The sequence below is a fragment of the Kogia breviceps genome, chromosome 1 (genome assembly GCF_026419965.1).
Source record: "Kogia breviceps isolate mKogBre1 chromosome 1, mKogBre1 haplotype 1, whole genome shotgun sequence".
NCBI classification, from domain to species: domain Eukaryota; kingdom Metazoa; phylum Chordata; class Mammalia; order Artiodactyla; family Physeteridae; genus Kogia; species Kogia breviceps.
This window is the reverse complement of record NC_081310.1, coordinates 183,027,641-183,169,662: the sequence shown is the minus strand read 5'-3', so window position 1 is coordinate 183,169,662 and position 142,022 is coordinate 183,027,641. Positions and strand designations below refer to the sequence as shown.

The 142,022-nt window shown below is 53.1% G+C and overlaps 1 protein-coding gene across 3 annotated transcripts; it reads right to left on the bottom strand.

Annotated features, from left to right (window-relative positions):
- Positions 1 to 31,772: 31,772 nt before the first annotated feature.
- Positions 31,773 to 92,615, bottom strand: RUNX3 (RUNX family transcription factor 3). 3 transcript variants are annotated; one of them, XM_059038758.2, is made up of 6 exons: positions 92,543 to 92,615; positions 59,056 to 59,327; positions 57,018 to 57,174; positions 49,187 to 49,291; positions 37,701 to 37,859; positions 31,773 to 32,902 (listed from the first exon to the last, which is right to left on the bottom strand). In XM_059038758.2, exons 1-6 carry the CDS (start codon positions 92,598 to 92,600, stop codon positions 32,358 to 32,360), a joined length of 1,296 nt encoding a protein of 431 aa, XP_058894741.1. In that variant the 5' UTR covers positions 92,601 to 92,615; the 3' UTR covers positions 31,773 to 32,357. The 3 variants fall into 3 exon arrangements, with proteins under 3 accessions (XP_058894741.1, XP_058894734.1, XP_066873515.1); XM_059038751.2 differs by lacking the exon at positions 92,543 to 92,615 and having other exon boundaries at positions 59,056 to 59,343; XM_067017414.1 differs by lacking the exons at positions 37,701 to 37,859; positions 92,543 to 92,615 and having other exon boundaries at positions 59,056 to 59,343.
- Between the last annotated feature and the right edge of the window lie 49,407 nt (positions 92,616 to 142,022).

The window sequence follows — 142,022 nt, the reverse complement described above, 5'->3', positions numbered from 1 at the left end:
GCAGGATTAACACTGTGAGTCCCCAGAGATGTCTGTGTAGCCTGTAAACACACACATCTTCTTTATTTCTCTGGTGCCCTCACCTTCTCCTTCTTAGGAGAGGATGAGCCTCTCACAGCTTCAGATCGTGGTAGTACCTGGGCCATCTCGGATCAGGCTCCTCCACAGTCTCGAGTCGGGCAAGGAGCCCCTCTGAGAGCTTTGTGAGGAGGAAATGAAACAACACATGTACAGGCCTCTGTGCAGATATAATAGAGTTGTTACGGCACCACTGGTGAAAAGGGACTGCACAGGTTCAAATTCCAGCTCTTTCACTAACTGGCTGTGTGACCTTGGGCAAGTTCCTTAAAGCTCTGTGCCTCACTCATCTCTAAACTGGGAAAGATGAAGATGATAATGTGTGGATTAAATTGTATGTGGATTAAATGAGTTAAGCTGCATGATGTCCTCGGCACGTGGTAAGTGCTATGTGGGTAGTGGTATTATTACACTGTCCAGAAGGTAGTAAGTGCTCTGACATGTGTGCTATGTAGAATTGTAAGCGGTTTCCAAAAATGCAAATGTGATTGACATGAAAAGTGAGTTTCTCCTCTGTCACCTATTCTCACACTCCAGAAGTAACCACTGAGAATAGTTCAGTGGGCCACCTTCCAGATCTTTCTCTAGAAATACATGATGAGCATATATAGGGAGTGTTTTCTCTTAAAAGCATGATACCATACATATTGTTCTGCAACTTGCTTTTTCACTCAGAATGTCATGGACATACTTTCATGTCACAAGGTGCAGATATATGACTGTTAAATGTATACCTCCAACTCCCCGTGAGCGACAGTTAGGCTATTTCCATTTTTTTAAATTATGCAAATACAGCAAGGAGTATTGTCGCTACCCTGGGAGGGTCGAGTCAGAGATGGTGAGGGTTCTGAGTGGCTCTACCGTGTCACCCTGGGAGGACCCCCTAGATAGTCCCAAAGGAGGCAGGGGTCTGCCCACGAGGGTCCCTCCTGGAGGTGAAGATAGCAGTGCACCTTGGAGACAGGACAGTGGGGACTCAGATGACCCTGAAGCCCCTTTCTCACCATTGCCTTTTTAAACATTATTGTTATTAAAAAAATTTCAATGAAAAGATGCAAGACTAGTCCGACGTATAGGTATATACCTACCATTAGATGTAATGGCTGTTGACACTTGGCCACGTGTGTTTTACCCATTTATATGATATCTCTAGCCCTATATTTTGGCTAGAACATTTCAAAGTAAGTTGTAAACTTCACGACATATCCCTCCTAAATAATTCAATAATTTCTTAGGCCCAACACCTAAGAAAATTAATACGTATTTCCTAATATCATCTGATAATAAATGGATTTTCAAATTTCCTAAGCTGTCCTCCATATGTGTATATATATATATATATAGTTTTACAAACCGGCTCCAGCAGTGAGCTGGGGCTGGATGACAGTCCTTGACAAACGCTGATCCTGGTCCGTTGATGGGCAGTGGCCAGGCTTCTGTAAAACTCCTCACTGCCTGTGTGGTACTTCTGGGCAGATTAGAAAACGTGTCCCTTGTGGGCACAGCTCACATGCCGGTGCGCCTCGCTTAGTGGAGTCAGGTTGGATTTCAGCCCCAATGCCAATGACAGCACTTTGTGCAGTGCACAGGCTAGGCAACCACATGTGGCAGCCCTGACTGGGAGGGGCAGTTTGGTCAGCAAGGCAGGGCAGAGAGAGATGCCAGCCTGAAAGCGAGCAAGCCAGTGGTTACCAGTGGGCTCCCTGTCACGCAGCAGCAGCAATGACAACAGTGGCGTTTAGTGAGCATCACTCTGTGCTGAGTCCTGCACTGAGTGCTGTCTTGAATTCTCTTGTGTTTTATTCACGACCAGGTGAGATTGGTGCCAGTAGCATCCTCACTTTAGGGATGAGAACACAGGCTCAGAGAGGTTCAGTTATTTGCTCAAGGCTGCACTGCTCATAAGGGGCTGAATCAGGGCTCTGCCCTGAGTCTGTTGGTTCTTGGGACTGTACCTTAAGAACTGTGCCCCACATGGCATTGTCAGGGGGCCCAGGAGCCCCATTCAGGGCCAGGGCATCAGGGGTTTCGTTTGGTAGATCTGCAGTAGGGTCTGAGCAGTCAGATATCAAATGAGTCCCCCCAGCCACCCTGGGGGATCCTGGTTCCTGATGTGTCACTCACCCCACACCCATTAGTAACCACTGGGTGGCAAGAGCATCTGGAAATCCAGGGCCCCAGCCCTCTCTTGGCCACTGTTGATGGCTGCTTGCTGACCTGTAGGTCCCCAAGGCAGAAGTCCCGTCACCTGGAGGTGCAAAGAGCATCAGGAGGCATTGGGAATTCTGTGACTGCAGCCACAAAGGGCCCCAGTCTTGTCACTACCCCTCCCTGGGGCATCAGACATGGGGCAGGATTGGCAGGAAGGAGGCAAGGTTGGGTGTGACCCACAAAGGCACCCAGCTGTCCTGGCGACCCTGCCCACTGAGCAGCCCCTGATGGTGAGACAAGCTGGAACCTGGAACCCTTTGCTTCAGTGCTTGCACCAGAACGCACCTCTCCTCCAGCAACAAAATACAAAGAAACTGCATGGGACTAAAAATAACTGCGTGCATGTGCAGTTGGGTCAAATTCTGGACAAAACATACAGAGAGACCAAAAAACCCAACTGCAACTTTTGAAGATCCTGAAGCAAAAGCAGGGGGTCGGGAGCAAAAGCAGGGTACTGAACATGCCCCCTGCACACAACACCACTAAACGGGTGGCAAACCCCCTAAGCCACCCCTCCGGCCAGACCCCTGGACACACCCCTACCCTCACCCCATATAAGGAACAAGTTTGCCCCCCACCTCGGGGAGCCAGCAACCAAGGGAAGCTGTTGTTTGTTCTCTCTCCCGGCTGCTGCAGCAGAGGCCCCAATAAAGCCTAGCCCGAATTTCTTGTCTGGCCTTTGATCAATTTCTATTGATTTAAGGAGGCCAAGAACCCTGGTCGATAACAATGGACTGGGGAACATGACTTGCCCTGGGCTCCCCCAGAAACGAGGTGATGTTGCTGGCTTCCCTAACCCTGGCTGTGACCACAGCTGGGGCCTGGGGAGCCCTGGTGGAGCTGTGGGGGCCGATGGGAGGGCTTCCTGAAGCCTCCAGCTCACATCTCTTTTTTTTTTTGCGGTACGCGGGCCTCTCACTGTTGTGGCGTCTCCCGTTGCGGAGCACAGGCTCCGGACGCGCAGGCTCAGTGGCCATGGCTCACGGGCCCAGCCGCTCCGCGGCATGTGGGATCTTCCCGGACCGGGGCACGAACCCGTGTCCCCTGCATCGACAGGCAGACTCTCAACCACTGCGCCACCAGGGAAGCCCCAGCTCACATCTCTTAAAGGAGCAGGAGGCCATGGAGGCGGGGCCGGTGCTGAGGTCTCTGGCCCTGGTGTCACCCCCAGGCCGTCCTTCAGACAATGGACAATTTACCGCCCACCTGCCCAGAAGCTGGCTCCCAGGACTTTGGGTTCTGAGGGGCACTCCCTTCTGGCAGAACCCGTCGTTAACGTTGATGAATTCACTACAGGCCCTCCACAGTTTGGGTATGTGCTTAGGAGGGCTGGGGTGCGGCCTTGAGTAATTTCAATTCTGCACTCACCAGTCTACGACTAGCCAGGCGACCTGCGGTCCGGAACAAACGTCAGAACCCAGTGCGCTGTTTCTCAGTTGTCAGATAAAGTAGCGTTTTGTATAACTGGGCCTCAAAGAAATCAGGCAGGGCTTCAAGAAGACCAGCAGCAGACCAAAAGTACACTTGGATCGTGACTCCTTCTGGTTTGTTTTGGAGGGAGAGGCAATTAGTAGAATTTCCTGGCTGCTGCCTGAGCTATGGAGGCTCAGGGCGAGGCGGGGGGTGCAGAGAACACTCTTGGTGGGGCCAGTGGGCAGCGTCAGACTGAGCCATAAATCTGTGGGGAGGAGGGATCCTGAGATTCCCAGAGAGGGAACTGAGGCTCGGAGTGGTCAGGGGTGAGCCCAGGGTCACAAGAGTTTGGGGCAAAGCTTGTATGTACAACTGAGTGGACACCAGGCATCTTTCCAGGCCACCCCCTGTCCCTCCTCCTGGTGACAGAGCCCATATTCCCCCTCCCCCCACCCATGCTCAGTGGTACACGCTCAGACCCCATCCTCAGGGGACCCAGTTTGTCCTTGCTCTCATCCACATCCAGTTTTCCTTTCTGACTGCCAGTCTGGGTGACCTTCGGTGACTCTGGCCTCACACGATCTCCCTAACCCTACTGCAGATCCTAGCTCGGGACAGGCCTGCTCTCTGGTGGGACGCTGCTCGGCAGTCCCTCCCTGACCACGTCTGCTCCAGCTTCCTTGGTCCTTTTCTTCTCTCCCCCTTACTCCCGACCCCCGACACAGGCTCTCCCAAGGTCCCTGCTAATGATAATAACATGACATGAAAAATAATACCTCCCGTTTACCCAGACTGTATGTAGCCCTGTGCTAAGTGCTTGCAAGCCTCATCGGGCCCTCACCCAACCCCACGTGGGGAAAAACTGTCTCTTCCTGCAGCCGGGGGGGTGGGAGGGGGGAGGGAAGGGAGGGGTGTGCTGGCAATTTTGCCCCACTCCCACCCCCATGGAGGACTTTTTGATGTTTTTTTTTTTTTTTTTTTTTGGTGGTACGCGGTCCTCTCACCGCTGCGGCCTCTCCCGTTGCGGAGCACAGGCTTCGGATGCGCAGGCTCAGCAGCCATGGCTCACGGGCCCAGCCACTCCGCAGCATGTGGGATCTTCCCGGACCGGGGCACGAACCCGTGTCCCCTGCATCTGCAGGTGGACTCTCAACCACTGCACCACCAGGGAAGCCCTTTTTGATGGTTTTGATGGTTGGTCAGGATGTTTTCCCCAAGAGGAGAAGAAATGAAAGTGGTGTGTGTGTAAATGAGTGTGTGAGTGTGAAGAAGAGATGTGTCTTCGGCCAGGCCCAACACCTACGCTCTATGGGAGGGGCAGGAGGACAGTAAAGTGAGACCCGGTGCTCCACGCAGGTGACCATGACCCTGGAGGGTTCTAACAAAGGGACTCTGCTGGGATGGTTCCAGAGTTCTAACCTTGCAGGTGTGTTTTCTCCCCAACCCCTTTTTTCTCAGAGCAGATACGTGTGTGTGTGGCACATGTGCATTTATTTGTATTCACCGTGATTTGATTTCCTGTATCTCCCCCGACTCCCTGCATCTTCCCCGACTCCGCCATCCCCTAGACTTTCCGGAGTCGTCCTTGTTAGCGGCTGCATGCTTCATCGTGTTGAGGGGATTTAATGCCGCTTGTAAAACATGATGTTTTCTTTTCCCCCAGCCCCCTCTCTCTCAGCCCTTCCGCTCGGCAGCCCGCTTTCTCCCCTGCGTTTGGCCTGATCCATAGAATAAATACATCTACTGCACAGGAGGAAATGATCTTCGGGTCTGGGGGCCTTTTTTTTCTTTTTTTGGCAGTACGTGGGCCTCTCACTGTTGCGGCCTCTCCCGTTGCGGAGCATAGGCTCCGGATGCACTGGCTCAGCGGCCATGGCTCACGGGCCCAGCCGCTCCGCGGCACGTGGGATCCTCCCGGACTGGGGCACGAACCCGCGTCCCCTGCATCGGCAGGCGGACTCTCAACCACTGCGCCACCAGGGAGGCCCCTGGGGGCCTTTTTAATGGGGCCTGAGCTCCCGCTGACAGCTCCACGCTTCCCGGCTTTACCAGCTCAGCACCTAAGGCTTTGCTGGGAGCCCGGAGCTTTGGGGCGCCTCGCGGAGTCCTCCAGTCACCCGTTTCTCACCCGGCTTTACCTGCTGAAACTCTGTCATGACTTCCGCGCACCTTGTGCTTGCTTTTTTTTTTTTTTGCTTTTTAAGTAACGAAAGAAATGTGTGTTTGTCTTTAAGACTGTAAACGGCACAGATACGAATGTCCTCGCCTCTTCTTGTCTGAATCGCCTGCACTGTCTCCAGAGCTGCTATGGATTTCTCATCCCTCATTTGGAGTGGAAATTGCTCGAGGCCCCTGTTGGAATCCCTACCCCAGCGGGAGGCCTGGCTTGTGACAGACCCTTGGTAAAGGCTGAATGAATGAATGAGTGAGTGAATGAGTGAATGAATGAGTGAATGAAGATGTGCTGAGCAGTGTGTCTCCGCCTGGGTGGTTCATCTCAGGAGGCACCTGTTCAGCCTTCCTGCTTTGGGATGTGGCTCCACTCCTTCCTCCTGTGTGACCTGAGGCAATTGTCATCTACTTTTTGGAACTTCAGTTTCTTCATCTGCAAAATGGGGATATTGCCTGCCCAGCTCCCATCACAGGCCTGTGAAGCTCAAGGTAGAAGGCGGGAGAGAAACACTCCATGAAAGATGAAGCATGAGGACATCGCTGAGACGAAGTGCTGATGGGAAAATCAAGTTCAGGCTGAGCCACACAGGATGGTGATGTTCATTATTTCAACTGCCGCCCCCACCCCCCATCTCTCCAGATGAGGAGAAAAGCGTCTGGAAATTTCTCACCAAACCAACAGCGGTTGCTAGGAGCTCTTTAGCTTTATTTGCAATGTTTTAATATTTTTGTAACAGAAAGGTACTGAGGTTCTACTTTTGTATTGAAAATATTTTAATATATTTGTATATGAATAAATAACAATAATAGTCTCCATTTATTGAACTCTGGCTCTGTAGCAGGCTGTGAAGATCATTAAGATGCCCATTTTAGGGCTTCCCTGGTGGCGCAGTGGTTGAGAGTCCGCCTGCCAATGCAGGGGACACGGGTTCATGCCCTGATCCGGGAAGATCCCACATGCCGCGGAGCTGCTGGGCCTGTGAGCCATGGCCGCTGAGCCTGCGTGTCCGGAGCCTATGCTCTGCAACAGGAGAGGCCACAACAGTGAGAGGCCTGCGTACTGCAAAAAAAAAAAGAAAAAAAAGAAAAAAAAAGATGCCCATTTTACAGATGAGGAAACTGAAGCCCAGAGGAGTGGGTGACTGGCTCACACAGCCAGGAAAGGCTGAGGCCGATTCTGACCCCAAGCACAGCTGACCCCTGTGGGAGATTATTAGTCCCTTAGTAGATATTGATCACAACAGCCACTGGGCAACTGGCTCGGTAGGACAGGATTCAGAGCGGCCTCCTCACACAAGGGGAGAAACAGCCCAAAGAACATGTTACCAGGGACAGAATTTATGACATCGTGTTGCAGAGCAAGGGTTTTGGCATCAGAAAGACATGCTTGTGTCCGAGTTCTGCCACTTCCTGGCTTTGTGACCTCAGGCAAGTCCCTTCACCTCTTGGGGCCTCAGTTTGCTCATCTTCGAAAGCGGATGAGAAACCACCTACCTGCCAGGCTCTTGTGGATTGAGCGTATTGTGGACATGGCAACTGTAAAGTGCTGCTTATTCATTCCTGAAAAGAGCATTTATAATGCACCTGCTTTCATGCCAGGCAGGCCCTTCTCATGACAGACGAAATCCTGGTCCCCCAAGGTGGCCTACAGGGCTGGAACCAGACAATCAACCGTGAAACCAGTGAGAGGATTCATGGGTGGTGATGCAGAGGGGGGTGGGGGGCTGGTGCCAGTGGGATGGAGCCGCCTCAGAGGCTGGGCTGTGCGCGGGTGGCTGGAGAAGGCCTCTCTGGGGAGGTGACATCTGACAGCGGCCAAGACGTGGGAGGTCTGTGTGTCACGCTCTTTAGGGGAAGCGCCCTGGGCAGAGAGACAGCCCCAAGGAAGGGAAGAGCTGGCGTGGCTGAGGGATGAGGAAGGCCAGGGCGGCGAGATTCCCGGGGCTGCGCACGTGACTCCTCACCCCCGCCCGGCCGGGGACCCATCGGGTGGGGTCTGTGTACACATCTCAGGAGGCGGGCACGTGTCTGAGGACATGTGTCCTTTCCTTGAAGCCGAGAGAGGCTTCCCCACTCAGACAGGGGAGAAAGCAGGAGCCCTGGGCAGGGCCACTGGGGAGGCGGGAGGAGGAGGCCCCTGCCCAGAGCCCCTGGTCCCCTGGAGCGGCTCCAGTGGGCAGATGAAGATGAGAGGCCAGGCAGGATTAAATGTCAGAAATGGGGCCTGGGAGCAAAGCAGGGGGGATCAAGGCGCAAGAGGAGCCTGATGTCCCCAGAGGCGGGGAGATGTGCACAGCCCAGAGGGGAGCCCAGAGAGCGGAGCCCAAGGTGGTCCAGAGGGGGCTCCGGGGGGTGCCCAGGGAGGCTCTGGAACACATCTCCAAGGCAGGTTTCCAGGGGCCCTGGGCAGAGGCAGGGGTTTGGACTGGTCACTGGAGTCCCACATCCTCAAAAAACCCCAGACGTCTAATGCCCAGACACTGATCATGATCCTTAGCAAGATGGATCTTTCCAGAAATGTCATTTTCTCCCCAGGGCAATTGGTTTGATTAGGGGTGCCCGTGGGACGTCTCAGGAAGGTGGTTAGCGCCATCCTCTGCCCTGCGGGGGTGGAGTCTGACAGTGTCACTCTGGCTCCCTGAGTCGTTTCCTCATCTAGAAGACAGGAGAGCAGTAACGTCCCACCCCAGCATTGCTGTGAGGCTGGAGGCGCTAGTGTTTGCACAGCCCGCTGCTCAGCACTCGGGCCAAAGTGAGGAAGCAGCAAAGGGGGCTGTCCCGGCCCTGGGTCCTCTAGTCACAGGATCACGGACTCTCAGGGTGGAAGGAAGGTCGAAGAATCCACCCCTCCATCTTGTAATTGATCACTTCTGTGGTGTCCTGCTGGGCAGTGCCAACCTCAGCTTGACCTCCTCTGATGACAGGATGCTCACTCCCCACCCCTCAAGGTAGTGTATTCCATCTTAGGCAGGTCTGTTGGCAGTTCTTCCTGATGTGGAGTCCAACTCTATATCCTGGGGGGGTCTCCTCCCATGGGTTCCAGTCCTTTCTCTTGGGACCGCATGGATCACATTGCACGTCTAATTCACATACGAGTTACAGTTATCTGGGTCTGCTCTCTGGTCCCCTCAGCCATTCTCCATCAGGATGCTCCAGGCCTCCCACCCTTCTCGTTTGTCCAGATCCTTCTTCCATGCAGGGCTGTGTACAAGACTCTGGCTGCAGAATGCAGAGAAGATACAGGGACCTCCGGCATCCTCCTCATATGGGGTGGGCTTACCTGACATCATGACCTTTGCCAGCTCTCTCTCGCTCTCATCCTTTTCTTTCACTGGGTGTTCTAAAAGCACAGGCACAGCTGTCTGAGGCATGGAGGTCTTAGCCAGAGGAGGGTCAGGCTGAGTCAGCCTTGTGCCCAGAGACCAGAGGAGACCCTGGCAAACCACCGTCATTTTTAACTGAAAACACGTTTTCTTCCTCTCATCTTTATTTTTCTATTTTCTATTAATTAATTTATTTTTGGCTGCATTGGGTCTTCGTTGCTGCGCGTGGGCTTTCTCTAGCTGCGGCAAGCGGGGGCTACTCTTTGTTGTGGTGCGTGGGCTTCTCATTGCAGTGGCTTCTCTTGTTGCGGACCTCGAGCTCTAGGCGCGTGGGCTTCAGTAATTGTGGCACGTGGGCTCAGTAGTTGTGGCTCATGGGCTCTAGAGCGCAGGCTCAGTGGTTGTGGTGCACAGGCTTAGTTGCTCTGTGGCACGTGGGATCTTCCTGGACCAGGGCACGAACCCGTGTCCCCTGCATTGGCAGGCGGATTCTTAACCACTGTGCCACCAGGGAAGCCCTTCCTCTCATCTTTAAATGACAAAAATGAAACAAGCTCACTGTAAAAATGTGAAGCGATTCCAAAGTGTATAGAGTAAAAAGCAAAGCCCTTTTTCATTGCTCTCTCTCTCTCCCCAAATCTTAACCTCTGTCGACAGATTGGTGAGTCTCCTTCAAGGCATTTTTCTTTCCACATGGAAAATCTTTTTTCCTCCCAAAGGTAGCACTACACATAGTGATCGTTGATTTATCAGGTACAGGTTTCCATGTCGGCACATAGAGCACAACCTCATTCTATTTTATTTTTTAAACGAAATATGAAAAACAACTTTATTAACTGTTCTTAGAACAATGCTGTGCCTGAGGCAGCCATGTAAACAGCATAAAAGGTTTACCGTGAAAAACGAATTATCTTCAGTCCCATCCCCCACACTGACCCCTGCTATGAGTTCTCTGAACCCCCAAACACACAGGGGAGGGCAGGTCATACTGCATTTGGTCTAACGGCTACCCCGGGGGGGGCTAAGGGTGTGGGCACGCCATGCTCTGTGACCAGCCTCCTACTGATGTCACTTAGCTTATCTTTAGCTTTTCACTTTTAAACAAGGCTTCAGTGACCCCACTGCACTGATACTCTCAGGCTGGCGTAGGAAACCTTCCCAAGGGTGGACTGGCCGGACCACAGCATCGCTGGTCACAATCAGGGTGCCAGCAGACCTGAGACCCTGATTCCTGGGAGGTGGCTGGGAACAGGACGATGCAGGAGGGGAAACAGTCCTGGGCCAGGAGTCAGGAGGCCTGGCCTCTTAGAGAGTCACTTCCCCTCTCTGAACCTGTTTCCTCTACCTCAAAAGAGGATGCTGGCCAGAGGGCATTGGCAGCCTTTCTTGACTTGCATCGAATGCCAGTCTACAAAACGTGGCGAGGACTCTTCTCCAGCGCCCTGCAATTCTTCTCTGCTGTCCAAAAGGACTCTCTCTGCTCTGGTGACAGTGAAAGTCTACTGGACTTTTCTGATGGCTTGGGCATGGTTCAGTTTCTGCTCTAGGCCCTCTCTGGGTGGAGCCAGCCTGTCCAATGCCCCATCAGAGGGAAGTGGGCACTGGACGGGCAGGGGGCTGTGGGCTCCTGGGTGAGAGTCACAGGCTTACAAATGACCTCCCGGATCAGCCTCTATCCATGACTTGTCAGGACAAGGCTCTTCACGTGGCTTCAGGAAGGACTCGTGTCCTTTCAGACCCAATCAAGTAACAGACACGCTCTAGGTATTTCGGATAGAGGGACTTAAAACAGGGAGCTGGTCACCCAGCTATATAGGAGAGCCGAGAGGCCAGAGGGGTGATGAGTCAAACCAGAGATCATCCACTGTGGGAAACTGCCACCACCCAGGGGTGGAGGGACCAGGGGAGTCGGTGGGGCGGGCAGAACCCAGGATCCTGGGCTACCTGGTGCCAACTGGAACCTTGCTGGGTGGAGCACAGAGGAAAAGCAGCTGCTGCCAGTGACCCCACCTGGGGCAGACTTGAACGGGGGAGGAATAGTCCAGCTTCTCTCTTCACGCCGCCCTCCTCCAGGTCCCCCAGTGCCTTGACAGGGCAGCACCCAACTGGAAACCGGCTGGCAGGAGAGCCTGGGAAATTCAGCCCGCAGGCATCAGCCACATGCAACACAGACAGGGAGGTATTTGAGACTGGAAGCCTAGGACTAGCCTGTGACTCTTTGTGCTTAAATGCTTCAGGTGCTGGGGAGCTCACTCTCTAACCCTAGAGGGAGCAGCAACAGCCTATTTCACTGCCTGCTGAGTATGAACGTTGGCTCAGGATAAGGAAAAAACGTTTGTGACTCCCACCCTGAAGATGAGGACAAGTTTGTCTTTGGAGCAGGAGCCCTTTGTGTAAGACAGTTGCCTCATGCCTCCTGGCTCTGCTCATGCTGTCATGTCTGCCAAGAATGCCCTTCCCACCCTCCACTGCTCAGCTGACTTTCACCCACCTGATGAGATTCAGCTCTTCCAGGAAACCTCCCAGCACCCCCATCTTGGGTGACGCTACCCTTGTGCCAGTTCAAAGCACCTCGTGCCTCCTTCTCTACTTAGCACTAACTGCATCACATCACACATGAATTTCCATGTTTGTCCACCTGATTCATTGGAGCACAGAGCTTGATGGACACGACTTTGCCTCCCGAGTGCTAACCTACTAAATGCTTTGCATACACTGTTTAATTCTCCCAATAACCTGAACTTAGGCACTATTATCCCCATTGCTCAGCTGGAGAATCTGAGGTTCAGAGAGGAGAGTGTCCAAGCCCACTCGGCTCTGCGGGGGCAGACAGGGATTTGAACCCTCTTCCCTGGCTGTGAAGGCCTGGGGCCAGCCCACACGGTCTTGGCACAGTACAGCTGGGCAGCGGGGCAGAAATGCATGGGATGCCTCCCTGGGAACGTTTTCAGCTCATCTCTGGTGCCTCATCCCCCGCCGTCTGTCCAAGCCCCTACGTCAGTCCCTTACAGACGAGCAGGCCCTTCCCATGGCCACTTCTCCATTCTGAAATGACCAAGAGACCAGGCTGGGACGGCAGGTCTAACCACAGATTGACAGATGTTTCCACATGTGGAAGTGAGTTTGAGCCTTGACGTGTGTTTTCACGGTTCCCTTTTCACTCTCTCCCTTGGGTGATGTGTTCAGTCGTGGTCTTGATGCTCTGATGTGTTTCATGTCGATTGCACACACTCCTTAGACTGTTCTTAGCAATCTTTCTCATTAGCAGAGCACTTTCTAGTTTGCACAGCACTAATACATGCAACAGCTCAGTGGATCTTCCCAGCAAGCCTGGGACTTGGGCCCATCTGATAGATGGAGGCTCAGAGAAGCTTAGAAATGACAATGACATCAATTTGCTGCCCTTTATTGAGCTCTTTTATGCCTCACTAAAGGCATCATGCTTGACCAAGCTGCACACAGCATCTCCTTTAATCTTCCCAGTAGCTATATGAGGTAGGCAATATTCTCATCCCTATTTTAGAAGTAGGGAAACTGAAGCTCAGAGAGGATAACTGACTTGCCCAAGGTCACAGAGCAGCAAATCCAGACTTAGAACTCATCCCTTGATTCCTGGCCCAGTGCTCTAAACAGTTCTTGAGAATAGCCGTAAAACTGAAAAAAATACATTACTATATTTCAGTAAATCCACAACATCATTGAACATAGGTACACCAGTATTTTATATACCCTAGGAAATAAAAATGCTGTCAGTTAAACTAAGACACAATACGTTATCACTTAGGATTTTTTTGTTTCCTACTCAGTAAAAGAGTTCTTTTAGACTTAGATGCATATCGTATATATACGTATATATATACATATACATACATATCACTCTTGTGCATCATAAAAGGAAATTTATACGAAAATAAATTTATGTGAAATGAAACTAAATTTACGTGAAAATAAACTTCTTCACATTCAAAATCTGACTCTGACTCAGAGCGGCCAAGGCTGGTGCTTTCTCACACAACATCGTCCTGTGTGTCGGCCAGCGTTGGTGACGCAGACCTCACTCTCTCTTTCTATTTTAAAAAACATTTTACTGCGCTAAAGCTTCCATATAATAACATGCACAAATCAGAAGTATATCTGATGAGTTTTTGTCCACGTATGTATATGTGGACATATACAGTGGTGGGCTCGTGTATCAGTGGTGGGCTCATGGTTAAATATCTAGGAATTTTGCACCCTGGTTTTTAAACTCTTAGTCACTTAAAATGAGCCATGGTGAGAATATTTACACCATGGAAATTGGCAAGTGCTACAATTCGGGGTCTCCCCTCCCCCCCCTCAGAGATTGGTTTATGAGCACCTCACTGCGTGCGACCACTCAAGGGAGAGGGAGAGAGTTTTCCAGCAGCATAGAAGGCCCCTTTGTGCTCTCCCTAGCCCACCTCCTCCAAGGAGCCTCTCTGAAGCAGCATTTCTTACAATAATTCACAGATAAATTGAAAGCTAAGGGTCCTTACACTGGCCTTGCCTTTTGTGGCTCTTCCCACATTTGATCCCTGTGCGAGGAATGAGGCTGAACACGTCTGCTTTACCGACTCCTCCACCCTCTACCCACAACCGGTTGGTTCCTAGAGGTTAAAAGAATACTCTTCTATTGTCTCCAGGGTTTCCTTCCAAGCCACAGAAACCCATACCAGCGTGCTGGGCAGGCAATAATGACTCCATCCAGAGGGCCCCTAGCCAGCAGATACTGGGAGATGCGCCCTGATTTCAGAGCTATTAAAATGTGAAAAACCATGCCTCTTAGGACCGCTGAGTGACAGTGTATTGTTACACTTTTGAACATCTTCCCTTGCTGAAGCAGTTTCCTTTGAGAAGCAGCTCGTCTTGATGATTAAGCTCCGTAAAGCAGGTGTGCCTCCGTTTCCCCACGGCCAGCATTCTCAATGGTTATCCCATCCCTAAACAGGTGGCATCTGCCCGTGTCTCCAGGGTGTTACTACCTCTGGCCCCGACCTGGGAAGAGAGGGAAACCGTGGCTCTGACACCAGGCTGCTTCTGGACCATCTTTTCTGGGTACAGACGAACGTGGGGCTTGTGCTCTCTGGGGATGGTTCAAGGTGTTCTTTATGGGGTCTCACCTCAGACAGACCCCTCTAATGACTGTTTCAGGGTCAGTGTCGTCTTCCCAACCTGGCTGTGACCTTCTGCAACTTTGTGTTCCCTCAAAACCCAGCACACCCCTGACGCGGAGCAGGTGCCCCGGAAATATTTAAATGAATGCGCCAATGACAGACCCTGGTGGAGAGACGTCATCCTGCAGCCTGCAGCCTGCCTGACTCCCTGCCCTTGAGAAAGTCCCTTTTTGTGAAATTGACAGGAGCAACTAGGATGGCATGCAACGTGGCTTCGCAGGAACTCTGCGGGGTTCACTGAGAGCATCGTTATGTGACCCCTTTGGAGACCTCAGCACCACCCCTTCCTTCTGCGACTTGGTTCAGGCTGCCCTACTCCAACCCTGCCTGTTGGGACCAAGGGCCGGGTCTCTGGTGGGGGTGGGGGGCAGGGAGTGGCAGGGAGGATAAGGCTGAGACCTACTCCGGAGCTGGTGGAGGGGGTGGCCGGAAGCAGCATCCAGAGTGAAGCGGATTCAGAGCAGAGGGTTTAGATAAAACCCCAGAACAGCAGGGAGATTGCAGTGAGTTTGCTGAAGATGGAGTGAGTGGACTGGGACACTGGGAGTCCAGAGCGGACCTAGCACGTGCTTCAGGGGCTGTGGGGAATTCAGAGGGAATTACGTGGACCAGGACATCTCGGCTCGAGTCCCAGTCCTGCCACCTCCAGTCCTCACGCCTCCAGGTGGTTACTGCTTTCTCTAAGCCTCATTTTCACCACCAAGATAATAACCCTGGTCCTGCAAACCTCCCAGTTATGGGGATGGGAATAATTAAAATGTGCTCACGTGATAGCGAGTCCTTGCTCAGAGGCCAGACCCAGAGCACTTTACCGGAATTAATTCAGTGCTTCTCAAAGTGTGGTCCGGGGACCAGCAGCAACAGCATCACTTAAGAACTTGTTAGAAATCAAATTCTTGGGCTCCTTCGGAATCTGAAACCCTGGGAATGTGGCCAGCAGTTGGTATTTTAATAACCTTTCCAGGAGATTCTGCTGAAAAATCTAGAATTTGAGAATCACGGCATTAGCTTATTAGCTTGCTCATCCCTCCTGTGAGGTAGGTGCTGTTATCATGAAGAGTAGAGCCTCAGTCATGCCAGATTGTCCCCAATTTTTCCAGACTCAAAAGCATTTTTCTGAAAAAAGATATGATTCATATATCATACAATTAACCCTTTAAAAAAGTGTACAATTCAGTGGTTTTTAGTATAGTCACACAGTCATGCAGCCATTACCACTAATTTCAGAATATTTTCATTGCCCCCCCATAGAAATGATGTACCTTTTAGCAGTCACTCCCCATCCCCCTTTCTTTTTAGCCCCTAGCAACCACTAATCTATTCTGTTTCTATGGATAGACATTTCTGAACATTGTGAACAACAGACAATGTCAATGTCAATGTCTATTCTGGACATTTCAGATAAATGGAATCATATAGTATGTGCTCTTTTGTTTTACTTAGCATAATGTTTTCAAGCTTCTTCCATGTTGTACTTGATTCATTTTCATGGCCAAATAATACTCCATTGTATGGATATACCACATTTTGTTTACCCTTTCAACCACTGATGGATGGTTGGATTGTTTCCATTTTTTGTTAATTTGTACAATTCAGTGACATTTAGTTCATTTACAAGGTTGTGCAACCCTCACCTCTATCTAGCTCCAAACATTTAACCACTCCCAAAGGAGACCCTGTACCCACTAAGCAGTCACTCCTCAGTCCTTCCTCTCCTAAGCCCTGGCAACCACTCATCTGCTTTCTGTCTCTATGGATTTAACTATTCTGGATATTTCATATAAAAGGAATCATATAATATGCGATCTTCTGTGTCGGAGTTATTTGACTTAGCATAACGTTTTCAAGGTTCATCCATGTTGTAGCATGTACCAGTCCTTCACTCTTTTTTATGGCTGAATAATAGTTTATTGTATGGATAGACCACATTTTGTTTACCCATTCACCCGCTGATGGACATTAGGGTTGTTTCCACCTTTTAGCTAATGTGAATAGTGCTACTATGAACATTCATGTACTTGTTTGAATACCTATTTTCAATTCTTTGAGGTATACATCTAGGAGCAGAAATGCTGGGTCATGTGGTAAGTCTATGTACAACTTTTAGAGAAAATGCCAGTCTGTTTTTTCAAAGTGGCTGCACCATTTTACATTCTCACCAGTAATGTATGAGGGTTCCAATTTCTTCACATCCTTGCCATTTTCTTTCTTTTTTAAACATTTTGGCCATTCTAGTGGATGTAAAGTAGTATCTCATTGTGGTTTTGATTTGCATTTCCCTAATGATTTTTGATGTTGAGCATCTTTTCATGTGCTGGTTGGCCATCTGTATATCTTCTTTGAAGAAGAATGTCTTTTAAGTCCTTTGTCCATTTTTGATTTGGTTTGTTTGTCTTTTTGTTGTTGAGTTTTAGGAGTTCTTTATATATTCTGGATATTATTCCCTTATGAGATATGTGATTTGCAAATATTTTCTCTCATTCTGTGGGTTGCTTTTTTACTCTCCTCGTAGTGTCTTTTGATACACAACATTTTTTATTTTGAAGAAGTCCAATTTATCTACTTTTTTTTCTTTTGTTGCTTGTGCTTTCGTGTCATATGTCTAAGAAGTCATTGCTAAATTCAAGGTCATGAAGATTTAACCTCTGTAAGCTTTAGTGCTTACATTTAGGTCTTTGATCCATTTTGAGTTGGTTTTTGTATATGATGTGAGGTAGGGGTCCAACTTCATTCTTTTGCATACGGATATCCAGTTGTCCCAGCACCATGTGTTGAAGAGACTAGAAAGAGGTAATATTTTAAAGAAAAATGTTAAGTAAAACACCTATGTAGCTGATATGGGCCAGATATGGGAAAAAGTGGAGAGACGATACTTGAATGAGTGAAGTTTGGGAGATGCTGTTTCTAGTGGATTTTTGCTCCTTGAAGATTTCCTCTGGCCTGGGGAGATGCTCTGTTTAGGAAAAGATGCCAGGACTGAGGTGATATGGCTGTTGGTCTCCCACCCAGAGGGACAACTTGGCAAGGTCCCAGTCGGGTTTCACCTCCCCTGCTCTTCCTAGACCTGCATTCATGGACAAGGGATCTCCAGGAGCCAAGAAGAGCCATCCCTCTCACTTGCTCATCTGGTGCCCGTCTGCTCCCTCCTCTTCCCCCAACTGGGCCTTGGTCCAGCTTCCAGGCCCAGCACCTCTCCCATCTGGCCAATGTGGTTCCAAAAACAACCTAAGGAGCATTTGGATGTGTTTCCAGCCCAGACTAATGGTACTCCTGTCCACAGCCCAGACCCAGGTTCCTGTCGGGTGGGGTGGCAGTTCCTCACCTCCTGGAAGGTGATGGAAGCATGTGGTTTTTCCTTTTCTCGTTTTGCTTTTGGAGCATAAGTCTCTTTCCAAGTGTCTCTGGCCAGATGATGACAGTGCAGGCCCGTTGGCCTCCTCATCAAAGCCCAGGGCTTCCATGTGCTGTTCCTGCTTCCCCTCACCCAGACGCTTCCAGGTGCATTCATTTCCTAGGGCCGCCGTAACAGAGGGCCACAAACTGGGTAGCTTAAAACAGCAGAACTGTGTTCTCTCTCAGTTTCGAAGACTAAAAGTTCAAAATCAAGCTGTTGGCAGAGTTTGTTCCTTCTGGAGGCTCTGAGGGAGAATCTGTTCCATGCTTCTATTCTAGCTGCTGGTGGCTGCTGGCGATCCTCGGTGTCCCTTGACTTGCAGATGCATCATTCCAATTTCCGCCTTCGTCTTCACCTGACCTTCTCCCTGTGTTGCTGTCTCTGTCTTTTCTCCTCTTATAAGGGCACTGGTCATAGTAGATGAAAAGCTCACCCTATTCATCTGATGATGATCTTACCATCTCAATCTTAACTAATTACATCTGCAATGATCCTGTTTCCAAATAAGGTCTGAGGTTCCAGGAAGGACATGAATTTTGGAAGGGACACTGTGAAACCCAATGCTTGAGGTGAGGAGTTGTCACTCTTGGGAAGCTGGCTGGAGCTGACACAGGGAAGGAGGCTGTAGCTGACACTCTGTTTCTGTGACACCCCTCGGGTGCCTTTGCTTCTAACAGCCTGCACCTGTGACTCTCTTCAGGGGCCTCCCCTTGAGCTACTAGAGCTGTTTTACTGACACACATGTACACACATACACACACACACACACACACACACACACACACACACACAGACCCAGAAGTGCCTGGGCATTTTTGTCCTCAGGGCGACCTTAGCTTGATAATGACTGGCTGGTCCTCATGCAGGAGTATGAAAGCCCAGTTCACTGGCCTCCAGTTGGGAACAAACTCTGAGGTGCAGCTGACACTTCAGAGGCCTCCATAGGTCAGGGCTGAGCTGACTAGTTCACTTTCCATGTCCAGATACCCCCACTCTGTTCATGGCTTGTCCTGGGAGCACTTCCTTAAGAAATTCACTTTCACATAGACCCTCTTCTAAAAGTCTACTCTGGGCGGCCCGACCTGAGACAGGTACCCATACCTTGAGCCTGCTGTGGCCAGGACTGATGCAGGAACCCAGCCCAGGGGAGCCACGAAGGGGCCCACCTCACAGGGTCCCAAGATTCAGTGATTTGTGGCTGGTGGCGCTTTGTAAAGGGATTCACCCACTGGGGGCCCTGAGGAGTCTCCCACACATCCTGCTCAGGCCACTCTTCCCAGCCGTGCCATCTGAGATCTTCTAATTTTGCAGTTTCAGGCTGCTGACCAACCAGCTTGGGAGTTAGTGCCAACGGGTAGTCCTTCTTCCTCCGCATGAAGGGGATGACCACATGGATCGCTCATCGCTGTGTGCCAGCCCATGACCCAGACCTGAGTCCTTGACTCCTCTGACAGTTGACCATAGGGAACTAGGACCATGAGGCCACAGGAGTGTGTGGAGGGACAGGTATATATGCAACACAAGTGGGCAGCACGGGGCCTGGCACACCTCTTCATGGAAACTGCTTGGATCTTTGGGACCTGCTCAGTCCCAATTCCAAATATATCATGTCCATTCTATAATGGATTGATGCTGGGCCCTCCTAATATTATGACTTGGTGGATTTGATAATACCCAGCTCACAAGGGAAGCTCAGATGGTGTAGTTGCTGGGTGTCTCATGGTTAGGCATGCAGTCTCTATTAGGATCCAGGAGAATGTCAGAAAGTATCACAAAAAAAGAGTAGTTCTCTGTTGCAGAAAACCCAAGGAGTGTGCACCAGCACTCTTCTACTGGGGTTTGCCAAAGACTCTGCCCAATATCCTTATCTAGCACCGTGGAATCTTCTTAGTCACGTGGCTTAAATAACAGGGCAGCTTGCATTGCAGCCTGAACCTCTGCAGAGTTATCTCTTTTTTTGTCTCAAAAATGATAGTTTTATTTTTTTTAATAACAAATGTTGGTGAGGATATGAAGAAATTGGAACCTTTGTTCACTGTTGGTGAGAATGCAAAATGGTACAGCCACTGTGAAAAACAGTATGGCAGGACAAAACAATCTTGAGAAAGGAAAACAGAGCTAGAGGCATCACATTTTCTGATTTCAGACTATACTACAAAGCTACAGTAATCAAAATAAATGTTACTGGCACAAAAATTGACATATAGATCAATGGAACAGACTAGACAGTCCAGAAATAAGCCTACACAGTTATGGTCAACTACTCTGCAACAAAGGAGGCAAGAATAAACAATGGAGAAAGATAGTCTCTTCTATAAGTGGTGCTGGGAAAACTGGACAGTTACATGTAAAAGAATGAAGTTAGAACATTTTCTCACACCATATAGAAAAATAAACTAAAATTTGATTAATTGATTAAAGGTGTAAATGTAAGACATAAAACTCCTGGAAGAAAACATAGGCTTAACACTCTTTGACATAAATTGTAGCAATAGTTTTTTGGATCTGTCTCCTAAGGCAAAGAAAACAAAAGCAAAAATAAACAAATGGGACCTAATTAAACTTAAAAGCTTTTGAACAGCAAAGGAAACCGTCGACAAAACGAAAAAACATCCTACTGAATGGAGGAACGTATTTGCCAATGATATGACTGATAAGGGGTTGGTACCTAAAATATATAAACAACTCACACAATTCAATAAAAAGAAACCTGATTGAAAAATGGGCAGAAGAACTGACTAGACATTTTCCCAAAGAAGACATACAGATGGCCAACAGGAATAAGAAAAAATGCTCAACATGGTAATCATCAGGGAGATGCAAATCAAAACCCCAATGAGATATCACCTGACAGATATCAGAATGGCTATAATAAAAAAGACCACAGATAAAAAATATTGGCAAGGATGTGAAGAAAAGGGAACCCTTGGGCACTGTTGGTGGGAATGTAAATTGGTTCAGCCACTATGTAAAACAGTATGGAGGCTCCTCAAAAACTAAAAATAGAGTTACCATATGATGCAGCAATTCCACTCCTGGACGTACAGCTGAAGAAAATGAAAACACTAATTCGAAAAGATACATGCACCCCAATGTTCATAGCAGCATTATTTACAACAGCCAAGATATGGAAGCAACTTAAGTGCCCACCAACAGATGAATGGATAAAGGTTTGGTGTATATATACAGTGGAATACTACTCAGGCATAAAGCAGAATGAAATTTTGCCATTTACAACCACATGGATGTACCTGGAGAGTATTATGCTTAGTGACATAAGTTAGCTACCAGGATATATTGTACAACATAGGGAATATAGCCAATATTTTATAATAACTTTAAATGAAGTATAGTCTATAAAAATTTTGAAACACTATTTTGTACATCTAAAACTAATATAATATTGTACATCAACTTAAAAAATATCCATCTCCCCCACCCCCACTATGGCAGCTTCTCAAAGAATTAATAATAGAATTACTATATGATCCAGCAATTCCACTTCTGGGAGTATACTCAAAAGAATAAAAATCAGGGTTTTGAAGATATATTCTACACCCATGTTTATAGCAGCATTATTCATAATAGCTAAAACATGGGAGCAATCAAAGTATCCATCGATGGATGAATGGATAAGCAAAACGTAGTATATCCACACAATGGAACAATATTCAACCTTAAAAAAGAAGGAAATCCTGTCATATGCTGCAACGTGGGTGAATCTTGAGTACATAATGCTAAGTGAAATCAGCCGTCATAAAAAGACAAATACTGTATGATTCCACGTATATGAGATACTTAGAGCAGTCAAAAATCATAGGGACACGGGCTTCCCTGGTGGCGCAGTGGTTGAGAGTCTGCCTGCCGAAGCAGGGGAGATGGGTTCGTGCCCCGGTCCGGGAAGATCCCACATGCCGTGGAGCGGCTGGGCCCGTGAGCCACAACTACTGAGCCTGCGCGTCCGGAGCCTGTGCTCCGCAACGGGAGAGGCCACAACAGTGACAGGCCCGTGTACCGCAAAAAAAAAAAAAAAAAAAAAAAAAAAAAAAAAAAATCATAGGGACAGAAAGTAGAGTGGCGGTTGTCAGAGGTTCGGGGGTTATCATTTAATAGATATAGAGTTTCTATTGTGCAAGATGAAAAGAGTTATGGGGATGGATGATGGTGATGATTACACAACAATGTGAATACGTTTAATACAATTGAACCGTATACTTAAAATGGTAAAGATGGTAAATTTATGTTATATGTATTTTAACATGCACACACACATACACACAAAGCTGGTAGCTTTCTGATCACCTAATAAATAGGACAGAGGAGTATTACCAAGTGCGGAATGTGCTGCTGCAAAATTTAGAGAGGCCAAAGATGGTGGCTTAAGACAATAAGAATTTACTCTCTCAACGTTCTGGCGGTCAGAAGCCTGAAATCAAAGCGTTGTCAGGGCCTTGCGCCCTCTCAAGGCTCCAGGGGACGAACCATTCTTTGCTTCCTCCAGCCTCTGGTGGTTCCAGACATGGAACCATGGCCTGTGGCTTCTTTACTCCAATCTCTTCCTCTGGGGTCACATTGCTTGCCCTCTGTGTGTCACTTATAAGGACATTTGTCATTGGATTTAGGATCTGTTCGGATAACCCAAGATTATATTCTCACCTTGAGATCCTTAACTTAATTACATCTGTAAAGACCCGTTTTCCAAATAAGCTAATGATCGCAGGTTTCAGGGACAAAGGCATGGACATATCTTTTGGTGGGGGGACTTTTTTGCCTGCTGCGTGGTAGAAGGTGCAGAGTGCAGCAACTTCTCTTAGAGGTGAAGGCGTGGCATGCCTCAGCTCCCTGTTCCTTGACGTCTTCATTAACACGTCGGAGCCCTGAAGCTGCGTGGGGTTTATCTTCCACCCTCTGGCACCCATGTTCTTGCCACTTCCTGCTCCTCAGGTTCACAGCAGCAGGGGAATGGGGCACTGGCTCAGGGAGGGGGGTATGGGTAATGTTCTGGCAGCATCGACTATGGTGTGCCTGATCGTCTAAACATCCCAGACACCACCCTGGGCCACCAGGTTGACTCTAGCAGCTTATAGATGCCTCCTGCCCTGGAGAATTGCTCTCCTCCCAATAGCAGGGATCTTATCAGGGAGGCTACTCCCCTCTGGCGGGGTCGGGTCAGCCACACGGGCTGCTTGGGAGGCAGCTCAGTGGTGCAGTTCACACTTCAGAGGGCCCCGTGAGATCAGAAGGAGGCCAGTCTCCAGCCCAAAGACATCATGGATTAGCTTTCTTCCTCTGCCCTGTCCTACCTCCTTCATTCCACATCTGAAAGCCCACCCCACAGAAATCCCTACGTTTGGATCTGCTTCTAGGCAACCTGAGCTAAGACAGCCCCTGGCAGTGTTATTATGATGGGACTCGGGCAGGGCCGGGAAGGGGGTTCTGCGGTCCCTGCCGTGTAAAGGCAAACTGCTTTGTCTCCTCTCTGCCGTGGGACATCATGAAGAGAGCTTGCCAGATCAATAGCTGTCTGCCGGACTCCAGACACGCTGACCTGACCCAGTGAAGATGCCACCTGTGGCGGAGATTCAGCCACACCTGGCCGAGCTCCTGGCAGACTGCATCCCCTCCTCAGAGGGTCCTTCCCTGACTACGTTGTCTTCTAACAAACACTCCATCTTCCTGCATCATATTCTCCCATTTTATTTTTTGTAGCTCTTATTGCTTTCTGAAACCATGGCATATATTTATTTGTTTGTTTATAGTCTTTCTCTCCTACCAAGGGCGTAAGCTCCATGGGGCTGAGGATTTTGGCTTATTCACAGCTGCATCCCCAGCCCCCATCATGGTAGTAGGTGCTGAACCAATACGTGTCAAATGAATAAAAGAGCGGGCCTGTGTTCTTTCACTTGGAGTCGACAGAAGTCAAGCGATAGGGTTTTCTACGGAGGTTTTAAAGTGGAGGCCACTTCTGGAGGTCACCGGGGTAGGAGAAAGCAGGTCAAGGTGGGCTGTCTTCCAGGTGGTGAAAATCCCCTTGGCCTGGTGAGCCCCTCCCTGGCTGGGCTTCTTGTTGGGTCTGGGGCAGACCTCAAGGAAGCATAACATTTTTAATAAAACCTCAGGGTCAATAAAGCCAAATGGTCTCATGTGCCCCTCCTGCCGGCCCCAGCTGTTGATGTTAGAAGTCAAGAGGTTGGGGAGGTGCCCAATTCCCGTGTGGTTCGGGGGGACGTAAGCTTGAAGGGCCTGGCCCATTTTCTATGAAAAAAACAAAACAAAACAAAACTCACTTGTCCTGGAAAGATTCCACCGCCAGCCAGAATCAAAGGTCCATTCAGAGTGACAGAACCGCTCACATTTGCCGCTAATGAAAACCAAATTTCTCAACCCCCTGAGTGTTTCCAGGGGCTGCAACTGGAAGGGGCTGCTGTGGGCTCCTGGCCTCCCCTCCTGCCACCCAGAGGTCCCCACCGTGTTAAAATAGTTTTATGATAATACCGGCCGTGTATTTTTCTAATTTCGGGGGTCGGTGGTTTAGAACTGGGTTGTTTTCACGGAAAAAGAAATAGCACTTGTTTGAGGCAGGGAAGACTGCACCCTCGGCTGGTGGTCCCACCGTGAATGCCTGTCCAGGGCGAGGGAGCCCTGCCACCAAGGGCCCGGATCTCCCCAGGGAGGCCACATTTGCAGGGCGTCTGTCCCCTTGAGTATACAGGACAGGCTGGGGGTCGCCGGAGGGTCCAGAGACGGTGATTTCTGTCTTTCGATTTCACACTTCTGTGAAATCTTAGGTTCACAACTCGGAAAGGTGGACACATCACTCTCAGATGAGAAGAAAGGGCTGTAACGCCTGTGTCCTCCCTGCTTCTGCTTTTTTAAAAAAAGACATTTTCTCATGGCTTTTTCCTTTCTTTTTCCCTTTGATGGGCAATCTTTATGGCCAAGATGAGTCGTGGGGCACAAACTCAGGTGTGCAAGAAATTACACCTTTTTCCTAAAGTTTAGCTAATGGGAAACTTAAGCTCAACTTTTTCAGGTATTGCTCTGTCCTTGTTAGAAATGGGAGGGAATTCTTTCCTTGTTCTTCAGTTTTCTTATCTGTAAAATGAGGATAATGATAGTATAGACCTCAAAGAGCTGATTTAACATGGCAAAATATTTATAATAGTGCCTGGCATGCAGTGTTAGCTATTATTATTATTCCAAAGATAAACTCACAGAGAAGGCACCAAACCCAGCATGAGGTTATCAGGGAAGACTACCTGGAAGAGGTGGCACCTCAGCTAATGTCAAGGGAGTTGGTCCAAGCATGATTTTGAACTCCTCTGCTTGGATATTCATCAAGGTCTAGAAGTTTAATACACTATACCCCTAACAAATGTGCTCACTTTAGAAAACTTGAAAAAACACTGAAAAATATAAAGAAGAAAACAGAAAACAGCTATAACCCACAACCTTCCAGTGAGTTCACTCTAGATTCCTTTTATTTCTATTTTTAAAATTACATTAATTGATATACTGTATATGCAGTGTGTACCTGGCTAGAAAAAATTTATTCCAGGAAAAATACTTATATATTTATATGAAATAAAGATCTGGATGGGGGAAAATCCCTGAAAGTATTAACAATGGTTATCTTTGGAGAGGTGGGATTATGGGTAATTTTTCTTGTCCTCTTTTTGGTAATCTGTGTAATCTATTTTTTCTCTGTAATTACTACTAATTACACTAGTATTATTTGGTGTAATTTTAAAATGTGATTTTACATCTATGAGTCTGTTTCTGTTTTGCACATACATTCATTTGTATTATTTTTTAAGATTCCACATATAAGTGATATCATACAGTATTTGTCATTCTCTGTCTGATTATTTCACTAAGCATAATATTCTCTAACAAACTAGTGGCTACCAAAGGGGAGAGGGAAGCGGGATGGACAAATTAGGGGTATGGAATTGACAGATATAAACTACTGTGTAAAAACTAAGTAAGCAACAAGGATATATTGTATAGCACAGGGAAACATAGCCTTTATCTTGTAATAACTTTTAATGGAGTATCATCAGCAAAAATACTGAATTACTATGCTGTACACCTGAAACTAATGTAATATTGTAAATCAACTATACTTCAATTTAAAAAATTTGATTTAAAAATTTAATACATAGAATTTGGGAACCTCAGACTCAGGATCTTACAACCATTACATCTTTGGGCCACGGAGGAGAGTGGGGTGGCAGGACCAGACTCTGAGCCCTGGACCCTTTAGTCTGAGAGGCTGCATGTGGCCTCGGGGGTGGTGAGGGGGTTGTCACGAGCCAGGACATAAGGCTTCACTAAAACATGTGTGGGGGGTAGGGATCAGGGAGAGGGCAGAGTTGCTGTTATTACACACTTGGCATAACAAAAACTATTATCAGACCTCGTCCCCAGTGGCTCCATCAAATGCCATGAACCCAAGAAATTGAGAGACACTTGAACCTGAGGTTTGGGGCACTGGATCCTTCCTCTGACTTTTGTGCTAAAGATGCCTTAGGGAACACTTAGCTCCTCCTCCGACCATTTTGCACAGGCTTCACCCTCCTTTGCCTGGACTATTGCAGTAGCCTGTGAGCAGGTCTCTTCTCTGCACCCCCATGCAGTCCATATTCCAGGCTGCCATGGCGACTCCCCGGAACAGACGCACAACCATCGGAACCTGCCCCAACTCCGCAGTGCCTGCAGGACCAAATCCAAGCTTGACCTTCAGCCCCTGTGACACCCTGGCCTGCTTGTCTCCCATATCCCCTCGCCATTCCTCCACCTTCCCCACTGTCCTCCCAGCTTAGACACACTCCTGTCCTCCAGGCCTCTGCACGTGTGGTTCCCTCCACCTAGAGGCCCTCCCGATGCTTCTCGGAGTAGAAGTTCTGCTGGTGAACTGCTACTCATCTTTCCATCTTCTCTCATCCGCACCGTGTATCCCACGGGTTAGCCCTCCTGTCTTTCTGTCTGTCCTGTGAGCTCCCCGGGAGCACAGCCGTGTCTTATTGGTCTTTTCTCTTGCTGTCTGGCACATGAGGGTGGATCGAGGCCTGGGTCTGTTCGGTGAATGAGTGAATGAACTCTGGCCAAGGCCTCGCAGACACCAGCCCCAAAGAGCAGAGTGGGGTAAGTGGCCCAAACAGCTGCCACCCATTAGGACAACAACGAGGTCACAACTGTTTCCAGCAGCTGGCATGGGCACAAAGGAAGGGTGGCTCCAGAAAGCCAGCTCTGGGGCTGCTCCTCTCCCCTTCGCTCAAGGGCTTCCTCTGGGCTGGCTCCCTCTGAGGGTGAATATAAGTATATAAAACAAACAGCGTGCCGTTAACTGCAAAACTAAAAATAGGAAGCCTGGAATCCGGCTCCCCGGGCTCCTCTAGCTGCTGGACCACATCGGTGTGGATGCGGGTGTTGGGGGGATGTGGCCCCTCCCCTCCTCCCAGCTCCCCAGCCCCCCGTGGGGAGGAACGGGGGGGCACCCTGAGTTTCCGCAAGGAACAGTTCATTCTTTCACTCCAGTGCCCCCCGACCCCCATCCTTTGGACAGCTCATTTCATTTACGACCCCAGAATGAACCGACCCACTGAGGTGCGTTCCCCGGTGGTGAAGCTGCGTGTCTGGTGCAGCTGAGAGCTGCCCCTGGGCCGTGCTGGGGGGGCCTGGCTGGCTGTGTTTGTGGGGTGCAGTCTGGGGAGAGGGGGGAGTAAAGCAGGCCTGAGGCCCTTCCCCAGAGGACCGGTGCTGGCCCCACACCGGGCAGCCCCTCACCGCAGCCTCCTGCGGCCCTCAGAGCTCTTCCCTTGGGCACACATCATTACCTGGGGCCCGTAGATCCCTGCCAGGACATCCACCTCTCACTACAAAAGCCAAAGCCATCCCCATGGCCAGAAGCCCAGCACTTTCAAGTCTGTCTGGGACCACTTCACCCCTCAGGAGGTGCCAAGATCGGTCCAGTGCCCAGGGAGACCACCCCTGGGAGTCCCAAGGCCTGGACCACCTCTCTCAGCCTCTGGCCAGGCCGGACACAGGCTGTGACCTGACACGGCGGGTGAACCCGTAGGCACTGTCCAAACTGGATCAGCTCCTTGAGCCTCAAAATGGAATTCTAGAGTCCAGGGGCTCCCAGACTCTGGAACAAAATGGCCCCCTTACCCCTGATGGAGGTGCAGGGGGTGTGGGGCTTGGGCCTGGGCTCCAGCGGGCTGGGGATGCTGGCCCAGGGATTGTCAACCTTTCCTTCAAGCCGAGTAAACCCCTGTTCCAAAGCAGGGCCTTTGGGGATCATGGGACTCGATACTACATACCTGGCATATGATACTTTTACTACATACCTGGCATACAGTAGGTGCTTGTATAATATCTGAATAAAAAGGGAGGCTCAGAGAGGGACAGGGACCTCCCACAGGCACATAGCTAAAGAAGGAAAGAAAACCCTTCCTCCATATCAAGATATTTTCCAGGCCCTTCTGGGATGAACCCCCTGAGGTTAGGAAGTTCTTTCCAACACCTATCCTGAATTCTGGCCATAACTGAGGCAAGTCCCTTTTCCCCCTTCTCTGGAGGGGCATGTTCACTCTGTCTGCCCCCACCTGCTGCCACCTGCAGGCTGATGTGGTTACTGCAGCTCTTCCCCCAGCAGCCTGTGTGACCTCAGGCAAGTCCTGGACTTCTCTAGTCCTCAGTTTCCCCTTGGGAACCTGGGTGTGCTAGTCCGTGCTTGCTAGGGTTAAGGTGATGGAGCTTTGAGTCACAGGGGCTCTGGAGGCCACACCTCCTCTTATATCAGCTGTGGCACCAAAGTGTGGCCAGCGGGGAGGAGCTTGAACTGTGGCTCCCTCATAACCTCCATCATTCCTTACAAAGGGCCCCCAAATAAACACATATTACGGAAGCAGAGCGTTGACTTATAGATGCTGCTTCAGGACCATTCCTGCTCATCCGGGCAGACGGCGCTCAGAGCACACCCACAGAGTAGTTCTGCGGCTCTGGCTGGGATCCTGCTCAGAGAAGACTTTGCTGGCCCTGGGGCGGAAGGGGTGCTTTGGCGCAGAGGGGGCGGGGATCAGGGTTTAGGCTGGGGAAAGGGCAACTTCCAGTCGGGTGTTGGGATTCAGGCAGACCAACCTAACTGAACAGAGCAAAGTCTCAGGATTAGCTTTTGAAGTATTTGCACTCAAAAATAAGGTGTTGTATGAAATTTCCCCTCCCCAAGCCCCAGCTGGACAGGCACGGTGGGCCAGGCCTCCTTGCCGGCAGGCTTGGGGAGGGTGTCAAGCCAGGGTCCCACACCCTCACACCCGTCGCCCTCACCATCAGCCACAAACTCCTCCGCGGAGCTGTGGGGCCAGGTGACACCCCCTCTTTGCACCTTAGTCGCCTCATCTGCAAAATGGGGGAGCTGACGTAGCTGATTGCTTTGCAGTTCTGATTGCTGCTAATTTATCAGCATGGCAGCGAACGGTTCCCAGAGATGGGCTCCCACCAAGGCTGCTTCACGGTCCACCTGCCTATGCCCCCTTCCCAACTCAAGAGCCTGGGGGATGAGCTGGAACAGGTGCTCTGCCTATTCTGCTGACTCGTGAAAAGTCATGGGCCACCTGCGAAGGGAGAAGGGATGGTGGCACCTTAAAGACCTGATATGCCTCTGGGGTTCCAGCCACACATGGGAGAGCCCTCGCCAGCTGCACTTATCCAGGGTGGTCTCTGTGGCCCTCCCAGATGGAGCCGGATGCAGGGAGGCCAAGGCGCTGGGGATCTCCAAAGCAGTGCGGTCAGTCCTGCTCCTGTCCCCGGGCCCTGCCCCATTCCTCCCTGGCCATGGTGGGAGGACTCCCATCCTCTCCCAGCCCCACGCATACAGCTCTAGAAGTCTGGCATTGAGATCCTTCAACACATCTCAGAGTTATATTATTGTAACAAATCAGTCAAAATTCCATTTTACTGTTAAATAGTATAGAAGACAGTTTACTGTACATGGAAGTTGTGCATTCAAAACAAACACACCAAGCAAATTATAGTGCAAAGCAGTTTCCATCCCTCCCCACCTTCTTCCCAGCCCTGGGTCGGTTTTACGGAAGATGTGAGTATAGCAGGTATTAACTCCTCAGCATGACAATATGTCACAGCGTATCCGTACCCACCACCAAGAGGCCTACAGTAACTTGGTGTCCAAACCCCTTCGTTTCCTTGTGCTTTCTAAATCAGTGTGTTTGCCTAGGACAACTTCAAAGCAGCCTTGTAAATAAGGACCCATTTTTACCAGCCCAAGCTGTCTGTACCCACTATGGGTCTTAAAAAAGACTCAGCACGGCTGCCATCACTTTGAGTCAGGGAGTTGCGGGGAGGGGGTCGATTTATTTCCTGCCCCTGCCCCCACCGGGGCTTGGATGTCAGGAAGGGGGAGTAATCTGGGGAGGGGCTACAAAGTGCTGGGCACTGGGAACCCAAGGGTGCCTCCCACTGGGGCCTGGGGCCGGCCAGTCTACAACCAAAGAGAATAGGAGAGGAGGAGACATGAGGGCAATGGATTTGTAGCTGCTTCCTGAGAAGGGGTGGAGAGATCCTCCCCTCACCCCCGGCTGAAGGGAGTCAGCAGGGTCCCCCCAGCAGCTATTTTGAAGAGATAAAAGCAGGGGACTGCTTTTTCCAGTGAGGGCAGGACAAGAGAAGCTGTAGCAGGAGGGGTTTGCATAAAATCACCAGAAGGACCTCCTAACCTGTCTGAGCATGCATCCCACGTGCTTATCTGGCGGTTGTTACAGGGTGCGGTGGCAGGCAGGCCACGTGCTATTACAGAGACAACCGCTACGGAGCATTTTGTAGGGGAGATTTCCACATCCACAGAGGATGGGGCTGAAACAATGGCTAAAAGCCACATGCTGCCCAATGCTTATAAGAGTTTTGTCCTTTTCCACTTACACATTTCGAGAACTAAAAAGATTCAGACATGGGTTTTTTATGCCTTTCTAGAATGAAAAATACTCGGACATGCTTAAACCCTTGGGCTAGGCCTACTTTCCCATTTGTAAGCTGTAATACTTCCCCTGTGAGCACAGCAGGGGCTGAGCTGAGGCTGCCAAGCCCTTCACAGCTCTTGTGTTCTGCCATCATGCAGCCACCGTGCTCCCCCACATCCCTCCCACCTCCACCCGGACACCCACACGTCCTCTTGGACAAATGCCCGAGAGCCACAGACTTGAGATTCCAGCATCTCACCAGCGCTCCCTTTGCTCTGCACCAGGTTGGCCTTTGGTGCAAGCTGGTGGGATGCTGCTGAAGGACTGTGACCTCTTGAGGAGGTTTTGGGATCCTAACAATTCCACACTCTCAGAGGGGGAGGGATATCGTTCACTATCATGGGGCCTTTTCCTGTAAGAGATCGTGTGTCTGAAAATGTTTGACAAGCTTCTTTCTCTAAAATCAGCTTTAAAAACTTTTTTTTTTTTTGGTTCAAGACTGCTTTGGGAGCAGACTGGTTAAAGATGGAGAGTTGTGTGTCAGAGATTGGAAGGATTGGCTGGGCCTTCCCACGAGGCTGCGGGTCCGGGGCACAGCTTGGCTGTGCACAGCTTGGCTGGACCTAGGTGGGCCAGGGATGCTGACATCTGACCCCATGACCCCTTACCCCAAGGCTTTCTGGTAGGACCTGTCTGGTCCTGGTGCTTTCTCCAAAAATGGCCATTTTGAGACCAGCCTAGGGGGAAAGGCACCCTTCCCAGTCCCCACTGAGAGAACAGAGGGCGAATGCCTTGGACTGGTAAAGTGCATGGAAGACCTGTCCGCAGGTGTCTTCCCCGGTTTTAGGGGCCTGCTGCCGCAGGCCAGTCTGCTCTGGGGCCCGGGACCCACGGACGGCTGGGATGGGGTCGGGGCCCGTAGCTGCCAGGAGTTGTAGGGAAGCAGAGCTGGGTGGCGGGCCTGGGGGTATCCTCATTCCATCTCTGCTAGCGACTCCCTGGGGCCTCTGGAGGGGTTCCTTCCCCATCCAAACCATAAGCGAGCCCCTCTCAGGGCTGGGGGACCTTCCAGTTGTGACTCAACTTGTGTAAATGCGGGGGCTGGGCTGGGCCCACAGGGTGCGGGGTCTCTGAGGAAGGTAAGGGTGGGGAGGTCTTTCTAGGGTCCCGAGGATAAGAGGCCAAACCATGTGGGCAAATGCCGCCTCGCTCTAGAACAGAGATGGTCTCTGTCCTAGGAGGCCTGGACCCCGTGACAGCAGTAGGCATAGCTGGGGACAGCCAGGTCATTCCAGGGGAGGTGGCAGGAGGGGGCTACTTCTCCCACAGGGATGTGGGATGAGATGAGTAGGATCTGGGCTGGGGGCAGGGTCCTGGGGGAGGTCCCGACCCCTCTGTACAAAGACGTGGCTGGACCAGATGCTCTCAGAGCCAGCTACCAGCTCTGGGCCCCAGGACCACGGACCCTGGGCCCACAGCTGCTGTGGAGCGTTAAGTCCCATGAGTGCCCTGAGCCTTGGAGCTGGGCCCGCCACTTGTCTGGAAGGTTCTTCGGGTCCCCGCCACCAGCGGGAGCAGTCCACTTGGACCCGGGCTGTCAGTAGGGCCGCCACACGGCCTCGTCCATGCGGCCGGGCGTGCTCAGGGCGGTAGGCGAGTTGCTGTGGCTGCCGTCGGCCTCCACGCCGTCGCTCTGGCCACCCAGGCTGGGGTTCATGAGGTTGCCGGTGGCCACAGAGGCGGCGCTGCTGGGGCAGGAGGCCAGCATGCGGGTGGGCGAGCGGTCGCCGGCGCTGCTGCTGCCGGCCACCATGGAGAACTGGTAGGAGCCGGAGGACGCGCCGTAGTAGAGGTGGTAGGGGGAAGGGTTGGCCTGGAAGGGCCCGCTCTGGTTCTGCGGGGCCGCCGGGTAGGGCGGCGGGAGGTAGGTGTGGTGGAAGCGGCCGGTGGCCGGCATGCTGGCCACGCTGAGGCTGCTGATGCTTGTGCCTGAGGGTGGGGCGCTGTAGGGGAAGGCGGCCGACATGGCCCCTGGGTAATGCATCCGGGGGTCGGGGAAGCGGCTCTCCGGGAGGGTCGGCAGTGCTGCGAAGGAGCGGTCAAACTGGCGGGGGTCGGAGAAGGGGTTCAGGTCGGAGGTGCCTGGGGGACAGCAAGCAGGATGGTCAGTCACTGCCCGACCCCAGCCCGGCAGCCTTTCTTCAAGAATGACCTCGGGCTCTGGTTTACAGGCCCATCTAGGGGGATCCCTGGTGCTACATGCGGCTCTGCTCCCACCGCCCTGAGCTGCTCGGGGGCTGGAGCCTGCTGATTCCCAATCCGGCCCCACCTGGGAAGCAGGTGCGAGCAGGGGTCTGGGCTGTGGGTGGCCCCGGGCGCTGCCGGGGCAGGCAGAGGAGGGGGAGGGCTTTTCTCTCCTCCCGGCATCCTCTTCCCAGCCTAGCCGTGCAGAGGCCTGTCGAGGGGGCAGGTGGGCTCCCCACTGGGCTGTGGGTGCGCGGGGAGCCAAGGGCGGGGACAGCACGGGCCGCCCAACAGCCTGGCCTGGCAGGGTTCGCCCTCCCTCTCTCGCTCTCGGTAAAGAGGGTCTCCAACGGTCCTGTGAGATTGGGAGTCAGGCCCTGCTCTCGCAGACGAGGGGCCAGGCAGAGAGAGAAAGATGGTTTCCCCTGACTCTGCACAGAAAGGACTGGAACTCATCACGAGGCCTCGGCTTTCTGCTCCCACCGGGGTGTATGTGTGTGTGCGCCTGCACCTCTCCTGCCCAGGTGGGGCTCAGTTAGGTTACGGGAGCTTCCGCCTGTGCTGTGGGAGCTGGGTCCACGGCAGCTCTGTCCATCTCTGCCCCCCACCCCATCTCCAACCCCGGCCTCAGCCTGGGCCTGTGTCTCCAGGGCTGCCCTGCAGGCTGGAGCTGACTGGTGGCCAGACAAGGATCAGATGCCACCCTCACCCGCCTCCACAGCAAAGTGAGACAGACAGCAGCCAGAGGGGCTTGGTGGCCTGGACCCTGCCCTTGTCACAGAGAGACCCAGTGTCCAGCCCAGGCCCCACCCTGGCTCCTCCAGGAGTTGTCTCCAAGACAAAAGTATCCCAGCCTCTGCCCCGTACTTTTGTAATCACAGACCCCCCAAACCTCAACACTCAAAGGGGCTTCAGGATTGAGTCTAAGCCCCTTGGTAGGAAGACTGAGACTCAGAGAAGGTGAGGCACTTGCCTAAGTGTCACACAGCACATTGGACCTACACAGAATCCTAGGGCTCTCAGTCCTGAGTTCTGACACGTGCCTGAAGGGTAACTGTCCCATCTTTGAGGCAGCACAGACTGAAGGTTAACTGTGTGGTCTCTGAGGCTGGATACTTATCTTAGTTCTGACACTTACTAGCTGTGTGTCCTTGGGCAAGTCACTAAACCTCTCTGTGCATCAAGTTGTCCCACATGAAAAATGGAGACAATAACAGTTCCTAGGGATTAAATTAGTTAATACATGTAAAGTGCCTACACTGGACACAGAGTAGGGGCCTGATGAGGGTTTGTGCTGCCACTGCAGCTGTGACACCTCCTGTTCTGGGCACTCGGGAGAACCGGCTCATTCAGGGCCCTGCAAAGATGAGCCCCTGACCCTGGGCCTTCCTTGTACCCTGGCCAAAGGGGTGACTCTGGGCAGCAGTGGGGAGGTGGATGAGCCCCCAGCAGCAGTCTAAAGCCTGTCTGTCCCCAAGCCCTCTGTCCACCAAAGACTAGGAGCCAGAGAGGGCTCAGGAGGGGCCCAGCCTCTGCCCCTGGCCAGCTCCAGGTGTGCACTGCCTGTCGTGCCTGAGGTGTGGCTGAGGCTAGAGCTGCAGGTGCCCTCGGGCCTCACTTCCCCAGATCTGCTTGAGGTGCTGTGCGACCTCAGATAAGACTTGTAACTTCTCTGTACTTTGGGGTCTTCCCAGGTCAGCTGGGCGGGGGGGATGTTTCCTCAGTAGCAGTCTCTGGTCCCAGATGTGGATGATACAGGATGAGGCTCCGGGCTCCAGGGGGGGAGATGTGGGGGCTAGGGGCCGGGAGACGGGGGCCTTCTGGCACATCTGGACCCTCCCTAACAGATCCCTTGGCTGGTCAGTGCTGCCCTGAAGCCTAAGGGGTCAGAGGAGCCTGGCTCCTGCCCTCATCTCTGAACCCCAGGGGAGGAGTCTTGTTGGCAGAGGCTGGCACCCCAAGCACAGCCAAGCATGAGGCTAACACCTTGCTCTGAGCCCAGGGAAGCGAGCGCCGCCGCCTGACAGGAACCCCTTTTTCAAAACAAAGGGAGCCCAAACAGGGAGCCCAGGATGCGATGGCAGGGCTGTAGCCCGGGAAACAAGGCCGTGCCAGGTGGGCCTGTGTGCGTGTGGCCCTCGGGGGTCATGTGGGCTGTGGGCAGGCCTGCCCGGCCCTGCCACCGTCCTCTCCTGCCTCCCTCCCAGGGTGGGGGGAGCGTCTGCCCTCAGCACCCCCTCAGTTCCTGCCCCAAGCCCCGCCCCCTCCAGCCCAGTAGCCCCAAGAAACCTGAGCTGGCCAGGCTGCTGTCGAGCAGCCAATCCCAACACTGGAAGGAAATGTTTATTTTCTTCTCCAAATTGCCCCAGCTGCTGTGTGGTGGCTGAATGAGGCCTTTGAGCGGTGAGAAGCCCCCATTGTGGGCGGTCACAGCCGGGGGGCTGGGGGCTGGGGTACGGAGGGGTTGGGGCCTCGGCACTGCTTGCCAGTCACCAAAGCTGGGGGGTCAAAGCTATTAACAGGAACCAAGAGAAGTGGTGGTGGGGTATCCTGAGGGGTCCCCCAGGATGGAGTCTGAAAGTAGAGGCTTGTCCCACCAGGAGGGGAGGGCCAGTGAGAGGGACTCCCCAAGCCTGGCCCTGCCATCACCCCTGTGACAGATACCTCCTTCTTCCCACTTTACAGATGAGAAAACTGAGGCTCAGAGAGGTGAAGCGACTTGCCTAAGATCACACAGCCAGTGCCTGGCAGAGCCCGAATTCCTAGCCAGGTCCACCTGACTGCAAAGTTCATGTTCCTTCCTTGGTCTTGGTTGTCAAAAGCCCTTCCTCTCACTCCAAAGGGGACAGGCCTGAGGATGGGGAGGCCTGGCTGGTGTGAAGGGCCACAGAGGCTGCCTGAAGTCCAATGCTGTGGGTGGCTAGCGAGCACCCTGCCTCAGGATACAGCAGAAGGGGAAGGACCGGGTCAGCCACTATCCCACACAGGCCCGACCTCCTCTCCTCCCAGCCTCCGGGGAGGCAGGGGCTCTGCCTGCTGCTGGGCTAGGCCTGGCCCTCTGGGGCTGGACAGAGGGTGGGTAGGCCTGCCTCAGGCTCCAGCAGGTGCTGATTCCCAAGCCATGTCCACACAAGTGGAAAGAGATGTGGGTTCTCCTTCCACGGGAGCTGCTGGACAGGACGCCATTGTTAGCCCCCACCTGCTGGGTTCCAGGGTCCCCTGGCTGGGCCCCAGCTCTGCCCATGTCAGGGAAAGGCCTGGAGTGTAAGACCACTGTACCTGCAAAAAGGGTGGCCTGCCGGGAACGGGAGTACGGACAGCTTCTGGGCAGGGGTGGGCATGAGCCCAGAGGACCTCTTACTGCCTCTTGAGCTCAGACAGACCCCTCCACCCTGCAGCCTCCCTGGCTCAAGCGTTGCTGAGTGTCTCAAACTCGACAGCCCGTGGCTAAGAGCCTGGACCTGGGACCTCTCCCCACCTTGGGGGCTCAGCAGGGCCAAGGCCCAGCTTCCCGGGCCAGAAGGGAGGTACCGTCTCTTCACACCAGGGGGCTGCATCAAGTCCCCCCTGCCATGGCATTGTGCCTGGCACACATGGCCAGAGCTGGGGGCAGGGCCTCCCTTGCTTGTGCCCTCAGAAGTACAGGAAGTTCCTGGGGGCAGGTGCTGTGGACACTTTGAACCTGGTCATTGATGTGCTGTGTGACCCAAGAGTGGCCCTTAACCTCTTAAGCCTCAATTCACTCATCTGCCAAATGGGTTCTAACCAGGGCCTGGAGGACCAAGAAAGAACAGACACCCACGGTGCATGACAGCAGCAGCCAGCCCTCCCGGCCGCGTCCAGCACTGGTGATGAGCACTCTCTGTCCCTGCCTGGCCTGAGGGTCAGCTATGCACTCAGCCTCCTGCACCCCCACCCACTGGCAAGAGAACCTAGAGAGCAGAGTAGATAGTCACCCTTTGACCACCTACTGAGCACCTGCTATGTGTCAGGCCCTGTACACCTGGACGGCCTGCCCGAGACTTAGGCTCACACGTGCCTGCCGTGTCCATCTGGCCAAGGGGTAAAGACGCCATCCTGCGCCTCCGCCCCAAGGCCTCCCTCCTCCTTCCTGTTTGGGAAGAGTCTCTGGGCCAGGTGGGGACCTTTCTCAGGAGATGCTCTGTCTCTCTCCAGGGACAAATTCACTTCACAGTTTACAAAGTCTGAGTGCAGTAACGTCATCTGAATGTCACCCGAGGCCCAGGCAGAGGCGTCCACCACGACCCTGCTTTCAGATGAGAAAGCTGAGGCCTGGGGGGCTGCGGTGTCCTTGGCAGACCTGTGTCTGTCTCAGGCTCCTTGGGCGAGTCCTGCCCAACTTTAACGGGTGCACTGGGGGACTAATAGCCACTTCTCGCAGGGGACAGGGAGCTCCTGGAGGGCAGGGACTGTGCCTGTCTATTCATCCCTGGGGCCAGGCACCACGACGGCACAGGGTGAGTGGCAGTAAATGTTTGCTGAATGCATGAAGGAAGGGCTGAGCCCAGGGCCGGGCAGAGCGGGCTGCGTGTAGGGGCACCGGCGCGCCTTTATAACAAACACCAGGGTGGTGCAGCCAACGACCCTGGGATGAGCTTTTGGTCTGGAGCAGAGAGACCACTTCCAGGGCCCCGTCCCCTTCTCCCACCGCAGCCCCCACCTCCCTGTGCCGTACCTTGGATGGGGGTCTGGGCCTGGCTGCTGAAGTGGCTGGTGGTGCTGAGTGAGCCTCGGGGGCTGGGCGTGCTCGGCGTCACCCGCATGCGCAGGCGCTCCAGGTCCCCGAAGCGCTCGGGGAACGCCTTGGTCTGGTCCTCCAGCTTCTGTCGATGCCCTGCAGAGCATGGGAGCCCATGAGAAGCTGGTCCCCGAGAGTCTCAGGGGGGCAGAAATGCCTTGCTCTGCTGGGAAGTTCTCCCTGAGGTCTAACCTTAGGCCTCTGCAGGGAGAACCCATAGGCCACTACCGATGTCTCTTCTGAACAGAGATTAGTCAGTACGTGCTGCCCTGGGGCTGCCATCATCTCACTCCTACCTTCTTATGCCCTCCATAGGTGAGGCTCAAAGAGGTTCCAGGCCACTGAGCCAGTAAGCTGTGGAGTCAAGATCTGAACTCAGGGTTTAAATCAAAGCCTGCGACCTACACCTCTGTTATGCTTTTTGGCAGAAGGGGAATCTGAGGCAACAGGCACGGAAAAGGGGCTTAAACAGGCTCCCATGGGAGGCAGGGAGAGAAGCCAGGGATGCTGCCACTGTCTGCCCCCCAGCATCCCTCCTGCCTGCCATTCACATCTGCAAGAGGAATGGGAGAGGGCCCCGGAATGGGAATGCTGGCTCCTCCGGCCCAGAGCTACCCTGGGATCGCCAGCACATGCCTTCTCCCCTCTGGGTCTCAGACAGGAGGGGAAATTCACCACGATGCTGGGAAGTGGAGTGGGGTGCTGTGTGAGGGGCTGGACTCCCATCTCTGTCCCGAAGCTGGGGACAGGGGACCAGTGCACCTGGCTTGGGCATCACACTTGGAGAAACTGCCAGCATTTCCCAGTATCCCTCTGCCCAGGCCCACACAGGAAGGACCCCAGCCTCGTCTCCGAGACCCTGGAGGAGCTGGCAGGGTCAAGATGGCCATGCCCCTGCCTTTAAGCAGCCAGCTGAGGCCACCCTCAAGGCTTCTTTTTGTTTTTTGTGGTACGCGGGCCTCTCACTGTTGTGGCCTCTCCCGTCGCGGAGCACAGGCTCCGGATGCGCAGGCTCAGCGGCCATGGCTCACGGGCCCAGCCGCTCCGCGGCATGTGGGATCTTCCCGGACTAGGGCACGAACCTGTGTCCCCTGCATCGGCAGGCGGACTCTCAACCACTGCGCCACCAGGGAAGCCCCCCTCAAGGCTTCTTGAATGACATCAGGTTTCCAGGGACTACCACCTCTCTCTCTCTCTCTCTCTCTCTCTCTCTCTCTCACACACACACACACACACACACCACTTTTTCAATTACTCATTTTACATTTCACAAGCAAAATATGAATAGCTACAAAAATAAAAGCATTACAGGTAAGGCTAATGGCCCCTCTGACCCACCCTAAAGCCCTGCCCAGAAATCCCCACGTGATCAATTTGGAGGTCTTTCTTTCCAGCCTTTTTCTGGTTTCACGTGCATGCAAAACACAGAGCAAGTTTCTCACAGAACTTTCTTGAATGGTCTCAGCCTGGCTGTATCATTCTCTAACTTGCTCTTTCAGTAGCACACCTGGGGGGCCACCTCAGTTTCCTTATCTGACAGATGGAGAGAGTAACCCAGCCCCAGAGAAACAACAGAGTTCCCGCAAAACCTCGGGAGCCCACCCTGGGGCACAGTGAAGAGAACAAGTGGGGGCGGGGCGGCCTCACTAAGCCTGTGGGTGTCCCTCGTTCCTGCTCGTCACATCCCCTGGAGGCCGAAGTCCCCTCAGCCATTCCTCTCAGAGGGACACTTAGCTCGCTTCCAAATTATCCCCCTGCATGCAGGACTCCCAGGAATATCTCTGTTCACACACCTCCTTGTGTCGGGGGCTTTCTCCAGGGCAGACGCTCTGTTATAACAGACTCCTCACTGAGAGGACCGGGCGTTCCTGGGCTCTCCTGATCAGCCTGTCAGCCGAGGTTGGCCCGGTCGGCTCCACCTGACCCTGAGGGAGGAGGCCAGGCAGACAGGTGGGCCTGGTCCTCTTTTTACAGACAAGAGAACTGCAGCTCAGAGAGGTGAAGAGGCTTGCCCGAGGTCACACAGGGAGGAAAGAGGGAGGATGTCTTAGACTTGGGATCCTTGGAAAAGAAGTGTGGGGAGGGGCTAAGGGAGAGGGGAAGGCTTGCCTGAGTCCTGGGGTCTTCAGTGACATGAGGAATTTTCTAGATTGACGGAGAAAGGAGAAGGAGAGAGATAGTGGGAGGTAAAACAAAACTCCTCACCATGCTGGCGGAGGCTTGGAAAATGGCTTCCTAGGGGCCTGGAAAGTGTGAGATGACTCTTCACTGCCGTTGGGAGTGAGGGGACAGAGGTGGCAGCTTCAGAATGGGCCTGATTTCTGATTTTCAAAAGGGCGATGCAATGGATTCTGGTACCCACAGGTCCCTCGTCTCACTACACACCCCTGTCACAAGCTCAAATAGGCGTCTGAGAGCCCTTAGAAATGGAACAGGTTGTCCTGGGAGCCTCAATGGGCTCAGCAAGTCACCAAGAACCAGGGACCCACTTTCTCCTCCGAGGAGGCCCCAGGCCCGAGCCCATGGGACACTCAGCAGCCAAAATGAGGCCACCTGGCTCCCAGCCGGGGCCCCCCACTGCTGCCTCCCAGGACCCTTGGCAACAGGAAAAACGTGGGCTGGGGTCAGTTTGGCTGGAGCTGGGGCCACCAAGTTAGACGACTATGGGGGCTGGGCAAGTCACACAAATGAGGCACATGGGATGGGCGGGGCCTGGGGCAGACTGGAGAGGGTGGCCCTTGTCGAAGGGGCAGTTGCCATCCAGTCCAGCTGACCGGTGCCCTGATGGGGGTGGACCCAGTGTTGCCAGAGCTTCCAGTTTACCAGAAGCCATAAACCTGCTTTTATGCGAAACCTCCCATATTTTCTATGTTGGCAATTAATTCAAACACTGAAAACAACAACAAAATAACTCAACCACTTGGTAGAACATGTCCTGCTCAGGGGCTGCCAGTTTGCATCCTCCAAGTTTGGGATTTCATTTGCTGGTTGGTTGTCTAAACTTAGCCATCGAGGACTGGCTAATGGATACCCCTCAGGGCGTGTTCTCTAGGGAGGTGCAGGAGGGCTTGGCCTCAGCCCTGATCGGCCTTGGAGGAAATGCTGTTACCCTTGCTGCTGAGGCCGCTGAAAATGGCAAGGCAATGTGGATGAGCTGGGGCATGAAGTCAGAACAATCTCAACAGGCAGGAAGCCGGCTGGATAGATCTGGAGACCACAGACTGACCCGACAGCAGCTCAGGTGCAAAGGATCTGGCTGTCTTAGTCAACCACAAGCTTGAAGTCAGCCAGTGGGGTTACAGGAAAGCTGGTGCAAAACCTCAGGCCTTGTTGTTATCGCCACGGGCTAATAAAGTCCCGTTTCTGAGTCACACTGTGCACTAAGTGTCTAGAGAAACTCCTGTGGGCCAGTGGAAGGAGGGAGGGGTTCGCAGCCAGCCTGGGTCCGAGGATGGGCTCTGCCGCCTGGTAGCCTCACCCCTTTCCCCCACCCACCCCAAGCCACGGTGTCTGCATCGTGGTGCCCCCGCAGGTCACGGTGCTGGTCAAACAAGGTGACCGGACGCTCTCCACCCACCTGGGGCCCCACCATCTGCACGGTCACTTCTACCCCAGCCCGTGCCAAGGGACGCAGGATTATCAGACCCACATGGAGACCAGGACATGGAGGCCAGGATGGTAAGTCCCGTCCGGGACACAAAGCCAGGACAGCAGAGCTGGCGTCGGCACCCAGACCCCAACTCCAAGTCCAGTGCTCTTTCTCCTGACACTTCCCTTTTGGTCCCATTGTACAGATGGGGCCACTGAGGCTTCAAGATGAGCCCTACACTAAGCGGTTGGTCTGGGATATAAATCAGGTAATGTGGTCCCAGAGCCCACGCTCCCACCACATGCTGTTCTGCCTTCACGTAGGGCAGACTTCCTGGAGGAGGAGTTTTAACAGCACTTGGGGAACTGCTTCCTCGTTGCTGTGGAATGCCGGAGCCACGGCCCAGGAGGGGCGAAGGGGAGCTGAGGTGGCTCCACGTGGCCAGGGCGCCAGAGAGTCTCAGAGCCACGGGGCCTGGGCCTTCACACTGGGAGCAGAAGGGAACTCCCTGTGCCCGAGGAAAGAAGACGTGCCTTCAGAATAGACCTCTTTCATTCGGCTGCCCACAGTGAGAGCTGGGTGGGGAGCCCTGGCCCAGCTCACTAGTTCACCAGGGGCCCAGCCCTTTCACGCTGGGACTCAGTTTCCCAACTGCACACGCTGCTCACGGAGGCCCCTCTAGCTTTGAAAGTCCCTGACTTAAGACTGCAAGACTCAGCCACTGGCCAGGATGAGGCGCCCAGAGGAAGGCAGGCAGGGCTGCGTTCCCCCCGGGCCCTCCCATCACCGCCTCCTGCTGCTCCCAGGGTTTCTCGAGTGTTTACTCTCCGCCTCTTCCAGGAAGCCCCCTCTCGCAGCACCTGTGCAGGCTAAGAGCAGTAGCTAGCAGGAACGGAAAGAAAAACAGCGGCTGACACTTACCCAGTGCTTCCTCCACTCCACTGTCTAAGCAGTTGACACTCTCTGCCTTGTTTCACCTGCATTATCCCCATGAGGGGGTCTACCACTGTCCCTAGTTCACAGGTGAGAAAACTGAGGCTCAGTGAAGGTCAGGGACATGCTCGAGGTCACATGGCCACCTTGTCTTCCCGGAGCCCATCTTGTAGGAAAGGAGCCTGGGTTTGGGAAGTCAGGGGCTCCAAACAATGGGTGTCAGGGCCCAGCCCGGGCCCAGGGCCCAGAGCAGAGGCAGGAGGACAGGCCTGGAAAGAGGACGATGAGGGGGTCTCAGTGGACTCCACCAGGAGCCCCGCCCTGCTCTGAAGCTCAGCGCTGAGGGTCCAACCCTCTAATCACACCCTGCTCTAACGCACCAAGTCCCTCTGATCCTCTGGGCCTCAGTTGCCACAGCTGTCAAGTGGTTATCATAGTGTCTAACCCCTGAGTTGAGGATGAGCTGGAGGAAAGTAGAGCACTTTGCGCAGAGGAGGGGGACTGCCTGGGGACGGCCCCACCTTGGCTCTCTGGACCTCGCTTGGGCTGCCTGTCTGCCTGCAGCACCTGGGCTCAACTCACTGACAGCCCCTCCGACGTCACCTTGATGAATGCTCTGATCCTCATTTATGACCCTCCAGGGCCCAGTGTGGCGCAGGCCTGGCCCAGGCAGCTCTTACCCACTGGGCCACAGTTGTACCACCTGTGAAGTGGAGCTCACACTCTAACTCCTGAGGGTGTGGACAGGCCGGGAGAATTAAACAGCCCACCTGGCCTTGGCACTCAAGGAAGGCACTCTGGGTTCACAACCTCTCCTCAATGGATCTGGACAGTGGGAGGGCCCAGCCTCGCAGGTGTGTGAGAAGGATCAAAACTGGGGGGAGGAACACAGGGGCCCAGCCAGGCGGGCATCTCTCGGCACCAGGCCAGCATCAGGTCCCCACACCTGCCAGGTACCTGGTGCTTCAGGGGGAAACCCAGGGGCCATCAGGGCCATGCCCTTGCCTTCACACTGGCCCGACACAAGCCCCCGTGATGAGAGCGGCAACGGCTTGAGCAGACATCTACGACGTGCCAAGCACTGTGCCAGGCAGGCCACGCGTGTCGTCTACAAGGGCCACCATCCTCTGAGAGGCCGCTATCATCACCACCATTGTACAGATGGGAAAGCGGAGGCACGTGGTCAAGGTCAAACCTGGACTGGTCAGCATGTTGCATGGATCTCAGCTGCTAAGGTCTTGACTTCCCAAGACCTCCAAGAGAGCAGAGCTGGGTTCCTTGGCAGTGAGGTCCGACTGACCAGAAGGCCAGCTCAGTGTCCTGCCGCGGTGGGGTGAGGGGGGCAGGAGGCCAACGGGAGCGGGGAGCAGGGAGAAGCAGAGCTGGGCGCGACCCCAGGAGCAGCGCGGTCTGCAGGCAACAATGTGGGCCAGCCATGGGGCCCTTCTCCCATCTGAAGCCACTTGGCCACCTCCTCAGCTGCCCGGCCTGGCCCTGGTGCGGCCACACCCCGTACACAGCAGCCACTGTCTGTTCAGCCGTGGGGTAGGGCACCCGGGCCCAAGGCCCGCTCTGCGGCCTGTCAGGAGATTTACACCCGGCTCCTAACAGCCGAGCAGAATCGCAGGCGGGGACTGGGCCCCAGGTGGTCTGCGGTGAATCGGCCCGGCCCCGTGAGCAGATGAAAGCCAGTCGGTGGCTAGGCAAGGAACCAGGCAGGTGGGGGGCCAGCGGCTCTCCCAGGGGCACAACTGGGGCTTCCAGTGGCCTGGGGTTGATTAGGGGAACTGGGGTTAGTCCGAGGTTAACCCCTTCCCTCCTGCTGGGTGCACTCTCCCTGGGGGCATGTGGTCCTGGGAGCCAGGGGCCGGGAGCAGTTGCCTCTCCTCAAGCCGGGCATCCCTCCAATCCCACCTGGAGCTGAGGACAGAACTGTGGCAACTTTAGGACGGCCACAGTCCTAAAGTGGCAGGCTCAGGGTCACTTTTCCTGCCCACGTCGTCTCCCGCCCCCAGCAGCCTCAGTGGCTGTCTGCTCACCTCCTTCAGGCCTCTGCTCAAATGTCACCTCTTCAGGAGGCCTCCCCTGTCCCCCTCCCGCTGTGGGTCCCAGCCCTGCACCCTCCACCGCTCCCCCCAACCCTCAGCTTAGATTTTCTTTGCAGGACTTCTCACTACCTGAAATTAAACTAGCTAATCATCTGTTTACCTCATTTATTCATTCAACAAATATTTACTGAGCACCTACTAAGTGCTCACGTCTGTGTTCCAGGGTCTACACCAGTGTCTGGCAAAGCAAAGAACCCCCACCCCATGGAGCATATATAGTAGTCAGGGGAGACGAAAAACATGTGAAATAAATGAGTGAACTATATAGCATCTTAGGAGGTGATAGGTAAAATGAAAGCCGGGAAGTGTAAGGGCGAGAGGGGGATGCCTGTGTGCTTGATTGAAACAGCGTGGTCAGGGGAGGGCTCACTGAGAAGTGTGAGTAAAGACTTCAAGGTGGGAAGCAGCGAGCCACACGTCTGGGGTTGTTGGGGGAGGCGTGCCCCAGGTAGAGGGAACGGCAGTGCAAAGGCCCTGAGGCAGAAATGTGAAGCTGCCCAGTTTGAAGACTGGTCAGGAGGCCAAGGTGGCCAGAGTTGGGTAAGTGAGGAGAAGGGTGTCAGAGAGGAAGGCAAGGGGTAATGGGCACAGATCAGGTTGGGCCTTGTGGGCCATGGTGACAACAGCACGGTTTACCATTTCTCCCCACCTCTAGTGTGTGAGACCCAAGAGGGCCAGAGCCCGTCTGTTGGGTTCACTGCAGTGTCCCTGGCTTCTAGAATAGTGCCTGACACATGGTCGGTACCCAGAAAAATATTTTTTGAAATCATCCCACGTACACTTTGGGGAAGAAAGGGCCCCCAGGCAAGATGTCAGAACCGCCCCGGCCCATGGCCTCAGGCAGCATGGAGAACCTGCGTCCTGCCCTCTCAGCTATAGCACCTGCTAAGCCTGGGAGACAGGGCGAGCAGTTCCCAAACTGCGGTCTACCCCAGGCTCGCCAGGTGCGACACCGCCTGCTGCCCCGTATATTGGATCCTGCTCCGCTGCTTCTTTACCAGCCCCCAGTGACTCTGAGGGACACCAGCACCGAGAACCTCAGAAACCAAGGCCACACAGGCAGGAAGCCACCAAGCCAGCCTTCAAACCCAGCCGGCCACCTGGATGCAGGCTGGGCACGCTCTGCAGGGCAGCGGAGGGGAACGACCTGGCCACAGAACCCACAGCCAGGCCTCGGGGATCTGCAGGCGCCCCTCCCTCGCTCCCGGGACCAGCCTCTACTCCCACCCCTCCCCACAGGAGGCTCAGCCCTCCCACGGAGTTGGGGGTCACAAAGCAGGAGAAAAGCCCCGAAGGGAAACCTTGTGATAATCCATCAGGGTTGCTGGGTACCTCCTGCAGGCCAGGCAGCTGTAATTCATGTAAAGCTCACAACTCCCCGGAGCAGAAGCTAATATCGTCCCCATCTTACAGTTGAGTACACTGGGCTAGGAAGGCCCTCTGAGTGGCCCTTGTTTCCCTGAGCCCCAGGCTGGAGCCCCTGGGGTGCACCGAAGCTCACCCTTGGGCAAGTGCCTTGACCTCCAGGCCTGTCTCCTCCCGGGGTTGTCGAGGATCAATTAAGAGACTCTGGGGGACTTCCCTGGTGGTCCAGTGGTTAAGACTCCGCGCTTCCAATGCAGGGGACGCAGGTTCTATGCCTGGTTGGGGAACTAAGATCCCACATGGCGTGCAGCACGGCCAAAAAGAAGAGACTCTGCACAGGGCCTGGCACACAGGGAGTGCTCATTGACCAGCAGCAGCTGAGCTGCCCTCTGACCACTTATAGGTGGGGAAACGGAAGTTGGGAAAGGAGGAGGATTTGTCCAAGGTCGCAGAGTGAGGGGCAGGTTGGGGCTGGAACCCAGGGTGCAGGTGAGACCTGCCCCGAGGGCCGGGCAGGGGGCAGAGCAAGCAGGTGCTCGGATGGGAGACTGGGAGACGCGCCACCTCCCCCACCTGCTCTTTTCTATAAATGAGCCTCTGCTAAGATTTTGTTTCAAGTCACTCTGACACCACTGATCTGGCCCGTACCGCCTTGCTTCTGACGCCAGCTTCTCTCCGCTCCTGATTTCTTTCCCTTCCTCTTGCTGTCTCAACCTATGCCACCCCTTCCCCTACCAGCTCACCCCGAGAAGGGGCTGTCTCATGTCTGGGGGACCTCAGGAGAGACGAGCAGGCAAGGATTTGACTGGGGGCTTCCAAGGGCAGGGCTGAGCCTCCACCCTCATCCAGTGGCCTCGGCTGGGGAGGGTGGGCAGCTACTCTGGGCTGAGCATGGAGGGTTCTGAGGGATTCCAGGCACTGGCCGGTCCCTGCGAGCCTTCCCACCAAGCTCCAAGCACTCTCTGCTCACGTGCCTCTACACAGTGCGCGCTCACTGTTTTGTGCAGTGGCTCCAAACAGCTCATCATCCCATTGAGCCCAACCGTGGCCCCCATTCATCCTGATTCTGCCCCTGGAGACTTAGAGTACGATACCACCTCCCTCAGCAACTTAGAGTACGATACCACCTCCCTCAACGGAGACTTGATACCTCTATTACTATGGCCTGGGTTTCTCAGCAGCCACCCTGCTGCTGACCAAGAAAGGTTCACCATCGGCTAATGTTGCTAGTGGTGGGGGGTACAGAGGGGATGCCAGGTACCAGGGATAAGAGAATACCACAGATACAGAGACTCACAAGGACTCTCCCTCTGCTACAGCCAGATGCTATCCACAAGCCATCACTGATCTCCAGGCCTGCAAGCTGGGTGGTATCATCCCACTTCCTGGAGGAGGCAGCTGAGGTCCACAGAGATCAGACCTTGCCCAAGGTCTCCCAGCCAGGCAAGCTGACTCAGGATCTGCTCTCTGTACCAAGGGCCTATGGCTCACAAGGGCTTCCCAGCCATCACCACCTTGAGACGCTTGGGGTCACTGACCTGGTTCACAGATGACAAAACTGAGGCCAAAAGGGAGCCATGATTGTCCAGAGCCACAAAGTCCAAGGCCAGGGGCATGGACCCATCCACATCCAATCCCAGCAGGAAGGACTCAGCAGGAATCTGACCAGGGCAGGTGCCAGCTGGGAGGTAAATAACTTGGGCCTGATCACCAGGCTCAGGAGCTTGAGGCAGGTCGGAGGAGGTGGCCCTGAGAGGCCTACAGGGAAACTCTTCCAGGGCCACCGGGCCCAGCTCTGAGCCTTTCCCAAGTGGCCAGGTACTGGAGTGGGCCCAGGAACTGGACAGATGGGGAGCCAGGCCTGGGTGGCCCTCACTGGCACTGCCCTGGTACAGCCACACCCCATTCTCAGCCTCCTGCCTCCAGCCCACTTAGCCCTGGAACTGGAATTGAAGGCTGCCTCTGGGAAGACTGGCGCCTCCCCGCAGCTGAGACAGCGTGAGGCCCTGGTCAGGTTCTCAACATCCCCAGGGCTGGATTCTCTCCTCCCTGGAACCTAATGACCCTTTGGTTCAGGATCCCATGAGACAAAAAATGTGAGAGGGTTTTCTAAACTGTAAAGGGCCATAGTTACAAAGAGAAGGACCGGGCAGCTCTCAATACACCAGGCATGAGCATGCCGTGAGTGGCGGCCAGTCCACACAAGAGCTCTGCTCAGAGCTCAGGAAGCAGCCAGTCCAGCGATGACCAGCTGCTTCTTTGTTTCACTCATTCATTCAGGGAACCCAGGCCTCAGGCCCACTGTGGCAGCTGCCCCTCCAGTTTCCCCAGTCTGAATCTGCAAACTCCAGGTCATTCAGCAGGCAGAAGCAAGGAAACACAAACTTTCTTTGATGCTAAAGTGCACGGATCAGGGCTCCCTGCACAGAATATGTGCTCGATAAATATTTGCAGAATCAAATTTGCATTCCTGATCTCAAGATGTGGGTCCTGGGGTCAGAGTGTCTGGGCTCTATGTGACTTAAGTCACATGCTAAGACTCAAAGAACGTTTCCAAGGAGGGGATCTGGCCTTGCAGCCCGAGCAGCCCCTACTTCTGATGGCTCCCTTCTTCCACCACTGGCAGAGGAAGCTGGGGTGGAATAGAGCAAACCTGGCCCAACCTCCACCCCCAAACACACACACACACACCACACACACACACACATACCACACATACACACCCACCCACACCCAAACCCACACCACACACACACCACACACCACACACACACAGCACACCACAACACACACACATACCACACATACACACCACACACACACACACACCACACACACACACCACACACACACATACACACCCACCCACACCCAAACCCACACCACACACACACCACACACCACACACACACACATACACACCCACCCACACCCAAACTCACACCACACACACACCACACACACACACCACACCACAACACACACACATACCACACATACACACCACACACACACACCACACCACAATACACACACATACCACACATACACACACCACACAGACACACACACACACACACACCACACATATGCGCACACACACACACACAACACACACCCATCCTTTTCCTTTCCTTAAAGGTTGCAAATCCATACTCCCTCAGCCGGCCCCCAGTGGGCAGTCATCCCTTGGGGTACGGGGAGCCAAGGGTAGATCAAGTTGATTCAGTCATCTCCTCTTCCCAGCTTGGCTTCCTACAACCTGGGGCTAAGCACAGGTGCACAGTCCAGGGGGGCGGTGTGGAGCGGAGGACTGCTATCTGCCACAGCTCCCCGGATCCAGTGCCATCTGTCTGACCTCAGCGACTGCCCTTCCCCTGCTGGGCCCTCCTCCGCGACCCAGGGGGCTCAGTGGCTCTGGCACTTACGTCTGGGCTCCCGGGGTCCATCCACGGTCACCTTGATGGCTCGGTGGTAGGTGGCCACTTGCGTGGGGTTGGTGAACACGGTGATGGTCAGTGTGAAACTCTTCCCTGGGGGGAGTGGGGAATAAAGAAGAGGTTGGCACCTGGAGCTATTCACAACACCCTGAAGCCCTCATCTTCCAGAAGGAGCAGGTCTCTCTACTTTGAACCTGGGCAGAAAATAGGGTTCTGGGTAAAATTCAAGCTACTGGGGTTGGCATTCAAGGCCCCAGGAGGTCTGGCACCAACTTTATCACATTCCCCTGCCCCACGCTCTGGCCAGCCTGGCCTGCTTCCTCCCTGCTTCTTGGCCTTTGTTTGTGCTGTTCCTTCTATCTAGAGACCCTTGCGATTTTGGGGTGGGGAGCTCAGATGAGTACATTTTTTTTTCATGAAAATAATTAGTGATCTTTATAGAAGACTTTGAGAACACAGAACATATAAAAAAGAAGAAAAAAAGTCACCCACACTTCCACTAGCCAGAGATAAACACTATTAACATTTATTTGGGTGTTCTTTCCTGCAACCCTTCTAAGGCAAGTGTGTGTTTTACATAGTTGCAATGACACTAAAATAAGTATTTCCGTACCCTCTTTTTTGTTCACTTAACATCACATCATAAGCACTTATGTCATTAAAAATTCTTCATGAACTTCATTTTTAATGGCTGCAAAACATTTCAACTCATGGAAGCCTCATCTTTTACTTATCCACCTCCTTACTCATGGGTGTCACCTTGCTGCTAATTTCTTATTGGTGTGTGCATCTGGGGCTGAAAAAGGACTGATTTGGGAACTGCAGACATTTCATTTGTAGACACAACTGTTATTTCCAGAGCTCTGTTCTATTTTCAGATAGACATTTGTCTCCAAAGTCTCCATTCAAAATTCCTGAGAGGGGAGAAAACTTTTAAAATCATCATTTGTGTTTTACCATTTAAAATAAAACAAAAATGGCCTTCTGTTTATAAAAATCTTTGTCTACATCTCTGCTTATTTCCTTAGAATAGATTCCAAGAAGCGGTGAGTGATTTCATCACATCAGAGGGTTGGGATGCATCAATCTCTCCGGTGAGATGACTCTCTGGAGAGGATCATCGTGATTGGTGTGGGCCAGAGTCTACCGTGATGCTGTCAGCATCTTCGTTACCTCATCTATCAGGTGGAAGATCTCTTAAACACTCTTGACTTCGTCGCCTTTGTTCTGTTACTAGTGAGACTGAAAATTTTTATATGTTTATCATCTGTCCTAATCCAACACAAATCATTGCTTCATGGTCTTTCATACTTTTCTATTAAGGTTTCAATGCCTTAAGGAAAAATCACTCTATCAAGCTTGTTAACACTTTCCTTGTCCTGTTTGTGGCAGTCGGTTTCCCACTTCACTGGCCTTTACATTTCGCTTTCTGACACCGAGCTGATTTGCATTTTCAGTTCTACCTCTTGCTCGTGATTTCTCCTGTCATTTTATGTTTAGAAAGGTTACCTTCAATAAACATCATCCTCTCTACCTTCCACTTTGATTCTTCTGGGGGTTTACTGGTTGGGTTTTTCTTCCAAGGGCACCCAAATTTTCTCAGCACCTTTCCTGAAGTGAGAGCCCCCTCTCCGGCCCTGTTCTCCACCAGCATCAAAGCCTCCATGCGTGTGAGGCTGGGGAGGGGTGTGGGGGGAGCTCCACTGATCCTCAAGTCAAACTGGCCTCCTCCAGCTCTGCCTCTGAGCACCCCTATCTCTGGTCCCCAGTTCTCCCCGAGGGCAGGAGCTGATGGCCCCGTGCCCCCAGGGCTGTCCTCGTCCTCCCAACACCTCTCCAGGGTAGGCAGGCAGGCCTGATTCCATATTCCCACTTCACAAGTAGGAGACGAAGCTCGGGAGGGGTGGGGTGTGAGAAACGATAGCTTTGCATGGCTGCTACTTGTTGATCCGGTGATGGAGGGAAAACTCCAGCCTCAGAAAGAGGACAACTCAGAACAGAAGAAAACAAGCCAGGCTGCCGGGGCCACACCCAGGAACCCAAGGGCTTCTGAGACTGGGGGGATGTAGGGGGGTAGGGGGACAGAAGGGGTTTAAATTGAGGTGTGACTCGAACTGGGGAAGAGTGGGGCCTCTCTGGAGGGATTTGCCAGAGCTGCCAGCTGGAGGCAGGGGTGGAAATGCAACCCACTCCCGACCTGGAGCTCTGGGCCAGACACCCACCTGGCCCTCACTCAGACCACAGGGGCGCTTTCCATGCTTTCTGGAAACAGGAAGTGCAGAGGCCTCCTGCTCCAGGCCCCACCCCTCCTGGGACCCTCCTTCCCCACTACTGCTTCACCTCACTCTGAGGTCTTTTCCCTCCTGGATCCTTCCCCCAACCAGTCAGGCCCTCTCCCGGGGTCCCTGGGCCTCTGACCCTTCCGTCACCTCCTTGGTAGCGCAAGGTGCCAAGCCGATGGGCAGTTTAGGTTGACGGCCCAGAGCTGGATGGGCCCCTGTGCCCCGCACTTGCCAGCTCCCTGAAGTGCTCTATTTCTCACCTTACTTCCTTCAGGTCATCACTGAAAAGTCACCTTTCCAGTGAGGCCCTCCCCGGTCACTTTATCTAAAGGAGGCATTTTTAACTTGGCATCCCTCTTAGAATTGAGCGGGCTCGGAAACTGGGACAGGAAAAGAAAAAAATGAAAACTGTATTGTCCCTAGCCTCTAGGTGAAATTTAGCATCTCTCTTAAGTATGAACGTAGACAACAAACCACAGAGGCATTACAGCAGTCCCTGTGACCTTGTCACCAGCAGACGTCACAGATATTTACATATCACATTACAGACGTTGCAGATTTCTTTAAATATCTTTCATGCTCGTCACAACTTCAAAGTCACGGTCGTCATCAAACCCGTTGCTAGATCTTGTTATTTAACAAGCTAACAAGGCAGCGCATTTATCACAATTTTTAAAGAACGTTTTGCTATGTTTTAATATAATTGGTTTTCATTGCCATCCTTTGTATTTTATTTAATTCTTTAAAAAGCACTATTCTGAGACTGTCAAAGGGGTCCATGGGGTGATGAAAGGTTAAGAAGCTCACTCTGAAGCATCACAGACCTTCCCACTCCCAGTCGATCTGCTTGAGTTTCCTCCTAATGCTTATTACTTCTAATAATCTACCTATTTATTTATTTTATTTTGTCTCCCTTTACTAGATTATAAGCTCCCTGGGGGCCAGAACTTTTGTCTTGTTCACTGCTGTGTCCCCTAGGACAGCATCTGGCATATAGTAGGTGCTCAATAAATGTTTGTTAAATGAATTAAGGGCAGAGGTTACTGTTCCCATTTTACAGATGAGAAAACTGAGACTCACAGAGGGGCAATGAGTTAACCAGGTCACACAGTATCCAGGCAGAGCGCCCAGGAAGTTTAGAATGTACTGGAGCCTGCAAGTACCTACTCCTGGGGAGTGAAGAGCCTATACCCCACCAGGCAGCAAACCACAGGCTAGTCCTGAGGTCACCAGCCCACCTTAACAGCTTCCTCCCAGTTTCCAGGCCTGACACCACCCCTCCCAGGTACCCACAGACACCAGGGAGGGAGGAAGGGAGGGGCTGACACTTGGGAGCAGGAGTGGGAGGGAGGGGCAGGTGTCAGGTGCCACAAGAGGCCGGGGGCCCACGAACCACAGGTGGGGAAAGCTGTCTCCCTGAGCGCCCTCTCACCTCTCTGTCCACCTGGTGGCAAACCCATCCGCCCACCTCTCCACTCTCTTAGAGCAGGAAGCTGAGAGGACAAAGGAGGTGGACAGCTGTGCAGGAACCCCGGGCAAACTCGCGATCAGCTGGGAGCCCAGGAACTGCAAATCAAGGTGCGCCCACCGGCCCTGGTAGGAGGGGGAGAAGTCTGAGTCTGGAAATAGCTGCTCCTTGGGGCTGAGAGTGGCCTTAGGCGTTCTCGCAGAACCTGGGTCCCTGGATGGAGTAGCAGGCACAGCGGGGTCTGGCAGTGTGCCCTTGGGCAAGTCCCTGTCTCTCTTTGCCTGGGTTCCTGTGGGACAAGCCCCACTCACTGGGGCCTCATGGACAGCGGGAGGGGACATCTCTGGGGGCCTCCGGATTTGTTCAGTGTCGACCAGGAAGCCATCCACTCCTCCCCTACCAGTGGTCCCCCTAAGCCTGCACCTACACGTTGGCTCCCAAACCTGTCTCCACACACTACGGTTTCTTTTTCACCAGGTCCTGACCGTTCAGGAAGTCATGTTGTTTTCATCCTCACTTAGGCCAGTGGCCCCCTCCTAGACAGCATTTTGGGGATGTGTGCTGCGTGGTCCTCAAGAGGTGGGATGTGGAAGGCGGGTGGGGGTGGGATGCAAATGTCTAGCACTGTACAGGGCAATCAACTATTCACTCCTCCCGTGTGGGAAGTACTTGCTTATGTAGATTCTCTGAGCCATGAGCCTAACTCAGTTTTTTTTTTTTTTTTTTTTTTTTTTTTTTTTTGCGGTACGTGGGCCTCTCACTGTTGTGGCCTCTCCCGCTGCGGAGCACAGGCTCCGGACGCGCAGGCTCAGCGGCCACGGCTCACGGGCCCAGCCGCTCCGCGGCATGTGGGATCCTCCCGGACCGGGGCACGAACCCGTGTCCCCTGCATCGGCAGGCGGACTCTCAACCACTGCGCCACCAAGGAAGCCCCCTAACTCCGTTTTATATAAAACAAGGAAAAAGTTTTTACACTCTTTTGATATCTACTGAATTTTCTGGGAGGGAAGACAATTCTTTTTATTTTAAATTTTGCTCAGAATTTTGCCAAGAATTGCTCACAGCTTCAGCAAATCATGTCATTGACGGCAGTGCCACGTTCAGACTTTGAGTCATGTACACCTGGCCTGTCAGGCCAGCGGCAGGGGTCACGGGGCTTCGGCTAGAGGTGCAAGCACCCATCCACCTCACAGTGTCTGTCATCTCGTCCCAACATTTACATATTCAAATAGATACATTATTATAAGTTACTTTTCCTTTTTCTCTCCATTATAGCTATGGAAAATGCACATAGGTGGATAGATTAAGTTATCCGGCGCGTTTCAATGGTAGGATGGTAGAGGCCGCGCTGCAAAAATTTGTTGTAAGAAGAGGCACTGCGTCCGGCAGGGCGGGAACCTTGGCCCTAATCACTGCAGGAGAATGACTTGGTTTCCTTCCCTTCCTTCTCTTGGTTTACACCTTCAGGCTTATCGTGAGAGCTCTGTGGTGGTATTGTGTGTATGCCTTGTACGGAAAGCTATCTTCTTGGAATTAAGACAGATTCAAGGAATAAAATGCAAAGAAACAAGCAGAAGTTTCCATCTGGTTTCTTAGCTCTGGCAGAAGTCAGAGAGCCAGGGAAAGGCTCTGAGTCCAAAACCCCAGCCTGTCCTGACTCCTAAAGTGACCCAAACTGTCTGTGTCAGCCACCGATCTGTTCCTCAGAGGGAATTTCCCAGTGGGCAGGAGGGGCACAGCAGATGCAGAGCTGCATGCCACAGGACCCCTGTGTCCTCCTTCCTCACTGCCAGCCGCCTCCACTTCTCCCACTCGACACTTCACACTTTCTGGGTTTCCCCCACCCCCACCCAAACCACACCATAATCAGAAAATCAGTGACTGTCACCATTCAAAGGGACTGCAAGATCTCCTCCAGTCCCAGGCATTTGAAGTAACAAAATCTCTGACCTGTATCCAGCTCTCAGCATGTGCCAACTGATATGCTAGTACCCGTTTCCTTAATGCTCACAAAAATCCCACGAGGTAGGTAACATTGTTATCCCCATGTTACAGATGATGAAACGGAGACACAGAGAGGTTAAGCCATTTGCCCAATATCATCCAGCAATTCACTGGCAGAGCTGGCACTGAAATCCAGGTCGGCTGGTGGTAGAGCCCAGGCTGTTGAAGACCATGAGCCTCCAAGGTCTGAAAGTCCCATCGAGTTCCACGGGCATAGGAGTGCCCACTCAGGCCTCTTCTGCCTCCCAGGACCACTGAGACTGGTAAGAGAATGGCTGTGAGGATGTCTCATAAACCCAGCCTCCTGCATGTCCCAGAACCACGAGCCCAGCCTCAGCCTTGCCTGCTCCAAGAACTCACTGCTACACAATGCTTTGCAAACCTATCTCCCTCCCGGCGGGCCTTGCAGGGTGGGTGCAAGTCTGTGGGTATAAATACCACAAAGAAATCGTTTTCAGCAGCAGAAGGGCCAGGTAAGGTCTCAGTGACACAGAGAATCACCGTCTCTTTGCTTTCTGGAGTTCACCTCCCAGAAAAGGGTGTAGGTGCTTTGCTGGGCTCCCAAGACTGACCTCCCCTTCTGCTGCAGCTGTAGGGGGCCTCCCTCACCACCGCCATCTGGGCCTGCGGACTTGGCCACCACCCCACGGTCCAACTGCATCCAAGCAAGCTACCACCAACCAGTGGCGAGCGACTCTCCACTCAGGGCTGGGGCTGGGATTAAGTTGCAAAAGGCTCGAGAGATTGGGGATGACAAAAGGGGCTTGGAGACTAATTAGGAGCAGCAATGAAAGCTTAATTCATAAAAGCAAACATTTTCCATCCATCAACCTGCAACCAGTTAAGGGCAACGTCTGAAAGAAATCTGGGCGTGGGGAAGGGAGCCAACAGGAACAGGAAATGTTTGAAAGAATGTAAACTATTTCAGTTTCATAAAAAGTAACAAGTAAACAGTTATTACATGCAAATAATGCCCTGGTTTTAATTAATGCTGAAAAGTCAAAATATGTTTGACATTTGTATGTATACACTGAGCGGCTGGAAAGGAAAAAATGGTGCCCAGATGCCCTTTTCCGAGCAGGACTGGCGGCTCAGAGGGAACTAAAACCTTAAGCAGGTCTTGTTTATTGGTGATGAAAAGTACCATTCTGCCTCAGCCTCCGTCGCAACTGGAAGCAGAGGGAACCTAGCTTACTTTCTTAAGCGGGAGGGGCCGGCTGGTGCTGGGGAAGGACACTCCCCACTTTTCGGCAGGCTGGTCTTAAAGGGCCAGCGAGCCCTCAAGTCTCCATTTCGCCCTGGCAGGGGTTCTAGAACTTCTCCACCCAGAAGTGATGATGGGTTTCAGGTCCCAGCAGCCTCCCACTCAAGAGCCCCTGGCAGCAGCCACAGCCCTGCCTTCCTTCATATTGCCTGAGGAAGATCAGACAGGCAGGGTGGCATGCCAGCCATGATTCTAGGGTGGGAGACGGCAGCCTTCAAGCTATGCTTTCCAACATTCAGCATCCTGCACTGCATTCGTTTCTTTTCTAAACCACCTTAAGGCTCGAAGAACTGGTGAAACTGTGGCTTCAGGAGACCGCAGCTGGGGAGAGGCAGCCTCAAAGTGTGGGGGAGATTCCAGCCCAGTGGGGAGAGTGGCTGGGGTGCTAGGGACCTAAAGCCCAAGGATTTGTCTAAATCAGTCTCGAAGCATCCTGCCAAAAAAGATTGATGAGGCCCCATTTTGAAGACAGTGATAGTCCACTATCTTCTTCCAGCATCTTTTGTGAGACAAGGGTGCTTAATCGGGAAAGAGGGGAGGTGTGGAAGACTTCACAAGTTAGTAAACCCCAGAAATGGGAAGAAAATTGTGTCTTTTCGGGCAAAAGAGCCTAACTTTCTTCACATCCTCAAAAGGGTCTGTAACACCCTAAGGGGTTCCAAACTGCTGTTTTCGACACAGCTGGCCCTGAAGACCTGTTTCTGGGGCTGCCACAGGGACCCCAAGGCCTCGCTCTCAGCTTCCTTCTCCCCGCCTTTGCCATTGCCAAAGTTGGGCTGGCGAGGTCTCCCTCCCGCTCACCTCGCCCACTTCGGCCCACGAAGCGAAGGTCGTTGAACCTGGCCACCTGGTTCTTCATGACAGCAGAGGCGTTGCGCAGCTCAGCGGAGTAGTTCTCATCGTTGCCCGCCATCACTGTCACCACCGTTCCATCTGGCACGTCCCCCAGAGCCACCACCTGAGGGCACGGGGGGCAGGGGGACAGCTTAGCAAGGTAGGGGAGGCCAAGGAAAGAAGGGGAGGAGCTGGGCAGGCAGCTCCCCTAGGTCCCAGGCGCACTGCAGATTTTTCAAATGCGGGTTGGGGAAGAGGTTTAAAAACAATAGCGACCTGCCCCCCAATACAACAAAAATCAAAAGACAAAATCTCTACCTTCCACGCCCAAATCCTAGATCAACTGGTTAAGTCACGTCCTGAACAATTTATCCTTTCAATGAAATTTAATCTAAGTGAAAGCAGTGAATGAGCACAGGCAGTATGTTGTGGGGTGCAGTTCCTCTCTTCCCTTCGGCTTGAGCAAAAGAGGAATCAACATGCTCCTAGCAACCCAGTCTCTAAATGAAAATAATATCATCAGTAATAACGGGACTGCTCCCCACATTCAATTAATGCCAGAACCCTTTGGGGTACAAAATTTGGCCCTGAAATTCAGCCCAGGCCCAGTTTATCTGCCTCTGCAGAGCCTGAATTCGTTATGCAAGGAAAATGCAAAATGCAAAACAAACGTGTTTTCAGAGGGGTTGTCCAGAAAACCCCTTTAACGCGAGAGAGGGGCTTTTGACAGCAGGAGGATGCACCTGCTGGGAATTGCAGGATGGGGGTGGACATGCCCCCCTAATACAGTCTCCCCCACGCCCCCATCCCAAGGAGCATGGGGAGGCAGATGCCTTTTGAAAAGGAATCAGACTGCAAAGGCAGTCACAGCCATTTAAACGTGGCCACCGCGTGCAGGGACTAGGGATCCAGATGGTAAAAATTTCAAGGAGAAAATGTTTGGGGTCTGATTAAAAAGGCCAGATTTCCTGTCAACATCCTGTCTTCTTTTAATTTCAAAGATTCCTTTTAAGCTCCAAGTGACAGTAAAACCTCCGATCTGAGGATTAAAGTCACACGGGCTTCCCCCTCCCCCTTCTCCCCGGGAGATTTTCCCCACTGGTATTTTAAGATGTCACCCGGGAGACCTCAAAGAGCCACTCATCCCTTTTTCCAATTTGGAGTCGTCTTAATGGGACCAAGGACAGCCTCAGCTGCCAGGAGCCGCTGTTTCCAGCCACCTCAGGCACCCGCCACCCCCAGCCGCTGGCCCTTCCTGCCTTGCCCTTTCTCACGGCAGCTGTGAGAGGTTTAGGGGAAAACCAAGGCGTTTTCGTTTCATCTCGCTGCCCCCTTAAAAAAATGAAAATGAAACAGTTGCCTACTCCCCAGCAAAGAGAAAAAGCTCCTCTGAATGGCTGGGGGCTGCCAGGGGTGGGAGCGCCCCCAGTCTCTGCCTGACATTCGGGATCCCGGCCGCAACCGTTTAGGGTTCGTTTAGGCCCCCGACCCCGACCTAGAGCCTCCCGGTGTAAAATTTCAGAAGCCGGGAGTTGACGGTGTGAGCAGGAAGTGTTTCTGAAGCAGCGCAGAAGGAGGGGTGCTGCTCCTCTGAGAGGAGGGTAGGCCCTCTCCACCCTCCGCACCCCGCCTCCGGTGTCCTCGCCCTGGTCCCGGGGCTCCTCTGCCCCGCTGCCCGCAGGGCTGTGTCCGAGGGATCCGGGCTGGGGAAGAGCGAAGCCCCATCCGCCCGTTTCCGCATCAACGTCTCGCCGCAGGGCTCCCCAAGGGTGGAGGAGCCAAATCCTCTAAAAGTCGTCCGTGTCGGGTGCATCCAAGAAGGAACGCCGAAGTCCCCGGGCCGGAGCGCGCAAGGAGACCGAAAGCGCCGTGGCTCGGCTGCTGGGCTCTCGCCGCGGGGTCGCGGGCACGTCCCCTCCCCTCCCTTTCTGGGGCCCGGGCTCCAGCAGCTAAGACGCCCGAAGGCGCAGGGCCGGTGTCCTCCCGCCCGGGGCCACGCACTCACCTTGAAGGCGACGGGCAGCGTCTTGTTACAGCGCCAGTGTGAGGGCAGCACGGAGCAGAGGAAGTTGGGGCTGTCGGTGCGCACGAGTTCGCCCGCGTGGTCCGCCAGTACGTCCACCATCGAGCGCACCTCGGGTCGGGCGCGCCCGCCGGGCCCCACGGCCGCCTGTGCGCCCAGCGCGCCGCTGTTCTCGCCCATCTTGCCGCCGCCGCCGCCGCCGCCGCAGGGGAAGGCCGTGGAGGGAGGTGTGAAGCGGCGGCTGGTGCTCGGGTCTACAGGAATACGCATAACAGCGGCCGTCAGGGCACCGGGCGGGCGGCGGCGGCGCGGCTCCCCCGGGGGCGGCTGGCGCGGGCGCCTCCTCGGCCGCCGCTGCCGCGAGAATCGGGAAAGCAGAAGCAGCCGGGCCGAGGCCTCAGGGCGCAGGGGGCGGCGCCCGGGGACGCCTCTCCTGGGCCAGCCAGCCGCGAGGCCTCGCTGCCCCGACGGCCGCGCAGCCGGTCCGCTAGTCCCGCATCCTGGGCGAGCGGCCCGCGTGCGGCCGCCCCTCGCAGCGATCCCGGTTGCCTTGGCCGCGGCGGGGCCCGCGCGGGCTGTGCCGCCACCGCCGCCGCCTCCCGCCCCCGCAGCCCGCTAGCGGCCTCCCCACCGACTCCGCGGCCGCAGCCCCAGATCAAATCCTCGAGAATCAAGTGGCGGTGCCGAAACCGCCCGCGAGGAGTTAGTACCCCGGGGCCCGCGGGGGCGGGGCCGGCCCGAGCGACGCGTCGTGCAGCCAATCGGAGCCCCCATCGCGGGCACCTCGGCCGCGCTCGCGGGGGAGGAACGGGGACCGCCGAAGGCCGCCCAGCGGGGAGGGGCGGAAGGCTCCGCCCCGCCGAGGACACCAGGGGTTGGGGGCCCCCAGTGCGACCGCCCTGGGCTCCTTGAGAGTTCTGGGGAGCCGGAGCCGAGGCTAAGAATTTGTTTAAAACGTCTGGTCCCTACAGAGGCTCATTTGCCGCCGCCTCCTGACTCGGGGGCTGCAGCTCCTCTTCTGTCGCCCTTCCCGGCCGCCCGCAGCCAGGCCTCCCCAGCTCCAGCTGCTTTCGGCCTGTGAAGCTTGCACCCTCAGCTGGGGGCCGCGGGGGCCTCAAGGCCGGTGACATCCAGCGGGGTGCTGCCCCAAAGTGGCTTCACACTGCTCCTACCTGCTCCGCAAATTATTTTGACCCAAGAGCCTCCACCGCATACGAGATTACGCGCGAGCCAGAGGCCTCTGCAGCTCCCAGCTCTGTGCGACTTTCCTCCCGGCCTCGGTGGCCCCGGTGCCAACTTGGAGACAGAGGGAAGGGTGTCCCTTACGCGCCCTCATCGGCTTGGGGGCGAGTAACCCCATTCCTCTCCGCTCTCCCCTCAAAATAACTTTCAGCATCGTGCAGGCCTCGTTGCGTCGTTCTTCGTTGTGGCGGTCTGAGGGTCTTCGAAAAACGCAGTTCGAAAAACGCGGTGGGGCCTGAAAAACGCGAATGTTTACCCCCGCCCCCCACCGACCCCGCGCGCATGTAAACACTGTCCTGCATCGAGGAAGAGGACGCGAGTCCCTGGTGAGAGGAAAACTGTGCAGAGAACGCAGGAATGGCTTCAAAGCTAAGGGCCCCTTCTTCCAAAGGAGGGAATTTTCATCCACCATGTGGATGCAAACTGGCCCCCGCGGGTCCACGCCCACCTCTTCCCTGGCGATGCGCATGGGCCGCGCGGGCAGGAACCAAAGACAGCTCTGCCGAGGCACTGCTCGCCGGCCCTGGGTCCTCGCTCCCACCCCCGGCCGCGTGGCCCATTCCCTGGCGGCAAGCAGGCAAACAGTCCCTCTCCCGCCTCCTAGGCCGGGCGAGCGGGCGTAGGGACAGGCTACATCGAGGAGGGGAACTGGAAAGATCAAGCCGCCATTCACACTGGATTGTCGCCCCAGATGCGCTCCCTGGAGTCTGGGGAACGAACGCATGCAGAGCCTCCCCGCCGTTTTGCAGATCGGGTTGGATATTCGTTGTTTCCGGCACTCGGCAGGTGCAAAAAGACCGATTCCAAGCCTCGGGAGCAAAGAAGCGTAGGATCTGAAGGTGGCTGCAAGATCTCGCCCTAGATCTGACCCCGGCCCATCGCGCGCCATTTCGTCATTTCCAAACGAAATCAAGCCCGGCGTCCGCTCCAGGGAGGACCGGCTCTGGCCCAGCCTCGACCACCTGGAGAGCTGATCCCCACCCCTGTCGGAGCCTCACGTCAGTCCCTTGGGCCATTTAGAGAGCAGGGACGACGAAGGTCCCTCACTGGACCTTTTTATAGAGCGGACACGTCGGAGTTGCAGATCGCCGGGACTCAGGCCCGCTCGCTCACGTGAGCGCTGACACTAGCCGCAGAACTAGAAGAAAGTGAGGAACTGGGACCTTGGCGCATCCAACCTCTGGGAGCTTCCTGCCAGGTAGGGCCCGGGGCCAAGGAGGACGGGCGACGCCGCACTGCCCTGGAGCGGCTTTGGGGCCAGGACCCGCTGCTTCTGGGGTTCGTAAATTCGATTTGTCGAGTGGTTTTGATTTGCAGCCATGCCCTTACTTGTCTCTCCGCCTGATTTCTCCCTGTCATCCTACGGCGGGTTTACAAATGGGTTTCCTGAGAATAGGACTCCTGTGGATCTTGGCACCTGGCACAGGACCCGTCATGGCTCCAGCCCTAAGGAAGGCGCTCGCTGCCAGTGGGCGCCGGAACCAGGGAACCTGGGTTGTAGACGTAGGAGGTCGCCGGGGCCGCCGGGGGAGGAGCAGTTCCGAGATCCACCGCTAGTTGACGCCTGCACTCTGCCAGCCGCGGAGATGCCCCGACAGGCTCTGCGCACAGATGTGCGCCAGCTGCGGTCCCGCGTTCAGGCGCCGCCGGCCGCCTCCTGCAAGCTGCCCCTTCTGGACGGACCTCCCGCCCGATTCCTCACCATCTGTGCGGCTACGTATCGGACAAACCAATGGCCTTGTGGTAGACCAGAGGCTGCCCTCTCCGCCCCCTATGGACCAGGACGCTCTCTGCCTTCGCATCTCGGACGCCGCGGGGGGGGGGGGGGGCTCCTGCGGCCTCCGACCCGCTGCAGAACAACATTCCCTCTGGCAGAAATGCACAGTACTTTCCTGTCCTGTTCCGGAGCACCGGGGTTGAGGAGCACTCACAGAGGAACAGACCAGCGCTTTCCCAATTTCAACCTAAGGCAAACCTACTTGTCCCCACCCCAGACTGACAGACTTAGGGTCACACCTCTGTCCCCTTCTCTTCCCACCCCCTCTCTCCCCATTTTTCGAAGGATAGTTAGAGTTGGAAAGCTCCCAGTCCCCAAGCTGGGACACCCAGTTACCCTCTCCCTTCCCCATCTTATGTGGACAGTCATCTCCTCTCCTTCTTCTCTGGGACCCATGGACAAACAGCCCACCTAAGGGAACGCCAAGTTGTGGGCAGCAGGGGGAGGAAGCCAGGAGGTCTGGACCTACCTTGGCCCAGAGCTGGGTAAACAGGGACACAACCTGGAGCCTGCAGAGTCTGGCTTCTGGGAGCCACTCCTCCCGCCAGTGTTCTCCACCCCTGGCAGGGGATCCATGGGGTCAGAATGACCCTGCGTCGGGCACCCTCCTCCTGCTGCAGGAGAATGTCTAGCAGTGCGCTTCTAGTGCACTCCCAGTAGTGAGGTGCCTGCACGTCTCTCCCCTCCCGCCAGAGAGAGCGCTTCTGAGGGCAGGTCTGATTCCTAGGGAGTCCCAGTGCTTGGGGAGGGGTGAGGACCCCCCCAGCCGGGTCAGATAGTGGACGTATATGCTCTGGAAAACCTTCTAAGAGGTCCATTGACTGCGGAAGGAGCTTTGGTCTGCCGTCCCACTGCCTGAGTTCTTCCACCACCTACCGTGATCTAGGGAAAATTGCTTAAAACCTCTCTGAGCCTCATCTGTTTCGTCTGTACAGTGGGGGTAATAACAGTGGCCTCCTCATAGAGTTGTGTGTAAAGTGCTTAGCAAAGGCCTGGCACATAGGTGGTGCTCCATCCATTCGAGCCGCCACTGTTGTTTATACTAAAAAAATAAATCCTGATCACCCCTTGTCCGGGGCCTTTGGCAAGTCCCTTCCCCTCTCTGGGCCTCACATTTCCCATTTGTGAAATACCCAGTTCCCAAATTCAAAGCTTCCCCAGACTCTGAACCTAGTCCTTGTCAATCCTGTCCTCCTTGGTTCTCCTGGGGGCGGCCTCGGGGAGCTAAGGAATGTCCAGGCAGAGACAGCTTGCAGGAGGGTTTTCCAGCAACCATCATAGGGCTGCCAGTGCCTGGATCTTGAGGACTCACCTTCCCCTGGGCTCTCTTACCCTCACTCTGGAAACCCACTCACCTCACCCCCTACCTCCCCACAGACACTTTCCCAAGTAGAAACTGGCCTCAGCCAGCACTGTCAGCCCTCACGCCTTCCCCAGCAGGCGGCTGTTCCCTTTATCCTGAGTCTCATGGGAGCCCTAGTCCAGTGAATAGACAGAGGACAGTCATCCAGAAGCTAATGGTTTCTCCCAGCGCCACCTCCACACCCACTCCAGAGAGACCCATGGTGAAACCTGTTTCTTTCCTAGTGCCCTGGAACCCAAGGTGGAACATTCCTGTCCCTCACTGAGCCTCAGTTTCCTCTTCTGTGAATGGAGGTCATTCTAATTGCTCCATTTCACAATCTGGAGGGGAGGGGCATTGTGTTTCACCCTATCAAAAATACCATCAATTGTTCCATGTGAAAGAAAAAGAAAGAGAATGCTGCTAATTAAACTAGGACTTGTCTGTGTCCTTCTTTCAGATATATATTTATACATATGTAAGTTTTATTATATATGCTACCTATACATCATATATTAAAATATACATACATAATTAGTGAGAAGGGGTCATGAAAAACACTAATATGGTTGAGGGGTTGCTGCCTTCGGAGTTGGGAGCCTTCACCCCAGAGAATCCATCTCTGAGGCCGTCCCTCCTGGGCAGCCTCTCAGGAAGGCTCCTGTTGATGGGGCTGGAGGAGGAGGACAAGTGGCTTCTCAAATTGCAGAGGTTTTTTGTTTTTTTTTTTTCTCTTTTGGAAAGGGCCAGACTCTGAGGGGAGGGCGAGGGAACTGGGGAGAACATGGTGAGTAGGACACAGCTACAGTCTCTGCCGTTAACTGGCTGTAACTTTTGCCCAGGGTCTGCACCTCTCTGAGCCTTGGTCCCCTGGACAATAAAGTAGGAAGAGCAGTAACAGCCATGTTGGCTGAGGTCCAGGCACTGTGTTTGGGCTTTAAGTGCATCTTACAATCCTCATGTATTCGTGGTAGGTGTTATGCCCATTTATTTTTTTTTTTTTTTCGGTATGCGGGCCTCTCACTGCTGTGGCCTCTCCCGTTGCGGAGCACAGGCTCCGGACGCGCAGGCCCAGCGGCCATGGCTCACGGGCTTAGTTGCTCCGCGGCATGTGGGATCTTCCCGGACCGGGGCACGAACCCGTGTCTCCTGCATCGGCAGGCGGATTCTCAACCACTGCGCCACCAGGGAAGCCCTCGCCCATTTAGATGAAAAGAAACATTGCTCAAGGTTGTCTGGGCTAAGGAAGACAAGAACCAAATTAAAAGCTCAGTCTGACTCAAAATTCGGGGAGGAGGCACCTCAAATGGTTATATACGTTCCTCCCCCCTCCCCCCACCAGTGGTTAAATGAAGAAATGGGAAGAGCCCAGTGTACAGATATTGAAAGAGCTCAGTACAGTTCGCTGTGATGATGGTAGGGGAGCTAGAGGCAATAAAAGTTGTTACACAGCGGTGGACTTGGAAATCAGCAGACCCTTCAGACTCCAGGAAGCGGCTGCAGGGGTTGTCCGCTCCCACAGCCGGCTCTCTTTTCACCTCGGAACCCACTCTCCAGTGAGGAGGCTGACTCAGCCGTAGGCCCCGGGTTACAGATAGGAACGCTGAGGTCCAGAACGGGGAGAAACTTGACCTGAGGCACCAAGGAAGAAAGGAGACTTGCACGGAGCTCCCGCAAGGCCAGGGGGCAGCACCACAGCCGGGCGGCCTGACCTCCGCCCACCCTGCTGGAGCCCCGCAGACGCAGACGGAGCCGCGAGCCAGGGCTGCAGGGCCTCCCTCCAGCGCCCCCTCCCTGCCAGGTGAGACCCATCGCTCCAGAGGAGGTGCCCCGTCTCGCTGCAGGCCTCACTTTCACCAGCCTTCTAGGCTTTGGGCCGGCTCCCCGCAGTACCCCAGATGATTTTCACTGTTGACCCTGGGTTGGAGCCTCAGGAGGTGCCGACTCCCTCTTGTCCCTGCAGCCGCGGAGCCCCCCACTCCCACCCTGCTGTAGCTCCCCTGGGAGAGGGCGCCCAGCTCTGGGAATGCGAGAGGGAGGACGGAGGGCAGAGTGGCGGTCTCAGCACAAGCCTGGCCAGGGGAGAGGAGGTGGCCCCATCAGCAGCCAGGGAAGTGGATTCTGGCTTTGGCTCCCACCACTGGGTCTGGCCTTCCTATCACCCTCCCTGTCCCTCACTTTGGTCATCTATAAAACGGAAATAATTCTGGCAGAGCGCTGTGGTCTATGACTAACAATTGCCCTAATTGATTGGACTCCTGCTGTGTGCTGGGAGTGCTACCCCGATTATCACTAACCCTTATGAGGCTTCCGCAGGGTAGAGATTTTGTTTTCTCCACTTTACGGGTGGGAAAATTGAGGCTCAGAGAGTAAAGAGCTTCTTCCCTTTGGGCCTCAGAACCTGAGAAGTTCAAACAAGAAAGTCTCGAGGGCTCTTCCTTTTTTTTTTGCAGGATCGTAGTTCCCCCACCAGGGATTGAACCTGGGACCACAGCTGAGTCCTAACCACTGGACCACCAGGGTAGTCCCTCGAGGGCCCTTCTTTTCACATGAGTCCTTGACACAGAGCAGGGCTCTGTCTCTGCTCTGCTGGCTGGTCACAGTGCCTCCATCCACAGCACTGGGTGGGTGCCAAGCTCCTTGCTGGCAGAGCCATCAAATCAGAGGACTCTTCTGTTGGGGGGCAGGGAAGAGCAGGAGAATGGTGAGAGGGGCCTGGGTATCTTGGAGCCCAAGGGGGCTTCAGGGAAGGATGTGACCTTTCCCCAGGCCAAGGATGGAGCTTCCGCTCTGGCAGTTAAGGAAAGGGCTCTTCTGAGTGGCTGTTGCCTCTTGCATCCCCTATAGTAGAGGAAAGACAGGAGGGCTTTCAGGTTCAAAATGCCTCCAAACCTTAATCAGGTAGCAAGAATGGGAGTCCAAGAAATTGGTCGTCCCAAAGCCAATTTTTCGAATAGGGTTGGAGCCACGGGGTTAGAATGCTGAGCTTTATTAATCGTATTGACAACAGTTAAAGTTCATCTAGCCTCACAATACTTCTATGGGGGAGGTACAGTTATCACCCCCATTTTACAGGTGAGAAAGCCGAAGACAGAGAGGTTAAGTAATTCACCCAAGGACACACAGCTGGGAAACTGTGGAGCTAGGATTCCAAGTAGGCAGCGTGGCCCCAGAGCCCACGTTCCTGACCACCACACTCTTGTTCTCATGGACCAGAATCAGTTGCTTGAAGTTACAGTCATGGAATAGAATTAGAATCCTGGCAAGAGCATTGTGGGCAGGAATCAGAATTTTATAATGTCAGACTCCACAGGGCTCTGAGGTATCATATCCAAATCTCCTATTTTATCAGATGGCGAAACCAAGGCCTAGAGAGGGGAAGGGTCTCACTCAAGTTCGCAGCTTTGGCCAGGGGCAGAGTCTGGAGCCCCCTCTCACCGCCTCCCCACTGACTGTGCTCCACGGTGCCTTTCTCTCCGTGCCACCTCCCCCCATGCCTGCCCACCCAGTGCCTCCCGGGCCCAGCCAGTCCCATTAGGGATTTTCCATCGCCCCAAAAAGGTCCTAATGACTATCAGTCCTTGTGAAGCCTTAATTAATCTCAGAGGCCGATGGCTCTGAGGAGACCGGGGGCTTTGGCCTTACGCAGATGAAGATTACGGCTCCATTTCATGTGGTGGTAGAGGAACGCCTCAGACATTCCTGCCAGCAATAAAAGCCACATGGCTTTCCAGCGTCGCCCTTGGAAAAGAAAAAAAGCGCAGCCCTTTGCGGAAAGAAATCAACTATGTGCTGTATGCATGGCATGAGATAAAAACGGGGCAAAATGAGGTGGAGAACAGTTGGTCTTTTATGTGGCCTCCGATGGCCACCGAGAGTGGCAGGGCCCAGCGGTCGTGATCCCAGCTGCAACCCCGGGGAGAGGGGTAGCCCTCCGCGCGGTGGTAGAAGCCACAGTGGCAGGGCCTCAGCCCCTCAACCTGAACTGAGTTTGAGCCGCCCCAGATGTCCCACATGCAGGGCCAGCTTTCTGGGCCCGTGACCCACGCAGTCGTACAAAAGGGCCTTGCAATTGGATTCCTGCTCTGCCCTCACTGCCTTGACATTCTTAATACTTTTTGAACAAGGGGCCTGTATTTTCATTTTATACTAGACCCCTCAAATGATAGGACTGGTACTGCCCACAGGTCACCCCATCAACCCATTGCCTCATGTCTCCTGGCCCCTTCCACGGGCCCAGGCCGGGGGAGAGTGTTTTCTGAGCACCTGTATTGTCTGAGGTGAACTTTAAAACAAACCTTGTGAATTGGGCAGATGTGGAAACTGAGGCTCAAAGAGGCTTCTGTGCGGCAAGGAAGCCTAGATTTGGAGTCAGGTCCCTCTGACTCCAAAGCAAGTGTCTCATTCTGCAGTCTTTCAGTTCATCATGCCCAGTGGGGACGGTGACACACACGGTCAGGCTTTTTTATTCCCAAATAACAGAAGGGATAATTGAGACCTGACAAGTGAAGGTAACCATGGTCATACCCAGTCAGTGAGGAATGGGTCCCTCGGTCCTGCACTGGGCAACAGTGGACCTGGGGCCGGACCCATAGGGCTGAGGGGGAGGGGTGTCCCAGTTTTATAGTTGTTTGTTGCACTTGTACATTTTTAGCTCTTCTGTGGGGGTCACTGCCTTGAGTCTGGCCTTGGATGTAGTGGGAGTCCTGGCCCCCCTCCCCAGCTCTCCGTCCTAAACATCTAGAAGTCCTTCTTTGTGACTTCCTCCACTCTTTCATGCTCCAGTTTTCCTCTGCTACCCTCATTGATTGGGGAAGCCGTTGTGCCTTATACCTTGATAAACTCAAAGGGCTTCCAATCCTCTATGCATCATAGAAAGTTGGGGCTGAATGGAGCCTAAAGGCGGTCATGACTTATGACCTGGCTGCTGGGACCAGGGGAGCCGTCCCCTTATTCCTTGCTGGGTAACCTCAGGCAAGCCCCTTCCCTCTCTGGGCCTCAGACACCCCATCAGGGAGAGAAATGTATTAGCCCACACTTGATCGCCAGGAGGACTGTCCACCTTCGATGTTCTAGAATTCCGTGTTAATCTGTGACTGGGGAAACTGAGGCCCAGGCAAGGTCATAGACTTGCTCAAGGTCACACAGGATGCTCACTGGCAGCCGGACCCAACTCTGAGGCTCCTGCCTGATAACCTAGCTTTTCTCTGCACAAACCTTTGGAGGGACCAACTCTGGTCTTGCCCTCCGTCCCCTGCTCCACAGGCCACCATGGCCTGTCAGGCACCTTAAGTGTCCAGGTCTGGAAGCCTCAGCTAAGGGTCCTCTTTAGGAAAAAATGTGCCTGGTGATGGTAATGTCCTTTTTTTCCCACTCACATTTAAGTTGTGTCATTGTTTCCATAATAAAGACCTCTATTCCAGGTGTTATAATTTGGCTAGAAAACGGAGAGGAAGGGTCAAACGCTAGGACCCAAGGGGCAGGTGAGGGATAGAACAGTGGAAAGCCAGGAAAAGAAAGATCTTACTGGATCCAAGGCACACAGGGTACGTGTGTTCACACGCACACACACACACACACACACCCCTCTTCTCATGGGCACATTCACACGCAGCACACATACTCATGGGTACACTCACACACACACTCACTGGCAGCTCACACTCACACTTCTATGTGGACAAGTCCTCATGGAGGCCGACACTGCTAGGTCACAGCCACACATGTAAACCGTTAAGTGTACGTGTGTGCAAAGACGCTCACAAGGAGACACATCCGTCTGTGTCAACACTCACAGACCCATTAGTGTAGACGCAGATAGGCCTCCATAGGCACACGTCAAGTGCATGTAGACACAGACCATCCTGTGGACAGAGCTACACGCAGACTTTGAGGCAGGTGTGGAGTAAGGGCTCAGAGCTTGAATTTGTTCTCTAGCTCAGCTCTGCGAGGAGTTGAACCCTGGCTGTGAAAGTTTCTGCTTCTTCTTAGTTCAGGGGCATTGACTCTCTAGGTGGTTTGAGAGCCTAGGGCTTTCAGACACTTCCCCAGTATCTGACTGTTAACCTCCTTCCCTCCCAAATGTTCCACGGAGGTGAGGGGAGCCTGCCCTCTTGGTCCAGCAAAAGGTGGCGGTTATATGAGGGTTGCAGGGTGGGTCCTTGAGGCAGCCTAGGCTGGAAGGCAGAGCAGGAGCCTGGGGTCCCAAAGCTCTGGGGTCAGGTTCAGGCTGAGAGGCCCTGGACATGACACATCACCTTCCTGAGCTTCAGCCACCTCACCTGTAAAACGGGGCAATTACTGCTGCTCAAATGGGGTTGTGAAGGGGCTTCTGGCTCACATGGGAGCTCAGAAACAGCAGCTGCCACAGCCCGACCACCCCTGGAGGGCGAGTCACCCTGAGCCCCCTCTTTTAGGGCCTAGGTGACACCCCCAGGGACCTCAGCATGGGGAAGAGTATTGAAGCCATGTCAGTTGATGAACTGTTAAAGCAACTGGGAACTTTGTCCTGGGGAAGAGCAGGCCTGGGGCTGAGAGCACTTCTTTCAGATCTCTGAAGAGTCCATGCGTGGCAGGGGACCATGCGAATGCTGGGGATGGAACTATGGCCAGTGACTGTTGGGCTCCATATGAGGAAAAGAAGCAGAGACAGAATGAGACATTCCTCTAGAGGTAGAGAGCTCCCCGTCATGGGAGGTATCCAAGCTGAGGCCAGGATATTGTAGAGGGAAATTAAATGTTGAATGGTGCTGGAGGCTGGACCAGGTACCAGTGTCTAGCCTGGGTTTGGTTCGTAGTCAACATTTATTGAATAAATGATAGAGTGAAACCAAAGTTCCATTTGTGACCTGACAGTCTGTGATGCAGGGTCTACCAGCTCTGAGTTCTCACCCTGGCATCTTTACCTGCTAGTGTGTGATCTTGGGCCTCCTCAAGCCTCAGTCTCCTCATCTGTAAAATGGGGAGAATTGACCACCTTCCGTGCTCTTCCCTCCAAGTAAACTTTAGTAGTTCAATAGCTCACATCTTTTACTGCTGCCTTTCAGTTCATTCGAAAATGACTGCTCTTATAAACAGAAAATGACACTGAAAGCAGAAAGCATACAGACAAGCAAGATGATGGTTAACACAAAGACCAGGAGAGTGGTTCCCCTGCCCCACCGTGGCAGGGAGAGGGAGAAGGAGGGATGTGATTGGGAAGGGGACACTGGTGGGAGCCCTAAGGTCCACTTAGTGGGTTTTTTTTTTTTTTAACATCTTTATTGGAGTATAATTGCTTCACAGTGTTGTGTTAGTTTCTGCAGTACAACAAAGCGAATCAGCCATTTGCATACATATATCCCCATATCCCCTCCCTCTTGTGTCTCCCTCCCACCCTCCTTATCCCACCCCTCTAGGTGGTCTCAAAGCACCGAGCTGATCTCCCTGTGCTATGCGGCTGCTTCCCACTAGCTATCTGTTTTACATTTGGCAGCGTGTATATACGTCAATGCTGTCCTCTCACTTCGTCCCAGCTTACCCTCCCCCCACTCCGTGTCCTCAGGTTCATTCTCTACATCTGTGTCTTTATTCCTGTCCTGGCCCTAGGTTCATCAGAACCATTTTCTTTTTAGATTCCATATATATATGTTAGCATATGGTATTTGTTTTTCTCTATCTGACTTACTTCATTCTGTATGACAGACTCTAAGTCCATCCACCTCACTTAGTGGGGTTTTTTAAAAGCCAGGTGGTGGGTTTATGGATGTCTGTTTTATTATTTTCATTTAAACAATATTTATATACACTCCCTGTTACTATATTTTACAATAAAATATTTTAGGAGAAAAGCAGAAGGTAAAAAAGCCCACCCTCCCCGAAAAAGCCATCCCTCCCTGAAACCTCTGAAAAAATGATTGACAAAAATGCTGAAATTTGCATAGAGTTGCAAAACTGCCCGTGGTGCATCAAAGTTGGAGAGTGTTTATTCTTGGCCAAATCAGCCAGATTGTCCTTTCCACCAGCTCACTTAGCTGAATCATCTGGTGACCTTGAAGCCATCCTCATCATGGCAGCCCCCCCATGTGGAGCATTTTGGGGTACCCAGCCCCTGCTGAGCATGCTCCCTACTGAGCTCCTTAACTCCTACCAACAGCTTTCTAGGTACATGTCATTGGGCCTGCTTTACAGACGAGGGACTGAAGTTCACTGAGTAAGTCTCCTGGACCCAGCTAGGAAGGGGCAGATCTGGGATTTGAATCAAGATCTATTGATGCTGAAATTGTGCCCTGCTGTATGCAGCAGCCTCACCCCAGGGGCCAGGCCCTTCAATATAATAACGAATGATATCCACACTTCACATGTATTATTTCATTTATCCTCACAGCCACCTTATGTGTTAAGTACCCTTATTATTACTTCCATTATAGCACTAGGAAAACTGAGGCACAGAGAGGTTAATAAGCTGCCCCGGTTCACACCTCAGGTGAATGTCAGAGGTGAGCTTTGAACCTAGGCAGCCTGTGCTGCCCTGCCAGGCCCATGGGGAGTGCAGATGCCATGGACATAAGACAGAGCTGTGGCCTGGGGTCCACAGATGACCCCCAGGAACCACAGGCCAGCAGGAATGGATGGCTGGGGTTGGGGGATGCAGCAGGGAGGCCTGCTCCCAGAGTGACACCAGCCCTATGCAATGAGCTGTGTCTGTCCCTGTTCACCTAGCAGGCCTGTGGCCCTTGGGGGGGGTGCTGAGGATGTGGGCAGAGCCAAACAGAGGCTAGAGCAAGCTCAGAAATCCCTGCCTGGCGTGTCTGGGCCACAGGCTCAGACACCGGGCACTCTTTGTCATTTGCTGTTGGCATGAGTTTGTCCCTGGGAAGAATGTGACGTTCAACACCTGTGCATCTCTGGGTGCCCCCGAGTGACTTCTGGAATGGGGTCATAAAATGTGCTCAGACCCTGGGGGTGGGGCTACACCCTCTTACTGCCCCATCTCTGAACCTCAGTCAAATCAGGGGTGGGCTTGATGCTCTGAAAGTCCTTAGCTCACAGAGGCCTAGTCCCATCCTAGGAGCACAGGGGGAAAAGTTCCCAGTCCTATCCTCGGGGAGTCCTGCACTTGATGGGGGAAGAGCTGGGATGGAAAGGCAAAGGAGAAATAAGCAAAAGAAGGAGGAGGCTCTAGCTAGATTCATTCAGTCAACAAACATTTTTTGAGCACCTACTATGTGCCAGGGGTTATTTTAGGTGCTGAGGATACAGCAATGGACATGATAGTTTTGACTCCAGCAGGGAAGGCACAAGATAAACAAGGAGGCAAATACATAAACACGAAGATAGACAGTGGGTGGCCACTAATGCCTTAGACAGGCGGGCCAGTGAAGGTCTCTTGGAGGAGGTGACATCTGCGCCGAGACCTGAAGGTTGAGGAGACTCAGGTGGAGCAAGGGAGAGGGGAGCTGGTGGGAGGGCCCACAGCACAGCAGGAAGCAGCTTCTCCCACCTGCCTTCTCCCACCTCCTCTGCACCGGGCATGTCCATGATTCTAAAACTTGTTTCCCCTTTTCTCCCTTTTTGCTTCTCCCACAATAGCCCTGAGAACCAGATGGGGCGAATTGAAGTAGCCTGACCTAGAGCTGAGGAAACTGAGGCTGGAGATGAGAGGGGCTCGTACTGCATTCCCCTGTGCCCCAATGCCAGGACCACCGCCCCCAGGCCCCATACCTGGCCTGGTGCTCCTCAGGCCGGCCGCACTGTCCAATATGGCCTTCAACCTCCAAGTCCAGGCAGGAGGCAGCCAGAGTGGAGTCAGGCCATGGGCACCGCTCCTCAGGGGGCACGGGGCTAGAAACGTGGGCCGCTGGGCAGGGCCTGGGAGGGACGGTGCTGGGGGCTGTGCGGCCGGCGCTGACTGGAACAAGGTGGTGGCCCTGGGAGCCCAGCCGGGCTTCACTGATCTTAGCCGGTGTTCTAGCCACCGGGCGGGGCCAGCACTGGGCAAGCTGCCGGTTTTCCCAGGTGTGGAAACACCCTGGGGGAATGGCCTTTCATGTGGCTGTGGGGTAGGCATGCCACCCAGCACGTGGGGGAGGCCAGGGCATCGGGGGCACGCTGGCAGTGTAGGGGCCTTCCGGAGACTTGGAACCCCACAGCCGGCCAATGTCAGGCTCCCGGAGACAGGGTCACGGACTCCAGGCTCTGAGACACCGCGAGAATGGCGGAATCTTAGTCATCGGAACTCACATCTCTTGAGTGTTCACTGTGTACCAGGCACAGTGCTGAGCACTTTATACGGTTCAACTCCATGCATCCTGGGTTCTGTGATCCCCCCACTTACAGGTGGGGAGACTGAGTCTCATCAGAGTTAAGTAACCTACCTAAGGCCACACAGTTATGGGGCTTTTGTCCTAGAATATAAGATCCCTAGAATCAGAGGGTCTTGGAGTGTGGAAATCACAGCTGGTTGATATTGGGAAGACCTTGAAGATCCTTGAGTCCAGCTCCCTTGAATCTGTTTTCCTTCTCATCTTGCGATACTTCTGAGGGGAGTCTGGCCTTTGGTGTGAGTGGGTTGTCAGCTTAGCAGAACAGGATGGTACTGGGGGCAGGGGTTGAGGGCAGTTGAGGGCCAGGAGTGGGAAGGGGCATCACTGATTCTCCCCTTCCAATCAGCCCTATGGGGTTCTGCACGACTGCCCCCTACCCTTCCATCTGTCTGTCCTCATCTCTTTCCACTCTTCCCCTCCCTCATCCCACTCCAGCCACACTGGCCTCCTCGCTGGTCCTCAAACACACAATTATACCCCCACCACAGTGCCTTTGCACATGCTGTTCCCTCTGCCTGGAAAGCCTTTACATGGCTCAACTCCCCACCTCAGTCAGGTCCCTGACACCCCAATGAGAGGCCCTCTTGGAGCCCCAGCAATAGGCAGAGTAATGGCTCCAAAAATGCCCACAACCCAACCACTGAAACTGAATATGTCACCTCACATGGCAAAAGACACTTTGCAGATATGATGAAGGTTAAGGACTTTGAGATGGGGAGATTACTCTGGATTACCTGGGTGAGCCTAATACATCACAAGGGTCCTTACAAGTGGAAGAGGGGGGCAGAAGAGGATGGTCAGAGGGAGACGTGAGAAGGAAGACTGATTGGGGAACCAGAGAGACAGCAGCATGAGAAGGACTTGGCCCAATGTTGCTGGTTGTGAGGACAGAGGAAGGGGCCCCTAACCCAGGAAAGCAGATGGCCTTTAGAAGCTGAACAAGAGGAGGAAATGGATTCTCCAGTAGCCTCCAGAAAGAAACAGCCATGCCAGCACCTTGCTCTCAGTGAGACTCATGTAGGCCTTCTGACCCCCCAGATCTGTAAGATAATAAATGTATGTTGCTTTAAGCTACTGCATTTGTGATGATTTATTACAGCAGCAATAGGAAACGAATATATCCTTCTTCCCTGATTTATACTTATTTAGCACAGTTATCATTGCCTGATAAATTACACTTTCACTTACGAATTGTGTTTTCCCTCTCCCAGCACCAGAATGCCAACTCCAGGAGGGCAGGGTATTTTTATTTTTTTTTCATTTGGTTTCTCAGTCCCAGTTAGAGTTGCCATATCTAACAAATAAAAATACAGAACAGCAAGTTAAGTTGAATTTCAGATAAACAACAAATACTGTTTTAGTGTAAAGTTGTCCCAACGATTGCAGTCATTCATTGTTTATCTGAAATTCAACTAATTTGGGTGTCCTGTATTTTGTCTGGCAACTCTACTCTTAGTGCCTAAAAAAGTGCTTGGGATCATACGAGGATCTCAATAAATATCTGTTGAATGAGTGAAATAAATAAATGAATGAATGAACATTAAATTCTAGCTTAAAAATCTTTTTGGCTTCCAGAATTCTTACAGGATAAATAACAGCAAATAATGAAACAAATGGTTTCATGGCCCTTCCTACATACCAGGTACCGTTCTGAGTGCATTACAATTACTAACTTACTCAGTTCTTGCAGTAACCGAATGGGGTCATTAGCCCACTTTACAGATGAGGAAACTGAGGCCCAGGAGGTTTAGTAACTTTCTCAGTCACAGAGCCATCGAGTGGCAGAGCCAGGCAGTGCAGGGCCCTCGAAGACCCTGGCTCACAGAGCATTCTAGCTTTATCTCCTAATTCACTTCCCTACACACAGTGGATTCTTTCTCTCTAATAGACCATGGTGCCTATGTGAGGGGTGGCTTCCCCCTTTTCTCTGACTGCAGAACTCCTGCTCATACACCAAAGCCATGTCCTAATTCCCCTTCATTGTGAGACTGTCTCTGATGCTCCCAGTAGGACTTGGCCCCTTGTCTGCATGCACTGTATGTAAGGACTTGCTGTTTTGTCCTTTACTCCCCCAGACTGTGACCTCCCTGAGGACAGAACTGAGTCATTTTCAGCTCTTTGGCCGAGGAACTTAGAACTGAGCATGGCTCTAAGGGGGTTTCCAGAAGCATTTAAGGACCAATGAATGAATGAATGAATGAATGAGGGAATGAATGAACATCTTTCCCACTCTGGGCCTCAGTTTTAGAGTCTATGAAAGGGGAAGAACAATCTCTAATCCCTACTCCACATCTCTTGAAACAAAACACATTTTTTGCTGATAATAAGAATAATACACATTCATTAAAGAAAAATTGGAAAATGATAAAATTATGCAGAAGAAAATTAAAACCACCCATAATCCTGCCACCCAGAACAATTGTTAATATTTTGGTTTTCAGCCTTCTGGCATCCTTACTATAAGTATAGATTTTTTTTCTTCTCTCCCTCCCCGCTCCCTCTGTCTTTCCTTCTTTTCTTTTCTAACAGTGAGAACCTGTAGTCCATGTTTTGAACCTGCTTTTGAAACTCACCAACATACAGTGTGCATTTCCCCTTGATATTAATCCTCTCCCCGACGGCAGGCAACAAAACTGCACTGATCGGGTATGGTGGGGGTGTGTGGAGAGACCCCGCCCCCCCCAAGTTCCAGCTGGACCACCGTGGTATTCCCTCGTGGTGAGTTCTTTGGGGTGTTTCTGGATCTCAGTTATGAAGACACTGCTAGAACACCCCAGTGTGGACATCTTAGCCTCATCCCTGGTTCCCCCCTTGGGACCTGTTCCAGGATGGGGAGCCCCGTGTGGACACTCTTGGGCTCTCGACGCCACCTGCCTGCTGCTCCCCAGTCCCGCTCCCACCACTCGCCTTGGCTTTCTGGGCTTGGCAGGAAATTGTGGGAGTTATTTGACCTCCTCAGAAGAAAAACCCCTTCTACATCCAAGGCCTCACTGGTTCCATCCAGGCTGAAGATATCCATTTATTTAGCCATGTGTCTGCATTATGGTCTAAGGCTCATGATTTCCATCTCAGACACTCGGTTCCAACTGAAACAGCCTCAGACATCTCTGAGGGTACTCACGACCTCAGGCCTGCATAGACGTCATGTGTGTTAATAATTCAATGACTTAACTTACTTCATACCAGGCCCTGTGCGTCTCTGTACGTCCCCCCAATCACCCTTGGAAGTAGGGATGACTGTCTCCCATCTTACAGATGAGAACACTGAGGGTCTGAGAATGAAGTGGCTAGGCTGAGCTCACAGACCAGGGAAACAGGGCATCTGGGATTCACCCTAGGTTGGCCCGACTCAGTGTAAAGCTGACTCTTCTGCCCTCCAGGGACTGCACCTGTGTAGACCACTGATTCTACCCTGAAGAGCTGTGAGCCTTGTAATCTGGGGGTGCAAAGACCTAGCCCCCCTGCCCCTGCTTCCTGCTACCTGATGGGGCAGAGTCCCAGCATCACTGGGAAGTAAGGAGAGAGCTTTGGCCTACAAGCTGGGTGGGCCAGATTCTATCTGCTGTCCTGATGCTGTGTGTGCCCTCATCCTCTCCATCTGTAAAATGGGAGAGCAGGGACTCAGATGACAGCCTCCTGGGCATGTGGCTTCTCTGAGCACAGCCGTGGTGATACTCACAGCTGAGTCAAAGGAAGAGAGAACTCTTGTCAGACGGGCCACGTCATCAGAGGCAGCCAAGCCTGGTTCTTGCGGGGTTGGAGTGGGCAAGTCTCAGTCCTAGACGTGACAGCCCCAGATGGAGCCTTACCCACCCCCACCCCCCAGCCCCGGCAGATGGGAGGCTATTTTTTAACCAACCCCACAGAAAGAAGAGGCCAGAAATGAGTTCAGGGGGTTAACCCAGGTCCCTGGGGACCCCTCCTATTTGCATCCTCTTTCCCCCACCAGCCAGGGAGCTGAATGGACTTCACCTGGAGCTCCCTGGAGCCTTCCAGAGCTCCCAGCACATCAGACTGTTGGAGCTGGAAGGTCCCCGAGTGGTCCCCGTGTGACAGGCAGGGAAACCGAAGCCCAGAGAGGTTGGACCAGGCCTGCCTTCCTCACCGCCCCCTCTGCTGTGTGCTTCCACCTCCTCTGCCTCCACCTTCCTGGGGTGACCCAGGGCAAGCAAGACCCTCCTGTCTCGGCCTCAGTTTTCCCACTTGTCAGATCATGAGTCCCCTCTGGGCATCTCTGAAGCGTCTCCCAGCTGGAGAACCTCCTTCTGAGCTGGGGCCTCCACTCTGTCCCATCAGTCCTGGGTTTCCCGTGAGGCTCGAGAAGCATCAGCCCTGTGGACGGGGGCCGGTGACAGGTGTGTGGGGGCCCCCCAGGAAGAGGAGGAAATTCCTGGCCGGAGAAGCGGGGACCAGCCTGGGTAGGGACAGAGCCGCTTCCCTTGTGGCCTCCCTCAGACCACACCACCAGGTGTCCCTGGTCCCCACAGACAGGGGTTCCTGAAAAGATGGGTGTCTGTCACAGTGGGTGCGGCCGCTGATGTGTGTTTGCCTCTGTGTGTGTGTGTTCACACGTACGTGGTGGGGGTAGGAGGAGCATGGGGGCCAGTGGGCACACGGGCCTGGGGTACCAGACTTTGGTTGCTAACAGGGGCAGCTTGTGTCAGGCCCTACCACAACCACAGGTCCCACCCAGAACCCCTTGGCTGGGGCTGGTCTCACCTGAAGGTGGAATGCACGTGGGGGAGGGGAGCATGCAGGGTAGGCGTACGGGGGGGAGGGGCACATGTGACGAGGGGGTATATGTGGGGGAGGTTTGCACGTGGGGGAGGGGGGCATGCTGGGCCCAGCGCCCCCGTGCTGTCGGAGTCTCCAGGAGCTGGGACCCCAGTGAAGGCCTGAGGGGAGCTGACTCTGACTTGCCTCCTTTTTATTGTCTGTTTAAAACAACACTGTTAATAAAAAACATTAATTGAGGGTCTCACATAACACACCCCTGGCCCCGTGATACAAGTAGAATGAGCACGATGAAAAAACTTGTACAAATACAGAAAAACACCTAAAAAATGTTGAAGCCTGAAATCCTAGAGCCAGAGTGAATACCATGCATCTTTGAGGAGGAAGGTGTCTCTAGAGCCTCTTGATAGAAATCATCTTAATTCTCACACCCTGAGCATTTCACTGGGGCCGGGGGCAGAGCTAAGCACTTGAAATACTGTCTTAGTTAATTGTCTGAACTGTTGTTCTCTCCCTTGTACAGATGAGGAAACTGAGGGAAAGGGAGCTTAAATATGACCCTCGGGGAGTAAGTGGTGGAGCTAAGTAAGATTCGAACCCAGGTCTGGCTAATTTGCAAGTGCAGATCCTCCCGGGGTCCAGGGCTCGGCTCCCTTGGGAAAACTGTGTTCACTCACTCATTCCTCCAGCAGTATTTACTGAGCACTGCGAGGAGTCAGATCTAGCTCAGCACTGGGGACTTGGCCTTGAACAAGACAGGCCCTAATCGGAGCCCCCAAATGGTCACAGACTGAGCCCCAACGCTGACCACAGCTTGACCCCCTACGAACTGTAGTCCCGCCTCCCCCAATCAGCAGGGGCCTTTATGAGCTTTTCATGGGCCACGATGTGTCCAAAAGCCAAGGCCGGGTGCCTGCCTCACCAGTCCATTGTCTGCTCGGGCAGGGAGGCCATCAGGAGCCCGCACACCGCCCCAGGCCCACCACTCTGGGCCAAGCCTCCTTGGTTCAGGGGGCTGCGTGCTGGCCTGGGGCCTTCCCCGGGCAGGGGGCAGAGAAGCCCAGCTCCCCTCTTGCCTTGGCCGAAGGGCAAGCCTCCACTCAGAGCATGGGGCCACCCCGGAGTCTGAGCTGGTGTGCACCCCCCAGCAGCCCCTTTTTAGCCAAAGATAAAGGTATTAAGAATGTCGAGAGGCAACCGCAGAGCATTAAACGCAAGTGTGGGGAACTTCTGAGCTTGGAGCCCTGCAGCACCCCATGGGTTACAGCTCACGAAGCTGGCCCTGCCTGAGGGAGGGACCCAGCTCAGATGGGAGGGTCAGTCACCCAACTTCCACCCCAGCAACAAAGCCTCTGACATGCAGGGGTGCAGGGGGAGTGTGGGTGTGTGTGTGTCCAGCACGTGTACTCAGGAGCTGCCTTTTGTGCACTAGGCTGTGCCCATGGGGGACACGGTGGCAGTGGTGAGCAGAGCCTGGGATTGAACCCCAGCTCCACCCCCTACAAACTTTGGGAACTTAGGCAAGTGACTTAACTTCTCTGGGCCTCACTTTCCTCCTCTGCAAAATGGGGACAAAAATACCAACTGCTTGGGTTTGTCAGAGTTAGTAGTGATTATATCGAGTGCTGAGCCCAGTACTAGCACGAGTCAGTTTCAGAGGTGACCCAGGGCAGAGGAATATACACCCGGGTAAGCAGGGGGGTCCATGAATAGGGGCAGAGGCATGTCTGTGTGTACCCCTCACTCCACATGGAGGGCCCAAGAGGGGAATTCCAGAGGACTGCTGCAGGATGCCCAGGCAGTAGGCTTGGGGCGTGGTGCTGGATCACACAGAACCTACACTAGGTGGGAGGGACCCCTGGGAAAGCTGGGCGTCCCAGGGAGAGGAGCCCAGAGGGAGAGGCCCCCACCAAAGTGCTCAAAGTGCTGTTATGAGAGGGATAGCAGGGGACCCTCCCTGCCAAATGAGAAAGGAGCCCTTTGCTTGTGCCATGCGTGGACTGGGCCATCTATGGGATTTTGGCTTGGCTCCTTGGAGTGCTCTCTGAGCTCAACTTTGGCTCAACTCCCCCCCCCCCGCCCCTCCCCACTCCCACTGCTCCATGTCTCAGTTTCCCCAACTGTGCACTGAGGAAGGAGAGGACCACCATACATCAAGTGCTTTCTAAGATAGACCTTGCACTGTGTTTTACAAACCTCCCTCTCTTGGTCTTCAAATGATTACTGGCCCATTTCTCAGAGGAGGAAACTGAAGCCCAGAAATGGCAATGACTCACCCAGCAAGAAAGCAGCAGAGCTGATCCTGATTGGCCAGGCTCGTGGAAGTGTCGCCAGCCCTTCCCAGGAAGGAGGCCAGTGGAAGCCAAGGGCTGTTCCTTTATCTGGGAAAACCTCAATTAACTCAGAGCTAATGTGCTGTGATGAGGCGCACAGGCTCCGGATGCAGGTTTGAACCTCAGGTGGGTGATCCTGGGCAGGTGGTTTAACCTCTCTGGGCTTCAGTTTCCTCGTGGATAAAACAGGCTTAATAGTAGCACTTATTTTGTAGGGTTGTGAGGATCGAGTGAGCAAAGATCTGTAAAGCACTTAGTGCCTGGCATACAGTAAGAGCCATGTAAGTGTTGACTGCTGATGTGACTATTTAAGAGTTGAATTGTCATAATTTATATTTTCTAGATAATTATGCATTTATTAATTCCAATTTTGTACTTTTCCTTTTGCGTTTAGGATCCAGCAAATTGCCCTTTCAAGTTTCATACAATTTCTGCTCCCACAGGCCTGCAGCTATGGTGGATTTAATAGCTTTCCCTAGAGCAGCTTTTCCCAAAGTGGGCTCTCAACACACCAGCTCCTTCAAGAAGCCAGTGTTCGTTAGCATATCAAAGGCTCTGAAAAGTCCTGCAGTAAAACCCTCTGTGGAACACTGCTTGATACAGTCATTCCTGATCTTATTTGGTCACAGAGCCCCCTTTATTTCAAATTAATTGTTATTGGAGTATAGCTACTTTACAACGTTGTGTTAGTTTCTGCTGTGCAGCAAAGTGAATCAGTTGTACATATACATATATCCACTCTTTTTTAGATTCCCTTCCCACTTAGGTCACACCACAGAACACTGAGCAGAGTTCTCTGTGCTATACAGTAGGTTCTCATTAGTTATCCGTTTTATATATAGTAGTGTGTATATGTCAATCCCAATCTCCCAATTCATTCCACCTTCCCTTCCCCCCTTGTTTGTTTTCTACATCTGTGACTCTATTTCTGCTTTGCAAATAAGTTCATCTGTTCCATTTTTCTAGATTCCACATATAAGCGATATTATACGATATTTGTCTCTCTCTTTCTGACTACTTCACTCTGTATGACGATCTCTAGGTCTATCCGTGTCGCTGCAAATGCCATTATTTCATTCCTTTTTATGAGCCCCCTTTATTTCTGCTCAACACCTGATAACATCTGCTGAACACACGTTGAGAGATGCCCCCACTCATTTCCTGGTTTCTAGGAAATGGCAGAGCTGTGAGCAGAGCCCCTCACAGAGACGAAAGGTTCCACCTCTACAGAAGTCATCTCCAGTAACTTGCTTCCATTGCTCAGCTGGTTCCCTGCCTTCTCATCATCACGGTCTCATTCAGTCCCCACAGCATCCTGGCGAGGTCAGTAGCGTCAATATCCCCATCTCTCAGGTGAGGAAACTGAGGTTCACGAGGTCAAGTGGCCACACAGCCAGTAAGTGGCAGATACAGGAGGCAAACCCACAACTTTTGATTCTAAATCCCACATTCCTTCTTCTGTACGTTGATAAGAAAAATAAAAATAGATCTCATTCTGCCAGGATCAATCTTCCCTGGTGATATGCTTTTAAAAGATCTAAAGCCTTTTTTTTCCCCTATAGCATGGAATATATTACAAACTTAAATCTTCAGCAGCTTTCTTCTGCTTACAAAAGCAATCCGTGATGGTTGGGTATAAAACTTTTCAAACACTTTGAGTTGGAAAATGAAAAACTCCATAACCTCACCTCAAGAGAAAACCTGGGCTAACAGTTGGGCATACACTCTTCTAGATCTGGATGGTCCAACATGTGCTATTTAAATTAAAATAATTAAAATAAAATAATATTAAAAAATTCATTCTCTCAGTCACACTCGTTGTGGACCTGGGTGGGCACGTTTCAAGTACTCAGTATTCACACGCGGTGAGTGGCTACAGTATCGGGCAGTAGAGACAGAACATTTTCATCATCACAGAAAGTTCTATCGGACAGCATTGCTCCAGACTCTCCCAAGACATATCCCGACATATATGCATAATGATTGTTAATATTTTTGGTGAAGTTCCCGGATATGTCATAAGTCTCCGTATGGCCTCACCCATAAAGGGAAGAGACCCTCTAGAGGCAAAAACCAGACACAGGGAAAAACGGTCTAGATAGAAATACACTGAATGTTAGTGGTTTTCTCTGGGTGTTGAGATTACAGAGTTTATTTTTAAATTTCCTAGGTCCTTCAGGTGATCTACAGCCTAAAATGCCGCTGGGGTGGGGATGTCAGGTGGATTTATGTTTTCCCTAATGTTCTTGCCGGTTCTAAAAGCTTCAAGGTATGCTCTTGCCCAAGGCTTAATTTATTATCATTGTTTTTAAAATTGTGGACTCACGAAGAATGGAGGCCTGCACAAGTCAAAGGAACGAAGCGCAAAAGAAGGAAAGGCAGACAGAGGTTCATTTTCAGGCCAGGGCCCCTCCAGCCTAGGGCTGTTTTAGGCAGGGCTGGCTTCACGGGCCTGCAGGCCAAGCAGTCACACAGGCTCCCTTGCTTAGAAGAGTCCCACGCTTGGTTTCATGCTCTGCAGTTGCCATCTTGAAATTCTTAATGATTTTTGACCAAGGGGCTCTGCATTTTCCTTTTGCACCGTGCCCTGCAAATTGTGTCCCCGGCACTAGTCCCGGGTTCTCCCGGGGATGGGTCTCGTTTCGGCTGCTCTGACTTGTCCTCATCAGACCTCGTCAGACGGATGATCCCATCCTTGGCACACTCTATGTGCCCGAGAAAAAGTTTGCTTGCATTGATGAGGTATGTGTCTAGAAAGTGATAAAAATAGGGCTCGCGAGCAGGTGCGGGAGGGCCCCCGTGGTCTGTGTTCACACACTTACGGGCACTCAAGGCGCACGTCTACACTGGCCTATTTCAGAGAGCGGCCTGCTGCATCACAGGATACTCTACCCCACATCGCTGCCCAGCTTGGATCCTGCCTGGACCCCCACTGCCTTGAAGACCGTGCCCAACCTCTAGGCCTGGCTCAACTTCCTTCCGGTCTCTTCTCCCTCAACGTCGCCACAGGACCCACAGACCCTCCCATTTCTAAGCAATCCTCTCTAAGGGGAGGATTCTTCCATCCTTTGTCCATGCTAGTAATTCTGCTTGCAGTTCCCGACGTTCCTTCCTTCCCAGATCTACCTTTCTCAGATTCTACCCTTTCTGGGAAGCCTTCTGGAATTTATTCATCTCTGCAATGGAGGTAGTGGTGCCCAGCACACAGAGCTGTGATGAGGCTTCTATGGGGTAATGGGAAGTTACAGAAGACCCAGGAGCCTGAGATTCTACATCGATAAGAAGAGCATAAGCCGAAGGGGTGCTGGCCTTTCTCACTGGGGCATTTTCCTGAGGCAAACTCTCCACACGTCACAAGGATGTCAGCTCCAGGAGGTCAGGCACCTTCGTCTGCTCCTGAATCCTCAGTTTGGCATGCTGGTGACGCTCAGTAAATGTCCATTGAATGATCAGCAGCACCAATCGGCCCACACCACACCCCAAGTTCTGGGCACTGAGAAAGGGAGAATCCAGGAAAACCAGCCCTTTCCAGGAAAACTGTCTTCAGATTGGGACCACGACACAGGCCACAAGCATTTCCCAAGCACCTGCTGTACGCACGGCTCTGCCCAGCCCAGGGCAGACCCGGTAGGGAGCGCCGGGGAGGAAGATGACCTACACAGCGATTGGGGAAGAGAAAGAGAGACGAGGGGCGGCTGGTGGGGCCTTGGCTGGGCAGGAGCAGGCCGAGCCCTTGCTGCAGCCCCGGCTGATGGGAGGCCCAGCTCACCTGCTCCTGGGAGTGTGGGGCTGCCTCTTCCTCTTCCTTGTTTTGAAAAAAAAGTTTCCCCTAAATTTACAAGTAATACACGTTCAGTGTTTAGCAGTTTGGAAAACCTACAACAATCACCAGCAGAGTTAGAAATGAAGGCTCCCTGCCATCACTGCATCATGCAGCACTAACTACAACATTTTTGTGTTGTCCTTCCAGTCTTTTTTCTAAGGTGGCCTTGTTCCCAGAGGCGGCTTCCTCTGCCTGCCTGGAAAGGGACATACCTGCTGTATGCGGGGAGAGCCAGGCTCAATGCCACGAGCCCCTGCCACCCCTAACATGGGCCTCCAACCATGCTGGACCTGATGCATCTTCCTAAGATCTGAGGGAGCCCAGAGCTGTGCGTGAGGCCTCAGCAGGGCTTCCTCTATGGGGGGAAACGGGGGCCAGAACTGGGGTTCAGTGAGGGAGGACAGAATGGGAGTCCTCAAGGTGGGGGCACTTCTTGGGGCCACGCAGAGTTGGCCTTGAGCCACTGGGCACCTGGGCGAGTTGGGTCTGGGCCAGGGGCATGACCAAAATGGATGGCCCTTCTCCTCCCCATGCCCTTGCTTTTCACCCCCTTTCATTTGAGCACCCCAAGTTTTCCTTCCCTTAACACCTTCTACTTGCTGTACCCCCAGCCGCTGTTCTCTTAACAAAGGTGAGCAGATCAGTGAACTCACTGGCCCTGGAGCCTGCGTTCTAAAAAAAAGCCCAGCCGGCAATGCTTCACCCCAGAGGGGCCGAGTGCTGTGGTGGAATTTCAGTCCACCAGTGTCCACTTTCAGTGTCACCCAATGAAGGATGTTCTGGCGGGCTGACTTCGGTCACCCCTGCGAATCATAAGTTATGGCATCCGCCCTTTCCGCCCACACGTAAGTCTGAACGTTTTGCCAAAAACACTTTTCCCAGACGCGAAAGAAAACCCCAAAGAGGAACCTAACCCTTCACACGGCTGCACCAATTGGATGTGAGAGCTCAGGCACCCACCAGCAAGCGTTTCAAAGAACGAGCCAGACGGCAAAGGGGAAGTGAGGGGAGAAGCTGGAACCCTCCCTGGAGGTCAGTGTTGGTCCATCTATTCATGGGTCCTTTCACCCGCTGTCTCCTCCCTCCTCTTAGCAAGAAGCGCTGAGCCTGACCTGCTCCCAGGAGCACCCCACCCGACAGGAGGGGGTTAGGGGAGTGAGGGCGGAGGCAGGGCACTCCCAAGGCCTGGAGGGGAGAAGCGGGGAACCTGGGAAGGCTCCCCAGAGGGGGCAGCCTTTAGGCTGGGTCTTTTTTTGTTTAAACATCTTTATTGGAGCATAATTGCTTTACAATGGTGTGTTAGTTTCTGCTGTATAACAAAGTGAATCAGCTATACATATACATATGTCCCCATATCTCCTCCCTCTTGAGCCTCCCTCCCACCCTCCCTATCCCACCCCTCTAGGTGGTCACAAAGCACCAAGCTGATCTCCCTGTGCTATGCGGCTGCTTCCCACTAGCTATCTATTTTACATTTGGTAGTGTATATACGTCCATGCCACTCTCTCACTTTGTCACAGCTTCCCCTTCCCCTTCCCCGTATCCTCAAGTCCATTCTCTAGTAGATCTGCATCTTTATTCCTGTCTTGCCCCTAGGTTCTTCATGACCATTTTTTTGTTTGTTTTTTAGATTCCGTATATACGTGTTAGCATACGGTATTTGTTTTTCTCTTTCTGACTTACTTCACTCTGTAGGACAGTCTCTAGGTTCATCCACCTCACTACAAATAACTCAATTTCTATTCTTTTTATGGCTGAGTAACATTCCATTGTCTGTATGTTAGGCTGGGTCTTGAGAGGAGAGAGGCAGGTTTCTCACTTTCCCCATCCTGTTCAGAGTCAGACTCTTTTGCCCAGGAGGAGCGGGAACATGAAATAGTCATAATTTCCATAATTATGGACGTCTTGCCTCTACACCAAGCCCTATATTAAGTACATAATATACACGGTCTCATTAACCCACCCAGCACATCTTGAGATGGCTACCGTTTGTTCTCCCGATTGTACAGATGAGAAAACTGAGTTCAGAGAAGCAAGGTGCTTTGTCCGAGGCCACAGAGTGAGGAAATGACGCGGCCTGACTGCAGCCTGGGCTTGTAACTAACTGCATCTCATGTGGCCTCTTCCCCAGAGGATGCCCTCTTCTCCATCCTCATCTCTGGGAGCCATTGACAAGGGGCCTGACAGTCCCGCTACAGTCTCCCCCATGCTTACCTCTCTCCAGCATTGAGAACACCAGGCGGTTCGTGCTGGAGATGGAGCAATGGGGTGATACGTGGGAACATGTGCTGGGTGGCAAGTGAACGAACGTGGGGAGGCGGCGGGGCCGAGGGGCTCAAAGAGGTGGCCGCGCTGAGTGAGCACTTGCTACAGACCAGTGCCGTGCGCAGGGCTTCAAGGTAGGGTCACATTCTCCCTTGCCACACTCTAGCCCCATCTTATAGAGGAGGAAAGAGACTCAAAGAGGTGAATTAACATGTTGGGTCACCCAGCTATCTAACAGCTTAAACCTGGCTTGACTCTTAAACTGTATGCAAGCCCGGTCCCCGAGTAGCTGAGAAAAGTTGGTGTTCCTGCTACGGAATTCGACTTCACACAAGACCACCCACACATCTCTTTGGACCTCAGTTTCCTCATCTATAAACCTAGGCGGAGGCACTCTGCCTGCCAGCTCCAACATTCTCCTGGGTTCACTCACTGTTCCTGCTTCTTGTGGAGTCTCCAGGTACGACAAGTCTCTCTCCCAGCCCCAGTGCCACAATTCCCAGCCCAGCTGTGTCCCTCCAGGAAGTGCTGTTTCAAGGCGGGTGATGGAGGATTCATACTCCAAATCCACTGAGGGATAAAGCCCTCCCTTCCTACCTCCCTCCGTCCCCTTCCAGAGCATAAGGCAGGCTACTGGGCACCAAGGCAGGAGTGACTGGTTGAGCCCCCAGGCCGGCCTGGGCCCGGAAGCTCCCAGGAGACCAGGGCTCCCTGGTGGCCACAGGTGGTCCCAGGGAAGAGACTCCTGGCAGAGGGGTGTTCGAGCTCAGTCTTGAAGGTTGGGTGAGACTCCTCAGCTGCCAGCTGGGTACGCCCCTGCTTGGTGGATTTGAGGAAGGGTCTGCAGATGAGGCATCCCCAGGAGAGGGGAGTAGGAGCTGGTGTTGCGGCCGCCCCACTGCACCCTGAGCCCAGAGCCCAGGTTCCCCGCCTGTGGAGGAGTCTGGACTGGCTCAGAGGCGAGGCTGGGGTCAGGGGGTGCTTCTGCCTCCCTTCCCTAGGAGGCTTCTAGAAGGTCAGGTTTGCAGGCCCCGTTGCTCAGGGCCATCTGACTCCTGGCCCCTCTCCCCTCCTTGAGCTCCTCCACCCTCTCAGGTAGCCGAGCGGGCCTCAGCTTTGATGCAGCCACCGCAAGACTGAGGCGTCAATGGGCTCTCTATGTGACCAGTGGGGCCGCTGGGGGCCGCCGGCCGCCGTCGTGGGCACGGGTGAGGCCTGGACACACAGTCCCACTGTGTGGGGCCGGCTCATGACCGCCCAGACCCTGTGGCCAGTGGGGGACTCCCAGGAATGCCCTTCCTGCCTGGGGGGCACTGTGGACTGGCAGGGTGGTCTGGGGAGATGGGCGTGTGCAGGACGGCCGCAGGAGCCGCCGTCAAAGGGCCCCGGCAGAGGTGGCGCCAGGCAAGCGCCAGAGTGGCTGTGGGTGGCTCGCGGTCAGCCCCTTCGTCTCCCGGGGCCACGGGGGAGGGGAGACGGCCAAGGGAGCTCTACCCAGGGTGACCAACCATCCTGGGGTGCCCGGGACTTGGGAGAGTCCCCTGTTGTTTAGCCACTGCCCAATGCTGAGCACAGGACACGGTGAGTGACCTCTCCGGTTGCGGCAGCTCTCCCGCCATCCAGTGACCTCTGAGTCAGACCCTCCCGGCTAGACCTGCCCAGAGCCGTTCTGTGAGGCCTGTCTCACACCCGAGAGCCCGCTTCCCATTCCTTCCAGGTGTCTTCAGCGGTGCGGCTGCCCTCACCGCTGCTCACAGAACTCTGGCCAGACAGGCCCGTCCTGGTCCCCTTCCAGCACCTCACCCCGCCTGGTGCCCCCAGCCATCCCAGGAGGTGCCCTCAGTCATCTCATCCTTTCCTGCCTCTGCATCTTTGCCCACCCAAGCCATTCCCTCTGCCTGGGACATCCTTTCCCCTTCTGTCACCCCCTCACCCTGCAAGGCCCAGCTCCAGGAGGACTGTCCTCTCCTCCCCCAGGCTGACCAGTGCCCCCTCTCTGACCCCCCAGCCCCCTGTTCTTTGCGCTTTATAAATTTATCACACCCAGTGCAATTTTCAGTTTACCCGTCTCTTTCCACACCAGACTGTGACCTCTTCAAGGGTGGAGAGCCTGACCTAGTCACCCTTGCACCTGAGCTCCCAGCACAAGGCCAGGCTCCTGATAATTGAAAAAATGAAGGCATTTATTGAGCACTTACTCTATGCCAGGCACCCTGCTCATTTAATTCTCTCCAGAGCCCATGAACTTGGTGTAATCATCATTCCCATTTTACAGATGGGGAAACAGACGCACAGAGAGGTGAAGTGGCTCGCCCCGGGCTACAAAGTGAGTGAAGGGCGGAGTCAGGACTTGAGCCTGGAGAGTCTGATTCCAGAGCCCAGCTTGAATCTCGGTATCTACTCCTTGATAAGCTTTTGTGGAATTACTGAATAAAGGAAAACCTTTATCTCCCCGAGTCTCCCAATTCCTGCATGTGGCAGCTTAGACCCATTTCCTCCAGTTCCCTCCCTGGAGGGGTGCCTTCCCTCAGTGTCCTGGGGAGAGTGCTTTTGCCCATGGGGGTGAAGTTTGAGGGTGCTGTGAGAGGGACTTGCTGCTAGGGCGACGCCCCCAGGGGGTTCAGAGAAGGGCCTCGTGGGGCAGATCCAGAATAAAGGAGCTGGCCCTCCATGGGTTGTGGACAGGCCCTTGGGCAGCATCAAGGCCGTTGTCCACATTTGTCGGGTGGGGAAACTGAGGCCCAGAGACCGGAAGGGACTCGCCCATAGTCACACAGTGTACCATTAGGCCTCAGCTTCCGCATTTGTCAAAGAGAATATTCATACCCCTTCTCCTACCTGGGAGAGTGCTGGAGAAGAGATGGGAGAAGGTGATGAATTGCTCAGGGCACAGGGCACCCCAGGAGCCCCCTTTGCCCTCTCAGTGCCTGGAATTCTGCCATCAATATGCCAGCTCTGTGGGTTAAGCATCGCCCTCTTCATGTCTCTTCCTCACCCTCTACTTCGTGTGGGAATCAAATGCCTCTTCATGCTCTCCCCAAACCTCTTTGTCACAGGCAACTGAGAGCAGTTCTGGAATCGGGAACCCAACCTTAAAAGCTCTCGAGGGGCAGCGATGGGGTGAGACCCGCTGGCTCCACTGCCTCCTGCTGAGGAGCTGGGACCGTAAGCCTGCATTCAGGGGGGTCCGTGAACTCAGGCGGGAAACATGTGACAGCTTTCCTTTCACTGACCTCTAACTTAAAATTTAGCATCTTTTGCCATAGTGATTTTGTCACCCATGGAAATCACAGATATCCTCCGATCTCATCAGGGCTGTCGCGGATTCTCTTGAAATACCATGTATGCCCATTCCTGCTGCATTATGGCCGTTACTATCTCCACTGAGAGGCCCATGGTCACGGAGTCACAGTTGATAAAAAAGTTATCAAACTTTTTTATCGTTTAATAACTATATATCTATAGATTTGGGGTTTTTTCCATAGTTCTTTGTATTTTGTTTTATGCGTTTAAAAATTCGTTTCTGAGGAGTCCGTAGGCTTCCTGAGACTCCAGAAAGGTCTGTGGTTCAGGGCAGGTTAAGGACCCTACATGGGACAGCATGTAGCTGAGCACTGCAGGACCAAGAGGCTGGATCGCTTTGGGGACAGAATTGGCAGCTGCAGCCCTGTGAGCCTCCAGAGACAGAATTTGGTAGACAGATCCCCCGAAGTGAGCAGAATGTGGGGGACAGAACTGGGCAGGAGAGAGGGGGCCAGACAATGGGGACAGAACAGGGAGCTGCAGGGAAAGCCTCAGACCCCAGACCCTGAGGCCTCCCCCGGACCCTGGCTTATAAGACGCATCTGCATCCCTGTCCACCAGGGATCAGCCCGCTCTGTGCACACAGCCGGCCCAAAGCCACCAGCTCTCCTTTTCCTCTCCTTCTGTGTCACCGTTTACCATCTCTCGGGCCCCATGGCATCAGGAGCCCATCCTTTAGTCCTGTTTCCCAAGTTTCCTTTGTTTTAAACTCGACATTTCTCCATCTTGCTCACGGAGGGAGAAATACAGATTACAAAGACCCAGCAAATGGTTTTTATAAACTCTTATTTTCTTGCCACAGAACTGCCTTTAATTAGCTCCGAGGACTACAAAGGGAACAGCGTTATAATAGGAGCCGCTTGAAAGAAGGAGCTCATGGCGCTCGGCTCCCAGACCTCGGGCTGCTGCTGGTCACCGGCCACAAGCAGGTCTGATGGGAGCGCCCCTGCCTCTCCCCACTCAGCCCCCACATGCGGCCACACAGCCTGCCTCAGCTTCTCTCCAGGGCGGAGGAATGGGTCCAGCCCTCAGACAAGCCCTCGCAGAAACCTCTGGACCATAGGCACCCCAGTGTGCCTCAGTCCCTGTCCAGAGCTGGCTGCCCAAGGACTGGCTCAGAGTCACTCTGTTAGCCCACAGCAGGACAGGCAGATGGACAGTCAGACCGACTTCTGTGTCTCAGCCGATCAACTCAGCTGAGAAAAGGCAGCGCCAGGCCCCCAGACCCTGGAGTTCTGGATGTCACTCAGTCCTTCTATCCTGGAGGAGAACTCATCCCCGTGTATAACCCAGAGGCACTGCCCTCATACACAGTCCATTCCCAGCCTCAGGCAATCAGAATATCACAGCCAGAGGGGCCTCCATTTGGGGCACAGAGAGGTTAAGTAACTTGTCTAAGGCCGCTCAGCAAGGTCGTCACTGAGCTGGGACTCAGACTCACGGCCTCTAGACCTCCAATCTCAGGTACCACAGCCCCCTCTGGGCTCCTGCTAGCGGGAGGAAGGCAGTAGGGGGGCCAGACAGAGGCAGGAACTGTCTCCCCCCGAGTTCTAGCCTCAATCAGAGGTTTCAAGTGGGGGATCCCGGGACCCTATCCTTTTTGAGGCACATAACTCCGACCTCCGGGTTCCTCTAGGCCACGAATAGAGGCGAAGCCACCCAGAAACACTTATTTCTACCCGGGACCAAGTCCATAAGCCTTCCTGAGGCCTGCTCCCTCAACTCTGATCCAGTTTCAAGGCCACGCAGAGCTGCATGAGTTCCAACAAAAGCCTGTAGCCCCTTCCTCCCTCATCCCAGGGATTACTCGGAAAACGCAATGCAGGAGAAGTCCTCAGGAAGGTCTCTAGATCCTAAGGTGTAGACCTGCCCCCTGCCTGCTCCACGGCTCTGGTCAGAAGCTGGCTGGGCTCTGGGGGAGCGGAGTATCTGAGTGTCTGCCTGAGCACAGGGGGAGGGTCTGAGCTCTCTGGGTGGGCCAGGGGCTGGGGCAGCTGGGCTCAGGGGCCCTGATGGTGAGGCAGGAAGCCTCGGGTCACAGGGACACCTCTGTGTCCTCTCCACCCCACGACCCTCCGAGGTCCGGCCTTTGAGGTCTTGAGGTCTTGTGGTATCCATTGCACCCACCACGAACAGTCCCCACCAGCTGAGGGTGAAAGTCCACAAGGATGCTCCACTCCAGGAGACCACGGAGGCCACCAAGCCCTCTTCCCACCTCAGGCTTTCAGAAGCCAGCGGATTTAGGTAGTCAGCCCTGGCACGTGCAAGCAGCCAGTGCTGGCGGTGGAGGGTCGCCGTCCGGGGCCCGGCCACAGGTCCCCACCCGAAAGGGAGATCATTACTCACCGCGGATGAAGGTCGGAGAGTAGGTCGGGAAGGAATCGAAGATGCTGTTCGATGCCATGCCCCGCTCTGAGGAAGGCGAGGTTTCAACCCTTCAGGGGGTTGGGTTGGGATTGACTTGGTTGGCTGTTGTTTTATTTTTTCCTAGCTACTTTTGAAAATAAGGGGGGGGGGGGCTGCTGCTTTTTGTTTGTTTTTTTCGTTTTGTCCCTTTTCCCCCCTACTGCTATGAAAAAGAAAAAAGCAAAGAACGCGAGAGTGTGTGTGTGAGCGAGAGAGAAAAAAAATCCCCAAGGAAAGTAAGTTTCTGTTTGTACCCAAGAATTTGGATTCCAGGTCCCACAGGAATGTCTCGCCACAAATTTTCAACAGAAGCGTATGTAGAGTGTATCATTAGATGGCGGGAAGGGGCCTTCGGCAGCCAGGGCAGGAGTCGCAGGGCAGTGAGAGCAGAGCCAGCCCAGTATCAAGCGCCACGGGAATGAATGAATGAGGCTCGCCCCCGGCAGAGCTCAGCTCAGTGGGTGCGAGGGCGGCCTGGGGGTGGGAGGACCGGGAGCCAACCAGCTCCGGCGCAGGGCCCTGAAGGCGGCTGAGGGCCTGGCCTTGTGGTTCTGTGGTTGAGGGACCAGGCCTTCACGGTGTCAACCCGACCTCAGCTCACAGGATGCAAGAAGTCAGCTCGCGGCCTTGGCGCATTGGCTGGGTGGTGGTCACCTGAGCTGTGATGTCACAGCCTCTTAGAAGATCTTGTGGCTGCCTCTCTCTCTTTTTAGAAAAAAAAAAAAAAAAAAAGAAGAAGAAGAAAGAAAGAGAAAGAGAGAACCAAGAGGGATGGCTTTTATTTGTGGAGCTGGCCTCAGCACGCGGCCCAGAAGCAGAACTGGAAGCGGCTGGGGAGGGAGTGGCGTGGGGGGGTGCGGTTTGGATCCTGTGGGGGACCCCTTTTTAATTAAGGCCAGTGTTGGCCCCGGGCAGCCCGGAGCCCTGCAGGTCCCGCACTGGGCGCCGGGAGCCCGGATCCCCTCCAGGCCCCCCACCCTGGGCTGCATGGGGCTCTCACGCTGTCATCGTCCACCACTGCAGCAGGGGAGAGACGTCCACGAGTGTGGCTGGGTAGCACTTCAGGGGGATTTTAGGGGAGTTGGGATTAAGTATAAAGGGACACACATGAAGGGGTGTCGCCGGCGCTCACGCCGAGGCCTGTCTGCCTTCAGAAAGGCCCTCCTAGGGAAAGCTGGTGGCATGGCCTTGCCAAGGGGCCCTGTGCAGAGCTCAGGTTCTGAGGCCTGAGCCAGTCATTCAAGGCCCTTTGCTCATTTTGCCCACCTGTGCATCTCCGTAGGGTTCTCTGTTCCAGCCTAATGTGCCTGGGCTTTCCTGCTTCTGGCTCTTTCCTCTTGCTCTCCCGCTCCCCGCTCCCCCCACGCCCAGCTCCCCGTGCCCTATGTCAGCCCCTTTTTGAATGCTTCCATTCCCAGGGAGACTCCAAAGTAGGAAAGACATGGAGGATGATTCAACGCCACACTTCCATGTTCCCAGAAGCCAGGTCAGGTGTTGTGGGGGAGGGCGGCGGTTTTACCATTTCCCTCGTAAGTTCTACTCTCCCATTTCATGGGCCAGACCACTGAGGCCCAGAATACTGAAGTCAGCTTGTGCAAGGCCACAACACAGTATTCTGAGTGGAATTAGAATGTCAGCCTCTGGCTCAGCAGCCTGGGCCTCAGCCATGACACCACATTGCTCTGCAGCAGCCTCTAAGCTAAATCCCAAGGTTTCCAAGAGTCCTCTGCAGACTGGGCACCACCACCTGGCCTTTCCCAGGGAGCCCAAGCTTGGGCCCAGGCCCTGGCACCAGCCCCGGACTCACGGTCGTCTCTGTGAGCTAACACGGAGCAGAAGGGGCATCCGGGGGAGGAGGGGCTCGTCCAAGGTCCCAGGGAGACTTGCTTCTGCCCCAAGCCTCACTGGGTCTCCTGGGAGCCGGATGCCCTAGGAAATTCGTTGTCTGTGCCTCATCTGGGTCCTCATGAAGGCTCAGTCTCCTCTTCCTGACTGGCAAGCTGGTGGGAGCAGGGGATGGGGGTGGAGGTTCTAATTTGTCCAGAGAGGAAGCAGGTTTACAATGAGATCCACAGGGCTCTGGAGTCAGATTCATGTTCCAGTCCAGCTCTGCTGGATCCCAGCTGCAAGACTACGGGGCCAAGTCACTTGCCTTCTCTGGGCCTCAGTTTCCTTTCCTGTAGAATGGGGACAACCCATTTCTCGAAGAGACAGGCAACTGGGTGAGGGCACCCTGAAGGCTGGTTTCCTTGTCTGAGGCTCAGTGATGTAATTTGGGCTCTGTTGAGTAAGTGCAGGAACAGAACCATCACAGTCACACAGGAGGATGGACTGCCCCCGCCGGAAACTCATCAGCTGGCCTGGCCTGAGTAGGGCCGGGGTGGGGGGTGGGAGGGGGGGCGGTCAGCGGCACAAGTAGAGCCCACCAAGGTGCCTTGGCCTCGTGACTAAATCTGGAACGTTTTGGAGTTCACCATGTTGTGAAATAGACCAGAGATGAACACAACTGGGAAGACCCCCTTTAAGAGAAGTGGAAACTGAGGCCCCCAGAGGGGCAGAGACTCACCCTATACCTCACCCATGAGTCAGTGGAACCCGAGGCCCCTGCTTCCAGCCCAGGAGTTGTTTCCACTCTGCCGGCACCACCTCTAGTTTCTAACATACCACGCTACGCACTGGGCTGTTTTTTCCACGCCTAAGAGTGGGCCCCCCATAACACCTAAAATTTGGTCACTCTGAGGGACTCCCCCTCCCTGGGAAGCTGAGTTCAGGCCCAGGAAGGGGGCCCAGGGGCACTTCTGTGCAGCAGGCGGTTTACTGCCTTCCTGGCACCAGGTGGCAAATGCTTACTGGGTGACAAGTTTGGTTTTTCCCTCAAGAGGCTTATAGTCTCCATGTGCCTCTTCAGAGGTGTGTGCCAGACTTTGCTCGAACTCCTGGAGGCCGCCTGGGGAAGCAGAAAGAACCTTCCCGAAGCCTGACTTTGTTCCTATGAGCTGTGAGATTGTGGGCAAAAGGCTTTTTTCTTCTGAGCCTGCTTCCTCGCCTGTGAGATGGGGCCAACAGCGGGACCCACTTCTCAAAATTGCAAAGAGGATTAAATGAAAACAAATACTGTGGGTGTGCTGGGCACCTTGTAGGTGCCCAGTTCCTGAGATTCCCTTTCCTGCCACTTCTGACCGTGCACCCTCTCGGCACGCTGTGGGCAGTCAGGTGTCCTCTTGTTCTCCACTGGAAAAAAAAAAAAAAAAAATCCGATACCTTAGAAGCCTCTGAATCATTAGATCAGGTTAATCCAAAATTTTGGTTGAAGAAGGAAATCATTAAAAAAAATAGTAATGTTCCTTTATTTTACCTTTAACCTTATAAATGGCCTCCTTCTTGTTCTTCTGTCTCAAACCAGCCCAGAAGGCGTCTCCTACAATTTCCAGATTTGTCCTCTTTAAAGTGGAATGCAAATGTAAAGATGCTTACAAAGCAATTAGCGCCCTGTAGCATCTAGACCTGACTCTTTCGCCCAGTCTTTTACGTTTCACCCATACCTAACTCAGTTCATTTTTTAGCAGCTTGCCTTCACCGAGTCTTTCCAAGGTGTTCAACCTTGGAAAGTTTTCACAGAGACAGACAAGACAACCCCGTTTTGCATCATACCATGAACATCACATCGCCACTAGTGAGGGTCCAACTAGGAAAACAGAAGCCACTTTGAGTGATGGAAACCGAGGGAAGGAAGTTAGTTCAGGGATTATTGGCAGCCCAGGTGATGGAAGAGCTGAGAAGCCAAACAGAGGTGGGGAGGAGCCCCAAGAGTAGCCACAGCAGGAAGCCACTGCCACCATTTGGCAAGAGGGACACAAGGAGGAGTGGTGTCGCTAGGGTCCCCAGTGGAAGCAGGAGCATGGTGGGCCAGTCTTGCATTTGCTGGAGCCGCGGAGGAGACTCAGCTGCCATGGAGGGCCCCCGAGACAAAGAATAAAGCAACTTCTCTCTTCCTGCCATCCTTCCATCTCCTTCTAGTGCCTCCCATCGGTCGACTGGAGCTGGAGCCAGCTGACGTCAGCTGACGTAGTAGAATCAGACCTCTGCATTATAGAGCCAAAGAGGGGAGGGAGTAGATGGGTCTGAGGGCAAAGTGTCCCAACACTGGCATGGTATTCAATGGAGTTCTGTAACAAACCCAACAGATGTTTGGCAAGTTGACAGCTCAGTGGGCTGGTGGGACCAGAAAGTGTGGATACCAGCGAGGTATCTGCTGGCCAAGGGCATCCACTGGCATAACACGCCGGAAGTACCAGTGAACCCCGTGGGCCATTTACATTGGGGTCAGTTAAGAAAACACCTACTGTGAATGGTGATGAAATCCATTTTCTTAACCTGTGTGCAGAGCTGATATTTTCACCACAACCTTGGGTGACTGTCATTGGGGAATTATGAGCATTGGCTGCCGGGCCTGTCGAGGAAGTTTACAGTTTACAAAGATGGCACACGCCTGAACCCACTGGACCCTCCCAACAACCTGCGGGATAGGTGTGGCTCTCTTCACTTTTCTGATGAGGAAAAGACTAATCAGAGGAATTAATCCCGAGTTTTCGCTTCTAGGAGTCAGCACAGCCAGCTTGGACAAAACATGCAGCAGACTTGAGGTGGGGACTGGTCTTAGAGTTCAAATCCTGGCTTTCAACCAGCCAATCACAGCACTGGGTCCAAGGAAGGTACTGGAATGATATTTGATATCTACTGCAAGCTGCCCGGGGGGATGGGGCGGGGAGGCGGGGTGGGGGTGGGGGCTCTACCTTCAGAGCTCAGCACAGAGACATCAAGATAAGATGTCTCTTCCCCCGTCTCCCCTTATCCCCCCAGCCAGATCCACCCCCTGCCCTATCGGGAGCTCAGGGCAGAGGATGAGGCCCGCGAGCACGCAGCCCACCCAGGGGCCAGGATACACAGGCCAAGCCAAGGATCATGACCTAAGAAGGTACCAGGTAGGATGCACGTGCCAAGAGCTGTATGCACAGGGTCTCCAATGGTGGGTTCTCAGGACCGCCAACCACGCATACTGGTCTTCCTGTCATTTCCAGGGGCAGTCAGAGAGGTAAGGAGACCTGCCCAAGGGCACCCTGTTTGTGGATGGAGGAAGCAGGATCAAACCCAGCCTGCCCTCCGCCTGCTTTCTGGGCTTCTCCCCTCCCTGCCCCCCGCCTCTCTCTTTCCTGCTGTTTGTTTCCAAAAACTGCTCACGGTGCCCCCTTCAGAACCAAACCCCTCCCTCTCCTCCACCTTCCTGCCTCAGGCCCCTTCTCCAGGCCCTCCCTTTGCCGGACCCCACGCTGCCATCTCTGTGTAGCTGCCATAGGCCTGGTGGCATTGAGGGCAATCTTGCAACAATCTTTACTCTGAGCATCTGCTTTACCAGGGACCCTGATAGCTCCACTCATGGTCTTTCTTCCTGCCTGCAATTCCACCATCAGTACACGTTTGGGTTTGGATACATCTCAGCCATTAGCCCTTTGTCAAAAAGGCAGATAGAAGCTGGTGGAGGAGTAAACAGAGTCGCCTGCAGGGGAAGAACACAGGCTGGGTTCTACCCAGCTGCCCCCCAAATGGACTTGCTGCCTCTCTCTCTGGCCAGAGTTTCCCCCGCTGCTTAACCTAATGATCCACCTGCTCCCCCATCCCTCTACCACCTGCACACAAACATCCCAGGCAGACAGAGCAGAGATGGTTCTCTCCATTTTTACAGCTGGGGAATCTGAGGCTCGCAGAGGCAAAGGGCCTCACATGCAGTCACAGGTGTGGTAAAGAGGGAGTCAACTGCAGGTCTGCTGCCGCCACACCCAGCCATCCCCAGGGCACCCCTTGACTTCCCTTTTCTCCCTCAAGTCCCCTCTAGGGAGACTGACATGCTGGGCCCTCAGGTCGCAGCTTTGGCTCTTCCTGGCCGTGTGATGTCAGCCGGTCCTGTCCCCAGCTCAGCTGCCCTCTCCTGTAAGATGGGGAAGATCAAAAGCCCCTCTCTTCTCCCAGGGTGGGCAGGTGAGGAGGGAAGCCCTGGGAAGAACACAGGTAGGCAGTTGGCTGGGGTAAGCTCTTCTTCTGTTGCTGTTTTGTGGCTGACGGTCTGAGAGCCCGGGCGGCAGCGTGTAAGGGGTGAGGGTGTCGTGTATGGAGGGCAGAGCTGGTGGTAGGAGGGGGCGTGTTGCTGACTCACCACTTTCCCAGGGTCCTTGGTGCCCCCAGCAGCTTCCTGCCCTCCCACCCAGTCTCACCGAGGCCCTGCTTCTAGCAACGCTGACTCTCCTGGGTTCGGAAGGCCGATCCCAGTCGAGGGCCACCTGAACCCGAGTCCCAGGCTGCAGGACTGGTCCCCCCGGCCAGAGTGCATCCCTCCCAAGCCGCTGGTCAGCTCAGAGGCCTCTCCTGTGCTCCTTTGAGACCTGGAAAGGCTGGCTCCTGACATGCTTCCTCACTCAGAGTCCCAGGGCCCTCAGAGGAAGCCAGAAAACCCCAAGCTGTAGCCCCTTTGGGCTCCTAAAACGAGCTCTCTCTGGGTTTTTCAGTGGAATAATCTATTTTTAGCATCAAAGAGAGCTGCCAGGGGCTTAGACCTGCTGAGGGACAGGCTTGATGTGACCACAAACCCTGCCGGACGTGGGCACTCCTCAGTGGGGTGGGGTGGGGAAGGAGGGCAGCAAGGAAGGGTGTCCCCAGCCCACCCCGCCCCAACCCTCAGGGCCACACACGGCAGACGCAGGCTCAGAGCTCCTTCCTTTCCTGCTTAGGGAGCTCCCCGCCCCCATTTTCTCTCAGTGCTTCCTCCCCACAAACGCAATACTAATAATCATAACAATAATCATAAACTAGCACTCCCCGAATGCCAAGGACTCTTCCAAGAGCTTTAGGTAAATTAACTCAATTCTCGCAAGAATCCAATCGCTTAACAGACAAGGAGACTGAGTCTCAGAGAGGTTAACTGACCTACCCAAGTTTGGCTCAGGATGGATGGAGCCAGGATTTGAACCCAGACAGTCTCTTTTATCATTAGTTAGTCTCATGTTCCAGCTGAGGAAACAGAGACTCAGAGAAAGGAATAAATGTGCTCAAAATCACCTGGACAGCAAACGATGAGGCCAGGATTCACGACAGGGCTTCCAGGGCATGGCACCTATGGCCTCAGTTCATTCTCCCAACAAATGGTGTTTGTGTGTGTGTGTGTGTGTGTGTGTGTGTGTGTGTGTGTGTGTGTGGTGGGTACTATTGTTCTCCCCCCCCCATTTTTCTGAGGAAACTGAGGCTCCGACAAGAAAAGGGGCCCACCTGAGTTTGCAGAGCTAGGAAGTGGTGGAGTCGGGATTTGAACCTCATCTGTTGGAATTCCTGAAGCCTTTGCTAGAAGCTGCCAGTCTCAATCCTCACCCCCACCCATCCCCCAATCCTTGCTGCTTTCTCTGAGGAGGCTGGGCCCCCGGAGGAGCCTGGATAGGGTTGTAATTTTTAAAAACTGATTTGGTCTTAATGTCGCCCCCCCCCACCACCATCTCCATCCCTTTCTCTCTCCTTCAATCATAATGACCCCGTTTGCAAGGGTGTGCTGGCCAGCAAATTTGCTGACCCAGGCAAAAGGAAGGGGGTGTGTGTCATTATGTGGTTGGGAAATGGTGAGGCATTTCATATGCCACCGATCTAGTATCCCAGGAATTTCTGCAGCCCTCAAGGAAATTAAAGAATTAACTACCATCCAGGGCTGTGGCTTCCTCCTCACTGTGTGTGTGCAATTTCTTGACTTTAAATAGGATGCTCTGAGCATCTGCTCATAAGTGGCAGCATTGTAGGAAGAGGGGCTGCCTGGGGTAAGGAGAAAGTCCTGGCCAGTGAGGCTACAGGCTGAGGCTCAGAGAGGGGCAGGAACTTGCCCTAGGCCACACAGCTAATGCCAAAATCTACACCACCCGACTTGTGGCCTGATGCTCTTTCCATGATGCCAGGCTCTGCAAATAATTTGCTGTGTGAAATCAGAGAAGTTCTTTTTCCCTCTCTGGGTCATTTTTCCTTACATGTAAAAGGACAGGGTGAGATCATTGTCTTAGTCTGGGCTCCTCCAAAGACAAACCTTGAACCTAAGGAATAAGTGTAAGCAGTTTATTTGGGAAATGATCCCAGGAAGCAGGGGTGAAGGAGGGGGAAGTGGCACAGGGAAGGGAACGTAGCCCATACAGGGTGCAGGAGCGGCAGCTTGCTGCTCTGGCACCTGGAGCTCTACCCCCCTGGGACCCCTCTGAGGAAGTGGGTGGAACCCACACAGAACTGCTCCCCCAAGGACCAGGGAGATGGGGAGTGTATCCACCAACTCCCATTTCTCATTAGTTGAGGGTTATTCTAAGAGTAATGACTCTCCAACAATTCTTGCTGCTCCCCTTGGGCAAAGCTCACTCAAGCCCAGAAAATGTCCTCAGGCCAACCTGTTCCTTAGGGAAACTGTCTATTTGGGGAGGGTGTATGATTTCTAAGGTGTCTCTTGGCTCTGATAGATAAGGATTTCTTATTTCATAGGTATCTTCCTCAGTATCCTTCCTATCAACCCTTCTGAGCTGTCATGACATCAGGGAAGTAATGTGTTAGCACAGTAGATGAGGTACAAAGTCATACCCTCACTGCCTGTCCCAGAGCCTGAGCTTCCCCTACCCATGCTTCAGCATGTTGGACATTGGTTTTTAAATAGTGTTTGTTGAAACCCCTTGGGGTCAGTGTCTCAGCGTACCCTCAAGGAGGGAGGTACCAGGGAGTAGGCTGAATGGGGGGAGAGGGACTCTGTCCTCCATCACTTTGGCCAAAGAAGTCTGCTTTGTCTTTTAATTTTTAATTTAAAAAATTTTTAAAAATTATTCCCTCAAAGTTATGCATGCTCGTGATTTAAACAGTCAAATACTTCTATAAGGCACTCCTTCCCACTCCTCAGAGAAAACCATGTTCAACACCTCTAACTGTTTCTTTTAGTATTTATTCCACTTCTCTAAATAATATGTTTACCAAATTCATTGTGATTTTTCAGTTTTAGATATTATCTATTGACTTTCCATATGAAAGAGGATTTAGCTCCTTTTACCTGGCCTTCTCCTTAACCATGTACCATTTCTATCCTCCTAGGATAGTAGTTATTTTCGTTAGATGAGTTGTTAGCATTTCCTTTTTTCAACTGGGTAAATGCTTTCCCAGCTGGTCATATAGTATGCTCTGATCACATTTCCTTGCTTGCATAGCCTTTTGTTTTCCCTGGAGTTATAGTTTGTTTAGCTTTTCATTTGCATAATTTTCTGCGTGCTTACCACAGATTTATTGTCAAACCCTCCACTAGTTGTCCAAATCTCCTATTATGAAATTCAATGGCATCTATTTCTTTATGGACTCCTCTCTCCTGGAATACCCTACCCTGCTCCAGTCTAGACTGGTTGCTCTCCAGGTCTGCTACTCAGCTATTAACCTGTGGTCTTTCTACACTGATATCCTGGGGTTCTCTTTGCCCCCTCTTACACCGGAGGCTCTGTTTTCTGGATCCTTTCTCTTTCTCAGTTTATTTCCTTGTTTTGATGGAGCACATCTTCCAGTAGCTTCCCAAGAAAGGACGTATGTGAGGTAGATTTATTGATGAGCATTTGATGACGTCTTTAGTCATACTTCACGGGTAGTTGGGCTGGGCATAGAAATCATAGTTAAATAATTTTTCCTTCTTCAAAGGTATTTCTCCATTGTTTTCTTGCTTTTTGTGCTGCTACTGATAAGTCTGAAGACATTCTTATTCTTAATCTCTGAAAATAGCTTATTTTTTTTCTCTCTGAAAGCTTTGAATATATGCTTTGTCCCAAGTGTCCTAAAATTCCACAATTATATGCCTTTGTGTGGTTCTATTTTCACCCATTGTTCTGGGCATTCTATTAATCCTATGACTTGGACTTTTATGTTGATCAATCCTGGCTAGTTTTCAAGAATTATTTCTTTGATTATTTTTTTCCCCTTCCCTTTTCACTGTTCTATCTTTCTGTTGAGGCTTCTAAAGTTTGAAATAATTTAAGATTCTCATAATTTCTAAAATTCTTATCCTCTCTTCTGTTTCTTTGTGTTGTATTTCCGTAGTCTTTTGGGGGGAGATATCTTCATCTTTTTCATTCCATGTCTCTATTAAGTTTCTAATTTTTGTTATAATAATTTGAATTCATATTTTTGATTTTCTAACTACTACATCTCATGTCTTTTCTTATTGCATAGATGCAGTACCTTCTCCTTATCCTTCTGAAGATATGAATGATAGACTTCCAAAAAGGATTTTATCTCCCTGCCTAGTGTGTTTCTTTTCAGTTACTTTATTTTTTCCATTTTATTTTGTCTTGTCTTTCCTGGTAGAGGCTTTCTTCATATGGCTGATAATCCTTGGCTGTCTGCCCTATTTAATAGAGGGGTACTAAACTCTGATTGGAAGCTCTGTATAATTGAGTCCAGCCTGACTCTGGACTCCATAGAGGGGTCTGACTAGGTCATTTCCTTGGTCAGTATCTTTAGATCTTTCCCCCTGGTCTGCTCAGATTTCTTGGGGTAGACTCTCTTGATGTCTTTAGAGGGTATCGGACTGGCTGCCAATATTCTGGGCCAAGAGGGTTATAAATGCACATATGTAACATTCTCCTGATCCTTCATTATCCTTCATGCCATACATAACCTCTGTCTTTTATGTGGCTGGTCCTCTCCTGTCCAGAGACCCTCTGCTTTTTTTTCTCTCCAAAAAATAAACCTCAAATATCCTACTGAGGTGGGAGAGAGAATCTGGGGGTCTAACTGCTTCCTACAGACTTTCAAACATTCCTCCTGTTCTCAGTCCCTTCCCCACCTGCATTTCTGGATATATCTCTTGCACCCAATCCCTGAGTCTTTGGCAGTTTTGCCATGTAAGAAGCTGAGCTGCTTTCTGCTTTCCCACTGCATGTCTGTGGGGATTCAGGTCACTCAGGTCTGCCAAGTCAGTGGCTTCTCCCATAGATGCTTTACAGGCTCCTACACTTTGCTACTGTTATCTTTTCTCTGTTCTCTCTGACCCTGTAGTCAAATAACCTAAAATAACCCCCCAAACCAAAAAACACACCACCAACCACCTAGCTGACCACAATACTCTACAGATAGGAAGCAGAGGTACACTCGTGTCTTCAATCCAACCCTTTCTGTTTTCTAGAGTGTGGGGAAGATTTTGATTGAAATAAGAATTCCAGATATATCTTGTTTGCGTTTGGGAAGACTCAACTTTAAAAGATGTGAGTTCTCCTCCAAATTCACTTATAAATTATATTAGCAATTCCAGTAAAAACCCCAACAGGATTTTTCAGTAAAACTTGACAAACTATTTCTAAAGCTCATGTGGAAGAAGACTGGCCAAGAAAAGCCAAGACAATTCTGTAAGAAGGGAGCTAGAAGGGTCACCCTGCCCGATATCAGGATCTAGGATACGTTACGGTCATGAAGTCAGAGAGGTACTGGCACGAGATGACACGATTAGGCCAGTGAAATAGAATAAAGAACCCAGAAACCGATGCCCCTATAAGGGTGCATCAGTCAGGATCCTGCAGGAAACAGATGTTACCCTCAGAGGCTTGACGAAGGAGCATTAAGGAAGCAGCTCTTTACGGAGGTCTGGGCAGGATCAAGGGAGCCAGCAAGGGGTGACTAGGCTCCTAGATTCTAGCAGCAATGGGAAACTGTCACCACAGCCTGTAGGGACGAGGGAGGGGAGATGGTTCGGGAAGTCAACGGTTCTGGGACAGGAGGTGACTCACAGAAGGAACGCAGACACTGCCCAAACCATGGCCAGCCAGGCAGGGAAGGAGCACCTCCTACAGTGCCAGAGGGCATGGAGACCAGGTGAGGCAGGCCATAGATGGTAGCCTCCAGGTACACAGAACAGTGCGGAGAAAGGTGACAAGCAGATCTGAGCGTGGGGAATGGAGAGAAACCAATACAAATGGAAATAGCCAACCATCTCCCGGGTAGTCCACTCAAAGGTCCCACAGACAATGCAAATGCCACAGCTCCCGAAGTGACTTCATCAGAACCCCCTTCTCCTTCTTCCGTGAATGGCACGGTCAACCGCCCTGTCCCCAAGCTGGATCCTGGATCACTCTCCTCTCTGCATTTACTGTTGAATTTACCTGCAAAATTATCCCCATGCTGCTTCTTGCCTGGTGGGATGACAGCTCATCCTCCACCTATCAGCCAGGTAGGCGGAGAATCAGTCAGTACCCTGCCTACGCTTTCAACAACGTCCCATTTTCTACAAGAAAGCCCTGGTCTTTCCCTCCACCTGTTCCTCCCAGCTCCAGCCTCCCAGGCCGGGGGTGGTGTCTTCACAGCTCTGTGACCTTGCCTCTGCTGTAATGTCTCCCGAGAGGCCTGCCTGCTCCCTGCCCCTGCTGCCTGTCCACGGACAACTCGCTCCTCTGTGAGACTGCCCCCCAGCCAGGCTCCTCACCTTCTCCATATTTCTAGCGGCTGTCATTCCTATGTCTGGTCCCCTCCACCTTCTGTGAGTTTTCAAAAATACGAAGTGTGTCTCCAGATACCAGAAGGAGCACCCTTGAATGTTTGTTGAATGAATCCATGATCGAATGACCAAATAAGGAATTGAATGAATGCCCCTCCTTTTCTGAAATACTGAAAAAGAGGGGGCTGGGCAGTTGGGCTCGAATTTCATTTCATTTACTCAACAGCTGTGCATTGTGCACTTACTACGTGTTACATCCTACGCTTGGTGCTGAGGATGCAGCGGTTAACACAACAGGAGTGATCTCTCCTCTTGTGGGACTTAGAGTCTGATGGGGGAAATCGCCATTTGACAGATAAGTTCACAAATAATTACTGAATTTCAGTCATGGATGAAATGACATTTTACAGAGTCAGGAGCCATTGTGACCCATGGGTGGGGGTGAGATATGTGAGGAGTGGGCTTAGTGGAGGGCACAGCATGGGCAGTGACCGGAGGAGGACAGGAGGTCGGCCTGGCTTGGGAGCTGCAGGAGAAGGCCATGGGCCCGGGGAGAGGGGAGGCTGAACAGGTACACAGGGGGCTGCTCTGGAAGGATGTGAAGGTGACCAGAGGTGAGGATCGTTTCGATGAGTCTTGGGAGTGTAACATGATCCGATTTGCATGTTCTAAGTTTTCTCTAGAGAGCTAGTTGAAGGGGAATGAGGGCTGTGGTCACGGGCGTCCTATACACACACACAGGCTGCAACCCCTGTCACCAAGGACAGAAGGGCAGGGTGACCTCTGCCCTCCTTCCCTCCCCACACCGTCTGTGGTGGCTTCCTGTTCAGGTTAGCCCTGGGGCCCCTGTCCCAACCTCCCTGAGATAAGCCTGCCTGCTCTGAACCTGCCCCCTCCAATACCCTTCATGAGGGTCTCCCCGGCAACCCCACATTTTTGGAGAAAGGGACAGCCTCTCCCAACACCCCACCCTAGGCCTGCCTGGCTTTCATGAGTTGAGTGGTGAATCCCCAAAAGATTATGTCCACATCCTGGAACCTGTGGGTGTTACTTCATATGGCAAAAGAGTGAATATTACCTTATATGGTAACAGGTGTGCTTAATTTAAGGATTTTGAGATGAGATTATCTGGGGTTATCCAGGTTGGCCCCAAGTGCCTTTTCATGTGTCTTAGAGGCAAAGGGAGGCCACGCGGAAAAGAGGAGGCAGGGACCAAAGTGATGCAGCCACAAGTCAAGGAATGTTGGACCCACTGGAAGCAGGAAGAGGCCAAGAAGGGACTGTCCTCTAGAGCCTTCCGAGGGAGCTCGGCCCTGCCCACACCCTGATCTGGGACTCCTGGGCCTCAGAACTGTGGGAGAATATGCTTCTGTTGTTTCAAGCTGCCCAGTTTGTGATTGTGTGTTTCCGCAGACCTAGAAAACTAACATGCAGCTGAGACCCCCTCGCTGCCTGGAATCCTGGACTGGCGGCTCGATGCGCTGTCCAAGGGTCCAATAGCACAGGCCTCACGCGTGAGGCGTGACTGGGCCAGTGTGTCCAGAAGGCCCGGCTGCGGCCTGCCACACGTTGTATTGTGCCCCCAAACAGTCCTCAACTGAACCGAAGTGAATTTTGCACCTGGAAAGTCATGGACTGGCCAACTAGGCCAAGCTGGGTTCAAATCCCCTTTGCCAGTTGCTTCATGGCATGAGACACAACTCTCGTGTCTGTAAATGGGGGCGACGGCAGCACCCATCAAGGCAGAGTGGAAAGGACCCCGGGTTAAACCTGCAGCTCTACCACATGCTGCTGTGCACCCAGGGCCAGCGCCTCAACCTCTCTGAACTTTGACTACCAGTTGAGGGTCAAGAAGGCATCAGAGAACTGGATTGGGGCAACCAATTGGCAGGCAGTTTCCATGGGTCCCCTTGGCCCCAGGGTCAGCCCCACAGGCTCAGATTTGCCCATCAGCCCACCCCAGGAGGCCCCTCCTTGGCCTGTGGCCCCTCACAGGGCCAAGGACCCTCAGAAATGGTTCTGTCCCTGGGGAGGGGGGAACGGGCCCTCCAGGTTTCTTGAGGGGCTGAGAGGAAGTTTTCCGCCCCCATCCCCAGCTCCCACCCAACCCCTGCCCCTCAAGCGTAGATGTTTTGAGTTCCCTCTTTCAAGGAAACAGATCAAAGAGCCTGAAGTTGCCTCAGGATGGGGCGCGGACAGGAGGGAGAGCTGACTGGGGGTTCATCTCTGCTGCGCCCTGCACGTCACCTTTTACATGCTACCCCTCGTCTTCACCCTCACCTGCTGACCAAGGTCACCCTCTGTCCTCATTTGAAGGGTGGGAAACTGAGGCTCAGGCCAGGCAAGTCCCTGACAGCTCTGAGTGGAGCCGGCCGCTGCCCCTCGGGGGGGGGCCCTCCAGGTCTGCCTGCCTGCCCTGCCCGGGATGGGTGCTGAACCCCTCCTCCTCCTGCCTTTCTCCCCCACCTGTAGTTACGTTCATCTCCCTCTCTAATTACAAAAGCAACACACGTTCAATGCTGAACACTTGAAAAGACCAAAGAAAAAAATTTAATAATTACCCCACACCTCTTACTTAGAATTAAACTCTGTCAATATTTTGGTGTGTGGACTAATATACACTACCAAATGTAAAACAGATAGCTAGTGGGAAGCAGCCACATAGCGCAGGGAGATCAGCTCGGTGCTTTGTGACCACCTAGAGGGGTGGGATAGGGTGGGAGGGAGGGAGGGAAACTCAAGAGGGAGGAGATATGGCGATATATGTATACATGTGGCTGATTCACTTTGTTATAAAGCAGAAACTAACACACCATTGTAAAGCAATTATACTCTAATACAGATGTTAAAAAAAATTTTTTTGGTGTGTATCTTTCCCTTGAGTCAGTGTCTGTCTTTTTCTTTCTCCTCCCAAGATGTCATCACCATAGCTGAATTTTCATGAATCTTTCCCCACCTGGATAGATAATGTTCCACAGCGGGCATTCTTCCCCTGAGTACAACAAGCTTCGGAGAGTCTGGGGGCCCCTCTTTGTGTGGAGAAAACCACACACAAAGTCACTTAAAATATGTAGTTTCTGGTGAGAGGGTCCCTAGCTTTCATAAAATTCCTAAAGGAAGCCAGGGCCCAAATAAAGGTTAAGACCCCCTCTTCTGCCCACTGGCCCAGGTCACAGGCGGGAGCTGTGACTGGGAAAGGCTAGCCATTTGGGTGCCCTGGGGGGTGACTGCCCCTGTCCGTGGGCTCTGCAGTGCCAGAGCTGTCTCTGTGGGAAGGAGCTCGAATACACGGGTGTTTGTGGGGAGAGTTCTATGGCCTACGTGCATCTGGGGTTTGTCAAAGTACAGATTCCCAGGCCTGCAGCTGCTTCCACCCGGTCCCATGCAACAACCCTCCAAAGAGTCCTCCACTTCCACCTGCCTGTGCTTCAAAATGTTTGAAAAGTACCCTCTGGTTTCTGAGGCGCCCTAGGCTTTGGGGAGCTCAGGAGGCGTGTCCAGAAGAAGGGTGTGAGATGGATTCAAGAGGCATTTAGGAAGCTGGCTAGAATGAGCTGAGAATGACTCTGGGTTTGTGTCCTGGAAGCTGGGTGGATAGTGGTGAGGAACACCAGGCCGGAGCCTGTTTGGTGGGGGCCGTGGGGTGGAGCCTTTAGGAACAAGGGGCGGAGCTTGTGAGGTCCAGAGTTGGGAGGGCTCCAGGTGGGTCCTGCCACATCTGAGGAGGTCTCCTGGAGGAGGTGTCCAGCAGGCAGGTAGAGGTACAGCTCTGGAGCCCAAAAGGAATTTGGGCATCACCTGCTCACACATGGCCATGGAAGGGTGGGTGTGAAGAGATCCAGACAGAGGGCTGGAAGCTGGGACACACCAGTCTGAGGGATCGGGAGGGGGAGGGGAGCTCAGAAAGGTGACTGGGGAGGTAGAGCAGGTTTGGGTGAGGGTTTGGAAGGAAGGTGTCATTGATGGGTGCGAATGCTGCAGAGAAAACCTAAGGCGTGACCACGGATTTGGTGAGCAGGATGTTGCTGGTGATTAATTAGGTGCAATTTCAGGTGAGCGGGGTCGGGGTTGGGGGGCAGCCGAAGTCAGATCATATTCATTGATTCGCTCATCCATTCTTCAATTCGTTCACTGTTTCAGGCTTGGGGCAAAGAGGAAAATGGTCTTCCAGGGGCCTAGGGCTGGAAGGGCTCTGGCCAGGGGACTGGGGAGGGGGGGACAAAAAGGGTCCAGAGGACCAGAGGGTTCTGTGGGAGATGCTGGGGGGACTCTCTGGGGTGGCATCTGGAAGCAGCAGAGAGGTGCATCCCCCTTGACAGCGGGGAGAAGATGGAGGGGCGGCCTCTCAGGGAGGGCTGCAGGGAGGCGGCATACTTTGGAAAGAGCCAGGTTCCGGGCAGGTGGGAGGTGAAAAGAAACTCCCTAAAGTGAACCATGGCCTGGGTGACCCCAGGGCTCTGTGGTGAGGTTTGGTGTGGTGGGGAGAAGATGTAGAGGCACAGAAAGCACAAGTGACCAGCATTGCAGCTCTGGGCCAAAGAAGGCAGAGATGGGCTTCAGAAGCCCCAGGGCCCTCATCTGTCCCTTACCCTGCCTGGTCCTTCCTGCCCCCGCCAACCTCTAGAATCCCTGTACTTTCCATCCTCCCCGCATCAGCATCCACTCCCAGAAAACAACCAAAATGCCTTCCCTCTGAGGCCTGGACCACAGAGCCACCTTCCTAGCTCCCCCTCCCCTGCATTCTGGTAAGTGGATAGAGCAGGCATTAGGCCGGCGGGGAGGTAGCTGAGATGGTGGGATTTCAGGTGGTGGGATATGCAGAAGAGAGAGAAAGCTCTTCCCAGCGTCACCGGGCCAGTGACTACACTGGCACTAGGGGCCTGGCCTCAAAAGGAATTCTGGGCCCTGCCACTCCTGGTGGCCCAATAAGGACAGCCCAGGACTCACAACCCCTCTACCCCCAGCTCCTACTGAAGCTACAATACTATTTCCAAGGCAGAGCAACCAGAAGCAAGAGAGAAATCAAGACACTTCCCTTGCCTGCTCTGTCAACTCTGCACATTAAGGCACATCAGATAAGCCTCTTGTCTTGTATGTGGTCGAGGTGTCAGACGGGCTGGCTGCTCTCTGCTTCCCTCAGTGGTTCTAACTGTTCAGATGGGCCTCCGGGAAGCTTAGGGAGGGCGTGGGCAGAGGCTGCTCACTTCTGGAGCCTGGGCTGGGGTAGATTTCTCAGCCCCGTGGCAGCCCCCGGGGATGCAAAATGCCTGGTCCCGTCCCTGTCTACAGCCTCCCATGGTTCCCTGGGATCCGCAGCAACACCTCCACGCTCCTCAGCCTGGAGTTTGAGGCCTTCCAGGTAAACTTCTTTCTGCTTCTAATCACGCATCTTGCACTAGCCAGGATAGGGTATACTTTGCACTTAAAAAAAAAAAAAAAATCCAGATCACTGTCCACAGGGATTCTTCCTCCTGGAAGTCCCTCCCTTCCTCTGCCACTGTCTAAATCCTGCTCCCCCTTCATGACCCGGCTTTCGTGCTCCTCCTCCTGGAAGTTCCCAGCTGCCAACCTTATGCTTCTATTCTTCTGTGTTTTTTGTAGCCAGGACGTCAGCTTATGCTTCTGTTTGCCCCCTTAGTGGCTGGCACAGTGTGGTATGTGGCATGGGCATCAGTGATTGCATTCACTGGATTTTCTACCCTGTTCAGGTTTAGCTCACATATATTAAGCACCTACCACACGCAGGCCTTAAATTTCACAAACTCAGCCTCCTTAAATGTACTTAATGGCGTGGTGATGTTGGTACTACTTCCTCCATTTCCACGTCAGGAAACTGAGGCTCAGAGAGGCTAAGGAACACCCCATAGTCACACAGCCAGAGTTGGGATTGCACTGGGGCCTTCCTGAGTTCACAATCTGGATGTTTCTACTCCATGCTTTATCTTTCCATCTGGAACATTTTCCATCAGATGGGGTTTAGGAGGAAGCAGAGAGGAGTGATCTGCTGTTTTCACATTGACATCTATTTCAACCTTCTCTTTCTTCTTTATTATGTTTTTCCTTATAACAAAAGGTATTTGTGTTCAGGTCTGACTCTTAAATCCAGTGCTCTTTCTAAGACACTCTATTGCCTCTGTTCCAGGTGGAGCCCCTGAGCCAGAAAAAGACAGAATGGTCACCTGGACCGTTCCCCTGCCTCCGGTCAGAACTGACTCTTTTGTTGATCATAACAAGTGACAGAAACCCAACTGTGATGGGTTAATATTATGTGTCATCTTGGCTAAGTGCTAGTATCCAGATATTTGGTCAAACATCAGTCTAGATGTTGCCAAAAGGTTTTTTTATTTTTATTTATTTATTTATTTTTGATGGAAAAGAGAAGAGTTGGGCTTCCCTGGTGGCGCAGTGGTTGAGAGTCCGCCTGCCGATGCAGGGGACACGGGTTCGTGCCCCGGTCCGGGAAGATCCCACATGCCGCGGAGCGGCTGGGCCCGTGAGCCATGGCCGCTGAGCCTGCGCGTCCGGAGCCTATGCTCTGCAACGTGCAACGGGAGAGGCCACAACAGTGAGAGGCCCGCGTATCGCAAAAAAAAAAAAAAAAAAAGAAGAGTTTTCATTTGCTTTAACAAATAACCTACACATCTTAGTGATTCACAACAGCAAACAGTTATTGTTATACCTGTAAACTGAGGGCTGGTTGCCTCTGCTCTGTGTATCTTTGGATTCTGGGATGCACACCTCAGAAACAGCACATAGTGGAACACAAGGCACCATGAGAATGCACAGGCATAGACATTAAGGCAGGATGTTCACTAACGAGGAGGAACTGAAGCACAGTATGCATTTTATATATTTACAATCCATCGTACAAGCCACGTGCCTAGTAGGTTGTAGGTACCTCATTTCAGAATGAGGAGTCAGTCACTTTCAACATTATTTTGTCATCGCTATGGGCATTGCTGAACTTTATCTAAGCCCTGTCATCCCAGAAAGCAGAAACATTTAAAAATCTTCCTACCCTGTGTTCTGGACTAAGGCTGATGGCAAAGAACACTCTGCCCTTGCATGTTCCCACAGAAGACAGTTTCCATCCTTTCCATCCTTCCTCATGACTTCCATCAGACTCTTGGATGACTCTCTTGTTTACCTGCCTCTGTAAGACCCAGGCCCACTTCCTTGTCTTTGACAAGTTCTTCATTAATGAATGTTTTCGGGAAGGTATTTTTAGATGAGATTAACATTTAAATCCATAATCTTTGAGTAAAGCAGATTGTCCTCCCTAATGTGGGTGGGTTTCGTCCGATCGGTTGAGGGCCTTCAGAGAAAAAAGACTGACCTTCCCCAAGGAAGAAGGACTTCTGCCAGCAGACGGGCCTTCAGACTGGAGCTGCCACACCAGTTCTTCCATAGGTCTCCAGCTGCTGGCCTCGATTGTGCACCCGCCAGTCTCCTAATCAGAGTGAGCCCGTTCCTTAAACTCTGTCTCTCTCTCTCTCTCTGAACTGTACTGGTAAGGACTCTTGTAGTTCCATATTATGGAAATCTCTCTTAAACTGGTTTAATTATTGGTTCATACAACTGAAAATTCCAAGGTGGTATCGCTTCAGGCATGGCTGGATCCAGAAGCTCAAACAACATTATCAGGACTCAGCCTCTCTTATTCTCCTTCTGCAGCTCTCCATAATGCTATCTTCTGTCTTGGCCTGATTTTCGGGCCTCCTTTTCCCGTTAGTGGCCTTCACCAACCAAAATTTTATATTTTATCAGTTTAGCAATCCCAGGGGAAAGAGCTCCCCTTTCCACAGATCTAGGCAAAGCTCCAGGACTGATTCTTATTGGCCTGGCTTGGATCATGTGCTCTCCCTCAAACTGAGGGCTAGCTGCAGGATCCAGTGATCTGACTGGCTAGGTCTGGGCAACATACTAATCTCTGGCACTGAGATTAGTATGTTTCCACCCAAACCACATGGACTGAAATTATGTGTGTGTTTGGGGGCGGGGAGGTGGTGAAGGGAGTTCCTCGGAGGAGAATAAAGATGCTGCTTAAAGAAGAAGTAAGAAGGGAGGGCAGCAGGCACAGACACAGATGTCCACTCATGAACCAAACCTTCCGTATTGCTGGGGACTTGTGAACCTTACAGGGGAGAAGGTGACTCACCTTCTTCCTCTGGGTGCCCTTCCTTCATTAATGCAGCCGAGAATCCCAGCATCAATTTCAGCATCCAGGTCACCCAGTCAACGCATCTCCAAGTGCTAAGTCCCCACCCCCACACTTGTGGCTCAGGCCAGATTCTTCCTGCTGTATTTTGGACCCAAGTCCAGCACTTTTACATGTATCCCTCTGACTGCCTTGTGACACTCGAAGGAAAGCGCCACAGAGGCTGGGGCCTTTGCCTGTCTTCTTCTCTGTTGTGTTCCCAGCACCTGGGACAGGGCCTGGCCCGTGTAGACACTCAATGAATGTTTGTTGAAATGAATGAATGAGATCAGCCTGTGGCTCCGGCCAGCTGAGACACCTTAGCCCAGCCCCCTATCCTGCCACTTCGGTATCTGTAAGCCTGGTCCCTCCCTGTTGGATCACACGTCACAGTTGAATATCAGCAACTACCATGTGCTGAGAACAGGCCACATACTCCACACCCATCATTTTGCTTAATCTTCCATCTCCTCAAGAGCCCCATGAGGTGGTACTAATTTCTTATCTGTCAGATGCCGAGCACAGGGGATCAGAGGGGTCATGCAACTTACCCAAGGTCACACAGCCAGAGCATGCAGAGCTACGATATGAACCCATACAGAGAGACAAGGCAGGAGCTCTATCCCGAATGGCTTCCAGTAACAATCATGGCAAACTCATACCGAGCATTTATTTTGTGTCAAGCATCACACTAAGGGTTTTACATGTGTCATCTTATTTCAGTCTTTACAGCAGCTCTGCGGGGTGGGTGCTATTACATCCCATTTAACTGATGAGGAAACTGAGGCTCAGGGAAGTTGAGTGATATGCCCAAGGTCACATGCTAGCAAGTGGCTCAGCTGGGATTTGAAGCCATGATCGATTCTGGGTTCTTTACAGCCACCCAGTGCTGACTCTCCCAGCAGGAACCCCTCTCCCCTCCGGCTAACCCTGATCTGATGACTACATCAGGCATTGCTCTAGGCACTGAGGACACAGCCAAACAGAATAGACAAAGATCCCTGCCCTTACAGGCAACACTCTAGCGGGGGAGTCGGAGAGAGATAATAAACCACAAAGCACAATCAAAAGTGGAATATGTCAGATGGCAAAGAGCATTAAGAAGGAAACAGTATGCAAGGTAAGAGGACTGAAAGCTACGTGGGTGTCAGGAAAGGCCTCTTTGATGAGGGGATATTTGAGCAGAGGCCTGAATGAAATGAGTGAGTGAGCTGCACCCTTATGTGGAGGAAGAGTATTCCAGGCAGAGCAACAGCAAGTGCAAAGGCCCTGAGGTGGTAGCAGGCTTGAAAGTGAATAGACCAGTGTGACTGGAGCAGGTGAGTGAGGGGGGAGAGGTGAGAGGGGGAGTCGGAAAGTAACACAGGCCAGACCTGTAGGGCCTGAAGCCCACTGGGAGGATTTTACCTTGTCTTTCCATGGCGGTGGGAGCCACGGGAGGATCTTGAGCAGAGGAGAGGCCTGATCTGACCTGTGATCAGGTGATGCAGAACCACAAGGAGGGAGCATGGAGGATGGGTGGTTCCTCACAGGAAAATCCAGATATTATTTTCAAAGGAAGAGAGGACAGATGCTGGGGGTCCCCAAAACAAGGTGTCCACTGCAGCTGCCCAGCTCGGCAGAGGAGGGCTGGCATGTGGGACAGGGGCTGTCTGGAAGGCAGTGCTGGTGTAAGGGACCATGGTCTCTGGGGACACTCCTCCACCCTCCTCCTCTCTTTCTGCTGCAAGTCCTTGGAAACAGTCCTGCCAGATGATGCAAAAAGGTCCTGTCTCAGGCACTCAGGGGACTGACTTCTCTTTCCAGCTCTCCTGCCCACCTCTCCAGCCACTCACGCTTCTCACGGCTTCTGAGCATGTCCACCCAGTCCAGCCTCTGGGCCTCTTCTCGTGCCATTTCCTCGTCCTGGAATGTCCTCCTTACCATCTCCACGTGTTGCAATCCTGCCAGCCTGCAAAGGGGACACAACTCACTGAAATGGGCTGCATGTGGGCCTGTCTCCCTGACTTGCCCGCAAGCCCCAGGAGGGCGGGAGGAATGTGTCGTTTTCTGTGTCCTCATCACCTCAGCTGGGCAGGTAGGCAGGAAATGCTGGCTGAATAATGAATGATGAACAAATAAATTATAATTGAATGATGAAAGGGAGGGGTGAGGGAGGGAGGGAGGAAGGAAGGAAGGAGAGAAGGAGGGAAGGAAGGAGGGAAGGGAGGGAGGGAGGACAACGCTGTTCAAATGTGACCTTCTTTGGGAGCTTCCCCTGATTTCCATGTTTCAGAGCCACACATCATTTATTTCTTAGCATCAGTCATTTCGGGATATGTCACCTCATCTCTCCTTGTGATTCCAGGAAATATGTCTTAATCTCTATCTTTTCCTCTTGCCTCCCCGTCCCCTTTCCACGCCCTCCCTGGCATGTGGGGCATACAAAGGGCTTAATAACTACTGAATTAAAGTGAGGAAAGGCCTGAGAAACATACCAGCGTCCTCCCCTACCAGGAAGATGAGTATTTTTCTACTGAAAGAGGGTAAGGCTTAAATCCATCTTTCTCTAGCAGGGGAACCTCAGACATAAAGGGGAAGTGAAGAAGGTGAAGGAAAACAGGGTTCCAAGTTCTTCAACGGAAGAAGGGGGTATATGCTGGCTGCCTGCTGTATGCAGGTGCTTCACACAGACTCTGAGTTTATTTCCCCAGCAGCCCGGGGACGTGGGTATTAGTCTTCTAACTGCATAGGAAGAGAAACAGGATTAGAGAGTGACAAGACCACAGTTACACAGCTGTTAAAGAGACATGGCTAGAATTGGACTCCGGGCACTGGTGATCTGGTGTAAACCGGCTCTCAAAAAAAAAAAAAAAAAAGCCCTGATTTGTAGTGCTGGCCAATTTCTATGGTGGAAATACTCCCACCAAGGCCAATTTCAAGTTACCAACAACTGGCCTGCAAAATTCCCAAATGTTTCACCATTGCCTCCTGCAAGCTCACAGCAGCCAGCAGCAGCCGGCTCCAGCATACCACTGAAGGTCTGTCTGACCCCCAGGTGAGGCCCCCCCGCCCGCTGCCCTGGATGGGCGGTGGTGGTGGGAGGACAGGCTGCTGGAGCTGACCTGAGGGTGAGGGTGGCCCGGAGGTAGCGGCAGGGATCCTCCCCGGGCTTCAGTTTCCCCCGTGTTTCTGTGGGCCTCGCTGGCTCTCTTGGCCCACTCTCCCTCCCTCTCCTCTCCCTGCCTCCATCACCTGCAGGCGCCTCCTGGTGCTTTTCCACACTGGGGTCCCTCCCAGATGCCCTCTCTGCTCCATCTCTCTTCCTTTCTGATTCTTGGTCCTTCTGACACATTTTCCCTCCCATTTCTACCTGCAGGTTTCTCTCTCTCTCCTTCTCTTGACTCTCCCTCCCTCTCAGGAAACTTTTCAAAGTCGGCTTAGAAAACAACACAGCGACTCACTTTACAGGTTTTTTTCCCCTGTTCTTGAGAACAGGACGTGAGAAGGCCAGGTTGAATTTCCTGTGTGAAATGATGTGTGGGGTTTCTGAGCAAAACAAGGGTCAGGCTGTGGTCCTGGAGGAGCCGATGCCAAGGTTACCTGGAGTCAAGCCTCAGACAGAGCAGCCCAGGGGGTACCCAGGCCACTTCCACCCTCTCTGGATACAGATTTTCCAGACATGCGCTGGGAGAGAGCTGGGACAGGCACAGAACATTCCACTGTACACCGCCGTTGCGACCCATTCATCCAGGCCCTCACCACAGGGCAAGAAGCGGCCCCGGCCAGTCCAGACTCTGCTTCAGCTCTTCCTGATGTGGGTGTGACCCCGGGCATGTCACTCCGCCTCTCCGAGCCTCAGTGTCCTCATCTGTAAAATGGGGATGATGAGGCCAGCTTTGGGGTCTTGGCAGTGAGAGACTAAATGTAGGTAATACACGCAGAAGAATGTCTGGCAAGTAGGTGGTGCTGAGGTAACATTAGTTATCTGTCCAGTGGGGAGGAAGCGGAAGGGAGGTGTTCTATATAGATGCTAACTGAAATCTCTACCCTGCCTATGGTAAAACCATGGTTAATTGAAATTCTCTTGAAACTTCCAATAATTGGCTGTGGACCCTAGGCAGGTTACTTAACCTACTCATGCCTCAGTTTCCTAATCTGTAAAGTGGAGTTTATGATAAGACCTACCACACAGGAGCATTACATGGGTTAGATGAGTTCACACATGAAAAGTGCTTAAAGCAATGCCTGGTATACAGTAAGTGCTTAATTAGAGTCAGCTGTTATTATTGTTGTTCATTTACACATTCCTAACAGCCACCTGACAGGAGAACACTGTGACATTTCTCAGTTAAATTTAAGGAGGCCTCTGATCGGGACAGTCTCCATACATTTTACTCCCAGGCAACATCATTCAGAGGCTCTTAAAGTCTCTGTGCTGCCCCAGCGTCCTCACATGCTACAGGAGGTGATAACCGTCCCCACCTGATAGGCCGGGTGTGCACACAGGGTGGGCAGTGTTGGGAAATGATGGCGGTGAGTATTAATCTTTCTCCTCCTGGTGGCTCGGATTCCACACGCTCTGGACGTGAGGGCATTGCTGCTCCTTGCGGTATCACCACCCCGTGGTCCAGTTCTTGGTGTTCTGGTGGCCACGCCCCCATCTCCAGGGCCGGCACGTGACTCACCTGGCCACCCAGGGTTTCCCTGATTGGTTTGTGGTTGGGCATGTGACCCAAGATGGGCCAGTGAGAGCCCAACCCTCAGTCCGGGCGGAGGAATCCCAACCATCCCACCCTTGATGGCCTTTGTCGTGTGTCCAGCACTGTCCCAAGCAAGTTTGTGCGTGCTTTCGTTGACCCTTCTCAGCATTTCTCTACTCATTTTACAGATGGAAACAGGAGTCAAAAAGCCTGACGTCTGGTCCTAGTTCTGCCACTGACGCGCTGTGTGATCTTGGGGGGAGGTCCTCTCATTTATTACTCAACAGTTAAGTGTCAAGTGCTGGGAAATAAAACTGCTAACATTTACTGAACCCTTGTTATGCTCCCAGTGCTAGTCTAAATGCTTTACAGCTGAGAGAAATGCTATTATTCCCATTTTAGAGGTAGGAAAACTGAGGCACCAAAAGCTCACACAGGTGATTCGTGGGAGAGCTGCGATTTGAGCCCAGGAGTCTGATTCACGGTCCATGCCTTTAAACTACTAACTGTACCACTTGTGCTGAGCCAGGGGGAGATGTCAGTTCTTCATGGAACAAGGGTAATGGCTCTTGGACCCTCTCTCCAGTTTCCTGTTTGGTTCTGGTTTCAAGGAGGCAGAATGGGCTATGTCCCTGATCTGGGACTCCCAGCTCTGACCTCACTCACCTGTGACAATGGGGTCTTGGCTCCTCTCTGAGCCTCACTTTTCCTCTGTCAATGTGGTGTGTTCTCAGAGAAGATGCTCCACACTCTTTCCACCTCTGGGAACGGCTGGGCTCTTAGCACCTCTCTGCCTCCCACCTCTGCCCCATGCAGTCCATTCCTTCCATCCCCAAACCCTGTTCGTCCTCTGGGGACTCACTCTTAGAAACAGTGGGTTGTAAATATATATCTCCTGGCCTCCCTCCCCTAACAGGGGGAGACAGACAATTGGGGCAGGTGGGATTCAAAGGTCCCGGGTTGGTATAGATCCACTGCCCACCTGCCACGCAAGCCTGTCTGGCCTGGCAAGCGCAGGGCCGTTTCTATTGATCCGTGCTGTCAGCACAGGGAAAGCAGCTGTTTTCCTCCAAATCTGAAATCGATGGGGGCAGAGGGTTTGGAGCCAGGAAATAGTTCTCCTTGAGTTTCGGAAACACTTTGCTTGGAGGGTCAGCTGGCATGGGCAGGACTGCAGAGCATGCTGGGAAGCCCCAGCCTGTGGGGAGGAAAAGGCCTAGTGCACAGGGTACCTCCTTCCAGGCTCAGGGTTAACCTTGATACTTTCCGGTGCTTCAATTCATTGCTGTTCCCCTCTAGCCCTAGACTTTGAACCTGAAGAATAACCTGGTGGTGCGTGTTTGACAGCCCTGGGCTGGAGTCACCAATCTGGTTCTAGCCCCTGCTCTGACACTGAGCTGCTGTGTAGCCTTGGGCAAGTTTCTGTCCCTCTCTGGGCCTCAGTTTCCCAGGGGTCAAAGGAGGAGGTCAGACCAATGATCAGTAAGGACAGTCCAGCTCTGATCTCGCTGCTGGCGGTGACAATATTCCCTGCTGTCTGGAAATGTTGCAGTACCCAGGGAGGGCTCATGGAACGGGCATGGTCCTTGTAAGTGCATAACTGGCTCCCTTCACACCCTGGCCCCTGCCTTACCGGACAGAGTGTCAGTTACTGTTCCCTTTCCACCCACTCCTACCCTTTCCTGGCAAGTTCCCTTCAAAAGCCCTCATGATACTCACCCCCACCTCCTGCCCCACCCCTGTCACCGTCTCCCAATGAGGCTGTAGCTTCCCCTGCGGTCAGGGCGTGCGCCCTGGGTTTTTGTATCTCTATGGGGGTAGGGCTGACCCCCAGGAAGGGGACCTCAGGAGCTGGGCCTGCAGACAGAGTCTTTATGATGGCTTCCAGAGCTGGGCTTCGGTATTTGCTGGTCAAGGAACACTGGGCTGATGGTCTAAGCCCTGGATACACCCTGGTTTCTGGCCCTCGGTGCCCACATCTGCAAAAAGGGTGCACTGAGCTGGGGAAGCTCTGAGGCCCCTCCAGTCTGATCTCACATGCTGCTGTCTCTCTCTGTTCTCTCCACATTTTCTGGACTCTCCTCCCTTCCCCCCTGTTCTCCCCTCCCTGCTGCCACTCCGCTCCTCCTGCATCCCACCTGCAGCACCCTCATGGCCTCCTCTCTCCCCTGTGATCTTGGGGGAGGTCCTCTCATTTAGTTACTCAACAGTTAAGTGTCAAGCGCTGGGAAATAAAACTGCTGACATTTACTGAACCCTCGTTATGCTCCCAGTGCTAGTCTATATGCTTTACAGCTGAGAGAAATGCTATTATTCCCATTTTAGAGGTAGGAAAACTGAGACACCAAAAGCTCACACAGGCGATTCGTGGATGAATCTTTAAAAGCACGTGTCTCATTAGACCTTCAAAAGGTTCACCTTAAAGGATGCAGAACCACAAGGAGGGAGCATGGAGGACAGGTGAACCTTTAAGGTGAACCTTCAAAAGCACGTGTCTGATCAGACCCTGCTCAGCAACCTCCCTGGTTCCTTGTTGCCCAAGACATAGAAGTCCAATCAGGGCGCTCTGTGTTCTCCTCCCAGCCCTCCCTTCTGTCCTCATCCCCCTCTCCCCACCGTGCCCGCATCTCTCCAGCCATAACACGCTGCTCCTGCTTGTCAAGTAAGACCAGAGCTTCCCCACCTCTGAACCTTTGCTCTTGCCCTTCCCTCCCTTTTCCTTCTGTCAAAGCCTACCCGTTCTTCAGGACACATACATAGGTCATGTCAGCCGTGGTTCCTGGTGTCTAGAGCTCCCATGCCCTGGCTACAACCTCTACCACCCTGCAGGCCTGGCTCAGATTTGAGGTGGCTCCCACAACAGGGGATCCCTCCATGCCATGGAGGCTACCTCCCCAATTCTGGGAGACTGTGAGGACCCTGCAGACAGGACCCTACATCTTCTCATCCCCGTCCTCAGGGGCTTGTTTAATACCGAAGAAAAGTAGCTTCTTAATACCAGCATGTTGCATGGAACTGGGCTGGGGTGCCCTTTGGAGGGAGAGCATAGGTAGTCTGTTTGGACCCGGACTGCTTAAACAGAATGAGCTGGATTGGGAGGATTTATCCTAAACCAGGTGGATTTAAGTTGAGTTAGATGGGCTACCCAGGCTGGGTGAAGCTGGGTTATTTTGGCTCAGTTGGATTTAACTGAGTTATTTGGATTGGGCCTGTTAGTAGAGTGGGATCGGTTTTGTTAGACTGGACTGGTTTGGGAAAATGGCCTGTTCGGTTGAATTGTGTTGGATTACTTGGATTGGGAGAGCTGGTGTGGCTTGATGTAGGTAAATTGAATTGGTGTAAGTTAGTTGAGCTGGGCTATTGTGTTGGCTTTGTTTGGGTTAGTTCATTTGGGTTGGGTGAATTGTGTTGATTTGGGTTGATTTAGTTGGATTTGGCTGGTTAGTTGGATTCAACTAGGTTAGCTGTTTTGGGCTGCTGAGTTGAATCTTAGTCAGTTGGGGCTGCTATAACAGAATGCCACAGACTGGGTGGCTTAAACAGCAAATATTTATTTCTCACAGGTCTGAGGCTGGAAGCCCAAGATCAAGGTGCCAGCGTGTTTAGATTCTTGGTGAAGGCCCTCTTCCTGGTTTACAGATGGCCATTTTCTCTTTATAGCCTCACAATGTAGAGAGCGAGCTCTGCTCGCCTCATCCCTTTATAAGGGCATTCATCCCATCATGAGGGCTCCACCTTCATGACCTAATTATCCCTGGAAGGCCCCACCTCCAGATACCACCACATTGGGGATTTAGGCATCAAAATACGAATTCAGGGGGGACACAAACATTCAGTCCATAGCAAGTTGGGTTGGTTGACTTGGGATGGGTCAGTTGAGTTGGGCTAACCTGTTGAGTAAGATGGATTATGTGGGTGGAGCAGGGCTACTTGAGTTGGTCTGGTTGACTGAATTAGGCTTGGTTACATGGGTTGAGCTCATTACTTGGGTTGGGTTAGCTGGTTGGGTGATTGCTTTGGGTTGGTGGGGGCAAGGTTAGCTGGGTAGAGCTAGTGGGATGGGATAGGTTACTTGGGTTTCTAGAACTGGGCTGCCTTAGACAGGTTGGGTTGGTTGGCTTGTCTGGCTTGGGATAGGTTGGCACGGTGGGTTGGGTTGTAGGCTGGCCTGGTCTGGCCTGGGCCCCAGCTGGCTGGGGTATAGCCACAGTGCTGTGAGCTCTTCTCCGTTTCCAATTCTGAGCCAGCGCGGGATGGGGGCGGGTGGGCGCCTTGGCCACAAATAGCTGTGGGGAACACAAACAGTTTGGTCTTCAAAGACCTCATTGGTGTCGGCTGTAACTTTCCACACGGCCCAACGAGCACACCTCTAGGCCTTGTGTTCAGGCCCAGCTGCTGCTTCCTCTGTGAGCAAACCGCAGAGTGGGGGGCGGGAGAGGTGGGGAGCATGGGGGCTCCGAGGCCCTCCTTGCCAGGCATCCCCCAGCTCACGTGCCAGCTGCTCTCTGCCAGGGAGACAGAGATTGACCCCATGGTGGGCAGCATCCCCTCCCTACAGGGGGCCCGCACAGTGTGTGTCAGGCCTGGCAGGGGAGGGTGATACCAAGAAGGACCGTAGGGAGGTAGGGGCCAAGGTGGGGTGATGGTTAAACTACAGGCCTGGGAGACCTCAGGGGGCCCTGGGACTGGTTCCTGCACAGCCGTGGTGGGAGTTGGGCTGGAATTCATTCATTCATGCATTCATTCATTCAAAAAACTATTTCTTGAGCACTAGGTGCAAAGAGCTGGCAGGCAAGAGTCAAAGGAAGGAGTGTGGGTGATGGCTACAAAGACAGACTTAGGCTTCCTGAACGGCTGGGTCACCCTGCTGAGCCCTGCTTTCTTACCCGCTCTGCTCAGTCCCCTCTGTTCCCCTTTGAAGGCACCCGCTGCAAGCAGCTCAGAGCCCTCCTGTGCCCCGATGAGATACGCCTGTGGGCAGACAGACACACGATGGTGGCCAAGCCTAGACGGCAGGGCTTGGCACTCACTGCCCGGTAACCGCCCCTGCCCCCCAGCTTCCCTGCCCATGGTCTTGCACCGCACCTCACCTTCCCACCCATGCCAGCTGAGCTGAAGGTAGAGCATCTGAACCCAAGGGGCCGCAGAGGCTGTCAAATCTAGAGATGAGGAAATTGGGGCCCAGAGTCAGGGAGAGCCTCGTCTGGAACACACAGCACGTCGGAGGCAGAGCGAAGGCCCCCGTCCAGATGTCCTGATTCCCCAGGCCAGGAGCAGCCACGTGGCTCAGCGGAAAGTCCACGTGTTTGCGATTCCAACAGCCCTAGGCTTGCTGTTTACCGCTGTGTGGCCTTGGATAAGTGTCTTTGTGTCTCAGCCTCTCTTTCCTCTAGGGTGACGGTTCTCAGCCCTGGGGGACTTTGCCCCTCAGGAATGTCTAGAGACATTTTTGGTCTTCACAACCGGAGGATCACAGCTAGCAGGCAGAGGCCAGGGACGCTTACAGACGTTCTCCAGAGCACAGGACAACCCCTCACCAAGAGAAGCAGCTGTTCCCAAGTGTCATTTGTGCTGACGTCGAGCAGCTCCGTTCTATGGTGACCAGCTGTCCCACTTTGCTTACCAGGCTCCTTCCTCCTGCGGGTCTTTGCTCCAGCATTAACGCGCCCTGTACCCGGCCCGTCCTCCCAAGGTGTCCAGGCTCAGCTCCTCCAGGAAGCCTCTCGGACGGGTCCCTCCATAGAGAACTCTCCCTCCTCAGGCTTCCCGCCACCTCACTGTCTGTCCCTTGCAGCAGAGCACCGCCCATCAGCTTAGTGGTCAGGTGTTCTGAGGGTCAAGGGTCTTTCTTCTTTCCAGGTAGGTAGCTCAACTCATTGCCCTGGATGATTCCCTGCTCACACCCCGACTAGAGAGAGCTCCCGCCCGCGCAGGGCTGTGTCGGGCATGTGTCTGCGCCCCACGTCCAGCTCAGGACCCGGCACAGAGGGGACAAATGTCCGATGGAGACATTCCACCAGGTGCCAGGCTCCACCGCCTGCAAGTCCTGGAGACTCTTCTCTCCCTGTCACCCCTTTCCCCATCACGCCGAGCATGGGACTGGGACACAGCAGAGGCCCAGCCTAGACCTGGGTTCTCTCAGCCTTGAGAAATGTCAGGATTGAGGTCATAATGCGGTAAGAGGTTCTCAGTACACCGAGTGAAAAGGCTGATTACAGAGCAGTATGTGGGTGTGAACTCATCTTGGTAAATTACATTCATATGAAGGACATGTTTTCTTGATGTAAAAATGCACTTTGGCTCTTGAGGGCAGAGGTGACATTGGCAGGGCCTGGCCACTTCTCTGCTGTGTAAACTTGGGGAAGTTTTTAAACTTCTCTGAGCTTCAGTTTTCATATCTGTAAAGTGGGCTATGAGAGTGTCTCCTTCCCTGGGGAGTCGGGAGGCTCTAATGAGCTAATGCTGCAAAGGGCCCACACGCAGTCAGTGCCCAGTGGGTGTCACCACTCTCTTCTTATGATTCTGAGGACAGGGTGCCAACCTTTCCTTTTCCATCCTGCCCGTCGCCCCAAGCTCTCCGTAACAACAGAGGGAGGCTCCTGCATCCCAGCAGAGATCCGGCTCTAAGACCTCGTGGTCCCTGGATCAGGATGGGACTATAGGCTTGTCCTCCCACGCCTTGAACAGGCCACCAAGGACATCCAGGACATCTGCCCCGGTTCTCCCTCCCTACACCCCGTGATGGCCGCTGACTGCCGTGCCCACCAGGAGACAAGCCCAGCCTCTCTGCACAGGCTGGGACGGGGCAGGGTGGGTTTATTTACTCTTTGCCAATGCTGGTTTCTCTGTCCCTGAGGTGAAGTCCTGCTGGTTGACCATGTTTCCTGCCTGGGTTTTCCCTGCCTGGCATGTCTGCTAGCCGCCCCATCCTGGACCCCCTCCACCCTTGCCGCGAGCTCTCCTTCCAGGTCCTCTCCCTGGCCACTGGAAACCAGACTCAGGAGCCTCCAGGGCCCCTCAGGTTCTTCCTTAGAAGGAAGTTGGCCCCCACGGGCAGCTGGCTCAGCCCAGGTCACCCTTTGGTACCGGTTAGGACAGCCACAGACTACACATCAGTCAGCTTTATGGAACATAGCGGAGCCACTGTCCTGCCAGGTCCAGCCAGGCAACTCAGTCCACAGAGATATGCTCTCTGCTTCTCTGCTTCTGCCATCGTTAGAGAAGAGCATCTTAACTTGGCTTGGTGGCAGGGACCCTACTTAAACTCCCTGACTTTTGGCTTGATGACTCAGGAAGAAACAGAGCCACACCCCGCTCTGTGGTGAGCTATCCTCCCAAACATGCTTTTTTTTTTTTTCCAAATTTCAGTCATTCTGGTAACAACTTCAAGACATTTCTTACTCTAAATTCATATTGCACATAGTATCCCTTATTTGTATGTTTTCAAAAATGTATTCACTGTTTTTACTTAATTAAATTTAGCCTCATCCTGAGAAATCTTATCTGTGGAATCACAGGTTTGATTGACTAGAGACTTTCCACCCTAAAATATATGCAATAACCACGAAAATAGCAAATACTGGTTGGTGCACCATCTATAACACAGTCCTCGGAGAGCAATGAGGATGGTTATCCCTATGGAGGATCCCCGAGCCCATCTCTTATCAGACCCCTGAGATGGCCCAGCCCAGCCCCTTCTGAGGCACCCCCAGCACCAGGAGCACTGAAAGCTATTTAATGTCATGAGAATTGATTGGGAGCCAAACTTCATTTTGCCCGGCCGCTGTGAGTACCCGGAACAGTTACAAAGTCCAGCTTGGCTTAGTTCAGGAAGCAGGACGAATGATAACAACCCCCTGTATTAGCACAGCACTTTACAGTTGGCAGAGCCCGTTCTCAAGTCCTAGGCTCACTGTGAGCAGCCTAAGGCCATGTGACCAAAAAGGACGGGGCTGAGATTGATGGTCAAAGTCATAGAACGTTATTGCTGGAAAGGCCCAAGGGCTGTCTGGTCTCTGAGGTGCTTTAGGTGGCTGTTGATGGGCACGGACTCCAGAGTGAGCCTGGAGTGCCCTTTTCTATTCATGTTGATACCTCTGACTCCCATCAGTTAGGTGCTGGAGGGTCTTTAACTGTCTTGTTCTTGCCGGACTCCCATCTGGGCAGAGCGTCTCAGAGTCAGAGGCTTCAGCAGACTGTAGTATCCAGCTGGGGTTTCAGAACACTTGCGGTAGGCAGCTTTCTCAGATGGCCCCCAAGCGTCCTGTACACGCCCTGTGTAATCCAGTCTCCTTGCGTGAGAGCAGAACCTGTGAATGTGACTTAATCAAAGGAAGTTTATGTTGGGTGGGCCTGGCCTAATCAGAGGAAACTTTCAAAGAAGGTGAAGTGCCAAGACGTGACTTCTGCTGGCCTGGTAGACAGCACATGGGAGGCCACACAGCGAGGAACTGCGGGCAGCCTCTAGGAGCTGAGGGCTGTCCGCTAGCAAGAAAGCAGACGGCCCCACAGCTACAATGAACTGAATTCCGCCACCACCGGTGTGTTTGGAAGAGGAGCCTGGGCCCCAGTGGGATTTTAGTTCTGCCAGCACCCTGAGCAGAGGATCCAGCTAACCTGTGCCTGGACTCCTGATCTACAGTAACTGTGAGAAAATAAACTGCAGTTGAGTTAAGCCGATATATTTATTAAACAGCAACAGGAAAGTAATACAATGTTTTTGCTTTCCTTATATTTATTTTTGCAGTTACTTTTTTTTTTTTTTTTTTTTTTTTTGCGGTATGCGGGCCTCTCACTGTTGTGGCCTCTCCCATTGCGGAGCACAGGCTCCGGACGCGCAGGCCTGGCGGCCATGGCTCACGGGCTTAGTTGCTCCGCGGCATGTGGGATCTTCCCGGACCAGGGCACGAACCCGTGTCTCCTGCATCGGCAGGCGGATTCTCAACCACTGCGCCACCAGGGAAGCCCTGCAGTTACTTGATGTTGGTTTTTATTTAGTGTGGAGATATAAGATATATTTTTAAATTAAATTAATTCTATTTAAAAAAATCAGTGTGGCAGATTAAAAAGTAGCCGAAATTCTTTGACCTCGTATCATCAAGAAGTGGGCTTTATGTCCCCTCCCTGTGAATCGGGGTAGGCCTGTGTCTGCTTCCATCAATAGAATATGACGAAAGTGATGTGATGTGATGTGACTGCAGTGTTAGATGGTAAAAGGCCTTGCAGCTTCTGCCTGGTTCTCTTGGGACCCTGTTGCTTGAGAAGCCAACTTTCGTGGAAGGCATCTGACTAACCCTGCGGCCACCGTGTTGGAGAGGCCTCACGTAGATGCTCCAGTGGCCGCGGCACAGCTGAGCTCCGGGTCGACAGCCAGCAGGGGCAGCCAGCTGTGAGAGGCAGCCCGCTTAGACGTCCAGCCCAGTCAAGCCCTCAGATGAATGCAGCCCCAGCTGGCACCTGACTGCAGCTGCATCAGAGACCCCAAGCGAGAGATGGCCGGCCCGGCCCAGCCCTTCCTGACCACAGCATCATGAGCAAAATAAAATTGCTGCTTTAAGCTGTTGCATTTTAGGTAATTTGTTATGCAGCAGTAGCAACTGGGACAATTAGTGACACATTCTTGTGGCTCCAAACTCAAAAAGTACAAGACTGTCTGGGATCAGCTGTGGATGAGGCCTGTGCAGAGGTGGGGGCTTTGATGAGAGGCAGCGCAGCTCCTCCACCGCCCTCTTCACCCACAGCCTCACCAGTGATAGGTAGACATTCGCTGAGAGCCTGCTGCCTGCTGAGTAGTCACCAAAGGCAGGCTGTCAGCGGGGCATTAATGGACCTTATCATTGCACCTAATATATACCAGACACCACGCTAAGCATCTGACAGTGTTGAAATCGCCTCAAAGCCACCAGATGCTGTTACTATTACCTCTCTTTTCAGATGGGGAATTGAGGCTCAGAGAGGTGAGGTAACTTGCAGGAAGGTGGCAGAAGAAGGGCTGGGGGCTTCCCTGGTGGCGCAGCGGTTGAGAGTCCGCCTGCTGATGCAGGGGACACGGGTTCGTGCCCCGGTCCGGGAGGATCCCACATGGCGCGGAGCGGCTGGGCCCGTGAGCCATGGCCGCTGAGCCTGCGCGTCCGGAGCCAGTGCTCCGCAACGGGAGAGGCCACGACAGTGAGAGGCCCGCGTACCGCAAAAAAAAAAAAAAAAGAAGGGCTGGAACCTAGGCTTTTCAGAGACCAGAGACCAAATCCACCACCCTGTGCTGCCTGCCCAAGGGACAGCAAGGCTGAGCCAGCAGAGAGGACACTCCAGATGGGGAAACTGCAGGAGCAAGGCTCGGAGGCTGGACTGTGCTTCCTGGAGCCTGGGGAAGGCGAGGAGGAGATGTGGGAGGTGGAGCAGGGCTTGAACGCCCGGTCAGGACGCCTGCATGTGGCTGTCCTGTGTGTGGAGATGCCCGAATCATCAGAGTCTGCTTCTCCTCTCCCCATCCCCTCCCCTCCCTCCCATTTCTCTCTTTCTCTCTCTCTCTCTCCTGGAGCCTCCCTTTCTTTGCAGAAATGTATTTCATTATTTGAGAAGCCAACATTATTTGAGACGCCAACAAATACATTATTAAATGTATTTACATTATTTCAAGGTAAATAAGTATATATTATACATATATATATATTATACATGTAAAAACTTTTTTAAAATCAATGTTCATGTCTTTAATCAAAGTTGCCCCCCACCCGCTCCCACCCCCCCAGCAAAGGAGGTATTTCAGTTTGCCAAAGGTATAGAGAAGCAGGAGTCGTCTTTGGTTTCCAGTTCATGATCACTTTGGCCTAGGAAGGCCTTTGCGACAGTCGGCCTTAGGAACGACAGCCTCCCTGGCAGCCTGAGACACGCGGGCCTGGAGGAGAGGGCTCAGCCCTGTGGCCAGGAGGCCAGGCGCTCAGGACAGGGCAGAGTGGGGTCCCTTCTCCACCCTCGCAGTCCCAGTCCCCCCACCCCACCCCCTCACTCTGCTGGGAGGCACCAATGAGCCTCACCTGTTAGAGCTGGAGGGATCCTCTGATTTCCTGTGCAGGTGAGGCCCAAGGAGGGGGAGGGACCTGTCCAAGGTTGCACCATCAGAGCATGTGACTTAGACCCTCCAACCCAGGGCTCTTTCTCTGCACTGTGGGTTCCTTCATGCCTAGGGATAAAGGGTCATCGGAGGAGAGAGACATGTGCTGAGCCCAGGCGCCGGGGAGATAATGGTAGGGTTTCAGGCTGGGCCTCCCGGCTTTCTTCATTTGGGGGTTCACACCACGAGGCATTGGTCCCGATCAGGCCAGCCTTGAATGGGGTCTTCCTGATACCTCTGAGGAGGATGGGTGGATGGGAGGGAGGGAGGGAGAGAGAAAAGGGAGGCTTATCTGGCCTGGGGAAGCCACTAGAGAGCTGATGTTGGAGAGCCAGACTCCCAGAAAGACGTCTGAGGCTCCAGAGGAGCATTGGACAGGGAGTCGGGGGCCCAGGGTCCAGTGCGAGGAGGCCACTGTTTCCACTGTGAGCTTGGACATTCATTTCACTTACTTGCTGAGTGTCTGCTGAGGATCTGTGTGCCTGGCTCCGTGCTAGGAAAGGGGAGAGGAAGAAACTGTGGCCAGCCTTCTCAGTTGCAGGAGCTCACAGCTCAGCAGGGAAGAGAACATATGGGAATATCAGTAAAATATAAAGTCTGACCAGGACCAGGAGGGAAAATAGAGGGGGCCCTGTAGGGCTTGGGGTGGCAGAGAAAGCTGACCAGGAGAGACATGCGAAGAGCATCCCAGGTACAGGCACCACAGGGACAAAGGCCTGGCAGTGGGGAATATGAGGTCGTGTGTGGTCTTGCTCAGCTGGAACATGGTCCTAGGGAGGGAAATGACATTTGGAAAGTGTCCTTGGAGTGGGTCTTGAATGACCAACTAAAGATTTTGGACTTTATTCTTTAAGCAGCAGGAGCTAGTGAAGGTTTGTGAGCGAGGACATGGCGATAAGCCTGTGAAGCAGGAAGAGTCACGTTTTGAAAGGCCCCTTTCTTCTTTAGAGCTCAGCTTCTTTATCAGTAGACTGAGGGAACTGGACTAGTTTAGAGATGGTAAATACCTGGCACACACAACATTACCTCCCTATCTGCATCCGTAACAGGCATCAATAGTCAATCCCTGCACTTTCTCCCATTGAGCTCAGTTTCAGCTCTGTAGCGCCGGAGCCAGTCTCTGTGATCACATGGAATTGGCCTAAAGGATGCACTGGTTGACTATCTCTCAACAAGGTGATGATGGTGATGCTAATTGCAATGAAGACCGCAGCACTTTTCACCTTGCAGAAGAGCTTTTGTCCCATCTTGCTTTCTGATTACTCTTACTGGCTGCAGAGAGACAGGGAGGCTTTGCACAAGGCCACCCAGCTTTCTGCAAAAGCCTCTCCCAGGCTTCCATCCCAGCACCAAGGGCTTGACCCCCCTTCTCAGCTAAATCCTACTGTCTCCCCAGCCCAGATGAAGGGGGCTGATTTAGGGGCACCTCCAGTCTTGCCACTGTCCCCAGAGCTGCTGGAAGCTCTCTCCCAGGCCCGGCCACAGCCCTGGCGGTCCTAGAGGCAAAGTATGAGGAGCTTCTGGAATTGCTGGCACAGGACAGTTGCCCAGTTAGTTAGAAAAACATGTGGCATACTCTTCCCTCTCCAGCCCCCTCCAGCAGCCACCACCTTCTAATTCAATTTCCCTTGAAAAACAATGGTTTCAGTGAAGGGGGAAACAAGATTTTCCGAAGTAAAGTTTTGCAAAATAATTACCCCCTAAACTGGCAGACTTCCTCCCCCTCCCTCTTTGCATAAACGCCTCTAGGACAGTTTCACAGACCTCAGATCCCAGCTGGATCTGGCCCTCACCTCCCCCAGAAGTTGCCCACCTCAGATCAGATCCTGGGCATCAGCTGGGCATGGGGCCCACAGGGGTCTTTGCCCTCCCCCCTGGTTGCCTAACTCCTCTTTCAGTGAGGACTGGCCTGCGAGGAGAGGAAGGAGAAGGGAGTCTTGTTGTTCCCCAGGCCTGGCCAAGGAAGAGGCAGAGCCTTGGTGGCAGCTCCCTGAGCTGGCTCCACCATCATGGTGCCCTGGCTCTTCCCACAGAAGGGAACTGAGCACCAGACAGGGGAAGGAGTCAGCCGGAGGTCTCAGCATGATTCAGCGGAGGACAGAGACCAGACTGGACCCTGGACCCTGGACTCTTCGTCCCAACTGCCTCGCCTGGAAGCTTTGGGTGGGCCTCTACTGATGGGTCTGATGCCTGGCAGGACTCCTGAGAATGCAGCCTCTTGGTTGGTCCCCTTCCACCTCGGGTCCTTGCCAGCCCATTGGGCAAGGTACGGATTCTCCTTCCTGCTCCACGTCCTCAGGGGAGCCTTCCAAGGGGCCTGGGGTGGCCCAGCTGCAGTGTCTGCCTCTGCTGGTCACTAGTGGGCTGTGGTCCACCACTCAGTCAGACACTCTGGCAGGCAGCCAGCCAATCACATCTTAACTGCCAGCCAGGGTCCACCCATCTGGGCCAGAAGCTTCTCTTTTTTTTTTTTTTCTTTTTTGTGGTACGCGGGCCTCTCACTGCTGTGGCCTCTCCCGTTGCGGAGCACAGGTTCCAGACGCGCAGGCTCAGCGGCCATGGCCCACGGGCCCAGCCGCTCCGCGGCATGTGGGATCCTCCCGGACCGGGGCACGAACCCGTGTCCCCTGCATCGGCAGGCGGACTCTCAACCACTGCGCCACCAGGGAAGCCCCAGAAGCTTCTCTTTGTTGTGCCATTTCCCCTTGCATGTCTTCTGCCCTCACCTGGGCACTTGTTGACCCCCAGATGACCCTTAGCAGTGGGCACCAGCTCCCATCCCAAGTTCTTCCCTCACTGACCCCCTTCGGGGGCCCCACCCATGTGCTGCATGAGGTGTCCCCCTTCTAAGGCTTCCCCCAAGATGGTCCCTTCTGGCCCTCCCCAGAAAGGCTGCTCCCTGCCAGAGGATCCCTCCAAGTGCCCTTGGCTTACCTTCCCTAAAACCTTGACTCTGCTTCCCACCAGCTCCTATCCCAAATCTCCTTCCTTTTCTCCTTCTACCAATTCATACCAAGATGTATCTGACTGACCAGCCTAGCTCTCCCAGAGAGGCTCCCAGAGAGGTCCTGGGCTGAGGTTCTGGGATGGGAAGAGCAGCTTTTGCTCTCAAGACACAGCTGGGTGCTACAATGACGGACTTTGATGCAGAGCCACCTGCCCCATGACCTTTGCTGTGTAGCAGCTTTAAGGAGCTGAATAGGAAGGGTCCTGGGCAGTCGGACAGCTGAAGGCAACTTCTGCTTGCTACCTGCACCAACCACAACCTCTGGCTGAAAGGACCCTAAAGGTGTCCAGCTGTGGATCCAGTTTCCAAGATGGCCACAATGATCCTCACCTTCTGGTATTTACCACCTTGTGAAGTCCCCACCCACATCAGGCAGGGCTGACTTGTGTAGCCAGTAGCCTGTTGGAGAAATGTTGGAGTATGATTTCTGAACCTAGGTCATAAAAGACATTGCTACTTCTGCCTTACCCTCTGGGATCACTGAGGGAAGTTGGCCGCCATATTGTGAGGGTACTCAAGCAACCATGGAGAGGCCTACATGACAAGCCCTGCCAACAGCCTGCACCAATTGGCCAGTCGTGAGTCACCTTGGGAGGGGATCCTGCAGCCCCAGTCAAGCCTTCGGGTCAGTGCAGTCCAAGCTGACATATGATGGCAACCTCATGAGAGACCCTGAGCCAGAAATGCCAGCTAAGCTGCTCTCCCATTTCTGGCCCATAGAAATTGCAACATAATAAAAGCCAACTGTTTTAAGCCACTAAGTTTTGGGTAATATTTTATACCACAAAAGATAATATACCAGCCAACCCCTTGCCACCAGAACTCTCCTGCAGCCTTTCACTGGAGCCATTTACACAGCTTTGTAAGAAAAATTATCCCAAACTTGAAAATAGACAAAGAGAGGGCAACACTTTTTTTCAACTACATATTGGAGCACTGTTTAACTGGCCCACGAAGGGTATTTAATTATCTGGAGGATTTTACATTTAACTTGGTATGTGCTATCAAAAGACCTGACTTTAGAAGTTATATGTTGACTGATAGATTTCTCTCTAGTAGAAAACCCCAAAAGGTTATGGATTTTTGGCCCTTTAGGACATTAATCAGTTTTGTATTTAACTGAGCCATTTTATTCCAATGTTCTTTCTCTAATATCCTGTAACTCTGTTCCTCTTGCTCTCCTTTGAATCAGCATTACTGTCTTACTGGTTCTCTCATTCATGATTTAAACAAATTTTTGACGTATGTTCAATCTATATTGGAATGAGTCATACTTCTATTTTAAGATTAAACTCTGACAGCTTACATACTACCAGGAATGCAGAACTCACTACCCATCAAGGAACCCAGGAATCTTAGAATAGTTCCTAGAACAGGCTTAGGAACTCTTCCTTATCCTTATAGCTACATCCTATAGACCTGGTTTTCCATTTGATGAGCACCTCAAGAAGTAAGCTGAGCCCCTAATTCCCATGGCAGCCCTTTATATTTGCTAATTTCCCATTGTTCTGCACTATAGAGTGCATATTTTGTAATCAGGAAAAGAAGTTATTAAATTTAAAAAAAGACTGACATCTAAATTTTGCTACTGTGAGTGGATGGAGAAGGATATGCGGGAAGAGCCATTTACTGATGCTCCTCTGTGCCCATACCTATGCAGCTAGAGGAACTGGAGATTGGCAGGGGTCCACTCTGACCCTCTACCTAATCTCTTCTCCCCAGGCTTTGGAGGGATCTCACTAGGTAAGACCTTCCCCCCTCTCCCCTGGTTTTCTTTCATGGCCTTGTGGTTTTCAGGGATGAAGGCCAAATCCCCACCATGACCCCCCGCATGGCCCGGCCCTGCCCCCCACTTCCCTCTTATCTCATACCAAGCTCTGCTTTGCCCCCTTCATTCCAGGCACACTTTCACTCCCTTAGGCTCACTATGATCCTTTGCACTACCTGGCCTTTGCTTATGCTGTCCTCTCTCCCTGCAATATATCCTTCATCTTCTCCTTGCCTTGACCATTCCCTGCCCCCACAGAGGCTCTCAGAGCACCTGTGCCCCGCCCCTCCCCCAGCGTGCATCAGGTGGCCATTGGACATTTGCTTGTGGGATGATCTGATAGTGCTGGCCTCCGCTGCTCGACTGCCGGTTACAGAAGGAGGGGGACCACCTCCGCCTTGTCCTATATTTTGTCCCCCAGGACTAATGCCAGGACTGGTGAGCAGTGGACCCTCAGAGCCCATGGGGCCCTGCACCTGGCACTGAGGAGGCACTAGGGAGAATTTGCTGAGCAAATAAGTAAAGGTTTCATCATACGTGGTGGCAGAATGCCAGGCTAACCCGAAATCACTGGGCTCGCGGTCCAGTGCTCCTCCTGCAGCCCCGAGTGTGCAGTGGGGGTGAAACTGTTTCTTGTTAAACTCGATGGGAATGCCTTGGCCTCTTGCACACCCACGAGCCGTGACTCAGGTTCTATGAAGTACAATCAAATGCTCCCTCTTTTTTTATCTAAAGAGAGCAACGTACTAGCCACAAGAGACCTCTTGACGCCTACTCACACCTCAGCTGAGCCCGAGGTTTTTCTTTATTTAAAAAAGGTGTGTATATCAAAATAGAGGTTAAATGCTCATTGAAAAAAAAGTAAAATGCTACTGAAGTGTGGTGAGTACGAAGTGGAAATCCTGCCATCCCACTCCCAGGAGTAACCCCTGCTAACAGCTAAGTGCATACCATCTATACGGGTAAAATAATCGTAATGAGCACAGCTTACATGGGGCTGACTCTGCACCAGGCCGACTTATAAATTAAGTGTCACAGTAGCCCCATAAGACAGGTACTTGGTTTCCATCCCCATTTCATTGATGGGAAACTGAAACACACAGAGAGGTTGAGTAAGTTGCCCGAGGTCACACAGCCAGTAAGTGGCAGAGCTGGGATTTGATTCCAGGCAGCAGGCTGGAGAGTCTGGGTGCTTGATCCAGAGACCTCTTGAATTTATACAGGTGTCTACACTGAGGTCTTAAGGCATAGCTGTTCACGTATAGAGTCTGGACCTGAGCCTCAACTCTGCTCCTTTCTAGCTCGGTGACCTGGGGCACATTACTCAACCTCTCTGTGCCTCAGCTTCTTCTCTGTGAAGTGGGGCCCATGGTGGTTCTACTTTTTGGATGGCTGTGAGTTAGTGGGTGGAAAATGCTTGGAACAGGGCTTGGCAGACAGTACGTGCTCAGGCTATGTCGATGTCATCACTGTCACCCACACCAGACCTGAGATGTTCTCTGGCCACAAGGATGCACACTTCCAGCTCTCCTGCCACAAGCCTTGGTCCAGCACAGGCAGTGAAGCCCCACCTCCTTCCCTTTCCTGACAGCGCAGGCCTGAGCCCAGGGGTACCACGCAACAATACGACAGCTGTCAGCGTGTGGCACCCACCTCCAGCAAGGAGCCCTGCTAGGGCCTCTCTGCACACTTCAGTCGACTGGTTCAGAGCTGGGGAGCCTGCTGGTCCTGAGCTCAAATCCAGGCTTGGTGCTTCTCGTTGCTGAACTTGGAGCAAGTGGCTTTACCATTCTGAGCCTTGGCTCGGGGTGGAGGCATGCAGGAACGGGGCAAGTACAGAGCAGGCCTGCAGTGAACGAAACAGGTCTCATTTCTCTTCTGTGAATGGGGATGGTGCGCGCACTGATGGAGCTGAGGATGAGCTGAGTTGACGCTCCCCCGTGCAGGGCCCGACGCCCGCCTTGTGATCTCCGAGTTGTCCGCTGTGAGCGTGGCCTCATTTTCTCCTCGCCACAGCTTCACAGGTTACGACTTATCAGCTACAGTTTGCAGGTGAGGAAACTGAGGCTTATCGAAGGCAGTGATTGGTCCAGAGCCCTATTTCTGGCATTCAGCGAGCTCAAGCAGGAGCCCAGGGCTTCTGGCTCTGAGGGGGCCCCAGCGCCAGCCCCGACCCCGGAGCGGCAGCCTCCTCCGCCCCGGGACATGTCCCGCCTCCAGCCCCCACCCTCTCCTCACACCAGGCACCTCCTACCATGGCTAGAAGGACACTAGGGGCAGTGGGGAGGGTGTGGGGAGCCAGAGGCTGCAGCTGCAAGAGGGAGAGGCCCAGATGGGCCAAACGGGTTCTAGACTCCTCAGATCCTGGAACAGGAGAAGCAGACATTCTTGAGACGGTCGGACGCCCAGCTCTGTCCAACCCTCTTTGAAAGATAGGCCCAAACCAGCTTGCTCCCCATCAGCCATGGGTCCTCCAGCCCCTGCTTGCACCCCTACCAATAGGGAGCTTGCCGCCTCCTGAGGCCCCCACTGCACCCCAGGGAGGCACTGGCTCAGGGGATCACACAAGAACACGGCCGCAGGGGCTTAGGCAGACTGGTAGAAAAGCATCCGTTCCGGGAAAGCCCACTGCATCCTCCCCTGCAACCCAGGGACACATGCCAGCTGAGGCCCTCTGCTCAGAACTGGCATCCTACCCTTTCCACACCAGCTTACCCAGTCCTTCCTCTGCACATGGCAGAATTTTACACAACCAGGTTATTTAATCTTCCAACAACCTCGTGCAGGGAAAGCTAGGACGAGCTCCCGATGGAGAAACTGAGGCATAGAGCAGAGAAGAGGCCCAGGCGCACACAGCGGTGCGTGGCAGAGCTGGACACCAAACCCTATGTTCCGGTGGAACATCGGAGCCAGAGGGCCCCTCACACACGACCTGGCGAGGGGCCCTCAACCCTGGCTGTTCGGTTGAATCACCTGGGGTGGGCTTAAACGGTGACCACCCCAGAACCTTAACAAAGTGCATGTTCTAAAAGATCCCCAGTGCAGCCGGAGTCGAGCTGATGAACTCAAGCCCCTCGCTTTATAGGTGGGGGCGAAAAAGCCTCAGAGAGGCCAAGCCGCTTGTCTAAGGTCACACAGCAAATCAGTGGCACTAGAACTGGGCCTCGGTATCCCTCAACCCAGCAGGACTCTGACACTGTTCAAGGTTAACGCTAAATGAACTAATTGCATTTGGTTGGTCAATGTACTGCCCACCCCCATCTACCCACACCCACCCCTGGCCACAGCTTCCTCGCCCCGAGCCTAATTTCTTCTCCAGGTTGGCTGGTTCCTCTGAATTCAGCAGCAGAGGAAAAATCCACCAGAGGAAATGATGGCAGATGTGGGGTCACTTCGCCTGTGCCTGTGGGTTTGTCTTCCTCTTACCTCTCATGAGACAGGCTGGAGGGTAAAAGAGAACAGTGTTCCTTGTGGAACTCAGAGGGCCCGGACTTCCGCAAAGATGCAGGGGTGAGGAGGGCTGGGCGTGAGGCTGGCGGCACAGAGGGGACACATGGCTTGGTGCCTGGCAGCCAGGCTCAAATCTCACCTTTTTCACTTGCTGGTTGAGTGAACGTAGCCTTAAACTGTCCCCCACCAGTGGACACCCCCCAACAAGATGGGGCTGGTGGTCGTTTGGCCCTGACAGGATTCGATGGGACTGGACATGTGGGGGACGAGGGGTAGGGCTGCCCGCAGGCAAGCACAGCCCCTGTTGTTATCATGAGGCACCTATCGGGCCAGGCATGTGCTTGCACCTCACTGTACAACCCTGGCCAAGTCCCTTCCTAACCTGAAGCCTCAATTTTCTGCTCTGTAAAATGGCGAGAGGGTGACATGTAGGGTCCCTTCCTACCCAGTTCTTGGGGATTGTTTTCTCACTGTCTTCAGAGATGTGGTAGTCATGAGTAGACATGGTCGAGAGCAACACCTGGAATCTGACCCTGATCCTTTTGGCAAAGCCCAGGTCAGCGGTGCCGACTGCCCCCATGCAGGAAAGGCTGGAGGGGGCACCTTCCCTTGGGACACAGGTTGGAGGCTCAGGCTGGCTTCTCCTTCCCCTGCTATGCGGTATCTCCCTGACCTGGAGCCTGGTGCTGAGAGTCTAAGACTCCTGTTTGTTGACCACCTACTACATGTGAGACCCCGTGATGTGAGGTGACTTGCTCAAAGTCTCGATGGCAGGATGGAACCTGACACTCAGGCCCATGTGGCCCTGAGTTTCTGCCCTTTGCCCCACCCTGCCCCGCTTTACTAAAATGGTGTGCACGCTACCTTTTATAAATGCCTCACTAGGCTCTTGGAAGTTTATGGCATTTGATTGGAAGCATGGGCTCAGGAGCCAAACTGCCAGGGTTCAAATCCTGGCTCTGTCCTTTGCTGTGTGACCTGGGGCAAGTTGCTTAACCTCTCTGGGCCCCAGTTTTTGCACCTGTAGAATGGGTTAATGACTTACTTCCAAGGAGAACAGTATGGAAAGGGAGAGGTTTGAGAGTGGGGAGAGTAACGTTACAGTAGAGAAATCTGACAGATGCTACCTCAGCCAGTGGTCAAGGTCAACAACAACAGTGATAGGTCATATGGATAGTATGTACCCTTTATATGATGTGATGGATATGGCACTTTACCTGTATGGCCTTTCTCACCCAATCCTATAACTCCAGTCTAATCATGACAAAAACATCAGAGAGATTCCAGCAGAGGGACATTCTACAGAATACCTGACCAGCACCAGCACTTCTTGAAAATGTCAAGATCACTTAAAAAAAAAAAAAAAAGGCAAGCCTGAGAATCTGTCAGAACCAAGAGGAGCCTAAGGAGACACGACAACTAAATGTAACGTGGTTTCCTGGGTGGGATCCTGCAACAGAAAAAGGACATCAGGTAAAAATGATGGAAATCTGAATAAAATATGAACGTTAGTTAATAATATCAATTCGTTCATTGTAACAAAGGCACCAGATTAATGTCAGATGTGAATAACAGGGAAACGGGATATATGTGTAGGGTGTACGGGAACACTGCATTAGCTTCTCAATTTTTCTGTAAATCTGAAACTGTTCTAAAAAACTAAAGCTTATTTTTTTAAATAGGATTAGTAATAGTTCCTACCTCATGGGGTAGTTGGAAGGATGAAATGAGTGAATGCATGGAAATTACTTTGAACAGTACCTGGTACATACAAAGCCCTCAAGAAGTGCTGGCCATTATTATTATCATTGCATTGGTGGGGCGACACCGGGCACAGAAACCCAAGGGAGGTAGATCAGCAGGTCATATCAGCCGAGGTTTGCTCCCCACCACCAGGGAAAACCATTTCTCCTGAAATTCTGAGAAGGCAGGTCTGGCGTTTCCATGGCTGGGTGTGCTCGCCTCACCCTGTCTCGTTCAGCCCGGGAGTGTTCCCCTTGGGGCCAGGACGGGCAGAGGAGCTGGAGGAGGTCGTGTGAGGAGTGGGTATGGCCCAGTCTCAGAGCTGGCGGGCCTGGCAAACCCTGTCCCATCCCTGCCGGCTGGTGACCTTGAGCAAGTGAAGGCACCTGTCTGAGCCTCCACTTACCCACCCAGAAAATGGGGGTATTTGCCTCAACCTCACATGGCTTCTCTTGGTGGGAAGTGCCCAGTAACAGGAATAGTTCAGGGGCAGGGGCGGGTTTAGGGATCAGAAGCATCTTCAGTCCACTGCTCAGCATCCCCACACCCAGCCCTGCAGAACTGCCCTGCTGGCCTCCAGATGGCTCTTCTCCAATCACGGGGGGCGAGATTGGGCTCTGAGCACAGGTGACCACAGAACTGAGGGGCAGTGGCTCTTCTGGTCCGATAGGAGGCAAATCAGGAGAGGGAAGGGGCCTGACTGCCAGCTGCTTCTCTCCAGAGGAAAGGGTGGCATTGTCCGGGGGAGGGTGGGGGTGGGGTAGCCAGGTATGCCCGCCATCAGCACACACCTGGAGCCAGGCAGTGGTGGGTGTGAAGGGGAACTGCATGGGGTGGAGAGCCCCCATCTCCTGCCCCCAGAGACTTCAGAGTCCAGCTTCCCACCTCTGTCCCAGCCCATCACAGCCCCTGCAACTCCACCATTAGCAGCCCTGGTCTTTGGGGCTTGAAGTCCTTTGGTCTTCCACAGTCAGTTCATTGCCTTGGACTCCTCAGCCTTGACCCCAGCCACAGACCAAGCTCTGACTCCTGACACACAGCGTCGGCCACACAACATGCCCTGACCTTGGCCTCAGATGAACCCATAGCCACAGCCACAGGGTCCTGACCCCAAGCAGCCGTGCCAGAGACATAGACGTGGGCTCTGGACCAGCCCGGGCCGCTCACTCCCTGAGGCTGGCCTGCTGGGTCAGTGTTGTCATCCTGGCCCAGGTGAAGGTGAAGGCCATCCACGCGGCTCCAGGACAATGTGGACATGTATCACAAAGCCCCCGGCTGGTCCTCCGGAGACGTGGCTGTAACTGGGCCTTGCACCACCCCCCGTGAGACCCTGGGCACGTCCCACCCTCCTTGGCCTCAGTTTCCCCTCTTCCCTATGAGGGAGGAATGGATAATCTTTGAGGGCTTTCCCAGCTCTGACGGTTGGCGATTCAGGAGACATGAAATGCTCTTGTTGGCATGTTTCCAGACTTTTCCCAGCTCTCACTTCCCTAGGCTGACTCCCCTCCACTCTGCCTTCCTGGCCTCAGTCTCAGCCCAGTGGTTAGAAAGAGCCCTCAGGGCCACCCAGACCTGGCCTCAAGACCCAATCACCACATCCTAGCTGGGGGACCTCGCAAGTTTCTTCGCCTCTTGAAACCTCAGTCTGTTTGTCTGTGAAATGGGGATTTCGGGTGTTGGGAAGACTCACACAGGCGATGTGTGGAAAGCTTTCGGTGCAAAGCCTGGCATGAGAAAAGGGCCAGTAGGTCAGAGCCAAGCAGATCACCCTTGCCTGGGCTTCCTGGGCTTTACTCAGCTCCAGTGGTGATAAGATACTGTAACACCCTTTTCTTCCCTTTCTCAGTGGGGTAATGGAGGCCTAGAGAGGGCAAGCTCCTTGCCAGCAGAGTGGGAGCAGCAGAGGTTCGTGTTCCCCCACCCCACCTTTCTTCTGCCCTCCGTGGAAGCCACCAGAATCCATCATCAACCTCCCTGAGCCTCAGTTTCCTCCTCTGTAAGAGGAGGGGGAGGGAGCAGTGGGACACCCCCACCTTCCACTCCCACAGCTTTGCCCGCCCAACTACTGAAGGGGACGGGAGCATGCTGGGGTGGGAGGTTATGGCTGGCCGGCAGGCCTTGAGAAACCTCTGGAACTCTGGTTTGAAAGTTTGGGGCTCATTTTTGCTACAAGGTCCCCCCTTCTCCCCTTCTTTCTTTTTTCACCAACTGTTTCTTCCCTTAATCCAAACCATTGTCTTTCCAGGGTGAAATCTAAATCAAAGCCACATGGCTCCCCTGATACACACTCCCTTGCCAAACGGCAGCGTGTTCTGGGGAAACAATAACGACCCGTTGAAGGGGATTCTGATCTCTCCGTGGGGACCACCAGGCAATGGGAAGACCTGGGGGGCTTCAAGTCGGTCTGACTGGGGTGGGCTCAGAAGTTTCTAGGCCCAAACGTGGCTCAGACCGAGAGCTAGGGATGGGCCACAGTTCCACCACTGAGAGGACAAGAGCTCTTTCCTGAGTCCGGGGTCTCCATCTCCTAGGCTGTGGGCATATGAGATGGTGCCCAGGCCCCTGAGGCCCCTTTTGGAGGTGGGGGGAGGTTCACAAGGTCAGCCCTGCAAGGCTTGGCCATTCAGGTGAATTGAAACGTGACAGCAGTGTGGCCTAGTGGGTAAGACATCTGGATGTGGACTCTGGTTCGTGTCTGACTCTCAGTCACTTGCTGTGTGACCCTGGACAAGTTCCTTAACTTCTCTGAGCTTCCATTTCCTCATTGGTAAAATGGGGCGCTTGCCAGACCTCTCTCTTGGTAAAGCGCCAAGTACCTGCTGCATGGTGCAGCTCGCAAAAGCAGTTCAGGGAGGTGCAGAAGTGAAAGGGAGTCTCGCAGAGGAAGGAAGGAGATGCCAGGCATGGTATCAACAGAGGCAGAGAGCAGGACTGGTAGGGCCAGGGAGG

Excerpts from the sequence above, each read along its gene's own strand:
- RUNX3 (XM_059038758.2), bottom strand. The coding sequence starts at position 92,600 with ATGGCATCGAACAGCATCTTCGATTCCTTCCCGACCTACTCTCCGACC. Across the intron at positions 59,328-92,542 it reads CTCTCCGACCTTCATCCGCG|ACCCGAGCACCAGCCGCCGC; the intron begins GTGAGTAATGAT and ends GTATTCCTGTAG. Across the intron at positions 57,175-59,055 it reads CGCTGCCCGTCGCCTTCAAG|GTGGTGGCTCTGGGGGACGT; the intron begins GTGAGTGCGTGG and ends CCGTGCCCTCAG.